At 55.6% G+C, this 134,929-nt stretch overlaps 9 protein-coding genes across 29 annotated transcripts; 2 read left to right on the plus strand and 7 right to left on the minus strand.

The window, feature by feature from the left end:
- Positions 1–11,926: 11,926 nt before the first annotated feature.
- Positions 11,927–25,438, plus strand: PLXNA3 (plexin A3). Of its 2 annotated transcripts, XM_082610238.1 has the most exons (32): positions 11,927–12,857; positions 13,271–13,810; positions 14,276–14,458; positions 15,435–15,563; positions 15,633–15,733; positions 15,991–16,114; positions 16,198–16,354; positions 16,431–16,530; positions 16,705–16,819; positions 16,959–17,159; positions 17,363–17,459; positions 17,590–17,780; positions 17,860–18,005; positions 18,092–18,212; positions 18,328–18,464; positions 18,546–18,716; positions 18,921–19,014; positions 19,100–19,339; positions 19,418–19,561; positions 19,638–19,872; positions 19,970–20,112; positions 20,199–20,455; positions 20,544–20,610; positions 20,705–20,851; positions 20,937–21,096; positions 21,256–21,359; positions 21,598–21,694; positions 21,988–22,178; positions 22,482–22,651; positions 23,125–23,337; positions 23,529–23,679; positions 24,369–25,438. In XM_082610238.1, the coding sequence occupies exons 1-32, from the start codon at positions 12,003–12,005 to the stop codon at positions 24,462–24,464; spliced, it is 5,877 nt and encodes a 1,958-aa protein (XP_082466364.1). In that variant the 5' UTR covers positions 11,927–12,002; the 3' UTR covers positions 24,465–25,438. The 2 variants fall into 2 exon arrangements, with proteins under 2 accessions (XP_082466364.1, XP_082466365.1); XM_082610239.1 differs by lacking the exons at positions 23,125–23,337; positions 23,529–23,679; positions 24,369–25,438 and adding an exon at positions 22,901–23,108.
- A 4,842-nt stretch (positions 25,439–30,280) lies between these two features.
- On the minus strand, positions 30,281–31,689 carry LAGE3 (L antigen family member 3). Its single transcript, XM_082610274.1, has 3 exons — positions 31,328–31,689; positions 30,846–30,974; positions 30,281–30,594 (listed from the first exon to the last, which is right to left on the minus strand). The coding sequence occupies exons 1-3, from the start codon at positions 31,540–31,542 to the stop codon at positions 30,480–30,482; spliced, it is 459 nt and encodes a 152-aa protein (XP_082466400.1). The 5' UTR covers positions 31,543–31,689; the 3' UTR covers positions 30,281–30,479.
- A 2,755-nt stretch (positions 31,690–34,444) lies between these two features.
- UBL4A (ubiquitin like 4A) lies at positions 34,445–37,486 on the minus strand. Of its 3 annotated transcripts, none has more exons than XM_082610270.1 (5): positions 37,337–37,486; positions 37,057–37,162; positions 36,627–36,841; positions 36,406–36,512; positions 34,445–34,496 (listed from the first exon to the last, which is right to left on the minus strand). In XM_082610270.1, exons 1-5 carry the CDS (start codon positions 37,382–37,384, stop codon positions 34,460–34,462), a joined length of 513 nt encoding a protein of 170 aa, XP_082466396.1. In that variant the 5' UTR covers positions 37,385–37,486; the 3' UTR covers positions 34,445–34,459. The 3 variants fall into 3 exon arrangements, with proteins under 3 accessions (XP_082466396.1, XP_082466395.1, XP_082466397.1); XM_082610269.1 differs by lacking the exon at positions 34,445–34,496 and adding an exon at positions 34,865–35,015; XM_082610271.1 differs by lacking the exon at positions 34,445–34,496 and having other exon boundaries at positions 36,327–36,512.
- Positions 37,487–38,090: 604 nt separating this feature from the next.
- SLC10A3 (solute carrier family 10 member 3) lies at positions 38,091–41,825 on the minus strand. 3 transcript variants are annotated; one of them, XM_082610260.1, is made up of 2 exons: positions 41,764–41,825; positions 38,091–39,894 (listed from the first exon to the last, which is right to left on the minus strand). In XM_082610260.1, exon 2 carries the CDS (start codon positions 39,754–39,756, stop codon positions 38,323–38,325), a length of 1,434 nt encoding a protein of 477 aa, XP_082466386.1. In that variant the 5' UTR covers positions 39,757–39,894; positions 41,764–41,825; the 3' UTR covers positions 38,091–38,322. The 3 variants fall into 3 exon arrangements, with proteins under 3 accessions (XP_082466386.1, XP_082466385.1, XP_082466384.1); XM_082610259.1 differs by lacking the exon at positions 41,764–41,825 and adding an exon at positions 41,126–41,239; XM_082610258.1 differs by lacking the exon at positions 41,764–41,825 and adding an exon at positions 41,126–41,239 and having other exon boundaries at positions 38,091–40,014.
- Positions 41,826–45,732: 3,907 nt separating this feature from the next.
- FAM3A (FAM3 metabolism regulating signaling molecule A) lies at positions 45,733–53,679 on the minus strand. Of its 4 annotated transcripts, none has more exons than XM_082610265.1 (10): positions 53,485–53,677; positions 53,077–53,149; positions 51,117–51,230; positions 50,497–50,520; positions 48,320–48,443; positions 48,158–48,216; positions 47,763–47,813; positions 47,359–47,443; positions 47,156–47,282; positions 45,733–46,424 (listed from the first exon to the last, which is right to left on the minus strand). In XM_082610265.1, exons 2-10 carry the CDS (start codon positions 53,087–53,089, stop codon positions 46,329–46,331), a joined length of 693 nt encoding a protein of 230 aa, XP_082466391.1. In that variant the 5' UTR covers positions 53,090–53,149; positions 53,485–53,677; the 3' UTR covers positions 45,733–46,328. The 4 variants fall into 4 exon arrangements, with proteins under 4 accessions (XP_082466391.1, XP_082466392.1, XP_082466393.1 ...); XM_082610266.1 differs by lacking the exon at positions 53,485–53,677 and adding an exon at positions 53,267–53,478; XM_082610267.1 differs by lacking the exon at positions 53,485–53,677 and adding an exon at positions 53,251–53,438.
- Positions 53,680–57,772: 4,093 nt separating this feature from the next.
- On the minus strand, positions 57,773–70,739 carry G6PD (glucose-6-phosphate dehydrogenase). Of its 4 annotated transcripts, none has more exons than XM_082610242.1 (13): positions 70,599–70,739; positions 69,612–69,739; positions 62,165–62,202; positions 61,976–62,084; positions 61,236–61,453; positions 60,235–60,393; positions 60,022–60,147; positions 59,677–59,770; positions 59,212–59,398; positions 58,889–59,124; positions 58,724–58,800; positions 58,546–58,638; positions 57,773–58,444 (listed from the first exon to the last, which is right to left on the minus strand). In XM_082610242.1, the coding sequence occupies exons 1-13, from the start codon at positions 70,708–70,710 to the stop codon at positions 58,354–58,356; spliced, it is 1,668 nt and encodes a 555-aa protein (XP_082466368.1). In that variant the 5' UTR covers positions 70,711–70,739; the 3' UTR covers positions 57,773–58,353. The 4 variants fall into 4 exon arrangements, with proteins under 4 accessions (XP_082466368.1, XP_082466367.1, XP_082466370.1 ...); XM_082610241.1 differs by having other exon boundaries at positions 69,612–69,742; XM_082610244.1 differs by lacking the exon at positions 70,599–70,739 and adding an exon at positions 70,306–70,412.
- On the plus strand, positions 66,305–91,491 carry IKBKG (inhibitor of nuclear factor kappa B kinase regulatory subunit gamma). 10 transcript variants are annotated; one of them, XM_082610249.1, is made up of 11 exons: positions 66,341–66,401; positions 71,138–71,323; positions 74,528–74,729; positions 78,072–78,283; positions 82,634–82,749; positions 85,203–85,355; positions 85,866–85,941; positions 86,944–87,087; positions 87,373–87,515; positions 87,684–87,745; positions 88,034–91,491. In XM_082610249.1, the coding sequence occupies exons 3-11, from the start codon at positions 74,543–74,545 to the stop codon at positions 88,174–88,176; spliced, it is 1,236 nt and encodes a 411-aa protein (XP_082466375.1). In that variant the 5' UTR covers positions 66,341–66,401; positions 71,138–71,323; positions 74,528–74,542; the 3' UTR covers positions 88,177–91,491. The 10 variants fall into 10 exon arrangements, with proteins under 10 accessions (XP_082466376.1, XP_082466375.1, XP_082466382.1 ...); XM_082610256.1 differs by having other exon boundaries at positions 66,342–66,401; positions 82,631–82,749; positions 87,669–87,745; XM_082610257.1 differs by having other exon boundaries at positions 66,344–66,401; positions 82,631–82,749.
- A 23,556-nt stretch (positions 91,492–115,047) lies between these two features.
- Positions 115,048–116,778, minus strand: LOC309796864 (sodium- and chloride-dependent creatine transporter 1-like). The gene is made up of 4 exons (XM_082610273.1): positions 116,597–116,778; positions 115,546–115,680; positions 115,351–115,454; positions 115,048–115,262 (listed from the first exon to the last, which is right to left on the minus strand). Exons 1-4 carry the CDS (start codon positions 116,747–116,749, stop codon positions 115,073–115,075), a joined length of 582 nt encoding a protein of 193 aa, XP_082466399.1. The 5' UTR covers positions 116,750–116,778; the 3' UTR covers positions 115,048–115,072.
- A 9,337-nt stretch (positions 116,779–126,115) lies between these two features.
- On the minus strand, positions 126,116–126,874 carry LOC309796341 (olfactory receptor 3A1-like; the record flags this gene model as incomplete). The annotated part of the gene is made up of 1 exon (XM_082609374.1): positions 126,116–126,874. A coding segment is annotated over one exon (759 nt), but the record flags the coding sequence as incomplete, so codon positions are not given.
- Between the last annotated feature and the right edge of the window lie 8,055 nt (positions 126,875–134,929).

The raw sequence follows: 134,929 nt of genomic DNA on the forward strand, positions 1-134,929 counted from the left end.
CTGATATGAGAATTGCTACTCCAGCTTTCTTTTGGTTTCCATTTGCATGGAATATCTTTTTCCATCCCCTTACTTTCAGTCTGTATGTGTCTCTAGGTCTGAAGTGGGTCTCTTGTAGACAGCATATATATGGGTCTTGTTTTTGTATCCATTCAGCCAATCTGTGTCTTTTGGTGGGAGCATTTAGTCCATTTACATTTAAGGTAATTATCGATATGTATGTTCCTATTCCCATTTTCTTAATTGTTTTGGATTCGTTATTATAGGTCTTTTCCTTCTGTTGTGTTTCTTGCCTAGAGAAGTTCCTTTAGCATTTGTTGTAAAGCTGGTTTGGTGGTGCTGAACTCTCTCAGCTTTTGCTTGTCTGTAAAGGTTTTAATTTCTCCATCAAATCTGAATGAGATCCTTGCTGGGTAGAGTAATCTTGGTTGCAGGTTTTTCTCCTTCATCACTTTAAATATGTCCTGCCAGTCCCTTCTGGTTTGCAGAGTTTCTGCTGAAAGATCAGCTGTTAACCTTATGGGGATTCCCTTGTGTGTTATTTGTTGCTGCTTTTAATGTTTTCTTTGTATTTAATTTTTGACAGTTTGATTAATATGTGTCTTGGCATATTTCTCCTTGGATTTATCCTGTATGGGACTCTGTGCCTCCTGGACTTGACTGACTATCTCCTTTCCCATATTAGGGAAGTTTTCAAGTATAATCTCTTCAAATATTTTCTCAGTGCCTTTCTTTTTCTCTTCTTCTTCTGGAACCCCTATAATTCGAATTTTGGTGCGTTTAATGTCCCAGAGGTCTCTGAGACTGTCCTCAGTTCTTTTCATTCTTTTTTCTTTCTTCTGCTCTGCAGTAGTTATTTCCACTATTTTATCTTCCACGTCACTTATCCGTTCTTCTGCCTCAGTTATTCTGCTGTTGATCCCATCTAGAGTATTTTTCATTTCATTTACTGTGTTTTTAATCATTGCTTGATTCATCTTTAGTTCTTCTAGGTCCTTGTTAACTGTTTCTTGCATTTTGTCTATTCTATTTCCAAGATTTTGGATCATCTTTACTATCATTATTCTGAATTCTTTTTCAGGTAGACTGCCTATTTCCTCTTCATTTGTTTGGTCTGGTGGGTTTTTATCTTGCTCCTTCTCCTGCTGTGTGTTTTTCTGTCTTCTCATTTTGCTTATCTTACTGTGTTTGGGGTCTCCATTTTGCAGGCTGCAGGTTCGTAGTTCCCATTGTTTTTGGTGTCTGTCCCCAGTGGCTAAGGTTGGTTCAGTGGGTTGTGTAGGCTTCCTGGTGGAGGGGACTAGTGCCTGTGTTCTGGTGGTTGAGGCTGGATCTTGTCTTTCTGGTGGGCAGGTCCACGTCTGGTGGTGTGTTTTGGGGTGTCTGTGGACTTTTTATGATTTTAGACAGCCTTTCTGCTAATGGGTGGCATTGTGTTCCTGTCTTGCTAGTTGTTTGGCATAGGGTGGCCAGCACTGTAGCTTGCTGGTCGTTGAGTGAAGCTGGGTGCTGGTGTTGAGATGGAGATCTGGAAGATTTTCGCCGTTTGATATTATGTGGAGCTGGGAGGTCTCTTGTGGACCAGTGTCCTGAAGTTGGCTCTCCCACCTCAGAGGCACAGCACTGACTCCTGGCTCCTCAATTTGGGATGATTCGTTGTCTATTCATGTATTCCACAGATGCAGGGTACATCATGTTGATTGTGGAGCTTTAATCCGCTGCTTCTGAGGCTGCTGGGAGAGATTTCCCTTTCTCTTCTTTGTTCTCACAGCTCCCGGGGCTCAGCTTTGGATTTGGCCCCGCCTCTCCGTGTAGGTCGCTGGAGGGCGGAGGGCGTCTGTTCTTCGCTCAGACAGGACAGGGTTAAAGGAGTAGCCACTTGGGGGCTCTGGCTCACTCAGGCTGGGAGGGAGGGAGGGGCACGGAATGCGGGGCGAGCCTGCAGCGGCAGAGGCCGGCGTGACGTTGCACCAGCCCTAGGCGCGCCGTGCGTTCTCCCAGGGAAGCCGTCCCTGGATCCCGGGACCCCGGCAGTGACGGGGTGCACAGGCTCCCCGGAAGGGGGGCGTGGACGGTGACCTGCGCTTGCACACAGGCCTCTTGGAGGCGGCAGCAGCAGCCCCAGCGTCCCACGCCCGTCTCTGGGATCTGCGCTTTTAGCCGCGGCTCACGCCCGTCTCTGGAGCTCCTTTAAGCAGCGCTCTTTTTTTTTTTTTTTTTTTTTTTTTTTTTCTTTTTGCGGTATGCGGGCCTCTCACTGTTGTGGCCTCCCCCGTTGCGGAGCACAGGCTCCGGATGCGCAGGCCCAGCGGCCATGGCTCACGGGCCCAGCCGCTCCGCGGCATATGGGATCCTCCCAGACCGGGGCACGAACCCGTATCCCCTGCATTGGCAGGCGGACTCTCAACCACTGCGCCACCAGGGAGGCCCTAAGCAGCGCTCTTAATCCCCTCTCCTCATGCACCAGGAAACAAAGAGGGAAGAAATAGTCTCTTGCCTCTTCAGCAGGTCCAGACTTTTTCCCGGACTCCCTCCCCGCTACCTGTGGCACATTAGCCCCTTCAGGCTGTGTTCACGCCGCCAGCCCCAGTCCTCTCCCTGTGCTCCGACTGAAGCCCGAGCCTCAGCTCCCAGCGCCGCCCACCCCGGTGGGCGAGCAGACAAGCCTCTCGGGCTGGTGAGTGCCGGTTGGCACCGATCTTCTGTGTGGTAATCTCTCCGCTTTGCCCTACCCAGGTACGTGGGGAGTTTCTTGCCTTTTGGGAGGTCTGAGGTCTTCTGCCAGCGTTCAGTAGGTGTTCTGTAGGAGTTGTTCCACGTGTAGCTGTATTTCTGGTGTATCTGTGGGGAGGAAGGTGATCTCCGCGTCTTACTCTTCCGCCATCTTCTTGTGCGTTTTATTTTAAAGATTTTTTTTTTATTGAGCTAAAATTCACATAACATAAAATTCACCGTTGTGACCGTTTGAAAGTGTACCATCCAGGGGTACTTAGTACATTCATAGTGTTGTGAATCACCGTTAAAGGAGACCCCACGTCCATTAGCAGTCGCCCCCCAGCCCCTCGCACCCCCTAGTTTACTTTCTGTCTGTATGAAGTTTCCTGTTCTGGAAGTTTCACATAAACGGAATTATACAATATCTCTGCTCTCTGTCTTGCAAGAAAGTGTGTGTTTGGCAGGTGGAAGGGTGGAAGGGGTATTTGGCGTGCACGGGGGCCTCAGCAGGCCCAGCTCGTCCCCACCGCGGCACCTACGTGGGTAGGAAGGGCATTCCTCCCCATGCTTCCCGCCCAGGGCTTTGGGCTCCTTTGTGTCTCCTAGCTGCCCGTTCCATAAGGGACATGGCTGTCCTGTGGCTCCCAGCCACCCTGTATCCCTGTCACAGCATCTCTCCCCAGTCTGGACACGGGAAGGCCGCTGTGGATGCCCTGTACTCACTGCTTGCCCACCCCACCCACGGCCAGCTCTGCTCAGGCTGCCCTGGGGCTGGTCGCTGTCACGGCCCCAAGGGGGGAACTTGTCTTGGGGGTGTACGCTCCTGCCTCCTGCCCCGCCTTGGCGGCCAGCTCCCCTGGTTCCCCTGGGCCCAGCCCCGGGAGGCTGAGGAAGGTAAGCTCACCACCCCTGCTCCCCCCTTATTCCTCTTGCCTGAGACCCGGCAGAGGGGACAGGGGACGGACCCCAGTCGGCAGGGAGCGTCTCAGCTCTGGGTCCGCCCCCACTTCCCTGGCCAGTGTGCAGATCTGACGGTGGTGGTGGGCTTTGCCGGGTGCACAGGCTCTTGTGCCTTCTTCCTCTGTGGCAGGGCCCTCTGTCCTGCTCAGCCGTGGCCTGGGGAGGCCCATCTGGCAGCTAGGAGCTGTCACTTGGGCTTCCTTACCCTGTGTCTGGGGCGGGGCCATCCAGGGTCACTTGGAGGAGGCAGGAGGGTAGAATAGGCCTGGGCACCTGGGGCATAGCACGGAGGGGTGGCCAGGCCTGACCCTAAGTCCTGGATGTGGGGAACAACTCTGAGCAAGTCGATGGGGCTTTCTGCTGGGTTCCGGGAACCCTGGGGAGGGGATCCTCTGGCCTGCGCCAACCCCCTCCTGCCCCCTTTGAGAAGTCACCAGAAGAGCAGGCTCCCTCTCCCTCAGCCAGCTCACCCAGGACTGCATTATTTGAGGGAGCCGCCTTTGGCCTGGCAGCTTCTGGAAAACAAGCCCCTTGAGGCCCAATCTTGGGTCCTGTCAGGGAAGGAGCTGGTTTTTAGAAACAGCCCTAAGTTGCTGGGAAGTCAGGCTGGGAAGAAGGGAGATGTCTGGGGTCAGGGTCAAGGGGGCAGGGAGACTGTCAGGGGAGGACACCCCCTTCCCTGTGGCCAGTGGAGGGATGGAAAAGACACCATGGTTGGCGGGGCCCAAGGGAGGAGCCCCTTATCCTAAGAAAGGGCTGCGGCAGGGCCAGCTTTCTGCTTGGCAGTCTTGGGCTCCCTACTTCCAGCCTGGAGGCCAGCGCAGGCCAGCACTCCTGCCAGGAGGGGCACTAAAGTGCTGGGGGCCCTCTCCTCGGGACCTTGAACTCATGTGAGTGTGGAGTGTAGGGGAGAGGTCCGGGGGCCGCAGAGGAAAGTTGGGGGCTGCTGGGACAGGTATTATCTGATGCTCTAGAACTACACGAGGTCACCGAGGCCAGTGAGTGGTCACCAAGGCTTCTGGGGAGTAGTGTTTGCGGGGGGTGGGCTAGGCGGTGAGAAGGGCAGGTGTGGCGACACAGGCAGGCATGCTGGAGGTGAGTGGGGTGGAAGGGAGGGAAAGAGAGAGGGGAAGGTGAGGAAGGGAGGAAAGGTCAGAGAGGCAGTGCCGGGAATGAGCGGGAGGGGCAGGGGCAAGCTCTTCACCCTCCGGGTCCAGTTGCCCCAACAAAGCATCTGCGTTCGTCGCTTAACAATACATCCCGCAGTAGCCTACATGTCTCTCCAGATCTGTGCATACAGAGCCTCCTCTGTTTTAAATCTTTTTAAAACTTTTTGGCCGAGCCATGTGGCCTGGGGGATCTTAGTTCCCCAGCCAGGGATGGAACCTGTGCCCCTGCAGTGGAAGTGCCAAGTCCTAACCACTGGACTGCCAGGGAAGGCATAATTAATTTTCCAGACAGTGGCAGACTCCCCCCCCGGCCCCTCCCATTTTGCAGCACTACCACCAGGTGAGAGTCCTGGCTCCCAGGCTTCACACACAGTGCACTGTCACTCCTCAAGGGGGTGGGGGACATATGCAACCTGAAATGGCACATGTGGTCTCTCACTGTGGGATTTTGTTTTTTATTTTCAATTTTTTTCAGCTGAGGAAAAATTCACGTAACATAAAAATAACCATTAACCATTTAAAAATGCACATTTCAGGGGCATTGAGTATATTTGCAGTGTTGTGCAACCATCACCTCTATCCACTCCCAGAATATTTTTATCGTCTTAAAAGGTGAGAAGAAATGTCCATTGTTTTAGCTACTCAGTTTGTGGAACTTTGTTACAACAGCCACAGGAAACTTCTACGCCTTACTTAGACCACACAGAAAAATGAACTTGACATGGGTTGTAGACCTAAAAGTAAAAGCTAAAACTATATATAAATAAAACATGGGGGAAAACCTTTGTGACCTTGGTCTATGTAAAGTTTTCTTAGGAGACAAAAAACAATCATAAAAGGAAAAATTGATAAATTAGACTTCATCAAAAATCCAAACTTTTGTTCTTTAAAAGATACCATTATGAAAATGAAAAGACAAGCCACTGGCTTGGAGAAAAGAAAATATTTTTATGACAGAGGGCTTGTATCCAGAATATGTTTTGCATGCACGTGTGCGCGCGCGCGCGCGCGCGCGCGCACACACACACACACACACACGTAAACTCCTGCAAATCAATAAAAATGAGATAAACATCCTAATTTTAAAAAACAGGCAAAAGGGACTTCCCTGGTGGTCCAGTGGTTAGGACTCTGCGCTTCCACTGCCAGGGGGCGCAGGTTCGATCCCTGGTCAGGGCACTAAGATCCTGCATGCCCTGTGCATGTGGCCGAATGAGAAACAAAAAAACAGGCAAAAGATTTGAATACACAGTGTCACAAAATATGAAAAAGAATGGCAATAGCAACACAACACTGTAAATCAATTATACTCCAATAATTTTTTTTTTTAAAAAAGGAAAAAAATAATGGCAATAGCAAGTGAAAAGATGCTCACCATCTTCATGGTGACAGCAAGCAGATGGGCAGCCACCTGGGGCTGGGCGGAGGGGCACTGGCTGCAGAGGGAACCCAGAGGGGCCTCTGGGCTGATGGAAATGGCCTGTATCTTGACTGGAGAGTGGTTAAAAGGGGTATGCATTTGTCAAAACTCATTGAACTGTACCCTTAAAGTGGGGTCATTTATTGTCTGTAAATTATACCCCAATAAAGCTCATTTTAAAAGAAAAAAGGAAAAGAAGGCAACTAATGAAACTGGTTACCTAAAGGGGTAGGAGGGAACTGGGTGATAGGGATACGAGAGGGAGTGATGCTCCTCTGGATGTCTCTTCTGATGTAGTTTTGATTTCTGGACACATGTTGCTATTCTACATACTAAAAAAAAAAAATCAACAGGATGGGGGAAAAGCTAAAACTGAATACAAACAAATTCTCCCAAGTGTATTTCAAATGAATAACATAGCTATATTAAAAGGAAAGATTTTTCTTTTTTGGCCATGCTCTGCTTGGCTTGTGGGGTCTCAGTTCCCCGACCAGAGATTGAACCCGGGCCACGGCAGTGAAAGCCTAACCACTAGGCCACCAGGGAACTCCCATAAAGGGAAATTTTTTTTAAAAAGCTACCCAAGGGACTTCCCTGGTGGTTCAGTGGTTAAGAATCCATCTTCCAATGCAGGGGATGTGGGTTCGATCCCTGGTCTGGGAACTAAGATCCCATGCGTGGCGCGGCCAAAAAAACAAAAACAAAACAAAAAAACAATAATGGATTACAGTCCATCGAATAAAATCCACATCCCCGAGTCCACACTGATAATGAATATATAGATAGATGAACAGAGGAGCTCTTCCTGACAGGAGAATGCCAATGAATAAATGTAGGAGGGGTCATGGAGGGAAAAGAATCACTGTATTGTAACCATCAGAGTAATCACTGATTTAGGCAAGAATTATCAATGACTGGTAACATTTTTCTTCCTGCGGTACGTGGGCCTCTCACTGTTGTGGCCTCTCCCGTTGTGGAGCACAGGCTCCAGGCGTGCAGGCTCAGCGGCCATGGCTCACGGGTCCGGCCGCTCCGCAGCATGTGGGATCTTCCCGGACCGGGGCACGAACCCGTGTCCCCTGCCTCGGCAGGTGGACTCTTAACCACTGCACCACCAGGGAAGCCCAATGACTGGTAACATTTTGATAAAGAACAGAATATTCACCTAGTTTCAAAGTATCTTCCTACAACCTACTTTTTAGTTACAAAGGGAAAAATAATAACTGTCCACTTGAGAAGCTGGCAGTAGCCACCTTAACCAAATGCTTAAAGTTAACATGACAGTGAAGGGACAAAACAATAACACTTGCCTCCTGAAAAGAAGCACAGAAAGGGCCTGGTAGCCACCCAATACCACACAAGCCAAATCGCACCCTGAGAAAACATTGGACAAATCCAACCTGAGGATGTTCCGCCAAACACCTGGCCTGCACTCTTCAAAAATGTCCATGTCATGAAAGGCCAAGAAAAGCAGAGGAATGTTCCAGATGAAAGGGAACCAAAGAGACATGAGAACGAATGCCACTTGGGATCCTAGACTGGATCCTGGATCAGAAAAAAACATCATGAGGACAAGTGGTGAAATTCGAATAAGACCTTAGATAAAATAATATTATCGTATTAACATGAACATTTCTGATGTTGACAGTTATACTTTGGTTATGTAAGAGTCTATAATAATTATACAGTAATTATGCTGTGGTTATGAAATACAGAGTGAAGTATTTAGGGGTAAAGGGGTAAGCTGTATGCAACTTACTTACACATATTGATAAAAATATTATTTTTATATATAATAAATACATATGCACCCACAAGTGAGAGGGAGAGAGAGAATGAGAAAGCAAGTGGAACAAAATATGAACTCTTGGTGAATGTGGGTTAAGGGTACATGGGAGCTTTCTGTACTATTCTTACAGCTTTTTTGTAAGTCTGAAATAATTTCAAATTATAAAGTTAAAAAGAAAGCTACCGCTTCTATCCAACATTGACTGGAGGGTGTAGCCAGGGCAATTAGGCAACACAATGAAATAAAAGGCATCCAGATTGGAAAGGAAGAAGTAAAACTATCTCTATTCTCAGATGACATAATTTTGTATATGCAAAATCCTAATAAATCTTCTAAAAAATATATTAGAGCTAATAAATGAGTTCAGCAAAGTTGCAGGAACAAAGACCATTACACAAAAAAGTCAATTGTAGGGCTTCCCTGGTGGCGCAGTGGTTGAGAGTCCGCCTGCCGATGCAGGGGACGCGGGTTCGTGCCCTGGTCCGGGAAGATCCCACATGCCGCGGAGCGGCTGGGCCCGTGAGCCGTGGCTGCTGAGCCTGCGTGTCCGGAGTCTGTGCTCCGCAACGGGAGAGGCCACATCAGTGAGAGGCCTGCGTACCACACACAAAAAAAATCAATTGTACTTCTATACCGTAGCAATAAACAATTTTGTTTACAGTAGCATTATAAAGAATAAAATACTTAGAAATGAATTTAACAGTAGGAATGCAAGACTTGTACACTGTAAACTAGACAATGTCATTGAAAGACAATAAAGAAAACCTGAATAAATGGAAAAATATTTATTTAGTTAGGGTTCTCCAGAGTAACAGAACAGGATACACACACACACACACACGATTTATTTTGAGGAATTAGCTCATGAGATTGTTGAGGGCTGGCAAGGTGGCAAGTCTAAAATTTGTAGGGCAGGTCGGCAAGCTGCAACCTCAGGCAGGACTTCTACATTACAGTCTTGAGGCAGAATATCTATTTCTCCTGGAAAGCTCAGTTTTTGCTTATAAGGCCTTCAACTGAGTGGATGAGACTCACCCACATTATGGAGGGTAATCTTTCCTTAAAGTCAACCGATTGTCGATGTTGGCCACACCTACAAAATTCCTTCACAGCAACACTTAGATGAGAGTTTGATGAAACAACTGCAGACTACAGCCTAGCCAAGTTGAAGTTAACACACATAAAGTTAATCGTCACATCCCATGCTCATGGATGGGAAGGATCTTGTTAAGATGGTGACGCTCTCCCGTTGATTTACAGCTTCAAGTCAATCCCTATCAAACTCTTGCTGGCTTTTTTGCAGAAACTGACAAGCGCATCCTAAAATTCATATGGGGCAGACTGGGAGGACTGCTAAGGGGTATATGGGGGCTTGCTTCAGGGCTGATGAGAGCGTTTTGGAATCTGGTAGTGGGGATGGTTGCACAACTTTGTGAATATACTAAAAGTCATTGAATGTTACACTTTACATGAGTGACTTACATGACAGATGAATTATAGGCCAATAAAGCTGTTTAAAAAGAAAAGGAAAAGGAAACCAAGGGAATGAAAACCTCCGATTCGGGGCCGCGGTGGCTGGCTGGGGAAGGGGCCAGGTGTAAATGGCCGACAGCCTCAAGTCCTCATGCTGGGCATCTGCATGTTATTAGCCGCGGGCCCTCTGGATTAAGGACCGTCAAGGGGAGAGTGTCCTGAGCCAGGACCGCGAGTCCCCGGCTGGTGTGCGCCCTAAGGGCTGGAACACGGGAGGCCGCGCACCGGCGGCAGGTGGCCCCGGGCGCGCCTCCGAGCGCCGGGGCGGGGTCTGCGCGCGCCCCGGGCCCTAGGGGGTGTGTGGCGCGGGCGCGCGCGGGTCCCAGGGTTGTGGGAGGCGGCGGGCCGGGGCGGGGGTGGCGGGGGAGAGGCGCGCGCCGAGGACGCGGCCATTGCGCGAGGGGGGTCGGCTCGCTGGGCGGGGACCCGGGCCGCTCACGGGGGCCCGGGCTAAGCACTGGGCCTCTCCCGGCCCCAGGGAGGGGCGGCCCCCGCCCGCGAGCCCTGCCGCTCGGCCCTCCCTGGGCGCCCCCGCCCGGCGCGGTGGTACGGTCCGGGTTTAAAAGGCCCTGGCGGCCGCGGGCCGGCCCAGTGTGTGGGCGGCGGCGGCGGCGGCGGCGGCGGCGGCGGCGGCGGCGGCGGCGGCGGCGGCGGCGGCGGCGGCGGCGGCGGCGGCGGCGGCGGCGGCGGCGGCGGCGGCGCGGGCGCGCGAGTTGTAAGGCGAGGGGTGCGGCGGCGGGGGCGCGCGAGCGGGGCGGTGTGGGGCTCGAGGGCGCGTCCACGTGGCCGGCGGGCGGCCACCCGGAGCCAGCGGCGGCGGAGGGACAGGTAGGTGGCCTCCATCCCCCGCCGCCTGTGCGGGGCCGGCCTGCTCGGCGGCCCTGGGCTCCGGCAGCGCGGGGATTCGGCTCGGTCTTTAAGGGGTCGGGCCCAGCCCCTGTCTCTCGAGCGCCGGCCTGACTGGTCCTTCGTGCCCGGCGCCGGTAGGGACGGTCCGTCCGCGGCTAGCCCCCGACCCGATGGGGACCCTTTGTGGCGGAGGAGCGGCCCCTGCAAGGACTGCTGCGGCGCCTCCATCCACTAGGGTCCTCGTGGATCTGCCGGGGTGGGAGGGGTGTCCCTGGTGGGGGCAGGGCGAGCCGGGCCGGCAGCACCGCGCGGGGCGTTGGGGAGGGGGCGCCAGAGCCGGGTCTCTGCGAGTGTCTGTCCCCACCCTCGGGCTCTGCTGGCAAGGCCGTAGCAGAGAGGCTGGGTGTGCCCGTGATGCCCGAGGCTCCCGGTTACAGGCTGAGGTTTCGGATGGGCACTTGGGCTGCAAATTCTGCCTTTCCAGGTCTCCCTCCCGACGTGTCCCATCCCCATTCTTAGGCCTGTATTCGTGTGTGGTGTGGAGGAGGTGAGGGTGGCATGAGGCCTCCCTTCTCCGTCTTCCTTTCTTCTCTGGGTCTTGCATTAAGGATCCAGGATGCGGACCTGACAAAAGAGCCCCAGAGAGATGATCAGCCTGAGCTGAAACTTTGCAGTTCCAAGCTGGGTCTTCTCCTTGTTCTAGCAAATGCATTTTTCCCCCCTTTCCTTGGTTGCTGCCTTGGTTTGGTTCCCCGCACCCTCCCCAAGCTGGGTAACTTGTGTCTCCCTTGGGGCTTGGGCACTGAGAGGGTATCGCTGAGCCCTGCCCCCTTGGCTGCCACGACACTTCTCTGCTGTCTTTGCTGCCTGGAGCTGGCCGAGGGCTGGGTGTGGCCTAGGGGTGAAGACCTAGCCAAGCCCAGTACTGCTCCTATGGTCCTCCACCCCATCTCCCCAATGTCTCAGCTGTATTTCAGAAGGTTGCTCCTCTTCCATAGGGCTCCTTGGGCCCCCCTGCATCTCCCCTTCCCCAGCTAACTGTGGATTTGGAGGGAGAGCTACGCAGGGCTGCCTGGGCATCCGTCTGGCTGTGCCTGAGCAGAGCCTGACTTATGTCTGTCTCTGTGTTTTGCTCTGGGGGCAGGCGACTCGGCTTTGTGTTGCAGCCGGTAGGCTGGATGGCAGGCTCCTTCTGGACAGCCAGCAGACAGAGGCCCCTGGGGCGAGGAGGCAGCCGGGGCCAGGAAGGTGGAAGTGGCAGCCCTGGTTCCCATCTGGTCTCAGGCTTTGATGCCTCAGACCTCTGTCCTGGGGTGGTGTCCTGACACCAATTTGCTATTGTTCTCTCCCTACCTTTTCTCCTTTCCCCAGCTAGGGTGTGAGGCACGTCTGTGGCCTTGGCTTGCCCACGGTTGGGTTGGTCTTGTGTGCAGCTGGCCACCCTCAGCTCTGGGATCTGGTGTTTGGCTTCTCCTTTCCTAGCATCTGGCTCTGCTGCCCCCTTGGGTGTGGCCCAGCTGAGGCGAGGCCTCCTGGCTCCTTTCCAGCAGTGGGTGGGGGATGATTGATGGCCCCCAAGCCTGCCTGCGCTCGCTGCTCACTCGTGCGCCCTGGCGGAGGCCCCTCCTCTCTCCCAGCCGTGGTCGCCATCTGGGGCTCTGGCATGGTGGTGGGCGACTGGCCTCCACCCTCTGTGGTGTGGCTCTTGGCCTGCTGGGGGCCCGAGGCCAGGCAGGGCCGGAGGTGGCTGGGCGCCCTGGGCCGGGGGCCTCTGACCGGCACTCCCTGTCTCTCCTCAGGCCCACCCCCAGAGCAGCCGCCGGCCATGCCCGCCGTCGGCCTCCTCATGCTGTTCCTCCTCGCCGTGGGGCGGGCCCTGGGTGGCAGCATGCCCTTCCCTGCCTTCTCAGTGACGGACACCTCGCTCACCCACCTGGCCGTGCACCGGGTGACCGGGGAGGTGTTTGTGGGTGCGGTGAATCGCGTCTTCAAGCTGGCCCCCAACCTGACCGAGCTGCGGGTCCACGTCACGGGGCCCGTTGAGGACAACGCTCGCTGCTACCCACCCCCCAGCATGCGTGTCTGTGCCCACCGCCTGGCGCCTGTAGACAACGTGAACAAGCTGTTGCTCATAGACTATGCAGCCCGCCGCCTGGTGGCCTGCGGCAGCATCTGGCAGGGCATCTGCCAGTTCCTGCGGCTGGACGACCTTTTCAAGCTGGGCGAGCCGCACCGCCGCAAGGAGCACTACCTGTCGGGCGCCCAGGAGCCTGACTCCATGGCGGGTGTCATCGTGGAGCAGGGCCAGGGGCCCAGCAAGCTGTTCGTGGGCACCGCTGTGGATGGCAAGTCTGAGTACTTCCCCACCCTGAGCTCCCGAAAGCTCATCGGCGACGAGGACGGTGCCGACATGTTCAGTCTGGTGGGTGACCCGCCCACCTATTCGGCCTCCCGTGCGGGCTGTCCGGCCCCCGACCCCTCCCCTCCCCTCCCTTCTCGCCCCTCTGAAGAACCAGCTCCTGTGCCCTCCTACCTTCACTCTGTCCTGCCTCTGCCTCTGGAAGAGCCCTGGTCCCAGAGGGGACAGGCTGCTGACGACGGGAGGGCGGGCCGGGTCCTGGGACGGGGCTGCTCAGCCTGCCCTCTGGAGCCTTTCTGGCCTGGGGTCCTGTGACCACGTGGGTCGGGGGCACGGAGGTTGTGAGGGAAGCCCCCCAGGGGCCTTGTTGTGGGCGCAGGGCCAGGCTGGGTGGCGGGGGCCCAGGGGCCATGGTTGGGGAGGTCGAGGGTGGACCTAGGCCTCGTCCCAGGCTGTGTCCTCCACCTGCTCCCCAGGTGTACCAGGACGAGTTCGTCTCCTCTCAGATCAAGATCCCCTCAGACACGCTATCCTTGTACCCGGCCTTCGACATCTACTACGTGTACGGCTTCGTGAGCGCTTCCTTCGTGTACTTCCTGACGCTGCAGCTGGATACCCAGCAGACGCTGCTGGACACGGCGGGCGAGAAGTTCTTCACGTCCAAGATCGTGCGCATGTGCTCGGGGGACTCGGAGTTCTACTCGTACGTGGAGTTCCCCATCGGCTGCTCCTGGCGCGGCGTGGAGTACCGCCTGGTGCAGAGCGCCCACCTGGCCAAGCCCGGCCTGCTGCTGGCCCAGGCCCTGGGTGTGCCGGCCGACGAGGACGTCCTCTTCACCATCTTCTCTCAGGGCCAGAAGAACCGGGCCAGCCCGCCGCGGCAGACCATCCTCTGCCTCTTTACCCTCAGCAGCATCAACGCCCACATCCGGCGCCGCATCCAGTCCTGCTACCGTGGGGAGGGCACACTGGCCCTGCCTTGGCTGCTGAACAAGGAGCTGCCCTGTATCAACACCGTGAGCCCTCACCCGCCCCCACCCCTGCCCCCGGGCTGGGCCCTCTGCCCCTTCCTGGGTCTGCGGGGCCAGCCCAGGCGGTCGTACAGCAGCCGCTGGGCCGCCGCATGTGCCAGCCTGGGCTCGGTCTTGGGAACGACAGCTTAGCCCGGGGTCCGCCGCCCCTATCCTCCCCTCCCTGCCTCTGCTGCTTGTCTTTCCTCCCCGGCCTGCCTTCCCACCACCTCTCTGTGTGGACCAGCCCCTCCCCAGCCCAGCCTGCTCGCCCTGCTGCCGCCTGCTCGCCTTCCTCTGCCTCCCTCCTCAGCCCCCAATTTCCTGTGGGGTCCCGGGGCAAACGGTTGGTCTTGGCTGGTAAGGAGCGAGGTGCAGATTCTGCTCCCTCCTAGAACGTGGGCTCTCATTGCCTTGGTCCAGCTGGTGCCCCCAAGCTCTGACTCATGCGTCCTCCTCCTGTTTCACCAGCCCATGCAGATAAATGGAAACTTCTGTGGGCTGGTGTTGAACCAGCCGCTGGGTGGCCTGCACGTGATCGAGGGGCTGCCCCTGCTCGCCGACAGCACTGATGGCATGGCCAGTGTGGCTGCCTACACGTACCAGCAGCATTCTGTGGTCTTCATCGGCACCCGCAGCGGCAGTCTGAAGAAGGTGAGCCCCGGCACGCTCAGCATGTGGGCATCGGGCAGACTGAGATGCAGGCGAGGGCTGCGTTCAAGAATGTGCGGATGAGCCCTGCAGCACCTTGGACGGGGCCCGACCCCTGGGGGAAGGGGGACTTCCCAGGCTGGGTCCCAGGAGCCCAGCTGTGCTCCACAGGTGGCCTCTCAGCCACCCATGCTTGCACTGCCACCGCCCCCTGTGGCCTGAATCGCTGGCTTCCTGTGGCTCTGGGGGCCTACTGGGCCTATCTCCGGGCCTCCCTGCCGGGAGAGCAGGAGCTGTCGTTGCTGGGTCCTCAGTCGAATGAACAAGGAGACAAATGTGGACCTAACCCTCTTTGCCCTCTTGTCCCCTCATGGGCACGGGGGCTGCAGTGCCGGCAGGGCCGCAGCTGCTTCTGTTCCAGGGTGTTCTGAAGGGACAGGAGTCAGGACAACTGCCACGTTCCCCTGCTGCTCACCTGGGGGATGCCGGGCTATCCCTGGGGGAGGTCTGGGGTGGCCGGGGGAAGGTTTGTGAAGGGAGCCACTGAGCCTGATCTACTTCCCTCCTGGTCCCCGTTTTGCATTTGTCACAGCTTTATTGGGGTGTAACTGCCATGTCACACACCCCCCGTTTAAAGCACACACCTGAGTGATTTCAGTAAGTCTGCGGAGCTACTCAAGCATAACCGCTGTCTCATTCCAGGATGTTGCCATCATCCTAAAAATCCCTTCCCTTTTAGCTCTCACGCTTTCCCTGTCCCCCAACTCTAGACAACGCTCATCTCTGTCTCTATGTCCTGGGAGCCTTTTTGGATTGGCTGTGTCACCCCCAAGGGCCTCCAGGGGGCAGCCTTGGTGTCCTCCTTCCCTGGTCTGTGGGACAAGGGAGCGGCAGGCAGGCTGGGTCCCTGGCTCGAGAATAGGATGCCCGGGTGCGTGGGGTGCTGCTGTGGCGTCAGGTGGCTGGTCTCGTGACCCAGGTACGGGTCGACGGCTCTCAGGAGGCCCACCTGTATGAGACGGTGCCTGTGGTGGACGGCAGCCCCATACTCCGCGACCTGCTCTTCAGCCCCGACCACCGGCACGTCTACCTCCTGAGCGAGAAGCAGGTGGGCCCGGCAGGTAGTGGGGCGGGGGTGGGATGGGGGTGGGGCGGGTGCTGACACAGCTGCCCCCAGGTGAGCCAGCTCCCGGTGGAGACCTGTGAGCAGTACCCGAGCTGCGCAGCCTGCCTGGGCTCGGGGGACCCGCACTGCGGGTGGTGCGTGCTGCAGCGCAGGTGAGGAACCGCCCACTCCCCCGAGCTGCGCCCGGTGGCCCCCCCCGCCCCGCCCTTCTACTTTCTTCAGCTAGCGAGTGGAACCTCTATCCCGAGTGACATCCCTCGGACCCCAGGGGATGAGGCCGAGGCATGCGGTTGCCTGGTGCCCTGGGCTGGGCCGCTGTCCCCTTTGTCCCCCCCCAGGGCCCCGCTGCACTCCCGCTCCGGGCCTTGCTGGGGCAGCTGTGGGACGGGACTGGCCTGACCTTGCGCAGATGCTGCCGCCATGGGGCCTGTCCAGGCGCCTCGGCCCCGCGTGGCTTCGCCAAGGAGCTGAGGAAGTGTGTCCAGGTGCGGGTCCGGCCCAACAACGTGTCGGTGACATCGCCTGGGGTGCAGGTGAGCGGTGCGGGGTGTGCGGCTGTAGAGGCCCGTGCACACGTGTTGGGGTGCGCCCGGCTCTGAGCCCTCTGCTTCCCCAGCTGACCGTGGCCATAAGCAACGTGCCAGACCTCAGTGCGGGCGTGAGCTGTGCCTTCGAGGAGGTGACCGAGAGCGAGGCCGTCCTGCTGCCCTCCGGAGAGTTACACTGTCCCTCGCCTTCCCTGCAGGAGCTCCGGGCTCTCACCCGGGGGCACGGTCAGTGGCTGGGCTGCTGGGGGCAGGGGTGCTCTCCGTCCGCGGCTCACGTGTGGCTCTCCTGGGCTCGCTGCAGGGGCCACGCGCACCGTGCAGCTGCAGCTGCGCTCCAAGGAGAGTGGCGTGAGGTTTGCAGGGGCTGACTTTGTCTTCTACAACTGCAGCGTCCTCCAGTCGTGAGTACTGGCCCCCCCGATCCCCGTCCCCATGTCTCTGTTGCTCGTGGTGTCGTGTGGGCCTCAGGCGGGCCCTGGCGCCTTTTGCCTTTGGTTCCCCGTGTGTCCCGCAGGTGGGACGGTGAGGGGCCAGGCCCGGTCTCCTCCGTGATCTCTGAAGCCTCTCCCCTCTAGGTGCATGTCCTGCGTCAGCAGCCCTTACCCCTGCCACTGGTGTAAGTACCGCCACGTGTGTACCAGCCACCCCCATGAGTGCTCCTTCCAGGAGGGCAGGGTCCACAGCCCCGAGGTGAGGCGGGCGCCACACGCGAGGGGGCTGGGCTCCGCGCGGGCTGGCCCCTGGCTTTTCTGCCTTCGGTCTTGGGGTTTTCTTGGAGCGCCCTTAACCGAGTGCCAGCCCAGCTGGCTGATAGCCGTTCTCCCCTCAGGGCTGCCCTGAGATCCTGCCCAGTGGGGACCTCCTGATCCCAGCAGGCGTCATGCAGCCTCTTACCCTGCGGGCCAAGAACCTGCCGCAGCCCCAGTCGGGCCAGAAGAACTACGAGTGTGTGGTCCGGGTGCAGGGGCGGCAGCAGCGGGTGCCTGCCGTCCGCTTCAACAGCAGCAGCGTGCAATGCCAGAACACCTCGGTGAGGCCCATCCGCCCTGCCTCCCTCAGGGGTCCAGGCTGTGCAGGGCTGGGCATGGTGCAGATCTGTGCCCAGCAGACTGTTCTAGAAGCCTCAGCTGACCGTGGCAAGGGACCTTCTGAGTCTCCTGCTGGGGATTTCTGAGCTGGGGGAGGGGCAGTCTGTGCACCTTCACTGTGGTCACGTGGGTCCCTCTCCCCCAGTACTCCTATGAAGGTGATGAGTATGGTGACACTGAGCTGGACTTCTCCGTGGTCTGGGATGGAGATTTCCCCATCGACAAGCCCGCTACCTTCCGAGGTGAGTGGCGGGATGGGGCTGAGGAGCTCACCTCCTGGGGCAGAGAAGGCATGTGCTGGGGCCGGGCCCACAGGGAGACCCTTCGTTAGGGCCTGTAGCTGCTCCCCAGCGGTGCCCTCTATGCCCACAGCCCTCCTGTACAAGTGCTGGGCGCAGCGGCCCAGCTGTGGCCTCTGCCTCAAGGCTGACCCTCGCTTCAACTGTGGCTGGTGCATCTCGGAGCATAGGTGCCAGCTGCGGGCCCACTGCCCAGCCCCCAAGACCAACTGGATGCACCCGAACCAGAAGGGCGCTCGCTGCAGCCACCCCCGCATTGCCCAGGTCGGCCTCCCCACCACCCGCTGCCCTTTGGGTACTCACTGCCTCGGCTCACTCTCCCGCCTCGCCTCCTGCTCTGCAGATCCACCCGCTCATGGGGCCCAAGGAGGGAGGCACCCGGATCACCATCATGGGCGAGAACCTGGGCCTCACCTCCCGAGACGTGGGCCTGCGGGTGGCCGGCGTGCGCTGCAACTCCATCCCCGCCGAGTACGTCAGTGCTGAGAGGTGAGTGCGGCTGCGCAGGCGCTGGGCCTCCCCACAGCCTGCGGCCAGGCGCCCGGGCCTGACTTCTCACCCGACCTGACCCCTAGGATCGTGTGTGAGATGGAGGAGTCGCTGGTGCCCAGCCCGCCACCGGGGCCCGCAGAGCTCTGCGTCAGCGACTGCTCGGCTGACTTCCGCACGCAGTCTGAGCAGCTCTACAGTTTCGTGGTACGTGGGCTGCCCGCCCCCTTCCCTCTCCCACTCCTTCCTGGCGGGGTCTGTGGCCCGGCCCTGCTGGGTGCCCGCTGTCTCCTCGCTCCCCTCAGGGCTGCTTCTCCCATAGACGCCCACGTTCGACCGCGTGAGTCCCAGTCGGGGCCCAGCCTCGGGGGGCACGCGAATCACCATTTCCGGTCATTCTCTGGACGCCGGCAGCAGAGTCACAGTGACCGTGAGAGACAGCGAGTGCCAGTTCGTGAGGTGAGTGTTGCAGGTGGGGCCACGGGGCCGGCAGGTGGCGGCCCTGGGCAGCCCGCTCCAAGTCCCCGCTTGCTGACATAGGAGGGATGCTGAAGCGATCGTGTGCATCTCGCCTGTCTCCACGCTGGGCCCGAGCCAGGCCCCCATCACCCTGGCCATCGACCGCGCCAACATCTCCAGTCCCAGTGTCCTCTACACCTACACCCAGGACCCCACCGTCACTCGCCTCGAGCCCACCTGGAGCATCATCAAGTAAGGCCCTCGGGAGAATGGGGCCTGGCTGGCAGAGGGGAGGCTGGGGGCCAGGTCCTTGAGTGCCCGGCCTGGGCCTCGCCTGGTGCCCAGGTGACCCAGGGTCGGGGAGGCCTTGGGCTTCCATGGCAGGCTCGATAACGCTCCAGGGCTGGGCTCAGGGTGGTGGCGAGGAAGCCTGAGGCCCCTCACCCCCATACCTAGTGGAAGCACCTCCATCACCGTGAGTGGGACCCACCTGCTGACGGTCCAGGAGCCCCGGGTCCGGGCCAAGTACCGAGGCATCGAGACCACCAACGTGAGTGCCAGCTGCCACCATCCCACCCCTGACCCCCTGCCTGCTGTGGCCTCACATGCTGGGCTGCCCACCTTTGTCCCCACAGACGTGCCAGGTGATCAACGACACCGCCATGCTGTGTAAGGCCCCCGGCATCTTCCTAGGGCGGCCCCAGCCGCAGGCGCAGGGTGAGCACCCTGACGAGTTCGGCTTCCTGCTGGACCACGTGCAGACAGCCCGTTCCCTCAACTGGTCCTCCTTCACCTACTACCCCGACCCCAGCTTCGAGCCACTTGGGCCCTCCGGGGTCCTGGATGTCAAGCCTGGCTCCCACGTGGTGCTGAAGGTGCCGGTGTGGTGGGCGCCTAGGGCGGGAGGGGCGGGGTGGTGGGGAGCCCTGGCCAGCAGTGCTCTCTTTCTGCAGGGCAAGAATCTGATCCCTGCGGCAGCTGGCAGCTCCCGCCTCAACTACACGGTGCTGATCGGGGGCCAGCCGTGCACGCTCACCGTCTCGGACACGCAACTCCTGTGTGACTCCCCCAGCCAGACGGGCCGGCAGCCGGTCATGGTGGGTAGGGGGCAGGGAGGCCGCCAGAGCAGCCTGGCGCGGGGTCGGGGTCAGCTTATGGCGCCTGTCCCTGCAGGTGCTGGTGGGCGGCCTGGAGTTCTGGCTGGGCACCCTGCACATCACGGCCGATCGGGCGCTGAGCCTGCCGGCTGTGGTGGGGCTGGCGGTGGGGGGCGGCCTCCTGCTGCTGGCCATCAGCGCTGTGCTGGTCGCCTACAAACGCAAGACTCAGGACGCCGACCGCACGCTCAAGCGCCTCCAGCTGCAGATGGACAACTTGGAGTCCCGGGTGGCCCTGGAATGCAAGGAAGGTGCCTGCATGGGGGTGGGGGGTGGGGCAGGAGGCGGGGGCTCCCTCCTCCCTCGCTGCTCACTCTCCCCTCACTCTCCCTCACCGGCCCTCCCCAGCCTTCGCTGAGCTGCAGACAGACATCAATGAGCTGACAAACCACATGGATGGCGTGCAGATCCCCTTCCTGGACTATCGGACCTACGCCGTGCGTGTGCTCTTCCCGGGCATCGAGGCCCACCCAGTGCTCAAGGAGCTGGATGTGAGTGCCCACTGTTGCCTGCGCATGCCCTCCACCCCAGGGCCACCTCCACCCTCTGAGATGCCCTGTCCCCCCCCGGCCCCCAGACACCCCCCAACGTCGAGAAGGCCCTGCGTCTCTTTGGGCAGCTGCTGCACAGCCGCGCCTTCGTGCTCACCTTTATCCACACTCTGGAGGCTCAGAGCAGCTTCTCCATGCGCGACCGTGGCACTGTGGCCTCGCTCACTATGGTGGCCCTGCAGAGCCGCCTCGATTATGCCACGGGGCTGCTCAAGCAACTGCTGGCGGACCTCATCGAGAAGAACCTCGAGAGCAAGAACCACCCGAAGCTGCTCCTGCGCAGGTACTGGGGTCCCCCTGCGCCAGTCCTGCCCCTCCCCTGGGAGTCCCAGCCCTGCCCGGCCAGGGCCCCAGCACCCCTTTCACCCTAGGACCGAGTCAGTGGCTGAGAAGATGCTCACCAACTGGTTCACTTTCCTGCTGCATAAGTTTCTGAAGGTGCGTGCGCTCAGAGGGCAAGTGGGGGGCGAGGGGATGTGAGGAAGCGGTCGGCCGCAGGCGGGCGGCAAGCTGTGTCCCGGCCTGGCTGCAGGAGTGCGCCGGGGAGCCACTCTTCCTGCTCTACTGCGCCATCAAGCAGCAGATGGAGAAGGGCCCCATTGACGCCATCACAGGCGAGGCCCGCTACTCCCTGAGCGAGGACAAGCTCATCCGGCAGCAGATTGACTACAAGACGCTGGTGAGCAGGGGGCCAGGTGGGGAGGGCATCGGGCCTGAGGGGACGCCTCACCCAGGACCCACCCTGCGGTCCCCCTCACCCTCAGACCCTGCACTGTGTGTGCCCGGAGAGCGAGGGCAGCGCTCAGGTCCCGGTGAAGGTTCTCAACTGTGACAGCGTCACCCAGGCCAAAGACAAGCTGCTAGATGCTGTGTACAAGGGCATCCCCTACTCTCAGCGTCCCAGAGCTGAGGACATGGACCTAGGTGAGGCCCCGGCCCTCTCCTCCTGGCTCCCCACCTCCTGTGGCCACGTTACCTTAGCTGGCGTTCACTCTCCCCACCTGAGCTCTGTCCTCTGAGGGCAGTGGGCCCAGGGTCCCAGGGGACGCGGAGCGGGACCTCAGAGCTGCCTGTGGCCCGCAGAATGGCGCCAGGGCCGCATGGCCCGCATCATTCTCCAGGACGAGGATGTCACCACCAAAATCGAGTGTGACTGGAAGAGGGTCAACTCATTGGCCCACTACCAGGTGAGCATCCGGAGGTCCACTCACTCCCAGGGCCCTTGGGAGCCATGGCCCTGCCCCGAGGCCACAGGAGTAGGGGTCCCGGCCCCTCCCCTCTCTGGCCCCTGCACCACAGGCCCCCCTCGGGGAGCCGTGGGAGCTGCCCCACACGTGCCCTGCTGGGCCGGGGTAGGCGGTGGCTCAGGCCCCTTGGCTTCTCGGCCTCCCACATTGCCCCCCTCTCTGTCTCTGGGATTTGCAGGTGACAGACGGTTCCTTGGTGGCTTTGGTGCCCAAACAAGTGTCAGCCTACAACATGGCCAACTCGTTCACCTTCACCCGCTCTCTCAGCCGTTATGGTAGGCGTCCTCGGTGTGGGGTCTCTGCTGGCCCCGTGCCCTGTGAGGCTGTGTCGGCCATCGTGGGGAACCCCCAGCCCCACCCCGTATGAGCAGCCAGCTTGGTTCTGGCGGCCCCCCGGACCCTGCTCTCAGGAGGTCTCTAGTTCCTTCGAGCCTAGAAGTGCGGTGGGCCCGTGAGAGCAGACGGGCCCCCTCAGCCTGCAGGGCTCCCGGGATGGAGGGGAGAGAGAGCCATGGCGCTGGCTGGTGTGGCCCCGCTGGCCTAAGGGGCACACCACCCTCTGCCCCAGAGAGCTTGCTCCGCACGGCCAGCAGCCCTGACAGCCTCCGCTCGCGGGCACCCATGATCACGCCCGACCAGGAGACGGGCACCAAGCTGTGGCACCTGGTGAAGAACCACGACCACGCCGACCACCGGGAGGGAGACCGAGGCAGCAAGATGGTCTCGGAGATCTACCTGACGCGGTTGCTGGCCACCAAGGTGTGGGCCTGCCCCGCGCCACCCTGGTGTTAGTGCACGTGCCTTGTAGCCCGGCCTTGGCCCTGGGGTTGGCCTGGGCTGCCTGGGGAAGGGGCCACTGGATTGTTCCAATCCCAGGGGACTTGCTCAACGCCTTTGCTATGGGAACTGCCACCCTGAGGTCGAGGCCAAGCTTGTCTGAGGGGTGCTGGCCAAGCACAGAAGCCCTGCTCGTTGTCACGCCTCTCTGTCCCCATCTGTCCTGCCGTGGGGACGTCCCGCCCTGGCTCCCCGTCAGCTGGTGTCCTTGCTGCGCCCCTGCAGGGCACGCTGCAGAAGTTCGTGGACGACCTCTTCGAGAGTGTCTTCAGCACGGCGCACCGGGGCTCGGCACTGCCCCTGGCCATCAAGTACATGTTCGACTTCCTGGACGAGCAGGCCGACCAGCGGCAGATCAGCGATCCTGACGTGCGCCACACCTGGAAGAGCAACTGGTACTGCCGTGCACCGGCCCGCGGGCGGGGGCGTGAGGAGGCTTGGCTGGGGCTCTGGGACCACGGTCAGGACGCCCTTGGGGGCTTGGCTGGTCACCCTGGCAGGAGACCTGGCACTGATGGTGCCGCCGAGCACAGAGAGCTCTGCCAGGGCTTTGGGCGGGTGGGGTGTGGGTAGTGTGGCCAGTGCCCAGAGGTGCCCTTGGCCCTCAGGGCCTTGCTGCTCACCTGGTGATACCGCTGACACAGGGCAGAGATAACCGGAAGCCCGGTGCAGGGGTTAGCCGTGCGAGGGGGGCGCGTTGAAACTCACTGAGGACGGAAGGCCGTGCACTCTGACTTCTCGCTGCTTGAAGTCAGGCTGCTGCCTGTCAGCGCGACAGTCTTGCCGGCTGTGGGCCCGCAGAGGTGAGCACGGACGGGAGGGTGTGCGGGGGAGACCGGGAGCTGCGGGCCTCTGTCCCTCTGTCCAGCCTGCCCCTGCGCTTCTGGGTGAACGTGATCAAGAACCCGCAGTTCGTCTTCGACATCCACAAGAACAGCATCACGGACGCCTGCCTGTCGGTGGTGGCCCAGACCTTCATGGACTCCTGCTCGACGTCCGAGCACCGCCTGGGCAAGGACTCGCCCTCCAACAAGCTGCTCTACGCCAAGGACATCCCCAGCTACAAGAGCTGGGTGGAGAGGTGGGCCCCAGTGTGTGGGGAGGCGGGGCCGGGACCCCAGGGGACACAGCTGCTGGGCGAGGGGGCAAGAGCTGCGCCGCCACGGGCTGGCTGCTCTTCAGGAAGGAGGCCCGGAGGCTGGCCTGGCAGCCGGGGCAGGGACTTTGGCTTTTGTGGCGCCTGCTGGCATGACCTCCTCGGGGCCCCAACAGGTACTACCGGGACATATCCAAGATGGCGTCCATCAGCGACCAGGACATGGACGCGTACCTGGTGGAGCAGTCCCGTCTCCATGCCAGTGACTTCAACGTCCTGAGCGCGCTCAGTGAGCTCTACTTCTACGTTACCAAGTACCGCCAGGAGGTGCGTGCCACCCCCTCAGGCCCCTGCTCTTTGGCTCTGAGGGTACAGCTGGTGGCAAAGGCAGGGGCGTGGTGGGGGTCAGCGAGCCCAGCTCTTGGATTCCTCACAGTTCCTCCCCCAACCAGGCTCTTAAGGTGGCACAGGTGACACTCTCTGTAGATGCTGGGATTTGAGGGACCCAGTAGAGAAGCCACTGGCTGGAGCGCAAAGTTCTGGTCCGGCAGAAGTTAGGGGCCCGGAGCACATGGAGGGCTGGGTTGATGACTGGCTGGGGCCAAAGGTGGGCGGGGTCAGCCCACCTGCCTGGTTTGTGGCTGGAGAGTCAGGGAAGACAGGTGCGCTGGCTCCAGGGTTGGATTCCTGGCTGGAGATGAGAATGGGTGGGCCCGGACGGGGCCCCGAACCTGGATGAGCTCCCCAAAGGGGGGCCACGGGCAGCTGGAGAGGGAGACGTGGCCCAAGCACTTGAGTGGCCCTGGGACACTCAAGAGGTGGCAGAGAAGAGGGGGGACCGGCTGCAGAGTCTGAGGAGGCTCGGGAGGGGCCCCCGAGTGCCAGACGGGTCCTGGAACACGCGTGAGGGCCCCCCCAACCCCGCCCTGGGCGTCAGGGAAGGGGGGCAGTGGGGGTGGGGCTTGGCCAGGAGGAGCCCGCCCCTCAAGAGCCCGGCTCGGGGCCTCTTCCCGCAGGTTCTCACCGCTCTGGACCGAGATGCCTCTTGCCGGAAGCAGAAGCTGCGCCAGAAGCTGGAACAGATCATCGGCCTTGCGTCCAGCAACAGCTAAGTGAGGCGGACCCCGTGAGGAGGGGACTTCTCATTCCTGAGCCGTCCTCCCGTGCAGAGGGGCGTCTCCTGCCTGGGTCCCGGGGCTGAGCCCTGGATTGGGTGGCATGAGGTCACCGGGCCAAGATGCCCCTGGCACAGCCGGGCTCCCGTCATTAGTGCCTTGCTTTGGGCCCTGCGTGGGGAGGGGGTGACCGGACTAAGCCCCCCACCCCGGCAGCAGCAATACCCCCGCCCTCCTGCCCTCGTGCCGGGGGTTGTGGTCGCCCCTGCCCTCCTTGCTATTTATACCCCAACCACCTATTTATTTAATTTATCTCCACCTCACCGTCATCTCCATCTGTAAATACGCGCCCCCTCCTCCCCCGCCCCCCGGAGGTTGCCAGCCTCACTCACCTTCTCTCTTTGAGTCCTCCCGGCTCCCTTGTGACATGGTCAGCCTTGGCCTAGCCTCTGGCCACGCCCCCTTGCCCTGGCTGGCCCCACCCATGCTGAGGATGGGGCCTCGGCACCAGCAGCCCTTGGGGCGGGTGAGGCACCGAAGTTGCCCTCGGACGGTGGCTCAGCCAAGGGGTCCCCCTGCGGCCACTGCAGCAGCCCCTCCAGACTTCTCGGGCCGGGACTGTACCCCCTCCCGGGGCCCCGTTCTCTCTGAGCGCCTGGAGAGCTCGAACCAGGCTCCTGCCAGGGCGTGAGCTGGGCCTGGGAGCACCGAACCCCCCCTTCTCTGGGCCCTGCTGCCAAACCCTCTCGGTGTGGTCTGCGCGTCCGGACCCCTCATCCTCCGCTGCCCTGTCCTGTGCCCGCCCCGAGGGGCAGAGGCAGCAGTGCCTTACTCCTTTGTCCTGCCTCCTCAGAGGAATCCGGCCCCAGCCCGCGCTCCTGGAAACCCACTTGGCCCCTTTTTCTCTTTTTTGCATGAGGTTTTCTTTGTCCCTCTAATTTTTGTTTCCTAATTAAATGTTGAGAAATGGACGCAGTGTGTGGCTTTGTCCTCGGGGCAGGTGGCTGCTCCCCGGAACGTGGAAGCAGGTGGGGAGGCTGTCGGACTCTGCATGAGCTGCTCGCCCTTGATGGGGGGAAGGGCGACTCGTTGCAGGGTTTCTGAGGACTTGAGGTGCTCCAGGGCGACGTCCAATCCATCAGTGAGTCCTGGTGGCTCCGCCTTCAAGACACATGCAGAACCCGCCCCCTTCTCCCCACCTCCACTGCCCCCGACTGGTCCAAGCCACCCTTGTCGCTTGCCTGGATGCCAGGGTACCCATTTCTGCCTCTCCTCAACGTGGGAGGCACTGGGACCCTGTTAACATACACGGTGGACCTTGCCCCCACTCTGTTCAAAACCATCCAGGGCTTCATGGCCCCCAAACGCCTTCATATCTGACAACTCTTTACTGTCCCAAGTGCACTGCAGTCACTGTGCTCCTACCTACCTCCTACCTCTTACCCTCTTAAGTAAGCCGGGTGGGGAGAAAGCAGGATCCGATTTTAAATAGAGCAGCCAGGAATGATTTTCGGGTGAGCCAGGGGGATCCCCAGAGGAAGAGGGTTCCAGACTGAAGAGAACCAGTGCAAAGGCCTTGAGGCAGGAGCCAGCCTGGCATGTTATTTTTTTAAATAAACTTATATTTTTGGCTGCGTTGGGTCTTTGTTGCTGCGCACGGCCTTTCTCTAGTTGCGGCAAGTGGGGGCTACCCTTCCTTGCGGTGCGCGGGCTTCTCATTGCGGTGGCTTCTCTGGTCGCGGAGCACAGGCTCTAGGCATGCGGGCTTCAGTAGTTGTGGCTCGCGGGCTCTAGAGCGCAGGCTCAGTAGCTGTGGTGCACGGGCTTAGTTGCCCCGCGGCACGTGCGATCTTCCTGGACCAGGGCTCGAACCCATGTCCCCGGCATTGGCAGGCAGATTCTTAACCACTGAGCCACCAGGGAAGCCCCCGGCCTGGCATTTTTGCACGGCCAAGGAAGCCAGTGAGGCTGAATCAGGATGAGCAAGCGAAAGGTGGGAATGGAGAAGATTGGAGAGGAAACGGGCTGGATCACATCTGGCTTTTTTTTTTTTTTTTTTTTTGGCTGCACTGGGTCCTCGTTGTTGGGTCTTCGTTGCTGCATGCAGGCTTTCTCTAGTTGTGGCGAGTGGAGGCTATTCTTCGTTGCAGTGCACGGGCTCTTCATTGCGGTGGGTTCTCTTGCAGAGTTCGGGCTCTAGGTGCGCAGACTTCAGTAGTTGTGGCACGTGGGCTCAGTAGTTGTGGCACATGGGCTTAGCTGCTCTGTGGCATGTGGGATGTTCGCGCACCAGGGATCGAACCCGTGTCCCCTGCATTGGCAGGTGGATTCTCAACCACTGCGCCACCAGGGAAGTCTCTCACGTCTGGTTTTTCAGGCCATTGTAAGTTCTTTGGCTTTGTCCCTAAGAGTCCATTTTGGAGATTCTTTTTAACGGAAGAGTGACACAATCTGACATGTTTTAAAGCAACCTGGCAGCTTCACCAGTTCATCTGTCAGGTCAAGGCAGTAGGCTGATTCTGGGCTTTGCTGGGTGAGGGAGGGAGAATCAGATTGACGTTGGGCCCTAGAGCCTGGGGTACTGTAGCTCGGGAGCTGCCGGCAGAGAGGATCCTGGGGGTCTGCAGAGGGTCCCCCTGGAGTATCGGGGGTGCTGATCAGCACAAGTGTGTGAGGAAACCGCCCCGGGCCTGGGAAAGGGCTGCCAAGAAGGATTAAAGGTAACTATGCTCAGGGCTCAAGCAGGACCTGGATGAGCACCTGTCCCCACTGGCCAGAATGGAAACCTCAGAATTCAAGAGGCCTGAGGGAGGGCACTCAGAAGGGTCTTGCCTCAGTAGCGGGAAAATAATTAATTCTATACTAGAAGCTGCTCTAGTGCCATGTAGCAAATCTTAGAAGCAAGATTCTAAAGAATCAAATTGTCTCCAAGTAACCGCAGCATCTGAGAACAAAGTTCAAGTATGTTTACGGATACAAAAATAGCCAGCACCCAAGGTAAAACATACAAGGTCTGCTATCCAAGCAAAAACACTTGGCATGAAAATAGTAAGTAAGGACCAGCCCATTAGAAGGAGATAGATAGAGCAATCAATAAAAGGCAACCAGATTGCAAAGGAAGAAGTAAAGCTTCCAAGATCGCAGGATATTTTAGAGGGAGCTAACTCCCCCTGCCCAGACCCTGAGCCAGGTGTGCCAGCAGTTTTCTTCACTGATCTGAAACAAAGCCAGTAAACTACAAAATTCCTAGCCTAGTGTTTCTGGGTTGTTTGCTCTTCTCACACACACTGAGGTTTTTATTTTTGCGGGACACTAACGTAATGGTGACATAGATGTGGGGAAACCAGGATTGTGGTGGGAGGGCACAGTTTCTGGAGTGAGTAGAGGAGAACCATTTGGGGAGGAGGCAGAGGGACAGTGGCGTGAAAGTGCTCGATTCTCAGCTCCCCATCGATAATTAAAGTCCTAAAAATGGTTTTTAAAAAGGAAAGAAAGAAAAAGACCCTTTCTGTAGCCACCAGAGCTGCTGCGTGCTGGCGGGGGAGATGCTCCATCATCACCGTCGTCGCCATGCCCACCGCCACCATCCCCAGCACCAGCATCGCCCTCCCTCCAGCCCACGCTGTCAGAGCTCTCTGGGCTCTGTGCCGGCGGACTCCGTTCACGCACATGCAGGAACAGGGACCGGATCTCCCCCGCACTGGCTTGAAAGAATCCCCTAAACGCAGCCAAAACTTATGAAACACAGGCTGTGAAGAAACTGGGCCTCGGGTGAGGGAGGACCGTCAGTGACCTCTGGGAGCTGAGACCCCGAAGAGGTGAGCCGTGCAGCTGCCCCAGCTTGCTGTCTACACGGACCGTCCGGACCGAGTCCAGCCGCCTCCCCGGGTCTCGGGGGTGGATCGCAGAGCGCACGCAGCCGGAGTTGGCGAGTGGAGGACCGGAGAGGACACGGCGGCACAGGGAGAGAACCGTGCCCAAGGGCGGAGGGTCCACTGAAGCGCGCTGAGGACCACTGAGCAGCACCAGCGTGGAAGGAAACTCTGCGAGGCGGGGGACAGGGCCACCCAAAGGATGGAAGGTAACTCTGCCCAGCGCTCGAGCAGGACAGGGACTGGGGGCTGTCCCCACCGGCCAGAATGCAAACCTCATGATTGGGAAGGCATCCGGAAGGGGGCTCAGAAGGCTCCCGCTTCAGTAGTGGGGGAAAAAAATGAATCCTATGGGACTTCCCCGGCAGTCCAGTGGTTAGGACTCCGCACTTCCAATGCAGGAGGTGCGGGTTTGATCCCTGGTCGGGGAACTGAGATGTCACATGCCACGGGGTGCGGCCAAAAACCAAAAAAAAAAAAAAAAAAAAGTGAACCCTACGCTGAAAGCTGCTCTGGTGCCACACAGCAAATCTTCAAAGCAAGACTCAAAAGGATCTGTCCCCAGTAATCTAACAGCATCCCAGAACAAAGCTCAAAAAATATGTCTAGGAATACAAAGATACCCAGCACCCAGGGGGAAAGGCTCAAGGTCTGACACGGAAGAAGAAACTACCAGGGATACAAAGCAGCCAAATCCAATCCTTAACCAGGAGAAAAATTCATCACTGAAAGGCACGCAGATTGGAAAGGAAGAAGCAAAAGTGCCTTTATTCTGAAAACGTGATCAACGATGAAAATCCAATGGCATCTACCAAAGAGCTACTAGAATATAAGTGAGTTGAGAAAGGCTGCAGGATACAACACCGTTTACAGGAAACTAAAACTCCTTCTAACTAAAGGCTTAAATGACTGTCCTAGCACTTTTTCTTCATTGATCTGAGACAAGGCCAGTAAGCCACAAAGCTCCTATTCGAGTGTTTCTCGGTTGTTTGCTCTTGTCATACAAACCCAGTTTTAAAAAAAAATTTTACCAAGGAGACCCAGTAGTGACAAGGATGTGGGAAACCAGCATTCTGGTGGGAGGGTACATTTTCTGTACAATTTGGAGAGCAATTTCACACACTGCAGCGTGAGAGCTTTACATATTTAACCAATTCTACCTCTTGTAGTCTATCTTAAGAAAACAATCATTCAGGCAAAGCTCCACATACAAGCATTCCACTGAATCATTACCTATAATATGGCAAAAATTGAAAATAATGTAAACATTCAATAATGTATCTTTTATGTATCCATTCAATAATGCTTTTGAAGAATTTGTAGAAAAAGGTTCATGTTAGATGAAAAATATCAGGAAAAATGCTAAACTTGCAAAATATTATTGCTGTTACACATTTACTACATAAATACCACTATAAAACTAAGAAAATATTCCAAAATGTGGACAGTAGTTAATACTGAATGACAGACAGGACCTATCCTCTTCCATTTCTTAAACTGTCTTCAGTTACGTTGTACTACTTGAATATCTGAATCACAGAACCTCCCCTCCAATTTAAGGACAAAGGAAAGAATATTTAAAGGTGCTGTAGTTGAAAATAAAGTCAGACACAGCATCGTAGCTCAGTTATTTTTTTTTTAGAAGATGCTGTGGGTAGGAGTTTTATTAATTAATTAACTTATTTTTGCTTTGTTGGGTCTTCGTTTCTGTGTGAGGGGTTTCTCTAGTTGTGGCGAGCAGGGGCCACTCTTCATCGCGGTGCGCGGGCCTCTCACTATCGTGGCCTCTCTTGTTGTGGAGCGCAGGCTCAGTAGTTGTGGCTCACGGGCCTAGTTGCTCCACGGCATGTGGGATCCTCCCAGACCAGGGCTCGAACCCATGTCCCCTGCATTAGCAGGCAGATTCTCAACCACTGCGCCACCAGGGAAGCCCCGTAGCTCAGTTTTATTTTCAGTAGTTAAGAAACATTTAAGCACCAAACAAAGCAAGTGAACCCTCAGCACCCAAGGGCCAGTAGAGGCAAAAGATGAGGCCCCCATAATAAAGTGGCAACTACTACAGGAATCACTGCCCTGGGAGGGATGCACTGTCTAGGAAGGGACACAAGTTTAGACCTTAATCCCTTTCTCTAGCCCTGGCTTAGCGTGCAACAGGGGGCCCAAAGCGCTGCATGGTCCGTATCACCAGAGAAAGCTGGTCAAGAAAGTTGACGATGGAAATTTGGAGGAGGTGGGAATCTTCAGCTCTCCAGTGGCTAAAAGTGATGGAAAAAGAAAATCAAGGTGATGGTAGCAACCCCTCCAGTCCCTGGCTCTGCCCCTCTATGACACCGAAGCTGCTGCCATCTCCACTGGAGTGCCCGCTGGGGCGGAGATGGGGCCAGTGCACCGTGTCACCTCCCTAGATCCAACCCTGCAGTATCTCCGAGTCTCCAATAGAGCGCCCTTGGGGGAGACTGGCCCCGCCACCTGCTGCCACTCCCAAGCAGCCCTTTCTAGAACTTACACTGCCAGGACGCTGCCGCTTACTGTGAGCTCCTTCCCAACAGCCCCATGGTGCAGTTCGGCATCTGGGGCCAGGGACCCACGGGCGATCTCCGCCTCCAAGGTGGACGGGAAAGGCACACTTAGGGCGCTGATGGAGATTCGGTTAAGGCACCATCCACACGGATCTGGTGCTTTGGGCCCTGTCTCAGGGCATCCTGACCAGCCTCACCCCTTTCAGGACTGCTTCTGGCCCCCCAGACCACGCCTGGCCCTAATCCGCCCCAGCCGCCCCGCTGCCCCGTGCTCTCATTTCTTCGCCCCCAGGCGCCCCGGGTTTCCTTCTGCTCTTATTTCTCCCCCTCAAGACCACCCCGCAGCAGCCCCTGACTCCCCCTTCTCCCCTTCGCTCCCAGGCTGCCCCTGACTCGTGCGCCCCTCTGTCCCACCTCCCACCGCAGGCAGCCTGCAGTCCATTCCCCACTCTGCCCTCGGGTAGGATACAATACGTGTGGCCGGCTTCCCGGCCTTCTGACCGTGGACGCGGGGTGTCCGCCCGGCCCCGGAGAGTGCTGTGCCGGCGTGACACACAGAGCTCCGTCGTTTGCAGCGGCAGCAGCACCCCCGCTGCGAGGGCCGCCCCTGCCCCCCTGGCTGTCCAGGCCTTCAGCGCCGCCCGCCATCCTGCCTGCGCCTGTGTCCGCCTCTGCCGCCTGCATGGCTGCAGCGCTCCGCCTCCGACTCTGTCTTCAGGCCGCTGGTCTCCCCATCCGCTCTCTCCGCTGTCGGCTGAGAGACAACGGCTCCTTCCTGGAGCTCCGCCCCCTCGCGCTGACTCCGCCCCGTGCGCCTGCGCAAACAGGCCCCTCTGAGGCCGAGGGGGTGCGAGGTGGGTTCCCGCGGAACCGGCCCGGCTGGGCGTTCTCCAAGACTCCCTTGGCCGCAGAGAAACTGAGGCTCCCTCCCAAAGCCCTGGCCCTTCGCAAACTGTGTGACGCGATTTTAACTTCCCTGAGGCCCTCGTTAAAATGCAGGATCTGCTTGAGCAGGTCCAGGGTCGGGCCTGGGATTCTGCATTACTCACAACCTCCCGGGGGATGTCCATGCTGCTGGTCCTCAGACTACACTTTGAGTAGCTAGGACCTCGCTCAGGACTTGGGATAAATCAGTGAAGCCCCAAATTATGTCAATATCACCTAGGAAGTGAGTTTATTACAAATAAGAGGGGGGGGGCCTCATCTCACACCTATCAAATCAATTTCCAGGGATAATTGACCAGGTGGGGCCCCAAGGGACATAACCTGTTCTTCCAGGCTACGTGCAACTAACCGAGCCTCTTCCCATCACACACATCCTTACCAACCTACAGGCAGCTCACATGGGTACCCAGACACACACACCAGCCCCAAACTACTAAAAAGTCCTTTGAGATGAAGGCTTCCTGTGCTTCTTCCTTCTCTCGCTCCTGCCCCTGGGCAGAAAGAGTGGGCACAGAGTTCTGGGGGTGGACGGTATGGCTTGTCCAGGCAGCCTCAACTGGGGGCATGCCATTCACTGGGCCAGTCACATGTTGGCGTGTAGTGCTGTGTCCCTGCTAGAATTCTAACAAATTAAGGCATTTTGCAGCCACCAATGCAATTCATCCAGTTGGGGATCATCCTTGGATGGTAAAACCGTTAGATAAAGGTTGTTGGGGAAAAGATAGTCACTGGGTCTCAAGGTGTCACCCAGATTACTTGTGCATTAGGGAGGGAAAATGCAACTTTACAAGGGAGACACCAGGTGATCAAACCGAGCCTCCCTAACGGTGGGCAGCCCGGCCCCCTGCCCCTCCTCGCCCTGTGCGGGGAGGGAGAAAGACATAGCCTGCCCTGGGCGGTGCTGTCCTCAAAACACCTAAGCTGAATCTAACCAGGAAGGAAGCGGGCAAATCCACACTGGGACTTTCTACAAGGCGAGTGCCCTGAACTCTTCAAAAAATACTGTTGCCTGATTGCCCGTGGAGAAGGGAGGGTTGGGAGAAGCAAAGTCGGCCTCCCACTTCCTGTCGTTAAAAGCCTGGCCGGCGGTGCTGCCCTTCAGGGCCGGGCACACGTGCGGATGCAGGTGCCAGGCGGGAGGGAACTGTGTCTTCCAGTACCCGTGCCGCCATCAACTGGGACATGCACTAAAAGAATGACAGGAAGGCTTGTGCAGGGGAGCCGGGCATGGCCTCAGAGTCACAGCCCAGAGCTGTGGCCTGAAGCTCAGAGACAGGGCTGGGATGAGCCACAGACACAGGTGCAAAACACAGAAATGGAGATGAAGGTGGACAGGCTCCCCAGGGAGTGACATGGAGAAGGGGTCCGGGGACGGAGTCTTGGGGCCCCCCGACAGTAAGAGATGGGGGTGTGGGGGGAGAACCAGCAAAGGAGACAGAGGAGTGAGCCACCAAGAGGAAGGGAAAGCGGACAGGGCGGCAGCAGAGGTGGCCAGGGGCAGGTCCCCAGGAACTCGGGGAGGCTGCTCCGGCTGGGCCCTGGAGGGGGACAGGGGCGACTGTCTCTCCTGCAGGCTTTTCAAGGCCTGGAGGGCTGAGGCCGCCACGGCTGTCGCATCTGCTGCTGGCAGGGCCTGGCGCGGCTGAGCAGCACCTGTCCCACCTACTGGAGCTGGTCTCGTCCAGGCCTGCGGGGAAAGCCTGCGAGGCGCCAGCAAATCGTGGGCACAGCTGATCTGTCGCCTGGGCGCTTCCAACTCCATGAGCCCCGCCCCAAAGAAACGCTGCTTTCCTCTGCGTCTGCCCCTCCTCCTGTGTGCCCGTGGGAAATGGCACCACAGGCATCTCATTCCAGGTGCCAGACCATTTCTGTCTGAGAGGCCACTTCAGCTGGGCCCTTCACTCATCCTGCCGTCTCCTAGCGGCACTGTGACCCCCACAGGGGCTGTGAGCTGCACCACGGGGATCAGCGACTGTCTCGAGGCCCCTCCGCCAGGAGCGGACAGCGGGTCTCGGGGCCCTACAGCGGCCAGGGGCCAGGGGGTAACAGGTGGGTCAGCACCCACCTCCGGGGCGGACACTTGGCCCAAGGGGTACAGTGCCCGCGATAAACATTCCGGCCCCTGTGGAAGGATCTCAGCATTTGGAGCCTGTGGTGTACATGGGGCCACCCCGAGAATCTAAGGGCAAAGGCGGGGTGCAGCCTGCGGCCATTCCGTCTTCACGTGCGGTCGCCCATCTCCTCTCACGACGGCATGGGCCTTCCCAGCTGGGCCTCCCATCTCTCATGCCGGCAGCATCTCCTCCCTCTCCATGTTCCCTCCCCGGCCCTGCCCCTCCACAGCTACACCCTGCTGCGCAGACAGGCTTCCGGAAGCAGGGGTCCGCGGTCACCGTCACGGCCCCTTCCCCACGGCGCTGCCGACGACCTTCTTGCTACCGAGGCAAGAGGAGGCTCTGCCGTGCCCTCCCGGTGCTTCTCGGCAGCACTAGCCACCCACCCCACCTTCCTGGAGGGGCGTTCTTGGCCTCTGACACCGAGCTCTCCCTGCAGCCTCCACAGCGTCTCCAGTTGGTGAAGTCCCTCACGGCCCAGTCCTCTCCCCTCTTTTTACACCATGCTCCCAGGGAAGCCGTCTCATCCGTCCTCACGGCATCTAGGACATCCCGAATGTCATGGAAGGCTGCACGGGGCTGTGGAAATCAGACCGGGTCCGGATCCCAGTCAGTCCTGTCAGCGAGGCGCCTACCATACACCCTGAAGACGCCACTCCTGTCTCCCTGTCCAGCCTGATCTACCCGCCGCCGACTTCCTGACCCCCCTGTCCAACTGCCCAGCAGATGGCTTTGTCACCCTCAAGCCGGGAGGCACTGGCACAAGGGACTCAACAACCGCCTCCAGGGTCTGTCTGCAGCATGCGTTTGTGTGTGTCACTCCCTTGCACCGCACCGGTCAGCCCTCCCCGAGGACCTGGCTTTCGCTGAGAATCTCCCTCTCCCGCCCAAGCCCACCCCACCCCCGGCCAAAACGATGGAGGCACCACCCAGTTCTGACCAACGAAAGGACAGCGTTTATTTGCTGGGGGCATCTGAGAAAGAAGCTACGCTACAGGTTGGGAAGGTGCTCCTTGCTGGCTGTGATCAAGGGATTTGGTGGAAGCTGCAGGCAACCATCTTCTGATCCTGAGGCAGAGGCCTGGGATGAAGCAGACGCTGCAGAGTGCAGAGGGGAGGTAGGAAGAAACTGGGTATTTGGTGAAACTGTTTATCTGCTGCCAATACCCCTGGACTTCTCAGTTTCGTAAACCAATGCATTTCCTTTATTGCTGACACCAACTTCCTCTACGGTTAAATCAATTACTGGAAACCAAAAGCCGCCCAGCTAATACAGTTCCTTTCGGATCAAAGTCTCACATTCACCTCTAGTGTGACTGGCAGTGTCAGTATAAACCTTCCTGACGGAAGAGAGATGAGAGTGTAGGCAAGTCTATCATCACACGGGCCCTGCTGCTGGGCGGGGCCAGGGCCTTCCATCTGTTCTTCACAGCCTTTGCCCGTCAGGCCTCTGTCCGTCCTCCCAGCCCGGGGACCCGGCGCTTACCCCACGAGGCCCAGGCAGGAGGGCGGCCCAGGCGCCCTGCTCCGAGGAGCAGGTGCCTCGATGATCTCTAGGGCCCACCTGCCAGCGGCTTCTGCCCCTCCCTGGCCCCCCACGACGTTCCTTGTCAGGCAGTGAGTGGCGTGCACAGTGAAAGGCCCTGTACACACGCGGCAGGGGAAGGGTCTACTTTCAGGCCGTGGGTGAGCGCAGGGTGTAGGGGCCTGGCTGAGTAAACTCGAGCCCACCACCTGTCATCTCTAAGGGTCGACGACCGCCCGTGTCCCGGAGGAGACAAGCAGAGGGGGTGCCCAGAGAAAAGCTGTGACACTGAGGGCCATCACTCAGCTTTTGGCCTCACTTTGTATCTGGGACGCAAGGGGGAGGATGGCTGCAGACTCCCGACCCCGGCGGGTGGGGGGTAAAGGAAACTGACTGAGGTCTAAGGAGTGACCCTCACTGTGCAGAGTCAATGGCTGGGGACCAACATGACACAGGGACTTGCCTAAAGTAACACCGCAGAGCTGGGTGACGTCCCAGACCCCCCGACATGCTTTCCCTTCATCGAGTGCACACTGGTGGCAGCAGCTTGAGGGGGCCCAAGGCTGGCTGTCACTTGACCTGCCAATGTCAGACCTGCCAGAGGCGAGGTGACAGGACTGGGCAGCAGGGGCCAGCTGCTTCCCCTTTCAGGCCTGGAAAGGTATTGCTCGAGGGTTTATCCTCAGTGGGCTGAACATGGAAAGCCAAAGCCCACCCCTCAGAACCCTTCTAAACAACCCTCTCACCCTGAGGCACTTCTAGAAGCTGCTGGACTCAGGTCGTGGTTCTCCCACTTCAGCACTAGCGCCAAACATGGGAGCAAACCCAGGTCAAGAGCCAGATACAGGTACCCGCGTACCCGCCAGCTAGCATTATGAGCCGAATTGCAACATTAGAACACATTTAATGCTACATGCAGCTTGTGGCCTGGCCCGGCTCCTCCCCACGCTCCGGGAATCCTACTTGGAGAGCCCCTTCTCCATAGCTTCAGTCACTTCAGGGTGCAGGAAGCGGCCAGCCAAGCGTTCCATGTCATCCAGCGTCAGGCGGCTCAGGGACCTCTCATAATCCTGAGGAGAGAAGGCCAGGCGGATTCAGTGGCGCGGGTCGGGGGGACACTGGGATAGGGGCAGGGGCTGCGAGCGGCTGGGTGGGACGTGGGAGTTCCGGGCGACGCTGCTCACCCTCTGGAGTTGGTCCAGGACCCTGCTGGCATCTGCGGCGCTGAAATGACGGGCCAGGACTTTGGAGATTAGAGGCCAGGCGGCCGGGGGTGGGGCCGGGGCCTCGGCCACTGTCCGCGCGCTGCTTTCTTCCAGTAACACCTTCTCCAGAGGTTTGACCACTAGGTTGAGCTTGGAATTGGGCCCAATGCTGTAATCCGAGAGTCTTTTCCCATCTGCCCGAGAGAGATTGATAGAGCTGTGGCCCACGGTGGTGGGAAAGGCCTCGGGGAGGCCAGGCGGAGCGCCGCGGCATCCAGCTGAGGATACAGCCTCCCCGGGGGTCAAGTGGCCAGAGCCCCCTCCAGTCCACTGCTGCCCGGGCTCGGCCCGGACTCCCCGTCCCCTGACTTCCCGCGGGGCTCCCCGGGCGTCTCCTCTCCCCGGTTACCTGCCAGAGCCTTGCCCTTGAACAGCAGCCGCTGCTGGCGGACGGGGACGTTCAGCCTCTCGGAGACCAGATGTTTCAGCGTGGACACCAGCTCGTCCTCCGACACCTGGCCGGGCCGAGGGTGAGAGGCAGGCGGTGAGGCCGCAGCCCCCGCGGAGGGCGGCTCTCCTGGCTTCCCCTGCGAGGCCAGCCCGCCCGGTCCGTCCCCGCCCTCGGCCCGGCCCTGCGCCCAGGGGCCAACCGCGTGAGCCGGCACGGCGGCGGGGCCCGGCGACGCTACCTGCAGGTTGCACTCGCGGCCCTGGAGCGCCTTCACTGTTAGCTGCATGGCGACCGCGGCGGCGTCCACTCCAACCGGCGCGAAGCCCTACAGCCCCCCGCCGCGCGCCGCCGCTCCGGGCGCGCGCCACGAGCTGCCGTTGCCGGAAGTCGCGCGAGGGGCGCGCCCGGCGTCGCGGCCCCGCCCCCCGTGTCGCGTTCCCCCGCCCCCCACCCCCCGGAGCACAGGGACCGCCCGGACCCGGGCCCCGCGGCGACTGAGCCGGGAAGCCCGCGGGGATGAGAAGGGGTGGAGGAACTAGTCGGGCCCGGTCGGCGGAGTCGGGGAGCTGGGACTCGGGGGAGAAGGCGGGCCAGGGGTTCGCTCGCCCCCGCTCACCGCCCGCGGGCGGAACAGGTCAGCGCCGAGGCCGATTCCCTGCCTCTCAGGAGTGCGCTGATGACCCGGCCCTGCAGAGCTCGCCCCGCGGCCCTCCTGCTGCCTCCTTCCTAGTCGGCCTGCGGAAAATCAGCTGAGCTTGGGAGAGGGCGGGGGAGCCAGTCCTCCGCTCTCATCTTCCCACCGCTCCTTCTAGAACAGAGAGACCCGACTCTCAGAGGGGATGCATGGGGAAGGAAGGCTGAGAGAGAAAGTCTGGGCAGAGGTCACCGTGTCACCCAAGCCAGCCCTCCACCCTGGCCCACACTTACCCAGCCACACCCTTCCTTCCCCCCACCCGCAGGCCTCAGAGGGCAAAGACTGGAAGGGACCCAAGCTTGCTTCTCTCTTTTATTGAAATATATTTTCTAGGCAGTGCCCACCTACTGAACTCAGCATGGCCTCTTTGGCACTGAAAGCTGGAGAATAAAAAACGAGTAAAAAAAATAAGCCTGGATTTTTCTGAGTGCATAGTGCATGAGAACTAAAGGCCTTTGGTACACAAGAACTGTGGGGACCGTGGGTGGAGGCTGGGGGCTAGGGGTGGCGAAAGCTTGACCCGGGGGGCCTCAGGGAACTGCACACACACTGCTATAGATGAAGTGGCCAGTAACTAAGGCCAGCATCTCTGAGGTGCCACTCAGTGCCACAAGGAAGGGGGCCTGGGAGGCATAGTCAGCCTGAAGGCGGCGGAGGGACAGCTGCAGCATGGCCAAGGCCAGCAGGCTGTTCTGCACCCCGACCTCGATGCTGACAGTCCGACGCTGGGCCACTGGCAGCTTCAGGCACGTGGCCAGGCAGTAACCCACCAGGAGGCCAACTGGGGGCACTGTGAGGCCCACCAGCACAATGGGCAGCCTGACGCCCGCCAGGATGAAGACCCCCATGTGGTAGGCCAGGAAGAGGCCACCCAGGAGCAGCACGAAGCTGAAGGGCTTGATGACCTGCAGCAGCAGCTGCGAGAACTTGGGGAGCTTGGACTTGATCACCACACCTGCTGCTATGGGGATGGCGATGAACAGCAGGGTCCCCAGGATCTTGGAAATGGGCACGTGGAGTGTTTCGTGGATGCTGAGCAGGCGGCTGTAGATGGCCGAGGACAGCGGCAGGAAACCGGTGGCAGCCACTGTTGAGATGAAAGTCATGGAGATGGCCAGGGTGACGTCCCCCCCAAGGAGGAGGCTGAAGAGGTAGCTCCCCCCGCCGCCGGGCGACGAGCAAGTGATGATGAGGCCCAGAGCCAGGGCCTTGGGCAGCATGAAGACCTTAGCCATCAGAAAAGCATAGAAGGGCATAACCAGAAACTGGCCCAGGAGGCCCAGCAGCATGGGCTGGGGGCTCTGCAGGAGCCCCTTCAGAACCTCGAGCTCTACTTTGCACCCAAACGAACACTTGTTGACAAAGATAAGAGGCAGAAGCAAGTAGAGTACTGGGCTCTCCGAGAAGTGGGCCAAGTCGGTGCCAAGGGGGGCAGGCGTGTCTTCAGCAGCTGAGACCCTGATGCAGAAATCTCTCCGCTCCTCAACCAGCGTGGATGGGGCCTCACGGGGGTCCAGGAGCTGGAGGTGGAGTGGCGCTAGCCCAGGCAGGCCCGAGTGGATGCTCACCACGAAGCCGCCCCCACCAGCCCAGGCTATGGCACTCACGTTCTTGATGGTCAGCACCTCTGTGTCCAGGGAGGTGACCCTCAGCACGGGGCTAGGCCCTGTCCCGTTGCCCTGGCCCGGGTACTGGCTTGAGACCACGATGATGCCCTCGCTCTCCTCTGGGAACTCAAACTCTGTCACGGAGCCATCCCCAATGCTCAAGTAGCAGCGCCCTGTCAGGGGCACAGTACGGCCCACAGCCGTGCTAAGACTGGCGCTGGCTGTGCCCCGTGCCCCCCAGAGCAGGCTGACAAGCAGCAGGCTGGCCCTGAGCATGCCTAGGGGGCCTGTGCAGACACTGCCCCCTCCCGGGCCCGGCCACCTCAGGGAGCTGCACCCGCCCCTCCTAAACACCATGGCTCCTCCCAAAAGATGGGGAGCCCGGGCCCCCTGCAGCTTAGGAGAGCGGCTCTGCGGGTGCCGTCGGGTTGTCCTGAGAAGGGTCCATGGGCAAGGCCTGGCCCTGTGCTGCCTTTCTTGATGGCAGAGGTCTTCCTGAGGAGTGAAGGGACACAGAGTGGTAGGTGGCTGGTGAGGGTGAGCGGCTGTGAGCCCAGGAGCGCAGGATCTGGAAGCCCACTGTTCAGAGGCTCGGCAGGGCCCCTTGCCGCAAGCCTGGGGATGGAAACGCGAGGCCTAGTGCTGGCCCTTGACTGCCATTCGGCTGCCCCCTCCGCAGTCACAACTGCCTCAAGCTTCCCATCCCTCACCCAGAGGGGCCACCTATAGGTCGGAGTTCGCCTTCAGCCCGCTGATAAGCACTGATTCCCCTGGGTTTGCCCACCACAGTGACCATCTGGAGATGTCCCGATACCAGAGGACCTGGGAGAGCCACCCTCAATCCTGTCACCACTAGCCTGTGCCCCACCTGCTTTGAGACGCAGCTGCAGCAGTACCACAACTGGGACGAAATCTCTGAAGGACTGCCCAGGGATGCCAAGGAAGCAGGCCCGCTGAGAGCAGGTTAGGGCATTTGAGTGTCATCTGCCAGGCAGAGAGCAGCCAGCAAAGGGTGGGGCAGTGTGTGACCACCAGGCCAAAGGCCCCAGGGGCTGATGTTCACCATTGACACGTGAACAGCGTTGCCGTGCATGGCCACCTGGCCTACCCTTCCTGCTGACAGGGGTGAGATGGGGGTTCTGGGAGGGAACAGGTCCCCTCTCCCCAGGGGACTTGCCGGAAGGGGCAGCAGGAAGGGATCAGTTAGGGCCACGTGTCCACTGGGGGTTCTCCTCCTTCTGTCAGAGCTCCCACTCCCCTGGCAGTCCCAGAATTTGAGCTCCTAGAGCCACTGTGCCACATCTGAGGGGCTCTGCTCAAAGTCCAGGGATTCCTCCCCTGCCCACATGTGCCCCTAGCAGAGCCTGGAACTACCAGTGAGAGGAGGAGCGTTTCTAGGAGGGCAGGGCGCCTCAGGGGGAAAGGAGGACGTTTGTCTCCTTCCACTTCTCAATTTGGGCAGCCAGCAGCCTATTGCCACATCACCTGCAGGAACTGGAGCAACCGGGATGAGGACACAGTGATTTTTCATCATAACTGTTGATTGACTCACATCCTGCGCTGTCCCAGTCTTGGAAGAGGCCCCTGCTTCTCTAGATCCTATCAGGGTTGGGTCCTGGCCGCCCCCCTCACCGATGCCGGGGGAGCAGGGGAAGTAGGTGGTGAAGTTCCGCTGTGCCACCCTGGGATGCTATGGCCTCTCTTGCCTGGGGTTTGCATCACTTACCCTGGAGGCCTTGGTCCAGCCTTGAGTCCCACCACCGAAGAGGGAGGCAGGAAAACCAGAGGGAGTCACAGGGAAAAGATGAAGGCACCCGGTACTGAAGCCACCGGGGTGCTGTGAACCAGTTCAGAAGGGAGCGGAGGCGATGGGCCATCCACCCCGTCCTTCCAGTACCGCTGGCGGCTTTGAGTCACTGAGTCACTGCGTGAGGGGTCTGGCCCGGATCCCCACTATTTCTGCTTGAGGTACCGCTACAGTTTGGGCAGATGCGCCCCTAGGCAGGCGAGGGAACCCCGGGCCGGCGGCTTTTTCCACACGGGCCAAGCGTTCGGTGTCGGGGCAGTTGGCAGTGCTGACCCGGGTCTCCTCCCTACCTGGGAGTCCAGAAGTTGTCGGATGGGGCACAATCAGAGCTCGGGCAGGAATCGGGGAGGGAGGGGAGGAGGAGCGCGCCGCCGCCGAGTTCGCGCTGCAGCCCCGCAGCCGGCAGGCCGGCGACCCGCCCGGGCGGTCCCGGGGTCTCTCACGCCATTCCCGGTCCCCGCGGCCGCGCCAGGCCTCACGAACGCGCGGTGGTGGCCCTTCCCCGGCCGGGGCCAGAAGCCGCCTTCCAACCGCCCTTCCCGGACCGAGGCTCTCACCTGCCTCCGCGGCCCCGATGCTCGGCGCGGGCGCCAGCGCCTGCCGGGCGGGCGGACGCCTGCGAGCTCGGCCCGCTGGGGCCCCGCCCCGAGCCGACGAGGCCCCGCCCCGCCTACCCCGCGGCGGCCTCCTCACCTCTCGCGGCCGGGGCGGGTCCCGACCGGATGTGGCGTGTCTGGGAGCGACGAGGTGGCGCGCGCGCGCCGGCTTGGCAGCCTTCCGGGTGGTGGTTGGTCGGCGCTGGGTGCGGACTCGTGTGGCCACCGAGCCGCGGGTCCCAGCCTCCTGTGGTCGCTGCCGGGGCGACTCGCTCCGGGTAGGCACCCCAGTCGTTCCCAAACACGCTGCGACCTCTAGGGGCACTGGGACACAGGCTTAGACGTTAGCCGAGCTAGGACGCCCGAGGACTGCTGCTAGTGGCGGGAGACCGGGGTCAGGGTAAAGGCCACGTTCCTGCTCAGGGCGCCCAGCCCTGTAGCTCGAGAGCCAAGTCCGACCGACCCAGATTTCGGGTCCCAGGCTCGGCCTTGTTCCACCTTCGCTTCGTTCAAGCTTCGACCGAGCGCCTATTTCCACACTGTGTAGTATCAGTGAACTTTTCAACCTCTCAAAACTATTTGGGGCCACCAGCCAGGTCCGGAGGCTTCACGGAAAAGGCATGCACACACATGGCATAGGAAGGGCAAAAAGGTGGTGAGGATGTAGGATGTGGACATGGGCAGACAGTAAGCAAGCAAGTATAGAATCACGGGGATTTGCACGTTCCCAGAGGCTGCTGGGCAACTGCAGTCAGGCAGCGGGACGATGGCTACCCACTGGTCTGGAAGACCTCTTGAAGGGCTGTGATGGAGGCCAGTGGTGCCCAAACTTGCAGGTTCTTGCCCCCAGGAGGTGCATAAGACACATCGTAGAGAATGTCCAAAAAGACCTGTAGCATCTCTTCTATTTAATTTTTCCAATAAATAATTGGAATCATTTAAATAAAAACCTATTAATTTTCATCTAGCCTTATTTAAAAATTCTACTTGTGTATGTGTGCTATAAAGTTCAGAGTAGTACATGCGTGTGACATGTAAGCAGACACAAACATCGTGAGGGTACACACTCAGGGTTTGATTTATGTCAATGATGCAGAAACATTCAGAGGCTATAGCTCTAGGCTGTTCTTTAGCCTCAGTCCATAAGCCATTTGTGCGTGGACTTGGTGTCCCAGAAAGTCTGTACTGTCCCTCTCAAATGGGTTGAGCTGTCCTGATGGAAGCAGGCTGGCACAGGTGAGAGGGCTGAGCGTGGCACATGCTGTGTTGAAGCTGGCCAGAGGGAGAAGGGGGATGGGTCAGCTGGAAGAACGGGGGATGGAAAACCTAAAAGATGTGTTCGCTCTTGAGGAAACCTGTGTTTTTATATTCCAGCTGGACGGGAATTGGTGCCAGGGGTCAAGGGGAGCAAATGTAGTTAGAAGGCTGCTCCCCACTACCGTCAGTCCTTTCAGTCTCCCCTGAAAAGCCAGAGTGGGCTGCTGGGCTGTCCGACATGAGGGAATTTAGAGGCCTTCCCTGCAGGAAAAAAGGTGTGGCTAAATTAAAGACAAGATAATGTTTGTAGTTAGTTTAGGGGATTAATAATTTACCCCAGAAGAGAAGGAAGGTCTCTACAAATCAGTCAAGGATATCTAGTTCCAAAAGAGAAGTCATCTGGACCGACAGAATAGATGGCACAAACGACAGTGACAGCTAAAACATCCGTGCACTTCAGATGGGAGACCTGCCACCGTCCTGCTAACAGGGTCACAGTGATGACCCTGAAAAGTGTGCCTACCTCCTGCTCTCCAGGCAGGGGGCTCCAAGTAAACCGTGTGATAAATCAGCACGCATGGAAGGCGTATTCTATACAAGCACAAGTACCGGATGCATTTGGTATTTACTGGGAAATGTAGTGACAACTGGCGTTTTTGCATGCCCAGCAACAGGTCACGGCCCCCGAGTTTTCTTTCGGGGGCCATCCCTCCTCCATTCTCGGTACACAAGGATTGCATGAGGATGACCCCAACACTGGCCTCTGGGGTGGGCACAGGCCCAGGGGTAGCCAATCAGAGCCACACAGATTGAGACAAGGATAAACCCATAATCCAATCTGGACCCATGAGAGGTAGTGCCCGGGGACTTGGGCTGGAAGGCGGGAGCTCTTTTCTTGCTGGGGCTGCTAACCTGGGACATCTACTGTCACTCCCCCTGCCTGGGGAAGACAGCATGTTTGAAAAGGATGCAAACACAAAGAAGAGTGGAGCCAAGAGATGGAGAGCCTGTATCCCAAGGACGTTACTGGAGCTGGAATCACCCATGGGCGTTGGGGTCTGTTACAGGAACATTAAGCCTCCCTCCCGTCATTATGTATTTATCTTTGCATATGCCAGTTGCGTTGGGACCCTGTCACTTGTAACTGATGACGTCTTAACTCCTGAGGGTAGGCCTGGGGGACAAAACCCTGGCGGAAGAGGACCGTAGGATGTAGAAAGACGTACCTCCGCTTTGGAAGGTCGGGCGGGCTGCATCCCACACCACTGTCAGCATCCTACCTGCGTTGGGCCACATGGGGGATAAAGCTGGCCTGCCATTTCCATCTGTGTGACTCTGGCACACGCAGTGAAGGTCTGGGGCAGGTCAGCTGGCTCAGCAGTTGTATAAGAGGCACCTCCCAGCCTTGCGGTGCGGCCCTTCGCTGAGATGCGTTTCATTTGGGGCAAGCGACTAACCTTGTGGGGCCCTATTCATCTGGCTTCTAACCTCCCAGCTCCAGGGAAACTTTCCTGAGCACACCAGGGACCATTTATCTTCCGTAAACGGGGCTCACCAGCAACCAGCAGCACTTGCTCGCTGGGGTGTGTAAATGAAACACTGGCCACACGATGATCACTGTGGCAGCCCCACTGGGTACATCTAGATTCATCAGACTAGTCTCTCTACTTTGGAGGATGTTGAAAATGTCCATAATAGAAGGTTTAAAAAATGAATACATGTATATGATACTATAGTGGTAAGTATTCGTCATTATAAACACTGTCAAACGCACAGACCGTACGACACCAAGAGGGAAGCCTGATGTCCACCCTGGGCTTTGGGTGGTGATGACGTGTCAGTAGAGGCTGGGTATGTGGGAACTCTGGACTTTCTGCTCAACTTTGCTGGGAACGTAAAACTGCTCTAAAACAGGGAGTCTATTTAAAAATGAAGACACATAAAGCTCTCGGCACAGGGTCAGGCTGCGTTTCAGCTTCTGTGAACACCGTCTCCCAGGTAAGCAACCCAGGCCGTCCTCACGTCTCCACTTCCTGATGCTTCGCAGCCGTGGCTATGGCCTCACGACCACAGCTTCTCCTCCCGGGCCGTCCCTCGCCTCTCTCTCCTCTTCTGCCACCTCCTTAAATACTTTCATTTCCTGATGCCGTGTTCACTCTCTCGCAGCACCTAACCCCTAGAGGGGGGACTCGCAAGTCCACTGCCCCCGCCATGGCCCCCTTGAGCCTACCTGGCTGGCGCCCCGATTCCTCCATCTGGGAAGTCCCAACCGCCTTCTCTCCTTTTCGTGACCCCAGGCCATTTCTGCACCCTCATGTACTTTTCCAGAAAACTCCTTATAGTTTCTTGCTGGTTCTCACCCCTTGCAGGGAAATATAACTGCAGTCTGTGAGAAATGCCAAATAGCCCATGTGACTCGGCCTCTTGCTGGCCTGATTTCAAAGGCATATAACACTGAACACTGTGGGGGAGACACACTAGCTCTTGCAGGAGGCTGGGGGGAGGGGGGAAGCTCCTGGGTTGGTTTTAATCCCCATCCCTGTCCCTATAGGCCTGTGCCGTGTCTAAGGGCAAGGCTACAGGGATGCCCGCAGGGGAGCCCCTCTGCTCACCACCTGAATCACATCTCAAGGACAAGACCACCCGACTCCCCTCTGAATGCACCTCATTCCATCGGGGGCCACCAGTTTATTAAGACATCATTTAGAAAGCGGGCCCTCTGACAGACAAACCGCAGGAGCTGCCACCCACCGTGCTAGGAACTGCCATCGGGCTGGCGACCTCACTGCCCGGCCGGCCTGGTTCCCAGGCGGTCACCCCTTCCCGTGAGAGCAAGGCAGGAGGCAGCCAGGCGCCGGGAGTGGCCACCACGTTCGGCTCAGCAGAACGAACCACACTGGAAACAGGACTGGCCTGCAGATCAGCGAGCCACTCTGGGACGGATAGCTTCCGGAAGATGCCCCGACCTGCCAGGCAGCTGCTACCAGACTTGGGGCCGCAGGTGCTTGGGACTTGGGTGGGTGTCGGCCAGCAGAGCAGCTTTAGGAAAAGGAGACGGGTACCTGGGGTCCCCGGACAAAGCGCCATGGGGCCGCAGCGCAGCCCCACCACTGGGCATGATCTGGTCACTGGTCACCGCCTCGGAGCCCTGACATGCTGGGGCAGGAGTGCTCCTGGCTGGGCGTGGGGTCGGGCCTCAGCACTGTGCCGGTGCCTCCTCCTGGCTAGGTACAAGCAGCCTCGCTTAGTCTGGTCCTCGAGCTTGGCCGCTAGCTGGCTGTGGTCCTCCTGGGGATGCAGCCTTCCATCTCCAGCGCCTCGGGCCAGCCTTCGTACTTATTGGTATGCTTACTGTTCTTCACGTGCTGCGGGTCGGTGGGGGCAGGAAGGCACGGGTTCAGCCCTCGGGCACCAGGGCCAGACAGAATTGTCTGTCCCCCTGTGCTGGGGTCAACCAAGCGTGCAGCCTCGGGCACCCGCCACCTGTCTGTCCCAGCGCCTCAGCGTTCTCCTCTAAAGATGGCAGCAGCTGCCCTGGCTTGCCCCCTCGCAGGTGGGGGGGAGTCACCTTCTTTGAACTTAGGTGGTCCTGGCACACACTGGGAAGGGAAGGAGGGGGAGTGTGTCCCTGCCCTCACCCTGCCCTCCCCCAGCCCTCAGGGAGCCGCTGGAAGCTGCAGGAAGAGCGAGGCCAGAGGGGGGCGTTTCTTCTCTGGGGGCTGAGCTGCTCTTTTGGCAGCCGGAGCCTTCCAGAAACTGGCGGAACAGCCTGTTTGCCTTGTTCTGCTGTGGGGAGCAGGGTGTGCAGTGTGAACTGGGGTGCTGGGTTTTGGGGGGATGGGACAGGACTGAGCATCCTGGCATGCAGGATCTTAGTTCCCCAACCAGGGATTCAACCTGTGCCCCTTGCAGTGGAAGCGCAAAGTCCCAAACACTGGACTGCCGGGGAAGTCCCAGGAGCATCTTAAAGATGTGTGGGCTGCTGTGTGTGTGGGTGCTGGGCGTGAACAGAGGGGACCTCAGAGGATGCAGGCAGGAGGGGAGGGCAGACTGGCCTGCGCCGTGCAGTGGGGGTCCCAGGGCCTGCGCCCCATACCTGCTCAAAGGGGCTCTTGTTCTGCACACCCTTGGCCCCTACAAACACCCAGCTGTCCCGGAAGGCCAGGTCCTTGACATTCTTGCTGCCCAGATCGCTGAAAAGCTTCCTGGTCTCTTCATTCATCCTGCCCCACAGAAGGAAGAGATATGAGCTGTGACCACAGAAGGGTGAGGCCTCGGCCAGCCTCGGCCATTACTTACTTGGTGGCTGGGTCATCGTAGGAAGCCACAAACACCAGGGTGCCTTCATGCAGCGGCCGGATAAACTTCAGTAGATCATTGACATCTGGGGGGACAGTTCCCATGGAGCAGCAGGCACCACTGAGCACCCCTCCCTCACCAACCCGTTCTCCAGATGAGGAAACTAAAGTAGTGATCAGGCCACGGACACACCCCGGCCAGGGTTGCTGAGTGAATGCAGGGACCAAATGGTATAAGAAACCAGGGCTGAAGCCCTGACCGTACACCTGTCCTTCTCCCTGGCTTTTCTGAACCCAAGGAAGTGCTCAAGATGCCCCAGCGAGCGGACAGAGGGAGCAGCTTTCAGGGGGAAGATGCTGTCATTCCGCCCACAGTCAGAAGGCGGAGGCCGCGGCTTGACTCACCTCCCGCCCACATGTCGAAGGCGCGGGCCTCGATGAGCTCTCCGCTTACCCCTGGTCGGAGGGAAGGATGGGTGCTGCTGGAAGCTTTTCACCTCCCCCCATATTCACGCCCACCGTGCCCCTCGTTCAGACCGCTGGGACCCACCCGAGGCTGTGGAGCTTCTGCTCAGCATTGGGGGCTCTCCAGGGACTCCCCGTGAAGCAGCCTCCCACTTCCTGGAAACTTCCAGTTCTTCACTGCTGCCACGCTCTCGTCCATTGGGTCACCTCTTCTGTGGAGCCTTCAGCTCGCACAGACCCTTTCCCAAGCCCCCCTGCGAATCCCTGGTGACGGGGTGGAAGGAGGGCAGCAGGTCACGGCTCAGCTTTGCCTCTCTGCTCCGTGGGCAACTCACCGTTCACCAGGGCGATGTTCAGTCCCCGGCCCACGTTGTCCTTGACACTGCTCATGAGCCTAGCAGGGGGACAGAGCCTTCCAGTGGCACGTCTACCCTGCTCGAGCCCAGTCCTCGCAGACCCAGCTCCCCTCCCCACCCCCGCCCGCCTGAGGGGCTCACATCCTGTCCTCCAGGCAGATCTTGGGTCCAATGACGTTGGCAGCCCCGCTGACCATGCGGAAGGCCAGGTGCTCCTCGGGACACGGCTGAGGCAGGCCGCATTTGTACTTCCTGGCCCTCGGCTCTGGGTAGGGACAACAGGGGTGACCCATGGGCCTGGCCCTGGGGGCACCCGAGATCTGAGAGGGGGAGGTCAGGACCAGCCCACAGGGAGGAATGAGTGACCACAGACCAGGGGACTGGCGTGGGGTGGGGATGTGGCTCAGGCCAAGGAAGGGACACTTCCATGGACACTCTGTATCCCACTGGGGCTGGCCTCAGGGCAAGGTGACAGGGACCCCAGGGAGGCTCTTCGGCCACTGGTGGGAGAAGAGAAAGGAGGCAGGAGGGCTGGCCTGGGCTGTGGCCCCACCGGGAACAGAGGATAGGAGGGAAGGAAAGCTGCTGGGAGGGCAGGTGCAAGGACCCCGTGGAGAGGGCACGAGGAGGTTGGTCTCTATTACGAGGTGACCTGTGTCCCCACAAAAGATGTTCTCAAGTCCCAACTCCCAGGACCTCAGAATGTGACCCTCTGTGGAAATAGGGTCATTGAAGTTATAATTCATTAAGATGAGATCATCCTGGAATAGGGTGGGACCTAAATCTAATGACACGTGTTCTTACAAAAGACAGAAGAGAAGACACACACACGGAGAAGTCCTTGTGAAGACGGAGGTGGAGATGGGAGGGAGGCGGCCACAAGTCCAGGGACACCTGAGGCCACCAGAAGCTGGCAGAGGTGAGTAAGGGTCCTCCCTGGAGCCTCTGGAGGGAGTGTAGCCTTCCAACACCTAGATTTCAGACTTCTACCTTCCGGAACTGTGAGAGAATACACTTCTGTTGTTTAAGCCACCTGGTTTGTGCTATTTTGTTATGGCAGCCCCAGGAAACTGATACAGATTCTGATACCAAGAAGTGGGGTGCTGCCATAATAAATCCCTAAAAATGTGGAAGTGGCTTTGCAATTGGTAACGGGTAGAGGCTGTAGAATTTTGAGGTGCATATTAGGAAAGGCCTAGATTGCCTTGAAGAGACTGTTGGTAGAAATATGGACAGTATAGGTGATTCTGGTGAGGGCTCAGAAAGAAGAGAGAAGGGTAGTAGAGAGAGCTCCTACGGTCCGGGGTAACGCACATATCACCATGACCAGACTGTCAATAGAAATGTGAATGCTACAGGTGCTTCTGGTGAGCTCTCAGACAGAAATGAGGAACATGCTATGGGACACTGGAGGAAAGGCCATCCTTGTCATAAAGTGGCAAAGAACTTGGCCAAATTGTTTTCCACTGTTTTGTGGAAGGCAGAACTTGTAAATGCTGAACTTGGAGGTTGATGAATTGAGGATGTAATTGTTAAGTATGAAGGAACCAGAATGTGAAGATCTAGAAGATTCTCAGGCTAATCATATTGCAAACAATGAGAAAGCAGGCTCGGGAGAGAACACCAAGGGTGTGGCTGGACAAGTGTCCATGAAGAGCTGGGCCGCGTGACCTGTGGACCCACTCAAGCATGTCAGCGGAAGCCAGGAACGGAGAGATGTGGTTATCCAGGAAAGATTTGGAGGACTCTCTTGTCTTACAGCTTAGACCCTCATGAATTGCACAGGAGATCAACAAAGTTTTTGAGAATTTTATACCAGTAGAAACACTGCCAGCCTGGACGGAAAGGGACAGAGAAAGGACAGAAGGGAGGAAGGATGATTCCAAGGGCAGAGCAATGGCTGCAGAGGCCAGAGTTGGCTCAGGCCCAGAGGGAGGGTAGGATCGTTCCCTACGTTCCAGATCCCCCCTGCCCCCACCAAAGGCCCAGGGATTCTTCTTATGTTTTGAAATCGAATGGATTTGCCCTGCTGGGTTTGGGACTTGCTTGAGACTGATGACCCCTTTATTCCTTCCAATTTCTCCCTTTTGGAATGGGAATGTCTATCCTATGCCTGTCCCCCTAGTGTATTCTGGAAGCATGTAACTTGTTGTCTAGGCTCACAGCATGCAAGCAGCTCCAGTGGGCTGTGACGGCTAGTTTGGGGAGGGATGAATGGAGAAGAGAAACCCTGGAGGGCTGGGGACAGGCACGGGTGTCACTAAAGTGGTAAGAGGGGTGGGCACAGGGCAGGAGCAGGGAGGTGACAGGAGCCTTACCTGCAGTCACTGAGTTCTCTGGGCCTGTGGGTACAGAGAGTTGTTTCTGTTAGTGTGGACCTTTCCCAGGGCCTGCAGCAGGGCAGCCTGCTCCTACACTGTGAAGTCAAGGTGGAGGGGCAGTCAGGTTCAGGGGCCAAGGGCTTAGCCAGGCTGACCTTGGCACGTGCGTTCCTGCTCGAGTCTAAATGATGTTCAGATGCAGAGCTCTCTGCTCCAGGAAAAGGGTAGACGGGAATTGCAAGAAGTACTTAGGTGATGTGTCACCAGTAATGAGGTGTCGAGTCCCCTCCCCATCTCAGAACCCAGCAGAAAGCCTGCAGGGAACAACTCGGGAGTCATTCCCAGTGTTCAGCAGAAGCTCCCCTGCCCCTCACGCAGGCCCCAGTGAACAAAGAATTCTAATTAGTGGGGATTGGCGTTTCCAGCCGAAGCAACTGGGAGGTAGGGGGAAGGCTGTGCCGGATGCCAGGAGGCGGACCGAGGGCAGCTATAGGTGCCCTGCCAGGAAGAGACAGCAAACCCAGGCCACCGCCACCTCCACCGCGAGCCTCAGGCTGCAGGCCCAGGCGGCCGTGCCGGGGACCTCGTAGCGGGGTGAGGGAGAGTCCCATACTCACTGGCAAAGAGTTGCTGGATGCGAGGAAAGCCACCGCCAGGCCCACCGAGGAGGATGCTGGCTACGAGCCAGGTGAGGCCCACGGTGATGACCAGGGCCACGATGCGGAGGGGACCTAGAGGCATGACAGACACGGGCAAGGCCTCCTCAGATGCCAGCGAGCTCCCGAACGACCCCAGGGCCTCTCATGATCGGATCTCCCCAGGCACTTGGGAAGAAGCAAGTGGAGAACAGGAAGGTGGGAGCTCCTGGTGGGTGAAGGAGGAAGCTGAGCTCCAAGTTCAAGGCTCAGCTTGGCTCTCTCTGGCGGTGTGGAGGGGCCGCCTAATCTGCTGCTTCTGAGGCTACCAGTGTCTTTGAGTCCCTGCCATCCTGCGCTCCTTTCTCCTGTGATGGTGACGGAGGAAGTTCCTACTCCTTTGGAAGGCCAGGCAGTCCTCCCTTCCCCTGCTGTGAGCTGGGCGCCGAGCTCTCCACCCTGCTCGGCTTTCTTAGCATAGCGGTCACTTTGTCTCCCTCTTTCCCCTCTATTTTCAACACCTCCCGTCCTCAGAAAACGCGGGAGGAAAGGCCTCCTTCGGAATCACCTCCACAGCCAGCGGCGGGGCTCTGCGCCCTCCCTTCCTCTCCCTGCTGGCTCCTCCAAAGTCCTGTGCGCTGGCTTCTTCCACAGACTTCCTTCCCCATCTCGCAACCTGCTCCACTCTGCCCTTGCCTCCATTACCCCTGCAGGACGGCTTGTGGCCAAGGCCGCCTGGGACCTTCTTGATGCCAGCGCCCCAGGTTACCTCTTGGCCCTAATGTCCCTTGACCCCTCGGGTGGCCGCGCAGGCTGAAGCCCTCCCGCGGAAACCCTTCTCGGCTGGCTTCTGGGACGGCACCCTTGAGCCCCACCTGGATGCTCCTCATCCTTCTTGCTTAGATCGTCCTCCTTGACCCTCCCCTGAAAAGCTGGACTTTCCCCAGCTCCTGTCCCACAGCGTCCTCTCTGCCTTTACCCTACTCCCCGTCTCCTCTCCTGCCTCGACTCTACCTGTAGGCGCCCTGCTCTGCTCCCAGCCTTGAACTAACCCTCACGAGCACTGACTGTATTTCACCACTCCAGCCCTGACCACTCTTGAGGCCCCACTCTCCCAGCCAGTTCCTCATGGGTCAGCTTCCCCGGGATACGTTCATAATGCTTCAATTTCAGCAGGTATGAAGTCCATCCCCCAACCTATCCATCCCCAAGCCCCCTTCATCGTAGCTGTCCAGGTGACAGCAGGGCTGGCACTAGGTTCACATCCAACCGCAGGGCCACTATGGTCAGCTTCTCATCTAAGACCACTGCCTCTCCCTGTCCACCCAGCCGCCGTGCTCCCTGGAGCTCTCTCCCACAACTTTTTCCAAACAGCGGCCAGTTATGTCATTTGGGAGAAATCTATTATGATCCTCATCTCACAGCTGAAAAGAGAGAGCTAGGAGCTGAAGTCCTCAGAGGTGAAAGGATTTGCTCAAGGTCATAGAATGAGTGTTTCTGCAGAGTCCTCTGTTTCAAAAACCAAACCCAGGGACTTCCCTGGTGGCACCGTGGTTAAGAATCCGCCTGCCAATGCAGGGGACACAGGTTCGAGCCCTGGTCTGGGGAGATCCCACATGCCGCGGAGCGACTAAGCCCATGCAGCACAGCTACTAAGCCTGTGCTCTAGAGCCTGCGAGCCACAACTACTGAGCCCACGTGCCACAACTCCTGAAGCCCGCGCGCCTAGAGCCCGTGCTCTGCAACAAGAGAAGCCACCGCAATGAGAAGCTCGCACACTGCAAGGAAGACCCAACATAGCCAAAAATAAATAATAAAAAAACCAACCCCCAAACCCAGTGGTCCCACCACCCCTGGCCCTTCCAGACAGACCTCTGGACACCTGGGCCTCCAGACAAGTCTCCTTTCCAACTCTCTCCGGTTCACTGTGGAAGCCACCCACCTGCCAACCTCATGGCCACTTCTCCCGCTGGGGTGGGGCAGCCGTCAGGTGCAGCGTTTGTGGACCGTGCGCTCTGGGGGGCAACAAAGCAGAAGAGCAGGTTTGGGTGGGGGTCAGGGATGATGAGCCCGTGCTGGGTCCCAGCTGTGGGGCGGGCGCGATCGGTGCACCGACTTGCTCGTCCAACTACCTGGCCAGGCTCCTCAGGAAGGCGGAGAGAAGCCCGGCTGGGACCGGAGGGGCCTCGGGAACCTGGAGGCTCACGATCGTGCCCACGGGAGCCTCTGGGCCTGGGAAGTGGAAGTGGTTCTCCCGGACGCGGGAGTGGGAGGCCCCAGCTCAGGCCCCCCCCCGCGGCCCCCCGGGCCTGGAGGTCGGCGACGCGGGCCGGGCAGGCCAGAGACTTGCCTGGCGGTGGGGGGGATGTGAGCTCGGTCAGGGGCAGCCCCCTCAGGCTGGCCGCCCCGCTCTGCTCGGCGAGGCGAGGGAGCTCCGCGGCGCGGAGCTAGAGGCCCGGCAATGGCGGCCCAGGGCGGTAGCACGGCCCGCAGGCGCCACCCCGCCATCGGTTGGGGCTGGGCGACCGGCCACCGCGTGGGAGGGGCCTGAGCCTGCCCCGCCCCTGACGCACGCTCCGGCGGAGCCGCGGGGCCGGACTGCCAGGCCGCCAAGGGGAGGGGCCCTACTCAGCCGCGCCCCCGAGGTCTCCTCTGAGACTTCATTTAGGAGAGACAGCCCAGCGTCCCCAGGCTCGTGCCCTGCGCTCGGATTTCTGAAGTTTAGGAAGGGGCGGATGGATCTGGGGGCGTAATTAGATACTGTTTCAAAGTTCAAGTGTGTGCCTTTTGTAAGGCTGGCAGTTGTGGTGCCCAGTAGACGAACCTCCTGCCAGGCACAGGGCAGCGGCCAGACGGCTAGTTCTTAGAGAACAGTGTTTACATCTTGCTCAGAGCAGGCATGTTGGAAAGGCTGGTTTAATGAGCGCCCCCTGTGGGCCCAGAGGCACATTCACCAACCCCAGGGGCACCACCCTCGAGAGGGCCAGAGGCCTGGGACTCATCCCAAGCCTTCTGTGCCTCAAGGGGCAGCTTTGTTTCTCCAGAAATGTTTTCCAGTGGGGACTTGGAGAGCATGAGACCCTCTTGTCATGGCCCTACCCCAGTGCAGGCACCCAGTGAGAGATGGCAGAGAATGAAGTTCCCACAGCTGCGGCGCCAGTTCACTGTGCTTCCTTGGCTCTGTGTCCCTGCCTGAGTGTAGGCACCAGAGCCCGCGTGCTCAGCTGACCTCTCGCTCCCCTCTCAGTGTAGACACCGAGCACGGAGTTGTCACTTGACAGTGCTCACGTGGGCCTGCATGCTCATGCCCCTGTGCCAGCACCTCCCACCTCTACCCGAGTAGGCACCCAGAGCTGAGGTGACGGGCGACCGTCTTATCGCGGGACCTCTTGCCTATACCCTAGGTTAGGCAATCGGATCTCCGGTGACAGTTGAATGCCCTCACCTGAGGCCACCTCTGCCACAGTGTAGGAATCCAGAGCCGAGGTGACAGTTAAATGACCTCCATGGTCCCTCACTCTCCGTTCCAATGTAGCTACCAAGATTTGTGCTTGTAGTCGACTCACCTCACCTGGGCCCTCACATCTCTGCGGTGTGGAGCTGTACGGAGGTGAAGTGGCATTTGAGTGCCCCCTGCTGGGCCTCATGTCTCTGCCCCAGGGTGGCTGCCATCGCTGAAGTGCTACCTGTCTGCCCTCACCTGCCCCTCATGCCTTTACCTGAGGTTGGGCCTTTAAGCCTCCCCTGGTCCAGGCATCCCACAGTTAAATGTGAGTTGAACGTCGAAACCTGGGCCCAACGCCTCTCACCCAGTGTAGGCACCCAGAGCTGAGGGGACTGTTGGCTGTCCTTGCCCGGGCCCTCCTGCTCTGTCCCACTGTAGAGGTTCAGTGCCAGTTGAAAGCCCTCAGAGCCAATGTTGCCACCCAGAGCTTAGGTGACAGGTGTCTTTCCTCACCAGTCCGTTGTGTCTGTTCCCCATCCTAGGGCCCCAGAGCTGTGACATTTGTCTCAATTCAGCGAGGCCCTAAGGACTATGTCAGAGATGAGGTGACCAGTGACTGTCCTCACGGGGTCCCTCATGCTTGTGGCTCCAGAATGGAGGTGACAGCTGAACGTCCTTACCTGGGACCTCATGCTTCTTCATTTCAGTCTCCTAGAGCTGAGATCACAGCTACTGTCCCTCTCAGGTCTCTCATCTCTGTCACTCACAGGCACCTGGTGTCAGGTGATAGTGGAGCATCCTCACTAGAGCCCTCTCATCACTGCCACAGGGTAGCACCCAGATCGGAGGTGTCCGTTGATTGCCCTGGCCTGGGCCCTCTGTCATGGTGGGGACACTCAGACAGATGGGGAGGGTCCCCCCTCCCTCCCTTCTCACAGGCGGTTATCACATTTTGGGGGCCCAGGAGGAGCTGGGTCCCTCCTCCACTTCAGGCTCCTGCCCCTACATGGATCTTCTGTGGTGCTAAGAGTCCCCCTCGGTGACGCCATGCCAGAAGGTTCCCCAAGGGTCCTGGGTCCTGGGAGGACTATCCCTAGCACACAGCTCTACTGGGTCCCCCAAAAGTCTGTAGGCATCTGTGGGGCTCTGTGAGGGGGCTCTGAGCACCAAGACCCCAGCGGGGTCAGGAAGGGCCCCCTGCACCTCCGTTTATTTGGTTTTTATCCCGAAGGTTTGAGGTCATCCTCAGTCCCGGATTTTGAGGGTTTGAGGTCCCAGGACTGGGCCAGGGACTCAGCTGTCCCTTCCCTGGGAGCAGCACAGCGCCCCTGGCAGCGAGCAAAAGGCCCGGCTGCGGCTCCGAGGACCCGCTCCATCGAATTCCAGGCCACCATCTCGGGGTCTGGCGCTCTCATGCCATCCTGGGCCTTTTGCAAAGCCTCATTTGCCCCTCACGGGCACGTGGCTGCACCACAGCGAGTCAAGGGCAGGACCCTCTATAGCCACGCTGGAGCCAAAGCGTTACAGGGGGCGCATGAGTCCCTAGGCCCACACCATCAGCTCCCGGGGAACCTGGGCGACTTCCGGCCCCTTCTCCAGGCCACAGGCATCAGGAGGACCAAGGCCACTGCCCCCCCGCCCCCAGGCTGAAGTCTGGCCTGTAGCCCTGTCCACGTGGGGCCTTCTCAGCTGCTCTGCGTGGACCTGGGCCAGGAGGCACCGCAGGATCCGGATTCCAGCCGCCCCTGTCCCAGAAAGCCCCTCCCTTCCATGTGAACTCTGTGGTCTCCCTCCTGCACAAGCTGGAAGCGGCACGTCCTCTGGTTACAGGAGGGGTCGGGGAAAGCGGGGATGGCACCTGAGGATGCAGCCGTGTGCAGGGTGTGACTCACCACCCTAGCTTACGGGACAGGAGGCAGCCAGCCCCCACTCGAGTTCCTTCTCGTCTACTTACCACTCCTGCAGAGTCCTGGGTGGGAGCCTCAGCTCTGCCCCCAGCCCCGGGGGCCGTGCGGGGTTAAGGAGAGCTGGTTGTCAGCATCAGGCTGAGGAGAGGCCTCCGTGATGGGAGCGAAAAGCCCTGGACAGTTGCCTTCAACAGTGGGGGTGGGGACAGACGGGCCACAGGCCCAGCTGAAGGGAGGAGCCACTGGCCAGGTTCTTGCCAGTGGCCTGAGGGCCTGGCCCCGCTGCCGCCGCCCCTGACCCGGGAGCCCTGAGCCCCGCCAGCTGTGAGGCCCTGGGGCGTGGAGTCTGCCTGCCTGGGGCACGCATCGGGCTGCTGGCTCCTTCCCTCCGTAAGACGTACCAGCAACTGAGTCTTTTGTCTGTTCGTTTGGTTTGGGTCAGCCGCACCTACCAGAACCCAGGCGGAGAGCAGGGACTCCACAGCCTGCTGCTGCGCTCCCCGGAGCTCAGTGAAGAGCTGAGCCGGGGGGAGGGCAGGACAGACGCCCAGGGAGTGTGCTCTTATTCAGTAGTGGGGTGTGTGCAGACGTAATCAGGTTAAGGTGAGGTCATCCTGGAGAAGACTGGGCCCCAAATCTAATATGACTTGTGTTCTTGTAAAGGGAAAACAGAGCGAGACAGACACATGGAGGAGAATGTCATATGAAGACACAGAGAGACCGGAGTGATGGGTCTACGTGGCCAGCTGAGCCCATGGAGGGCGCTGGTCCTGGAGCTCAGCCTTCCGGCCTCTGGCACGGGGAGAGGATACCTTTCTGTTGCCTTAAGCTTCCCTGCGTGTGGCACTTTGTTACGGGTGCCCGAGAAAACACACGCGAGGGAGGCTGGTGAGGCCAGCTATGCACCTCTCCGCGGTGCCCAGGGTGCGCCCTGGACTTGCCCCTCCCCCTTGGCATCTGTTCCCAAATCCCTTAGCCACTCCTTCCTAAATACTTGTCGCCTCAGTGGGCCGGCAGTGCCCCCTGAGTGCCCTGGCTGGGGCAGGGGCACTGCCTGGGGAGGGAAAGGGAAATGAACGTGACTTGTTCTTGTGCCCAAGGTGGTCTCGTGACAAAGTTCTAGGGTGCGGGGCAGAGAGGAGGGGAAGGCCGGGCTTGGTCAGGACTGAAGGATACCCACGTTCCCGCCCGAGCCAGCGGCAGAGGGGAGTGGGTGGCGGGGAGAGGCGAGGGCTGGGGGCCCGTGGTCGCAGGTGGCAGGAAAGAAACAACCAGGGGACAGGCAGGCCTGTCTGCGGATTTAATGGCAGGGGACTGAGCTGGGGCATCCCACCTGCCGCTTCTGCTTTTCCGGTGGCGAGGGCACCACCTGAGGGTGGGGTGAGATGGGGCGGCCGTGGAGTGCTGAGTTAGGGTGGCCGCGGGAGCTGGCGGGGGCAGAGAGCCACTCGGGAGGCCTGACACAGGTGCGCTGCTGGGCCCTTCCAGCACAGAGGTCCCTTCCAGTGGGGAGCCAGGAATGTCAAGTGGCACTGAGACTGGGCCGCGCCTGCCCCCTTCCCCTGCGCTCCGAGGACCTTGCCCCCCTGCTGCCCACAACTGCAACCCTCCTTCTCCTTCCTCCAGCGGGGCTCAGTCTGGGGGACAGAGGCTGGCTCAGGCGGGGACGGTCACAGTGCTGGGTGGCAGAGGAATGAGACTGGGCCCAGGGGCGGGTGGCGTGGCTCGAGCCCGGGCGGGAATGTGAGGCTAAGGGCTGTGGTCCCGAGTCCTCCAGAGGCGGGTCCTCCCGAGGTGGGTCAGGCGGGGGCGGGGGGGGCAGCGGGGGAGCACGGAGAGGCGGGGCGGGGGTGGGCCCGGCACAGGTTCAGAGCTTGTGCGGGTTCACCCACTTGTAGGTGCCCTCGTACTGGAAGCCCACTCTCTTCATCAGCTCGTCCGCTTCCACAGGGCCGCGGCTGGGAGGGGGACAGGTCGGGGGGAGAGGTGAAGAAACCCTGAGCCCCAGAGTCTCCCTCCCCCATCACCCCCATCACCTCCCCCTGCCCGCCCCCCACACCTGCCGTAGACGTAGGGGATGGGCTGGGCCTTCTCGCGTTCAATCTGGTGCAGCAGAGGAGTGAAGATACGCCAGGCCTCCCGCAGCTCGTCACTGAGGGGACAGGGGGCGGCGATGGGGCGGGTGGCGGCCCAGAGGGAAGGAGGTGGGGAAGGAGGGAGGGAGGGCCGCCCCTCACCTGCGCACGAAGTGCATCTGGCTCCCACAGAAGACGTCCAGGATGAGGCGCTCGTAGGCGTCGGGGAGCTTCACGTTCTGCCAGCGGACAGGCGGGAGGGAGTCACTGAGGCGCACGCCCCTTGGAGCCCTGGCCGCCACCCCCTCCCCGCAGGCGGGCACCCACCTTGTATCTGTTGCCGTAGGTCAGGTCCAGCTCCGACTCCTCGGGGTTGAAGAACATGCCAGGCTTCTTGGTCATCATCTTGGTGTACACGGCCTCGTTGGGCTGCACGCGGATCACCAGCTCATTGCGCTTGCACTGCTGTCGGAAGATGTCCCCGGCCACGTCGCAGAACTGCAGGCGCACCTCGGCCTTGCGCTCGTTCAGGGCTTTGCCACAGCGCAGGATGAAGGGCACCCCTGGGGGGACAAGGCCAACCTTGGGGGGCCGTTCGGGTGGATGAGGGGGCCAGGTCCCACCACCGCGGGCCTGGCGGCATCACCTACCGTCCCACCGCTCGTTCTCCACGTAGAGGACGACAGCCGCAAAGGTGGCCGTGGTGGACCCATGGGGCACTGTGGGGTCATCCAGGTACCCTTTGGTGGCCTCTCCCTCTCCGTTGGGGTTCCCCACATACTGACCCAGAACCACGTTGCTCGCCTGCACCTCTGAGATACATTTCAACACCTTGACCTGGAAAAGAGCCAGGGAGAGGGGACCCTTGGGTAACAAGGACAGCAGGCGCCAGGAACCATGTGACTCCGAGGGGTGGCCTTCCTGGACGGGTGAATGGCCCAGATAGTCAGGAGGCTCCGTCACGCAAGGGCCCTCTGGGGCCACCTCAGCCCACCCTCACTGTTTCTGAAGGAGAAGCTGAGGCCTAGAAGGTCAGTTTTGGGACAAGACACCTCGGGCTCAGGACTGGTTGCTGCGGAAGGGGGCGGGGCCTGGGAGGGCACACCTCCACCCACCTTCTCATCTCGGACGTCATCCGAGTGGGTGGAGGCGGGCTTCTCCATGGCCACCAGACACAGCATCTGCAGGAGGTGGTTCTGCATCACATCCCTGGTGGGAGGAAGGAGCAGACAGTGAGCTAAGGCCCCTCCTTGTTGGCCAGCTTCTGGGGGCTCAGGGCCTTAAACTGGGCTTGTTTCCTGATCCCCCGTGTCTGCCAGGTCCCCTTAAGGCAAGGAAGAAGACCGTGACCACTCCTGACTGCTCAGACACTCCTGCTGCCAAAACAGGAAGAGGCAACCCTGCAGGGTGGCGGGATGCCCGTCCCCCCGATCTCCCAGGAAGGGGAACCAGGCTCTCACCGGATGATCCCAAATTCATCGAAGTAGCCCCCACGACCCTCAGTGCCAAAGGGCTCTTTGAAGGTGAGAATGACGCAGGCGATGTTGTCCCGGTTCCAGATCGGGCCGAAGATCCTGTTGGCAAACCTGCAGGAGGGGCAGGGTGAAGGCTGGTGGGCGTCCGAGGGGGCAGCAGCAGGGCCCCCCAGCGCCCAGCCCTGGCCCCGCTCGCACCTCAGCACCATAAGGTTCTGGACCATCTCCTTGCCCAGGTAGTGGTCGATGCGGTAGATCTGGTCCTCGCGGAACAGGGAGGCGATGTGGTTGGACAGCCGGTTGGAGCTCTGCAGGTCCCTCCCGAAGGGCTTCTCCACGATGATGCGATTCCAGCCTCTGCGGGAAGCCAGAGCTGCGTCACTCCCACACCCTCCCTGGGGACCAGGGCTGAGACCCTCATCCCCTTCCACAGCCCCTTCCCCAGGGAGTGGGGGCAGAGCCTCCCTGCCGCCACTCTGCGGTGAGATGAGCCAGCGAAGATCTACCGGGCTGGCCCTCCCCCGGCCTCAGCACGGAGAACACCTGCTCTCCTTCCCAGCCCTCAGCGCCACGCTCAAAGCCTCCTCAGAAGCCTTCCGGGCTGACTGGCCGGTGGCTGGAAGGAGCGCCACTGGTCGGCTCTGCTCCCTCCTGGTCCCCGAGGGTCAGGAGTGGCCGCGAGCTAGTGAGAAAACGGGGAGGGGATGCCAAAAGCAGAGCCACCTCCGTGGGTTTTAATGTGGGGAAAGACCCCTTGTTCCTCACGGAGAGTTAATGTGGGACAAAGTGAAACCGACATGGCCGTGGCTTTGGAAAAACAACAGAGCGCTGAGCTGCTGCGGCACAGGCAGCAGGGTTCCCGTGGACCAACGCCGCCCTCTGGTGCTGGTCGAAGGGATCCTGGGAAACGCCGAAAGCTAGAGTAAGCAACCGGCAGCAAGAGTTTCGTGGAGCAACACTGCCACCTTGTGGTGCTAGCCGGGACTGCTGCCAGGGACAACGGGATTGCATATGGGGGATTTGGACGGTAAACACGCGTGGTAGCATTTTCAGTAAAGGCTGTTAGAGAACTACTCTTACTCCCATTCCCTTCTTTGGAGACCTAATTCATGGCAAGAACAAACACGGGACATCTATCTTTTTCAGACTCCCTAGGTCGGCCCAGAAGGCAGGGAGGGAGGGTGAAAGAGCAGCCTTACGTCTGGCTCATGCAGGTTTCGTGGATGTTCTTCGTGACAGCCTCATAGACAGTGGGGGGCAAGGCCAGGTAGAAGAGGCGGTTGGCCTGTGGCCCCTGGTGGAGAGCGTTCATGTGGCTGTTGAGGCGCTCGTAGGAGGCTGCATCATTGTACTGGCCGGCCACGTAGGAGTTGCGGGCAAAGAACTCCTCCAGTTTGGGCTTCTCCTCCGGGGCAGCCTAGAAAATACGGACACAAGGATGTCGGCCCGGCCCCTCCCTCCCTCCCTGATTCCATAGGCAGGGTGGGCTTCCTGAGAAGTCAGCCATCCTAGCCCTGCACTGGGTTCACTCCCATCTCGTTGGCTTTGCACACCCATGGGGGCGGGGGCCGCGTGACCTAAGACGGAAGCCAGAGTTCAGGAAACTTTGATGTGGGAGAAAGATCTCTCTCCAAAGTCATTCCACCAAAGTACGGTATGTTGAGAAAAGTCAGGCATGCAGCATTTGCATGGTGGAGGGGCCGCAGGGTACAGTGGGGAGGACCTGGTGAGCCCAAGTCAGAGGGGGCTGGGAAACAGGGGTCTCAGGCTGGCATCAAGGAAGCGGTGGGAGCAGGTGGGGAGGAGTGCCAGGCTGAGGATCACTAGGGAGGAAGTGGTCCCGGCACAGGGGGGAAAGGCTGGGCCTGGGGGGAGGGAGGAAGGGCATCTGCGATGGGAGGGGGGTATGGCACGTATGGAGACCCCAGAAGCCACTCACTTTGAAGAAGGGCTCGCTCTGCTTGCGGATGTCAGCCACTGTGAGGCGGGAGCGGGCGTAGCCCACGACGTAGGTGTCTTCGGGCAAAAGGCCATCCCGGAACAGCCACCTGAGGGCAGAGCACGGCTGTGGCGAGGGCGAGGGCAAGAGGGCTGCGGGGGGCAGTGAGCAGTGGGGGGACAAGCTTACCAGATGGTGGGGTAGATCTTCTTCTTGGCCAGGTCACCCTGTGGCAGAGAAAACAGGAATGGTTAGGAGCTGAGGACCTGCCCTAGATCATCTCCCCCCAGGACACCCAGGTGCCCTTGTCCTGCCCCCGTGTATAGCCTGAGCAGCTTGAACTAGAGCCCAGCCTAGCCCTTGACCCTGACCCGATAGTGCTCGCACACTGCCGGGGGCACTTAAAGGCAAACAGACATCGTGCTAGCCAGGAGGCAACCACCAACCCGCTGGTTGCACGATCCACAGACCCCAGTCTCTGGCCGAGCAGGCAGAACCAAAGCCAACACAAGATGCCCGCTTCTAAACAGCTCACGGGCTAAAGGAAACCGTAAATTCCCTGGAACCAAATGGCAGTGGAAGTAGCACACATCAAAACTGAGACATGACCTTAAATGCTTAGGTTAGCAAAAAAGAACGGCTGGAAGCTGATGAGCTCAGAATTCAATTGAAGAAGTTAGAAAAAGGACAGCAGAATTTTTTTTTTTTTTTTTTTGCGGTATGCGGGCCTCTCACTGTTGTGGCCTCTCCCGTTGCGGAGCACAGGCTCCGGATGCGCAGGCTCAGCGGCCATGGCTCACGGGCCCAGCCGCTCCACGGCATATGGGATCCTCCCGGACCGGGGCACGAACCCGTATCCCCTGCATCGGCAGGTGGACTCTCAACCACTGCGCCACCAGGGAGGCCCAGGACAGCAGAATTTTAAAGCCAGACAAATTACAAGGTAGGGAACAATGAAAAGTAAAAAATGAATAAAATGGAAAACCAACCAAAAGAAAAGATCAGAAAGCCAAAAGTCGGTGTTTGAAAAAGACTAAATAAAACAGACAGCCTTCTGGCAAGACTGGTTTTTAAAAAAAAATAAAATAAAATAAATAATTATTGGCTGCGTTGGGTCTTCGTTGCTGTGCATGGGCTTTCTCTAGTTGCAGCGAGTGGGGACTACTCTTGGTTGCTGTGCGCGGGCTTCTCATTGCGGTGGCTTCTCTTGTTGTGGAGCACAGGCTTCAGCAGTTGTGGCTCGAGGGCTCAGTAGTTGTGGCGCACGGGCTTAGTTGCTCTGCGGCATGTGGGATCTTCCTGGACCAGGGCTCAAACCCGTGTCCCCTGCATTGGCAGGTGGATTCTTAAACACTGCACCACCAGGGAAGTCCCAAGACTGCTTTTTAAACAGGCACCAAGAATTAGGAGTGCAGTGGGAAAAAACTACTGACGGGACAGACAGAAGAGGGGTTTATGAACAACCTTACTGCATGTCTGACAACTTACATGAAATGGACACATTTCTAGAAAAATCCAATATACCAAAAGGGAGCAAGGGACCTGAGCAGGCAATGGTTATTAAGGAGACAGGATTGCAGCCACAGCCTTCCCACCAAGACAAGCCTTGCCCTGATCCTGGCACAGAAAGCTGTGCCAGCGGGTCTCCCAGGAAGAGAGAACACCAGACTGAGGCAAAGCCTGCCTGGGAAGCACCTGCTGAGCCATGTGATGGGGTCCCAGAACCCTGTGGCTGGAACCTCTGAGAAATGCACACAGGAGGCCCCAAGCCCATCTCATCCATGTACACAGATGCAGATGCAAAATTTCTGCAGAAGATACCAGCAAACCCAATCCTGCAACGTCAAAAATGGAATATGTCAGAATCAAGTTGGGGTCATCCTGCAAACGAAAGGTTGGTTTGATGCTGAAAAGCAAAAAAAAAAAAAAAAAAAAAAAAAAATCACTGAAATTCACCACATTAACAGATTAAGGAAAAAAAGCTGTAAGAAATCTATCTACTTCTTTTGATTTTTCAATCTAGCAACCTTGCTAAACTCACCAGATGTAGATAAAGTGTTCCAGACATCAACATCTATCACAATAGGACCTCTTACCAAACTAGGAATAAAAGGGAACTTCCTTACCTTGATAAACAGCACCTATAAAAACCCTCATAAACATCATATATTGTGGGGAAATGTTGAAATAATCCCCTTTAAACAGCCAGGAGCAAGAAAAGAGTGCCTGCCATTGGCTGTTTATTCAATGCCTCACCAGAAGCCCTGACAGCGGCAGGCAGGGAGCAGACAAGACGTGAGGACGGGAAAGGAAGAGCCACGCTGGCCCTCTTTGGAGCTGGCAGTCTGTCCATTAAAAGAAAACCACCTCAAAGCAAGCTACAGGCAAATTATTACAATTAATGAGATTTTAGCAAGGTTGCTAGATTTAAAAAAATCAACAGATGGGAGTAGAAACAGACTTCTTAAGACACAGAAAGTAGTAACCAGAAAAACGGATAAATGAAGGTTTCAGCAAAATTAGAAACTCCTGTTCACCATAATACACTACTAAGAAGGTGAATAGAAAAAAAGAAAAACAAGAAGATGAATCCACCCAAAGGCTCAAATCCATCAACAGGGGATGGACAAGCAACATCAAGGGGTGAGCCGGGGGAATTCCCTGGCGGGCCAGTGGTTAGGGTTAGGGTTCCTGTTTCCACTTCAGGGGGCCTGGGTTCGATCCCTGGTCGGGGAACTAAGATCCTGCAAGCTGTGCACGAGGCCAAAACAAAAATAAAAACAAACAGAAAAGGGATGAGCCAGTGACCCACCCAGCACATGTGAATCTCAAAACCATAATGCTAAGCCCCAGACCCAGACACAAGACTAAATACCCTGAGTTCATTTAAGTGAAGCTTTAGAAAAGGCAAAATGGTTGCACCGTGATGGAAGTGACAGCCATGGTGTTCCAGAGCAGGAGGTGGACTGCCGCCCAAGGACTTCCTGGGGAGGTGGGAACATCCTCTTTGCTAATAAAGGTGTGTAACTGATTGTACAGTGAAAATGGGTACCTTTCAACGTGTACAAATTTTGCCTAAAAATAAAAAGACTGGGGCCTGGGTAACCTGAGGTGACTGGGGAGCGGGGTGCTGGCTGCTCATAGCACTCGTCTGTTGACTTGTGTCCGCGTGAAACTTTCCAAAGTAACAGCGAGGGTATGAACACACAGCAACTGTGGGCGACAATATGGTCATCCCACGAAGGTGACAGAAGACTCACTAAAAAGTCCCTTCTCTCCACTCCAGTTCAGTCGCCGTAGCCATGGCAACATGTGTTAATTTGGTGACCTGACAAAGGAATTCTCCACTCAGGTGGAAGAGGCTTCCAGTGAGGGCATGGCCTGGGGGGCAGAGGAAGCCTGCGGGGCACAGCAGGCCACCCTTTCATGCGCCCGCCCTGTAATCAGGGAGGGCCGCTAGGCAGAGGTGCTGGACTCACCCTGGGCAGGAAAACCACCTCCAGGGATAAGGACCCAAATCTTCACGGCAAAATGACCTTAGGAGCCACGTAACCATTGGACGGGTTCTATGAACCAGTGCAGAACAGAAGCCGTGTGACCAGAAGTGAAGCAATTCCAACCTGATTAAAATCCCTGCCCCCTAGACAGGAAGTTAGGAAGGCACTTGGGGGGCTCCTGGGTGGCGGTGGAGGTTGGGGCGGGCCACTTATGAGACTCAAACGTTCGCGTTCCTCCTGTCCTTGGCTTCGGCCTCCAACTCCCGGGCTGAGCTGACCTCTGCATGCAGACAAGCCCAGGTGTCTGTTCCACTCCAGGTCACCACATCCAGGCTCCACCGGGACCCCGACGGCCCGAAGTGGGCGGTTCCCAAGCCAGGGTTCCCCGTGCTGCAGCCCCTGCCCATGTCTTACCAACTGCTCAGAACTGATCCCCCACGTGCCTGCCACCTTCCACAGGAGCCACGGAGACAGCAGCGCATCAAGGTCCGGCTCCGACCCCCAGCCGGGGCCTCGAGCTGCCCCCGAGCCCAGCAGCCCCCAACTGCGGGCCCCCTCTTCCTAGGGCCCATCGGCGCCCGCTTCCTGCTTCTCCATCACTGGGACCGGGCCGGTGGGAGACTCCACTCTGGTTCCCAGGGCTCGATGGGCCCCGCCTGCTCCCGGGCTTGTCAGGGACTGGCCAGGAGAAACGACCAGCACCACGGCCCACAGCCACCTCCCGCCTTCCTGGCCAAGTGGAATGTTTGCTTCCGATCAAATTCCAGCAGGCTGCCCGCCGGGCCCAGTGTCCTGACTCACGGCGCCCCGCACCCCACTGCTGTCGCTGGCCCCTTTGGGATTAACTAGCGATAGAACCTGCTCGCCTGCTCAGCTCAGCCCTGCGACCAGTGGCCTGTCGGGCTCCGGTCACCCGACGGAAGGACAAGGTAGGACCCAGGACAGTGGGGGGCAGGGGCCTGGGGAGGCCCACCCTCCCCACCAGCCTGGGCTGGACTCCCCTGCCAGAACCACTGTGGGAAGAGAGCATGCTGCGCATAGTGGGGGTGATGATGGGGCTCCCGAGGACCACAGCGGGGAGGGACGTGCCTGGGGACACATGGTGATGTAGCAGGAGAAGCAGTACCTGATTCACATTTCCAGCTGTCAGCAAAGGGCTGTGGGCCGCCACCTGCCCGTCACCGCCCAGGTCTGACCTCAGTCTCCAGTTTTATAAACCCTCGGTCTCAGTCTCGGAGGCTTTTAGGGTGGAGGGGCGCAGCAGAGAATGCAGAGGCTAGCTGCCAGCTGGAGGCCAGGGAGGGGTGGGCTATCCCTGTCCCACTAGGGCCACCCAGGTCAAGGATCGCCCAGGTCCCGGGGTGGAGCACAGCTCTGCTGGGGCCCAGCTGGATCCCAGCCACTGGGGTGAGACCCTGGGGCTGCTGAGGCAGGCTGGGCTGCAAAACCAACAAAAGGGCCTCCCTCCTACTCCCTGGGGCTCATGAATCATCAGGCCTTTGGGGGAGTGCCAGAGTCATCATGACACAGCAAGAATCTTATCGCCCTGAGAGGGGAGGCAGCCCAGAGACACCCCGAGGAGAGGGAGGGTGAGGCTGCCAGGTCATGCCATGCACGGGCCCATCACTGGTATGGGACTTGAGCACCCATCGAGCCCACGGCCCTCGTGGTCCAGGTGGGGAAACCGAGGCCCAGAGAGGCGAGGGACGTGCTGAGGACCGTGCAGTGAGCCAACCCTGCCCGAGGGGGCTCCCAGTCCTGTTCTCTTTCTCTTGCCCCGATTGCTCTCTCCGTCCACTGTGGGGGGAAAGTGGCTCCAGCCTGGGAGAGGATACATATGACGTGCCAGGCCCCAGGTTCCTCTCCCAGTGCTGGTCTATAAGGAGGAACTGAGCTCTTTCATTCCAGAGCTCTCTGGACTGGGACAGTAAGTACCTCCACTCCCTTCCCAGCCGAGGGTGGGAGTCCTGAGAAGGGAGATAGTGGTCTCAGAGCAGGGAGAGGCGAGTGGCTGAACGCCCATCGGTAAGTCCACGAGCCAGCCTCAGGACGCCCCAGGAAGGAAGCTGGGCACGTGGGCGACGGCTGGGTAAGCGGCCCAGGGAGAAGAGGGGGCAGAGGACAGCCCCGCAGCGCAGCCCGCCCCAGGAGCTCTGCGGCCGCTCGTCCTTCTGGGAGGAAGGCTCTGTTCCGTGGCCTGGGAACATGAAGGCCTGGCAGTGTCTGCTGTCACATGAACTCACCTTGGGTTCTGGCCCCCAGCACAGTTCCCACGAGGAGGGGGAAGGAGGGGGGAGGGAGGGGGGAGGAAGCCTCCCAGCTGGGCTGGGTGGGAGCTCTTCTAGGTGCTGCCCATGCAGGGACACCCCCCGCACCCGGAACAGGAGGAGGGAGAAATACACAAGGGCTCTTCCTCAAGGACCCTCCTCCTCCCCCACTCCACCCTGCTGGAGCGGCACTTCCCACTTCTGCTTTAGAAGCCTCTGGTTATGGCTCCCACAGCAGAGGAGAGCAAAGGGGAACCCTACTGTTGGCAAAGAAACAAAGTTGCCTAAGCCCAAGGCCATCCCACAGGAAGGCAGTGGAGTCACAGAATCAGCTCAGCAGAGCCGCAGAGCCCCAGGGCCCTACGCACTTGCTTCAAAAAACCTCAGTTGCTAAGTGGAGACAATGAGGTTCAGAGAAGGAAAGATACCTGCCCCAGGCCACAGAGCAAACTTGGATGCTCTGAATGAGGTATCTAAGTGTTGAGGGCCTGGGGTCATATGCCATTTACTGAGGCCTGGGACCCTCTATTGGAGCATCCTGTGACAGGCTGGTATGGGGACGGGGCGGGGGGGGAAGGAGGAAAGATAATCCTGAGTTCCTTTCTCCCCCAAACTATTTCTTGGACAAAGTCCCAGGTGTTAAGGTTTCTGGCTCCTCTAAGGGGATAAGGCTGGGGCCAGGGTGGGGGCTAGGCCTGCTCCGTGTGCTCCTCCTGGGCACCCCCCAGTCTTGGGTGACAGGGGGTCAGGGGACAGTGTTTGGGGTGACCTTCCTTCCCTCCCACTGGCAGAGCCCTGCATTCTGGCTCGCTTTTCCAAGTTCTGAACAGAATCACAAAACTGGCAGGAAGCAGGCTCTGCAAAGCACGGTGGCGTGTTACGACACATTAACGAAAAACCGAGTTCCTCCAGAGCTGAGAGGACAGTGGTGTGGAAGTCACAAAGAGACAATGTCTGCCCCGTCAAGAGCTGACTAGTTTGGGTAGAACTCTCGCCTGAGGTTTATATAATAAGTTACCAGCAAAGATGCTCATATCATGGGTAGCAGATTCTTGGTCAAGTCCGCGGTGAAAAGTGAAAAGAGAAAAGGGACCACTTTCACTTTGAGATGAAACCCTGACAGCTCCCCAGCCCCTGCTCACGTCTTACCACTGGGTAGATCTTGTTTCCACACGGCACGTGGGGAGAGTGCTTCAGTCAGGGGTCATGGCTCTCCGAGGACCCCCCCTCCCTCTCCTGTTCCCCCACCCTCATCACGTATGGTCAGTGTGCTTTACTTCTGCCTTTGCTTCTACTCTGTGGCCTTTCTGATCAGAGCAAAGTGGCAGTTCCACTGGTTAGACAATGGGGCTGGTCTCAGTTCCTCAGCAGGCCTTGGAAGCTGGGGCAAAGAGATGGTGTTTCAAGAAAGGTTGAGTGTTTTTCCTCAGGGAACCTGATGGTAGAGATAAGGTAGAGATCTGGCCTCGAATCCTACCTCTGGATCTAACTGTGGGACATCTGTCAAGTCAGAAACAGGTTTGGAAAACATACTGCCAGAATGAATCACTTCCCCTGTTTGCATCTCAGTTTTCCCTGTGGAGGAGGAAGTCCAACCAGACAGTCTCTAAGGACCTCCCAGCTCCAGGACATAGGTCCACAGTCAATGGCTGCACACGGACTTCAGAAATGCCTCGCGGTGTGTGTACACTGGGTGGTGGCAGGAGGAGTGGCACATAAGCAAGGGCAACAGCGAGAGCCCAACCGAGCAGAGCCCGAGGGACCCGACGACAATCAGTTGGGAAAGCCCAGGCACCTAAAGGGAAGGGACCTGAAGCAACGTCATGCTCTAAGTCTGCTGCTTCTACGATGTGGGGCCTGGGGGAGACTCACCGATGCACCCATGATGATAAAGATATGCGTATCAGCCTGATGGAAGGCATCGCCCTGGTACAGCTCTTCCCGCAGGATCCCACACACCTGGGTCCGGCTCAGAGCCACCTGCCCTGCCATGATGCTCTCTGCTGGAAGAAAAACTCGTTAACAACGCAGGAGAACGGAAGAGCATTGAGAAGCTGGCCCCTTTCTGGAGGGGTCCTTTGGGCTCTCACCTAGCTGGTGCCTGATTATTGAAATCACTCACTGTGAATGGCTGGGGAGCAGGATGTTTGGGAGGTTAGAAACTGCTGGCCCTGGGCTCTGGCCGTACTCTCTGGGCAACCTTCTTTCATGGTGTATGTTACAAAATTACCCAAAGCATTAGTGAGTTCCTACTAGGGCCTCCGCTCTGGGGGACTGAATAAAACCCTGCTGGAGCATCATACGACCTGCTTAAGACTATCTCACCCGGGATTCAGGCGGAAACTCCACAATGAGCTGGAGCATGCTAGATTGTGCAGCTGATGGAGTGTAGCTCCAGCCCTCCTCCTGCCACGCTGCGAGACACCGGCAAGTCCCGTGTCCAGTGTGGTGGGGGGGCGGGGATGCAGGGGACTGTGAGATCGGCTAAGACCCTCTCGATTTTGCCCCGTTCCCAAGTATGGGAAATCAAAGTGCCTCGCAGCACCGCGACCGCCCACTCAGTTACCTGTGCTTCGACGCTGCCGCCTGTCGCGCTCGCAGCCCCGGAGTTCCCAGCAGTTTCCGGGGGCTACTCCCCGCCGGCCCATTTAACCGGCGGGGGCGGGCACCTGGTCTGAGCTGACCAGCCTCAGGCGAGACGCGCGGGTGGGGCCTCTGCAGGCTCCTCCCTCGAGGGGCGGGGAGGGCCAAGGGGCGGGCAGGTGCGCGCGCATCCCAGGTCGACCCCCCCCCCACCCCGCCCCTCCCCGCAGACCCCGTGCGAGGGCCCAGCCCTGGCCCGCCCTGCCCTTTGAGCACCTGCGCTGGCCGCCGGGCTGCGAGCCGCCTCCTTTACCCGCCGCCGCTGCACCGTGTCCCCGATGCTTCGAGAGTCCGCGTGCTGCTCTCCGCTGCTCGCCCGCGTGCCCATCCCCGGCCCGACCCCGCCCCTATAGTCCAGCTTTCTCGCGGGCCCTGGGAGGTCCCGCGCCCTCGCGAAGGGCTCCACTTCCGCCGGCCGCGTGGTCACGCCCCTCGACCTTGTTTGTGGGCGGGGCCTTCAGCAGCCCCGTCCCCTCGCCGGACCTGTCGCCGGATCAGGTCAAACCGGCCCTATTAGATGATAGCCTCGTCGTGGCTCCTCCCCTAATGGGGGCGGGGTGGCCAAGCGCCCCGTGGCTGGATGCCAACGACGGAGAGACAAGGGGGAATGCGGGTCGCGACGCATATTACTGGGGAACGTCCTGAGGGCCAGCCGAGGCTGCCAGGCTCGGGTTTCGGTCTGAGGCAGCCTCCCTCATACCACTCGCCGGCCGGCCGGGGTTGGGGCCTGAGTGTTTTACTTCCGGATCCCACAGCTACGACACCGGAAGCCGGAAGTGGGAATTTGGCAGCAGGAGAAGGGAAGGGCTACCGCGGAACCCGGGCTTTCTCGGAGCATCGGGGTCCAAGGAGCGCTCGGGGCCCGCCACTCCCGCCTTTCTCACGTCGGACCGACTCTGCTGACAGGTGTGGTCCTCTTCTCCGAAGACAGGGTACCATCGGTGGGTGTTCCGCCGCCTCCGAGACCCCCCCCGCCCCAGGACGACCAGGCTTCCCCCTCCTGTTGGGCCCCGGCCGGGTTCTGGCGCCAGCTTCTAGACCAGGGGCCGAGGCCGGCCGATTTAGGACTCAGGTTACTTTAGCGGCGAGCGGGACTGTTTCTGCCTCTTCTTCCTCCACCACGGCGGAGTCTGACCACACCCCTAGTTTGTGAATGACTCTTCTAGTTCGGAGACATTTTCTGTTCATCAAACTTGACTGCATTTGAGGTTAAGTTCTTTAAAAAGGCCTCAAATATAACTTGGCAGCTAAGTATCTTAACTCATGTGCCTCATTTTGCTCCTTTTCAAAAGGTGACTGTCTCCCGGACCTCATATCATTTCTGTGACTTGAGGATGCATGGGCCATCCTGGCATGTTCGAGGAACTCATTAAGGAGGCCACTATACCTGGAGTAGAGTGAGCGAGGGGAGAGTACTTAGAGTGGAAGCCATGGGGGACCAGATAGTGCACGGCCTTGTAGGCGGGTTGTAGGGTCTTTGAGTTTTACGCGATGGGCAATGAGGAACCATGGTAGGGATCCGAGTAGAAGAGGAATGTGATCAGGATCACCTTTTAGGCTGATTGTTCTGGCGCAGTGGGGAGAACAGACTGTAGGGGGCAAGGGTAGGAGCAGGGTGACCTGTTAGGAGGTTATTGTAGTAATCCAGGCGAGAGACGATGGTACTCTGATCATTTTATTATGTAAAATTTCAAAGATGTTCAAAAGTAGAAAGAATAGTCTAGTAAATCCAATGTATCCACTTCCCAGCTTCAACAGTTACCAACTTGTGGCTACTTTTGTTTAATTTATACCCCTCACAGTATTCTATTATTTTCAAAAATAGCTTTACTGACATATAATTCACATACCTTAAAATTCACCCATTTAAAGTGTACAGTTTGCTGGTATATTCACAGACTTGCACAACCATCACCATTAATTCCAGAACATTTTCATCACTCCAAAAAGAAATCCCATAAACTTTAGCCATCACCCCCATCACCCCATCTACCCCAGCTCTAAGCATCCACTAGTCTCTATGTATTTGCCTATTCTGGACATTTCACATAAATGGAATCATATAATATGTGGTCTTTTGTGACTTGTTTCTTTCTCTTTGCATAATGTTGCAGCGTGGGAACCTACTAGATTTTGTTTATTCATCAGTTGATGGACATTTGGGTCATTTCCACTCTTTGGCTGTTAGGAGTAATGCTGCTGTGAACATCCCTGTGTGGACATGGGTTTTCATTTCTTTCAGGTAGATACCTAGGAGTTCCCCCATTATTTTGAACCAAATTCCAGATAGTGTAATTTCGTCCATAAATATTTCAGTGTGCATCTCTAAGAAGTGACTTTGAAAGAAACATAACCACGATACACTATCACACCTAAAATAGTTACCATTATTTGCTTAGCATCATCAAATAAATTCTAAGATACATTTTGACAGGATTTCTTGATGGATCCGATGTGAGCTGTGAGAGGCAGAGAGGACTCAAGAAGGACTCCTAGGTTTTGTCCCTGCTAACTGGAGGATGGATTTGCCATCAACTGCTAATAAGGAAGGCCGTGGGTGAGCTGGCTTCTGGGGACTGTCAGGAGTGCACTTTTAGAGACGTTAGTTTTGAGAGGATGACTAGATACCCAAGTGGAGATGTGGAGTTTGATGTGTTAGTTTGGAGTTCAAGAAAGAGTTGTGATTTGGGGTATCATCAGCATTAAGATGAGGGTTACAGCTTTGAGTCTGGATGGAATTAGTATTGGAGTGACTGGAGTTAGAGAAAAGATCCCAGAACAGAGTCCTGGGCACCACCACGTGAAGGACTGGGCTGACGAGGATGGTCCAGTGAAAGAGCCTGAGCAGGAGCAGCCAGTGAGGTGGGAGGAGAGCCAGGAGAGTGGGCTGTTCTGGAATCAGGAATCAGCGATCCGTCAGATACTGCTGATGGGTCAGGAGGGTGTTCAGGTGAGTGTCAGTGTAATAGTGAAACGTCCAAGCTCACACGGTGTTCAGGTCTCTGGCTGAAGCTCAGGCCCTACTCCTGGAAACTTCTGTTGGGATTGGCCTCCTCCTCCGTGTAGTCAGTCTTCTTGGTCAGGACTTAAAAGGGCTCCAGGCTGCTGCTGTCCGGCATAGCCTCCCTCTCTGTACTCTAGTTCACAAGAGAACGCAAACAGCTCAGCCTGTGTCTGCCACTCTCTCTTCGGCTGTGAGCCCAGCTCCCACTTTCAGATGCTTCAGTACATGTCAGATGCTAGATGTCCACCTCGGCCCCTCAGGTCCAGGGAACACTCATCAGGCTCTGAGTGAAGCCCCTCTTACTTGGTGTATGGATTTCCTAGGGCTGCTGTAGGAGATGTCCACAAGCCAGGGGGCTGAAAACAACAGAAATTTATCCTCTCCCAGCTCTGGAGACCAGAAGCCTGAGATCAAGGTGTTGGCAGGGCCGTGCTTCCTTTAGAGGCTCCAGGGGAGGGTTCTTCCTGCCTCTTCCAGCTTCTGGGGGCTCCAGCTGCCGCTTGGCTTGTGGCCACATCCCTCCCGTCTCTGCCTCCATCTTCATGTGTCTTCTCCTCTGCGTCTGTGTCTCTGCTCTTCCGTGTCTTAGAAGGACCCTGCCATTGGATTTAGGGGCACTCTCATCCCGGATGATCTCATCTCCAGATCCTTAACTTTATTACATCTGCAAAGACCCTTTTGCCAAGTCAGGTCACAGTCACAGGTTCTGGGCGTCAGGGCATGGACATACCTTATTGGGGGCCATCATTCCACTCAGTACACTAGGTGAGGGGCCAGCACCCTCCACTCGTGCTTGGAGGTGTATGTGTCGGGGTAGGATTCCCGGCACACTGACACCTCCCTCCAAAAATAATCTCCGTGCTTTCCCCTCTCTGGTGAAGTTCTTCAGGTTACAGCCTGGAGATAGTGCTAGGCACAGTTTACAACCAGTGCTGAACCGTGACCTTTCCAAGCGCCACATAAATGCCTGTACCTCCCTTTGGAATGGGAGTATGTGCCACCTCTTAGCATCCTTTTCCGCTTGGCACAGTGCTCATCATTCTGCTTAAAGTGTGGTACCCGAACTCCTCCCCAGCCTGCAGGGTAGGAGAATTCTGCATAGGCCTCCTCATGTGACGCCTCTGCTGGCTCTCTGTTTCAGACCCTGACGTGTTGGATGAGCAGGCCCCCCTGGAAGAGTCCACTGTGTGAGATGGTGCAGCCTAGCGGCGGCCCGGCAGGGGACCAGGACGTGCTGGGTGAAGAGTCTTCTCTGGGGAAGCCAGCCATGCTCCACCTGCCTTCAGAGCAGGGTGCTCCTGAGACCTTCCAGCGCTGTCTGGAGGAGAATCAAGAGCTCCGAGGTGAGGGATATGGCGGGTGTGTGGAGTAAAATGTCCGGGGACCCGGCACTGCTGGGGGAAGGATTATCCCACTCACCTGCGCCTCTGCATTGACTGGGACTGGGGTGGGCCACTTAGAGACTCAAGCTCAGCCACCCTTCCTTTTTGTTTCAGGTGGGATTCCCTGGAAGTGGACTTTGAGATACAGAGTGGCATGCAGGACGTTTATTTAGAGTCCTCTTAGGAGTAACACTGGGGAGGGGAAGGGCAGGGCAGGGCAGTGAAGAAGCAGAGGAGGGCGGAGGGAGAAGCTGGGCCACAGTGCAGGCCAGCCCTACAAGGAGCTCTGGAGCGGGAATGACCCTTCTGCGTTGTCCCACTTGGGCCAACGCAGCCAGGCCCCTTGTGTCTCTGTACTGATCAGTCATTAAGCACTGGCTATCCAGGAGGGGCGTGACTATCCTGGGAAGGGAGCGTGACCTGCTCCAGAAAGGGGCTGTGGTCTGCTCTGGGAATGGGCGTGGCCTCCCTGAGAGGGGCCAGTGGGCTGCTTTGGAAAAGGGGCATCCAGGCCCTGTGGGCGGGGCATGAGCCCGGCAGGCCACTCCTCGAAGATACCGGAGCTGAGGGCTGTCCTCCAGCAGCACCCACCCCCCAGGTGGCCGGGTTCGAGTACTTTCCGGGCCGCCCCCTCCCCATCTCCATCACAGCCCCCACTCACTCACCCTCCATGTCCTCACCTGCATGGGGGCAGCTTTTCCAAGCCCCAGGGGCTGTCGCATCGTGCCCCTCAGCTGGTGTGGCTGCCCTGGGGTGTGACCCACTCCTGACCACTTCCAGTGGGACAGCCCTCCCCCCTTGGTGGTCGTGCCCCAGGGGCTCCTCCTCTGGCATGCCCCTCCTTGGGTATGGTAGCCCCAGGTGCCCAGGCGGCGTCCCTGCTTCTCACTCAGTGAGACTCTTGTGTTTTGTGCTGTGAGGACCTTCTACACTGCCGAGCCCAGAGCTGCAGGTGGAGATGGGGGGCACAGACTACCCGGGTGGGTCACGGGGAGTGATGGGGCACATGGCCACTTTCGCTTCATCCTGGTTCCTGTTGGCAACTCAGGGCTTATAAAGGTCGCAGCCTTTGTGTACACCATATCCGAGAGGACGGGGCCTTGGTTGTTTTCACTCAGCCGTCCACTGTCCAAGCTGGCAGGCTGGTTGGCAGGTTGGCAGGTTGGCATAAGCAGTGGAGGCCACAGTCATGGGGCCACTCCCCCACCCGTGTGCTGGACAGTGCATCCTCTGGTGTGATGGGATGTCACATGGGGCCCTGTGCTGACGAGTCACATGCCCTGTAGGCCTCAGAGACTGGTGCTGGCTGAGGCCCTGCAGGCAGGGACCAAACTTGTGCCCAGAATTTGTGTCTCTTCTTCTGTGAAGATGAGTCGCCTTCTCTTGCAGGATGGAAAGGGTCCAGCGTGGTCAACGGCCACTTAGGGGCTGCTTGGTCTTTTGGAGCGCTGGCCTGCTTTGGAGACAGCCCTGATTCATGCACAGAGGGCTGGGACCTACCTGCTTTAGGACAGGGTCCTCCCCCTCAGCTCTCAGACATCTAGAGGTTGTTCTGGGCACTGTGGGGTGTTGAGCAGCATCCCTGGCCTCTACCCACGAGGTGCCAATAGCACCCCTTCAGTTAAGACAAGCAGCAATATCCCCAGATGTCATCAAATGTCCTACTGTGTTGGGGCCACATAGAGCTGGCAGCCAGGTTGAGGGGCAGGGAGACAGCTCACCCTCCATAGCTATGTGCGTAGTCTGCTCATCCCCAGGACAGCACTCTGGCAAAGGGGACTCGGGGGTGAGAGTGTGGCAGGCTGGCCGGACAGGGACCATGGACCCCCAGCTGCCCCCCAGGGAGCTCGGGCTCTGCACGTTTCTGCTTATACGGCCGCAGTGTATCAGGCCCTGGTCCAAACCCCCGGGGCCCAAGGTGTCTGCCCCTGTGATGCTTGTGATCATGTCCATGGAGGAGGGGGCAGGAGGGAGGACGTAGGATTTGCTTGGAGTATTTGTGGGGAAGCTTCATAGAAGTTGCTTCTACCTGGTATAGGAGTCCATTGATGTGGCGTGTCCAGGAGAGGTGAGTGTAGAGAGAGAAGCATGAGTGGGCGCCAGGGTCCGGGGCCAGAGGGGAAGTGACTGCCAGTGGATATGAGGTTTCTTTTGGAGGATGGAAATGTTCTGGAGCTAGATAGAGGTGATGGGTTCACATCTTGGTGAATATACTATAGCCACTGAATGACTGTATACTTTAAAATAGTTAAAATGGTGAATTTGGTGTTCTGTGAATTGTACCTCAGTTAAAAACAGAAGTTGCGTGTGAGCTGAGCTGAGCCTTGGTGGGGGCTGGTGAGGAATCTGAGGCAGGTGACAGTGGGGCGCAGAAGGTGGCTTTGGAGCCAGGCTCAGGAGCCACTGTGGTTCCAGTGAAAGAATGTTCCATCAGAAGGCACCAGTTAGCTCATTGGGGGTTTTGACCAGAGGGGGGCCTGAAGCTACTGCCTGCCCCCCTCTTGTCCAGCTCTGTGGTGGCTAGAACCTTTGCATGCCACGGGTCAGTTCTGTCACCCCCAACGGATTTCTGCTGCCAGGGGCATCCCCAGGTGTGTGGCTGTCCTTTCCTTAAGCCTTGCTGACTGCCTGGGGAAAGGAGGATGGACTGGTTCTTGAGGTTGTCTTGAAAACCAGGCATTTTGGCTGCTTTTTTGTTTACCCTCCTCATCCTGTGAGATGGGTATGCTTGTCCCCGTTGAACATGTACATGAGGATGGTGAGGCTCAGAGAGGTGGCTAAGTGGCCTGCTCCAAGGCTTCTCGTCCGCCCCCCCCAGGTCTGTGGCCAGCAGTGCCACGGGCAAGTTTGTTCTGGTGGCTGTGCCCCCGAGTCTGATCCCGAAGGCAGTGAGTGATCCAGGGCCCCAGGGCGGCCCGCCTCTGACCCACGCAGAGGACAGATGAGTTCCAGAGTCACTTGCAAAGAAAGTGGCATTTGACATGTGCTTTTCTCTTTTTTTTTTGGCTGCCCCATGCGGCTTGTGGGATCTCAGTTCCCTGACCAGGGATTGAACCCACGCCCTGACAGTGAAAGCCTGGAATCCTAACCACTAGGCCACCAGGGAACTCCCGGACACATGCTTTTAAGTGAAGCTGACGTGGTTAATATCTTGGAGACACTGGGGGCACGTCATTTGCGTAGTTGACTTCGAAAGCGCTTGGTGAAGTGAAGGGAGTGTTTGGAAGCTGTCGGGGTGGTGGAGGCCGCGGGGTGGTGGAGGCCGCGGCCACCGGGTGCACCTGCCCCCTGCCACCTCTGCAGACGCCATCCGCCAGAGCAACCAGATGCTGCGGGAACGCTGCGAGGAGCTGCAGCGTTTCCAGGGCAGCCAGAGGGAAGAGAAGGCCTTCCTTATGCAGAAGTTCCAGGAGGCCCGGGACCTGGTGGAGAGGCTGAGCCTGGAGAAGCGGGAGCTGCACCGGCAGAGGGAGCAGGCCCTGCAGGAGGTGGAGCGCCTCAAGATATGCCAGCAGGTAGCGGGCCACCGCCGCACGCCCCGGACCCGCAGGGACTGTGCTCGGGGTCACGGGGTTGGGGGGGGGATCCCAGAGTTGGGAAAAGCCATTGTCCTTGTGGTCATGGCGTTAGGCTTAGTCACCCAGGAGGGATGCAGGTTGAAATCAGCAAAGATAAAAGGAACAGAGGGTGGATCCAGGAGAGGCTGGGCCACGTGTGATGACACGCACGGGTACCACCACCAGGGAAGCTCCCCTGAGTGGTGCAGTCCGGGGACTTGAGTGGGGGTCGGTCCCGGAGGCCTGGGGCGCCCACGTGACTGACCTTAGTTACCGGGTCTCTGCGCCCCGCAGGTCAAGCTGGTACATGTGGCCTGGGGCCCCACCCCAAATCACCCTGATGGTGTAGACTGCCTGGTGGGGGCCCTCGGGGAGGTGTGTTAGGTTCCTGGAGCTGCTGTAACAAAGTACCACAAACCAGGTAGTTTTAAGCCACAGAAACGTATTGTCTCCCAGTTCTGGAGGCCGGAAGTCCAAGATCAAGGTGAGGGCAGGGTTGGTTCCTTCTGAGGACCGTGAGGGCAGGATCTGGTCAAGGCCTCTCTCCCAGCCTCGGGTGCTGGCAGGCAGGACTTGGCGTTCCTTGCTTTGCAAACACTGTCACGTGGCCTTCTCCCCGTGTGTCTGGGCATCTCTCCTCCTCTTATGAAGACACTGGTGTCAAAGCTCAGCTCAGCCGGCCATTAGGTAAAGGGGTAAAAACGGGTTTTGTTTGGTAACTACCGACAGCAGGGGAAGGCGCTGAGCACCCTTCTGATGGGCACAGAGGTGCTGGCGATTTGAAGGGAGAGTGAGGTGGGGGCAGCGAGCAGGGGCTCAAGTGAAAACCCACGCGGGGTGGGTCAGTGTCAGTGTGGTGAGGTCAGCGGCGTCCACCCCGGGAGTCAGCTCTGGAAGTTAGCATTCCATCCCAGGCAGACACGGGCAGACCGAGGCCCTGTCCTTTCTGAGGATTCCGTTTCCGAGGAATGGCTCTCAGGTCCCCGAGGAAGACTCCTGGGGGACAGAGGAAGGATTCACATGTTGGGAGCCCTCTTAGGAAAGGCTCTGAGGATGGTGGGGGGCTGGGTCAGGTGTGGGCTGGAGCAAACAGTACACTCGTTTGCCAGCCCTATTTTCTCAGACAGGAACTCAAAAGGGGGCTGGGTGGCCCAGGGTCGTGACCTTAGGCTGCAAGAAGTCACTCTAGAGTTTGCTCGAGTGTCCGAGTCTTTTGTAGTTCTCAGCAGTCACTGGATCAGGGGCCCACCCTCCTCCAGTACGATCTCATCTTAAGTTGGTCACATCTGGAGAGACCCTGTCTCTAAATCAGGTCCCATTTACAGGTACTGGGGGTTAGGCCGTGGCCATGTCACTTTGGGGCCAGCGGTAAAGCCACTACAATCCTGAACTGGTGTACTCGGCACAGAAATGAAAAGGAGAAGGCTGCTGTTCTCAGGATGCCTTCAGAGCGTCCGCCTGCCCCGTGCTCACATGATGGGATGCTGGCTTCATGGTAGCGATCAGAGCCACTGCCAAAGCCCTATTTCTAGCTGACAAGTCTGACAGTAGCGGGTATTGGAGGGGCCATGGCTTCCTGTTGCTGGTGGCAGCATCAGTTGGTGCCACTGCTTTGAAAAACTATTTGGCATTTTCTCTTCAAGTTGAAAATTTAGGTCACCCCCAACTCATCAGTTGCACCCCAGGTATACGTAGGAGAAACTCTTGCACATGGACAACAGGTGATGGGGATAAGACGGTGACCCCAGCAAAAACCTGGGCATAGCTGAGTGCCCGTCCCTGGAGAAAGTGGTAGAGCCACAGGCTGGAGTTTTTTCCAACAGCTTTTCCAGGATAAAACTCAACATACCGTGAAATTCACCCCTTGAAAGTGTAGAATTCAGTAGTTTTTAGTATAGTCCTAGAGTTGTCCAGCCATCACCTCCATCTGCTCCCAAAGCATTGTCACCATCCCAGGGAGAAACCCCGTCCCCACGAGCAGGCACTCCCCAGTCCCATCTTCCCCACCCGGGCACGTGCCCATCTTCCTGTCTGTGTTTGCCTGTTCTGGGCGTCTCCTGTGAGTAGAATCCACCGTGTGGCTCTCATGTCTGGCTGCTTTCACTCAGCATCACGTTTTTTTACAAAATAAAATTTATTTATTTAGTTGCACCAGGTCTTAGTTGTGGCAGGTGGGCTCCTTAGTCATGGCATGCAAATTCTTTTTTTTTTAACATCTTTATTGAAGTATAATTGCTTTACAGTGGTGTGTTAGTTTCTGCTTTATAACAAAATGAATCAGTTATACATGCACATACGTCCCCATATCTCTTCCCTCTTGCATCTCCCTCCCTCCCACCCTCCCTATTGACATGCGAATTCTTACTTGCAACATGCCTGTGGGATCTAGTTCCCTGACCAGGGATTGAACCTGGGCCCCCTGCATTGGGACTTCAGAGTTCTAACCACTGCGCCACCAGGGAAGTCCCAGCATCATATTTTTGAGGTTCATCCACGCTGCAGTCTGTCCAAGTACCTCATTTCACTTTATGGCTGGATGATATTCCAGTGTATGGAGAGACTACGTTTTGTTTATCCAGTCGTCATTTGATGGACATTTGGGTCGTTTCCACTCTGGCTGTTAGGAGTAATGCTGCTGTGAACATTCCTGTGTGGACATGGGTTTTCATTTCTTTCAGGTAGATACCTAGGAGTTCCCCCATTATTTTGAACCAAATTCCAGACACCGCATAATTTCGTCTGTAAATATTTCAGTGTGCATCTCTAAGAAACATAAGAACAATACCACCGTCACACCTAAAGTAGTTACCATTACCTGCTTAGTGTCATCAAATAGATTCTAAGATACATTTTGACAGGATTTCCTGATGGATCCGATGTGAGCTGTGAGAGGCAGAGAAGACTCCAGGGTTTTGTGCCGGTAACTGGAGGATGGACTAGATGGGGAAGGCCTCACTGGGGTGCCATCTAGTCAGCACTGGAATACATGTGGGTATCTGGGGGAAGACTGTTGTAGAGGTGGGGAAAGCATGTGCAAAGTTCCTGAGGCAGGAGCATGCCTGTGATGTTCAGGGAAGACCGAAGAGGCAAACATGGCTGGGGCAGAGTGGATAGGGGCTGAGGAGGGCAGAGTCATGGTGGGGCTAATCATGTGGGATCAGTAAGCCAGTGAAGGATTTGGGCTTTGATCCTGAGTGTGACAGGAACTGTGGGAGGGTGCTGTGCTAGTGTGAGACATTATCTGGATTCCTGTCTAGTGTAGGGGGTGTTATGGGTTGAATTATGTTCCCCCCAAAGAAATGCCCATATCCTAACCCCTGGGACCTCAGAATGTGACCTTATTTAGAAATGGGTTGTTTGCAGATGTAATCAAGTTAAGATGAGGTCACACTGGCTTAGGATGGGCCTAAATCCAATGACTGGTATCTCTAAAAGAAGAGAAACAGACACCCAGGGAAGATGGTCACGTGACAATGGAGGCTGCTACAGCCAAGGGCTCTCAGGAGGAACCAGCCCCGCTGACACCTTACTCTTGCACTCCCGGCCTCCAGAAGGCAATCCGTTTCTGTTGTCTTAAGCCCCCTGCTTTGTGGTCCTTTTGGGGAAAGCTTACTGCAGCCTCCGGGCCCCAATGTGGAGAAGCTGGGCAGGCAGTTGGGTAGCTAAGCTGCGGTGCCGGAGGGAAGTCTTTCCTGGAGGGAGGAATCTGGAAGCCCTCAGCCCGTGGAGGGTACTGAAAGCCTTGAGACGGAGCAGGTCATCATCGTGCGCGTGTAGCTGGAGAAGGATGGTGGGCGGGGCCGTGTGTGTGGCCGGGAGCACAGGGGTGCTGGTTCCTACCGAGGGGTTACTGTGGAGGGGCCAGGTATGCAGAGGACCGGGGCTGCACCCTGGGCCTGAGCAGCCTGAGGTCTCAGGGGACCGGCATCTGGACAGTTTGATGACGGAGGCACACAGACTCCTGCTGGGCTCAGCCCTCGTGGCCTGGTTGTCAGCCTTGTGAGACTCGAGGCACCTCTGTGCTTCCATGTCCCTGGGTCTCCCATTGCCCCATCTGCAGGGATGAGGAGGGGCTTGGAGTGGGGGCTCATGGGACTCGATCCCTTTCCACCGCTTCAGTTGCCTCGCTGGGGGTGAGAAGCTTCCAGAGGTGAGAGGTGAGATGAGTAGGGGTGCTGAGGGCTCGAGGGGAGCCCTCGGGGGACCCGTCTCAGTGCTTTCAGCTGCCCTGGGGCTTGGGGCTGCCAGGGGTGAGCAGCTGGTAAGGAAGCATCGCCGACAGGAAGTGGCTTTTTTTTCATGCAGCAGATGGCCGAGGACAAGGCCTCAGTGAAAGCCCAGGTGACATCCTTGCTGGGGGAGCTGCAGGAGAGCCAGAGTCGCTTGGAGGCTGCCACCAAGGAGCGGCAGGCTTTGGAGGGCAGGTGAGTAGGGAGGGAAAACCAGCCTGGAGGCCGTTGTCACGGTGCCCGAGAAGAATGAGGCCATTCAGGGGCTTCCAGAGAGTTCCTCTGTGACAGGATGGACGGGAGCACACGGGCATGGGGCAGGTGTGTGGTGGGGCTGTGGACTGGGTGTCCAGGACCTGAGTCCCAGCGGGATTTCTGGCCTCTCCGACCTTTTGCTGGAGTTTGGATTATTTCCTGAGGTGGCATTTGCCGGGCAGCGGGGAAGAGCACCCCCGTGATCTGCAGGAAAGCACTCCAGTGCCCTCCCGGCTGAGGTTGATGACAGGGAAAGGGCACACGCCAGCACCCCCAAGGACAGAAGACGCGGATCGGGGGTGGAGAACCCCACACCTTCGGCTTCCTCTCTCCCTCCCCTGAGGGGCCAGCCGAGCACTCTCCCTTCTCCGGCAGTGACAGATGCCTCCCTGGAGACCCAGGGAGCCCACTCGAGACTCAGCACCCCGGGTTTCATTGAGGGCTGGTCGCTGCCCGGCACGTGCCAAACTTCCCAATTCCCAGAGGAAAGCACGTGCGCCCCCTAAACCACCCTGTGGTGCCAGAGTCCAGGCACAGGGACCACCCTTATCAGTAGGGAAAGTGTCTAGGGCACTCGCACCAGCCCACTGCCCGGGCACCACCCTAGGGCCAGCCTTGCAAGCCGGCCCTTCCAAAGCTGGCAGCCTCAGGTCCGCCAGTCGCTCTCTCCTGCAGAGGGAGGTTCCTGTAAGTGGGGTCATTGGGTCAAAGGGCACGATGTTTCAGTGGTTCTCACGCCGCCGGGCCGCTGCCGTCCAGAAAGACAGGTCCAGGCGACAGAGGTGGCCCCAGCTCTCCCAGCGCGGGAGGTGATCCGGGTGCCCTGGACGGTGTTGGGGGCGCCTTTGTGAAGGAGGCTGGAGGAGCAGGCAGGGGTGACAGCGTGTGAGCGCGCTGCCCTCTAGAAAGAAGACGGCGAAAGGGAGGCCGCGGAAGGCTGAGCCTCCTGGCCCTGGGCTCTTCGCATTCTGCTGTTTCCCGTACACGCTTCTGTCCCTCCGGGTTTCAAAAAGGCACGTGTAATTTTCAGGGCACTTTTGGGTCTTCCCTGCCTATCTTTTTTTTTTTTTTTTTTTTTGCGGTACGCGGGCCTCTCACTGTTATGGCCTCTCCCCTTGCAGAGCACAGGCTCCGGACACGCAGGCCCAGCGGCCATGGCCCACGGGCCCAGCCGCTCCACGGCATGTGGGATCCTCCCAGACCGGGGCACAAACCCGCATCCCCTGCATCGGCAGGCGGACCCCCAACCACTGCACCACCAGGGAAGCCCCCCGCCTATCTTTTTTCTATGCACATGAAAGAAGCAGACTTTGGTCACTTAATGACCCTGCAAGGGTGTTACTCCAGCTATTGTAGGCTCTTGGGCACCCTCCTTTCCTGTCCCCTGCCCCCGTCTCTGTGGCTGAGCATGTACATGCTGAGCTGGACGGCTCGGGGCAGGAAGCCTGCCTGCATCTCACATCATTCGGCGTGGCCATTTAAGTGGCCTCAGACTTAATGCACATGGCTGCCCTTTGAGCCCTGGCCTGTCACCTCGGGCCCCTGGCAGGTAGCACTTCCATCTGCTGATGACAGTGGCAGCCGCTAACTTTTGTTGGCTCACAGATGGGGACCTGCGTTCAGTAGATTTGGATAGGCGTGTGCACACGGTGAGACCAGAGACTATCCCCAGTAGCCTCCCCCACCGAGAAGCAGCCACTGTCGCCCCGCAGGCAGCTGTGTGGACGTAGGGATGTGGAGTCGGGAGATCGCGGGCTGGGGCGGATGTAGCTGAGGAGAGCTGAGCTGTTACTGCGCCACGGGACAGAGCACTGGGGATTCTCTGCTGCCATCTCCTGGGTGGGCAGGTGCGAGGCTCTTCATGCAGGTGTGGACCCCGGGGTCCAGACGGGCCTGAGCCTCCTCACCACTTCTGGAGCAGTGACTGGTCGGCAAAGAGCCTCTGAGCACTGACCCTGCCTCCCCTCCACCTCCCCCCGCCCTGCCCCATTTCTCACCTTCTCCCTCTCCGGCTTCCAGAAAGGCTGTCTTTGCTGGCTGTCTCCACCTGCTTTCCTCCCAGCCCATCCACTGAGATGGCTCTGGCCAGGGCCCCCAGCACCCACGTGTCAGAACCCAATGGGCAGTTCCCTGGGGCTCCTCTCCCCTGGACCACCTCCTTCACCTTCCAAAGGTCTTCTCTGGGGGCCACCATCAGCCCGAACCTGCCCCCATTCGGCTGCCCTGCAGTTGTCCCTGCTTCCAGTGATAGTGCCTCCACTGTGACGCCTGGAGGACCCCCTTGGTCCCACTGGGCCGTGACTTGTCCCTGCCTCTGCACAGCGTGGCGGGAATGCTGGGAGCACGGGAGGGTCCTGCTATGGGCCCTCCGTGACCTCCCATGCCTTCACCAGGGTCCGGGCTGCCAGTGAGCAGGCCCGGCAGCTGGAGAACGAGCGCGAGGCACTGCAGCAGCAGCACAGCGTGCAGGTGGACCAGCTGCGCCTGCAGAACCAGAGTATGGATGCTGCCCTGCGCATGGAGCGCCAGGCTGCCTCGGAGGAGAAGTGAGTGGCCCGCTGCCTCCTGGGAGCCCTTCCAGGGGCCGGCCGGCGGGGGAGGGCCCAATGCTGTCCCTTACCGTTGTCACACCCCAACAATCCGGCTTTCAGAGGGTGACAGTATTCGCTCTCCAGTCCACACGTTAACAGTGTCCCATCTGGGATCCTACCTTCTCCTTGTTGGCGTGTCTTTTGAGTCTTCTTTAATCTAGAACAGTCCTCCTGCTTTTCTCTGTTTTTCTTGAACTTGACTTTTTTGAACAGTACAGGACAGCTCTGTTTTATTATAAACATTTCTTTGTGTACATTTTGAAATGCCAGATTGATGGAAAATGATATGAAATAGGGAGCAAAGCTTGCCTCAGAGCTGACGGCCTTCAAGGCACACAGGCACCCTGAAAGCCACATTCTGATCTGTGGCCGTAACGACAAGGAAGAGGGTGGAGTTGGAAGCAGTAAGACCTGTGGCTGGGTCAGGACAAGGTGGTTTCTCCAGCCTAAGCTCCTTTCCCTTAGGAGGAAGCTGGCCCAGCTGCAGGTGGCCTATCACCAGCTCTTCCAAGAGTATGACAGCCACATCAAGAGCAGCATGGTGAGCGGTGAGCGGAACCGAGTGAATATGGTGGCGGCGTCTCCTGGGCTGTCAGCCTGGGGCTGACTCCCCTCAATTCAGGGATATTGGAACTCAAGGCCCTACCTTAACAGACTCACAGAGTTGGCTTTGGAGAGGGATACTCGATTTGGCCTAGAGCTTTGTCAGGGCTGTGGGGTGATGGCTCAGGATAGGCAGTGGGGAGGCGGGGACGCTTGGGCTGTGTTGTTTGCAGCCCATGTTGGACTGGGCAGCGCCTCCAGATGCTCTGCCTGTGGGCAGGCCCACGCTTGTCTCTGCAGCTGGTCCCTCCCTCCAGGCGTCCCCAGATTTCCTTGGGAATGTTTCCATACCAGTGTTGAAGGTGGCTGATACCCCTTTTCTAGTTTGTCCTCGTCAGACTTATACTGAGTGCAGTTTCTAGTGATCACAGTTTAGGAAGGATGTAGTCAAACCTGAACAGACCTGGAAGGGACTTATAAGGGTAAAGCCTGAAAGTGGGTCACATGAGGAAGAGTTAGTTATGAAGGCGTGTCCCCTTGATCTCCAGAGGGAAGGCTTAGTGGTGTGTGCGTCTGTGTGTGGGTGTGTGTGTGGGGGGGGCGGGGCATCCGTGAGGGACCAGCAGACCCTCGACCAGGTGGCAGAGTGGAAGGACCGATGGGCCTCGGCTTAGCAGGCACGTGGTGGAGCATTAGTGCATGAGACTGGCTCAGTGTGGAGCACGTGGCCTCAGGAGGGAGTGTGGCCCCCGTCCTTTGAGGGGTTGGAGGACTGTCCAGCTGGGAAGGGAATGTCGGCCTGGGGGGCAGTTGTGCCAGGTGACCTCGAGGTCCCCTCCAGCCTCTGCCTTTCCTGGGCCCTGCACAGCATGGGCTGGCTGGGCCCGATCTCTTGTTCCTCTTGGTTCTGCTTTCCTGGAGCAGCAGCCGGCCTGGGGGCAGCCTGGCTCCAAGGCTGAGCCAGATCGGGCTCTGTCAGTTCCCTGTCACCCACATCTAGGGACTGCAGCTGGAAGATCTCAAGCAGCAGCTCAAGCAGGCCGAGGAGGCCCTGGTGGCCAAACAGGAACTGATCGACAAACTGAAGGAAGAGGCCGAGCAGCACAAGATAGTGATGGAGACGGTTCCGGTGTTGAAAGCCCAGGTGAGGGCTCTCCTCTGTGGCCTGTGTGTGGGTGAGCGGACCGGGCCACTGGCGCTGGGACCTGGCATGTCTCCAGCGTCAGTTTGCAGTGGCTTCTCAGAAGCTCTTTGAGTCCCTCGCACTGCTCCTTGAACTCTCAGTGCCTTTGGGGTGACTGTCTTCGTGTCGTGGGCTCTGGGAGAGTAGGAGTGGGCTGTGCCTTCCCCCAGCCCCCCGTGGCTGGCATGGAGTGTCCAACGCGTGGCTGATGGAGAGTGGGTACTGCCCCTGTCTTGGCTTTGCCAGGCGGATATCTACAAGGCGGATTTCCAGGCTGAGAGGCAGGCCCGGGAGAAGCTGGCTGAGAAAAAGGAGTTCCTGCAGGAGCAGCTGGAGCAGCTGCAGAGGGAGTACAGCAGGCTGAAGACCAGCTGTCAGGAGTCGGCCAGGTGGGCCTTGGAGCGCGGGACCCACAGGGAGTGGCACCGGGTACTGGGCCTGTCAAGTTAGGGGGAGCTGGCCTCCCTCTCCCCGCCTCGCGCCTCATCCTTCCATCAGCTTTGTACGTGCTGGAGATTGACTCATACGTATTGATTGGACAGTTTCTTTTCTCAAAGGATCGAAGACATGAGGAAGCGGCATGTAGAGGTCTCCCAGCTCCCCTTAGCCCCTGCCCCAGGTGAGGGAGCTGCAGGGGGAGGGCTGGGGAGGGCAGGGTGCTGGGAGGAGGTGCTGAGGATCCTGGAGCCCAGCGAGGGAGCTCCAGGGAGCTCGCACTGGCCCCTGGCCCCTCCTCCCCAGCGGTACCGCCCCTGGGAGCGGGGCTAAAGGGGAGGCGCTAGCGGTGGGGACCTAGGTCACTGGAACCAAGGTATCTCAGCACTTTGTGCCTTGGCCCTTCCCTGCAGTTTGTGCAAGGGGACACACAAGAAGCCCGCCCCCACCCGTGTCTCTTCTCTTTCTCCAGCTCATCACTCCTTTCACCTGGCCCTGCCCAGCCAGAGGAGAAGCCCCCCTGAGGAGCCACCCAACTTCTGCTGCCCCAAGTGCCAGTATCAGGCTCCTGACATGGACACCCTGCAGATACACGTCATGGAGTGCATCCAGTAGGACTGCCTACCGACACCCAGCCCAGGACAGTGCAATCTGTTGCTTTCCTCTCCTGTCTGCCTGGTCCTGAATTAGGGGCTGGGTGACAGAGGGTGGGCCCCTTCTCTGAGCCCTGAGAGCTAGCCGCAGGGCCTTATGCTTCTGCGCCCCCATCCGCTGGTTCACCTCTTTTAGGGCACACAGAGCCCCAGATAGGCCCGATGCTCTGCTTTTTTTGTTCGTTCTGTCTGCTTGAACTGCTTGTCTCCGGGGTTCGCTTTTCTTCCACCTGTGCTGGGGAAGTCAAGAGCCAAGGCCAGGGCTCCCAGACAATTGCTTCCCAGGCTGAGACGGGCAGGACCCTTCGTCCCGGCCGCCTGGCCCAGTGCGGCGCTGCTCTCATGGGCTGTGTGCTGTTCCACTGGCGGCTGGACCACTGTGGATCGAACTTGTCTGCTGCTAGTGGACGTTTGGGTTGTTACTGGTCTTTTTACTGTCATAAACAACACCACGGTGAAAATCCTTGTGCATCCATCATATGTACCTTTGGGTTGGATCCCGCAGAAGCGGCACCACTGAGCAGGGGGGTAGACAGTACCGGCGCTCCCCTACCCTGGGCATGCTTTCCCGCTCCCCACTCACTCCCTGTAGCCCTGCCGCAGATGACGGGTGTCCAACCCGTGGGCTTGTGCCATCCACCAGGCGAGCCGTTCTCTGTTAAGAGAGAGCTTGAGCATCTCTTCAGAGCTTGAAGGGTCCTTTTCAGTTCTGGTGTAGACAGCTTGTTTGTATTTTTTGCCCATTTTTCTATTGGGCTGTTAGTCTTTTGTTCCTTGACTTACAGGAGCTCCTTGGTCATTAGGGGGATCAGCTCTTGTGTGTGATAGAAATTTCGGTTATCTTTTCCTCCTGACTTGGTACCGGTGTGTTTGGACTGGAGCTGGTCATCTTTGTAGTCACATTTATCCACTGTTCCTTCACGGCTTTGGGTTTGGAGTTGTTGTGACCACCTCTTGGTCTGGCGAGGGGCGCGTCCCACACGTACACTTTCCCTGTCCCTGCCCTGATGCTGCAGTGCACTCTTGTCCTCCCCAAGTGCGTTGCCACCCAGCGTGAGCAGTGGCGGCTGTATGTCATCACATTCCAAAAGTTTGTGATGCCGTTCCCCACACCAGCCACAAATGCCCCGGCCTGGCCAGCAGAAGCCACTCAGCAGTCTTTGGCAGATTACCAGCACCAGAGGACTCTTCCTTGTTGTTTTGCAAGATTCTGGATATTTCCGAGGATGTCAAAGCTGTGGGCATTACCCCTGCAACTGTGGTTTACTCCTCAGTGCCCAGCCTCTTCCTGCACTCTGTGGGCTGCCCTGGTTGGGAATGGGGTGTCACACATCCGTCCCTGGGTTTTGTCCAGGCCTCCCTGCTATGTGGCAGTGACAGGGTGGGCTAGGATCGGGGTATAAGTCTGCTGGAAGATGGCCCAGCCAGCATCCTGTTCCAAAAACAAGCCGTGGCTGGGGGCTTTCTTGGCATCTGCAGGGGTGGGAGGGGCTGACCCACTTCCTGAAGCCCAAGTATGTAGTTGCAGATGGTCCTTCGGGAACACGTTAAAGGCACAGATAGGTTCTCCGCTCATGGGTGCTGCGTTTCAGTCCACATCCTGCCATTTTTCTACAAGAGCACTTTCTGTTTTGGGGGGGAATGTGTTAGTTTCCTGTTGCTGCTGTAACAAATGGCTGCAAACTTGGTGGCTTAAAACAACGGGAATTCATTCTTTCCCAGTTGTGGAGGCCAAAGTCTGAGGTTCAGGTGTGGGCAGGCTTGCCTCCTTCTGGCACCTCTGAGGGAGCATCGGTTCTGGGCCTGTCTCCCAGCTCCTGGTGGCTGTCCTTGGTGTTCCTTGGCTGGTAGACGCGTCTCTCCAGCATCTGCCTCCGTCTTTACGTGGTCTTCTCCGCTTCTGTCTGTGTCCTCTTTCTTCTCTTCTAAGGATACTTGTCGTTGGATTTGGGGCCCACCTGTGTCATCCAGGAGGACCTCATCTGTGGATCCTTAACTTCCACCACATCCCCAAGGACCCTTTTTCCAAATACGATCACACTTGCGAGTTCTGGGGGTCAGGACACGTATATCTCTCTTGGTCACCATTCAGCCCAGCACAGGGGCATCTTCTGGAGCCCACAGATTAGGACAAACGCAGTCAAAGGCAGGCGTCTCCAGGAGCTGCAGCTTTGTTGGAGGGCTTGTTCCCCAGGGTGATGGTGGTGAGGAATGCTGGAGTTGGGGGTGGGTGGGCCCTTGCAGGCTTGGGGACTGTCGATCCTTAGGACGTCTTGTCTCCAGCTGGACACCACTGCTGGGGCCGACGGATGTGGCCGGGAAAAGGGGTCAGTGTCGTTGGACCACCTGCAACCTGTGCTGGCTCCTGGCTGTGGAGGGATTGGCTTCGTGCTTCTAACAGGGTGACAGGGGCGCACAGGAGCCCTTCTCTGATCAGCTCCCTTTTCTGAAAGGGGGATGAAAGAAGGGGAGACCCTGGAGTGGTGCGAGGCGGACGTTCTGCCCCCCAGGAGTGCGCCTGCGGCTCGGCAGTGACCCCCATGCAGGGAGCACGGCGGCAGCGGCGAGAGCTTGACACACGTGCTGCCCACGCCCCGGACCGGCTGAGTCGGGGCTGGGCTGGGACCAGGCGCCGGCCGAGAACCACTGCTCTTCGGGACTTGCTCTTCCCAGAGGCTGTCTTGATTACTGTAACTTTGGAGTATAGTCTGGAGTTAGGGAGCCTGATTCCTCCTGTAGGGCCGACTGGACCCGAGAGAGCGAGGGTTGTAAAACAGGGCCTCCACTCTCTGGCTTCGGGAACAAGTGGCTGGATTCCTCCCGTGAGGGAAGCAGCCTGCCTGTAGGATTAGCTGTGGCCCCTTGATACTCATGACCCTGGGTTTGGGAGGTAGAGACAGACAGAAGCACATCCCTGTTGTCATTCCCATACACCCCACTTCGTTACCTGCTTAAGAGGAATCCAGATGAGCCATAAAATAAGCACCATATGAAAGGTTTTCTCCCTCACGAAAGACTAAAACAACACAGACTCAGAGTATACAACAAGTGATGTCAAAATAGCAACAAATGAAGACGTCCAGTGCCCTGCTGACAAGGCGCAGGGACCCCCTTCCGTGGGGGCCAGTCAGGCGGGGTGACGACTTGGGCCTGTGCAGCCAGCGCTGTGGACACCTCATCACCTGGAACACACTGTAGCACCTTGGTGTGAAAAAGCCAATAGACACAGTTATGTATAAAGTGCGACCCCCAATAAAAGAGTAAAAGCTGCCGTGCACACCCTGCTACCATTTGGATGGATGTGGTGGTAGGATTACCAGTGATTAAGTTTTCCTGACGTATGTATTTTCTAGATGCCTATCATCTGCATGTATGAGTTTGATACATAGAGGATGTATGATACTGCCCTGGGGTGGCTGGCAGCAGATGGTGCGAGGGCCGACTTGATGCTTCCATGCTGCGTGCGCACACTGGATGGGGCAAACGACAGAGACGTATCGTCTCCCAGTTGTGCAGGCCGGGAGGCCAAGATCCAGGGGTGTGGGCGGGGGCAGTTCCTTCTGGGGACAGTGAGGGAGGGTCTGTTCCAGGCCTCTCTCCTGGGCTTGTAGTTGCTGCCTGCTCCTTGTGTCTTCACGTCGTCTCTCCTCTGTGCGTGTCTGCATCTCCAAATGTCCCCTTTTTATAAGGACACGAGTCCCATCGGATGAGGACCCACCCCAGTGACCTCACTTTAACTCGATCACCTCTGTAAAGACCCTGTCTCCAAATGCAGTGGCATTCTCATGTCCTGCAGGTGAGGACCCCCATGTATCTTCTTTGGGGGGACACATTTCAACCCATAGCACGTGGGGCACTCAGCCCTGTTTCATAGGAGGCCCGAGACAGCAATGAGTCTGCTATTTTCTGTTAGAAAACGCAGCTCTGCCTGCATCGCGAGCTGGATGCCTTTGGTTGCCAGCCAACCACTGGCACGTTAGAAAGGGGACAGGGCTGAGCAGGTTCCCTTGGCCACAGCAGGACGTTGCCCGTCTGAACAGACAGAGCAGACACGTCCCTGTGCGGGCTTTGCTGAGGAGCAGAGAGCAGCAGCGACTCCTTGGGCAGGAGATGGGCCCGGACGATGTCTCCCTGGGCCCGCCTGCTGTTTGATGGTGGCCTGGTGATTTTACCTTTCTGAGCCTCAGGCTCCTCATGCATAAAATGGGACCATCCAAGTACTGACTTCCATTCGAGCAGGTTGTGCTTCACACGCTGTTCGTACGTGGTGGGCGGAGAAGAGGAAACGAAATAGCACTGCAGTAGCAACACTTTCTGGGTGGGCAGTGTGGGCTGTGGCTGCGCCATGGTTTCTGTGACCTCCTCCCTTACTTTTTGGAGTGTCTCATGCCTTCGTGGCGGTGAAGCCATGGCAAGGGTGGCTCTTGAACAGCCTTGGCCAAGGCAGAGCTGAACTGTGGCTGAGGTGCAAACCACAAGCCTCTGAAGCAGACATCTCAGCCTACAGTCAAACTGCGCACTGCACCATGGGTGGGTGGGTGGGGGAATGTCACCAAATCCAGGTGTGTAAAATGGGGAGCATGTTACTGCCACGTCTGTGAGGTCAGCCAGGTGGGCATGGTCGTGAGCCTTCACTGTGTTTCCTCATTTATTTGCAAAAGACCTCTAGCCCCATCAAGGTAACCAGTGTGTAGATATTCAGAAATGGAATGAGTAAACGTGCTCGGACAGACAGCTGCACCCTGACCCGTGCTTGTACCTTTCCCGCTGACCCTGACATCTGAGAGCAGTTAAGTGGGAAGCAAAACTGATTTCATAAGAACGTAGTGGGACTGTTGGGCTGACACAGATGTTGTAAACACGGTGCTCCACGGCAGAGATTCCAGTGTTCTTGGTTGGATTAGCTGCTCTGCTAACCACAGGGGTGGCCAACCCCATGTTTCACTCAGGCATGAGGAGCTGCTGCTTAGGAAATCAGGAAGAAGTAAACAATGCATCTAAGCCTTATTCTCGAGTGTGGTAACACAGCTTATGAACTTCTGACAGACCCGGGGGTTTGTTACATAAGTGCTTCTGTTACCCAGTTGTTGGCAACCACTGACTTCCTAACAGCTGGGCTTCTCTGAGCACGTCCCCAGCAACTGCATGGTGTTGCTCACAACAAACCAGACGCGCGCGTGCGCGCGCGCACACGCACACACACACGCACACGCACACGCACACACACACACACACACACACTGACTGCTAACTCTTCGTTGATCCCTGGCCTGCCCAAGTGAGACATCGAGGTGTCTGCACGGCTGTCCACTTGTGCTCCCAAAGCAACTTCAAACATAATGCGACTCATTCTGGAAACCTAAGAGCACATAATTCCAAACTGGTAATTCATTTTTAAAAAGCTGATTTTTTTTAACATCTTTATTGGAGTATAATTGCTTTACATTTGTTGTGTTAGTTTCTGCTGTATAACAAAGTGAATCAGGTATACGTACACAAGTATTCCCATATCCCCTCCCTCTTGCATCTCCCTCCCACCCACCCTATCCCACCCCCGCATCCCGCCCCCTAGGTGGTCACAAAGCACCGAGCTGGTCTCCCTGGGCTATGCGGCTGCTTCCCACTAGCTGTCTGTTTTACATTTGGTAGTGTGTATATGTCCATGCCACTCTCTCACTTCGTCCCACCTTCCCCTTCCTCAAGTCCATTCTCTAGTCCTGCGTCTTTATTCCTGTCCTGCCCCTAGTTTCTTCAGAACCATTTTTTTTTAGATTCCATATATATGTGTTAGCATACAGTATTTGTTTGTCTCTTTCTGACTTACTTCACTCTGTATGACAGACTCGAGGTGCATCCACCTCACTACAAATAACTCAATTTCGTTTCTTTTTATGGCTGAGTAATATTCCATTGTATATATGTGCCACATCTTCTTTATCCATTCATCTGTTGATGGACACTTACGTTGCCTCCATGTCCTGGCTATTGTAAATAGAGCTGCAATGAACATTGTGGTACATGACTCTTTTTTTTGAATTATGGTTTTCTCAGGGTATATGCCCAGTAGTGAGATTGCTGGGTCGTATGGTAGTTCTATTTCTAGTTTTTTAAGGAACCTCCATACTGTTCTCCATAGTGGCTGTATCCATTTACATTCCCACCAACAGTGCAAGAGGGTTCCCTTTTCTCCACACCCTCTCCAGCATTTATTGTTTGTAGATATTTTGATGATGGCCATTCTGACTGGTGTGAGGTGATACCTCATTTCAGTTTTGATTTGCATTTCTCTAAGGATTAGTGATGTTGAGCATCCTTTCAGGTGTTTATTGGCAATCTGTATATCTTCTTTGGAGTAATGTCTATTTAGGTCTTCCGCCCAGTTTTGGATTGGGTTGTTTGTTTTTTCGATATTGAGCTGCATGAGCTGCTTGTATATTTTGGAGATTAATCCTTTGTCGGTTGCTTCATTTGCAAATATGTTCTCCCATTCTGAGGGTTGTCTTCTCATCTTGTTTATGGTTTCCTTTGTTGTGCAAAAGCTTTTAAGTTCCATTAAGTCCCAGTTGTTTATTTTTGTTTTTATTTCCATTTCTCTAAGAGGTGGGTCAGGGGCTTTCCTGGTGGCGCAGTGGTTGAGAATCTGCCTGCTAATGCAGGGGACACGGGTTCGAGCCCTGGTCTGGGAGGATCCCACATGCTGTGGAGCGGCTGGGCCTGTGAGCCACAATTACTGAGCCTGCGCATCTGGAGCCTGTGCTCCACAACAAGAGAGGCCGCGATAGTGAGAGGCCCGCTCACTGCGATGAAGAGTGGCCCCTGCTTGCCACAATTAGAGAAAGCCCGCGCACAGAAACGAAGACCCAACACAGCAAAAATTAATAAATTAATAAACTCCTACCCCCAACATCCTCTTTGAAAAAAAAAAACCAGGTGGGTCAAAAAGTATCTTGCTGTGATTTATGTCATACAGTGTTCTGCCTATGTTTTCCTCTAAGAGTTTGATAGTGTCTGGCCTTACATTTAGGTCTTTAATCCATTTGGAGCTTATTTTTGTGTATGGTGTTAGGGAGTGTTTTAATTTCATTCTTTTACATGTAGCTGTCCAGTTTTCCCAGCACCACTTATGGAAGAGGTTGTCTTTTCTCCACTGTATGCTCTTGCCTCCTTTATCAAAGAGAAGGTGACCATAAGTGTGTGGGTTTATCTCTGGGCTTTCTATACTGTTCCACTGATCTATATTTCTGTTTTTGTGCCAGTACCATACTGTCTTTTTTTTTAAATTAGTTTCTGCTTTATAACAAAGTGAATCAGTCATACATATACATCTGTTCCCACATCCCGTCCCTCATGCATCTCCCTCCCTCCCACCCTCCCCATCCCACCCCTCCAGGCGGTCACAAAGCACCGAGCTGATCTCCCTGTGCTCTGCGGCTGCTTCCCACTATCTATCTACCTTACGTTTGGTAGTGTATATATGTCCATGCCTCTCTTTCGCTTTGTCACAGCTTACCCTTCCCCCTCCCCATATCCTCAAGTCCATTCTCAAGTAGGTCTGTGTCTTTATTCCCGTTTTACCCCTAGGTTCTTCATGACATTTTTTTAAAAATTCCATATATATGTGTTAGCATACAGTATTTGTCTTTCTCTTTCTGACTTACTTCACTCTGTATGACAGACTCTAGGTCTATCCACCTCATTACAAATAGCTCAGTTTCGTTTCTTTTTATGGCTGAGTAATATTCCATTGTATATATGTGCCACATCTTCTTTATCCATTCATCCGATGATGGACACTTAGGTTGTTTCTTCTGGAGGGTTTTTATCATAAATGGGTGTTGAATTTTGTGGAAAGCTTAAAAAGCTGATTTTAAAATTTTATTTTCAAAGGTGTTCTCCAAACACTTCGTGATGTGGGTGTTTTTATAAGTTGTAGTAAAATACACGTAAGATTTACCATCTTAACTATATTTAAGTGCACAGTTCAGTGGCATGAAGCACCTGCACAGCGTTGTGCAACCATCCCCACCATCCATCCCCGGAACTTTTTCATTCTCCCAAACTGCAGCTCTCTCCCCGTTAGACACTAACCCCATCTCCCACCCTCTCAGTCCTCATCTCTCTCCTGTGTCAGCAGCGTAGGACATGCAAAGAGCAGCTCAGCCGGCCATTAGGTAAAGGGGTAAAAACGGGTTTTGTTTGGTAACTACCGACAGCAGGGGAAGGCGCTGAGCACCCTTCTGATGGGCACAGAGGTGCTGGCGATTTGAAGGGAGAGTGAGGTGGGGGCAGCGAGCAGGGGCTCAAGTGAAAACCCACGCGGGGTGGGTCAGTGTCAGTGTGGTGAGGTCAGCGGCGTCCACCCCGGGAGTCAGCTCTGGAAGTTAGCATTCCATCCCAGGCAGACACGGGCAGACCGAGGCCCTGTCCTTTCTGAGGATTCCGTTTCCGAGGAATGGCTCTCAGGTCCCCGAGGAAGACTCCTGGGGGACAGAGGAAGGATTCACATGTTGGGAGCCCTCTTAGGAAAGGCTCTGAGGGTGGTGGGGGGCTGGGTCAGGTGTGGGCTGGAGCAAACAGTACACTCGTTTGCCAGCCCTATTTTCTCAGACAGGAACTCAAAAGGGGGCTGGGTGGCCCAGGGTCGTGACCTTAGGCTGCAAGAAGCCAGACAGTGTTTGCCATCCATGAGTGCCAGAGGTTGAATGGAATGTTCCTGCCAAGAGTTCTTGTAGTTCTCAACGTCACCCTCTTCCCCTTCCTCAACTGTGTCTTGAGGCCTTTGTCCCTACTGGCCTCCCCACCCCCTTGTGGGGAATGCCCTTTTCCAAAACTTTGCTTTGCCTGGTTTCTCTTTTGTTGCTCAGCTTGAAGTTGAAACATCACCTTCTCCATCTATAGTCTCCATCCTAAATCCATTGCCCTGTTTGAATTCCCCATAATTTCTGGTTTGTTTTCCATCTCCCTCAACTAGAGGGCAGAATCACCTGGAACAGTGTGCATATAGAAGGCGTGAGCTTGCCTTGAAGCCCCATCAGGATCCCTCTGTCCATATTTTTGCAGACATCACCCCATCCCAATAAATGGTACTTGACAGAAATGGGTATTAATGTGCTAGAGATGATCACACAGAAAACCTCTTTTAGGGAGCATGTGACTTAACTTGGGGAGGGCCTCTTATAAGCATCTGTATTTTTTATCGATATTTCTCTGGAACACGAATGGGTAGATCATGTTGGCCATGTACAGGCAGGAACACAGACCCTGGGGTCACATGGACAAGTCACAGCTCTGCCCCTTATTTAATCTCTCTGAGCTGTAGTTTTCCCATTTGTAAAAAGGGTAGAATGCCATCTGGTTACTTCAGAGTTGCTAATGAGATGAGGCAGCCAACACACCTAGAGTAGTGCCCAACCAAAGGTAGAAGGCAAGGGACTTCCCTGGTGGCGCCGTGGTTAAGGATCCGCCTGCAGAGGCAGGGGACACGGGTTCGATCCCTGGTCCGGGAAGATTCCACATGCCACCGAGCAGCTAAGCCCGTGCGCCACAACTACTGAGTCTGAGCTCTAGAGCCCGCGAGCCACAGCTACTGAGCCCACGAGCCACAACTACTGAAGCCCTCGCGCCTAGAGCCCGTGCTCCGCAACAAGAGAAGCCACCACAATGAGAAGCCCGGGCACCAAAATGAAGAATAACCCCCGCTCACCACCGCAACTAGAGAAAGCCCGCGTGTAGCAACGAAGACCCAACACAGCCAAAAAAACCAAGCAAGACAAAACAAGAAAAAAACAAAGGTGGAAGGGAAAACTGTGAAAGCAATTCCATTTCAGGCCATGCCCAAAAACTGGATTTTCCTTTAGATTATAACTATTGTGAATGTAAGTTAAAATTTTAAGGAAAGTCACCTGGTGGCTGCTAGGCTGCAGGAGCTGGGGGAATTGGGAAGTGACTGCTAGTGGGTACAGGGATGATAAGAAGATTGTGAAGTTGGTTGTGGTGATGGTTGCAAAAATCTATGAATATACTAAAACCCGCTGGACTGTGCACTTTAGACGGCTGGATTGTATGGTGTGTGAGTTTATCTCAATAAAGCCTTATAAAAATTGTTGTCCAAGAGCCCTGTGCAGCTTCCTATGAAAATGCAAACGAAGATACAGCAAAACATTTACACCTTTCCCAAAGCTCTGTTTGACAGATGACCACTGGACAGGTGGTGCCATGTGCACTAACCACAGGGCGGAAGAGAACAGGGGACTGTCTGCCTTGGTCTCATGATGCAGGTGACCCCACTCTGTCCTTTCCCTAGAGGCTGCTTTCTCTAGAGTCATTCAGAGGTGAACCCCCCACAGAGAGGGGTGTGCATGTCGGGGGTGGGCAGGCAGCAGCTGACGCTACCACATCCTCGGTGGAGCAGAGTGCAGGGCAAGTGTGGTAGGTCCTGGCGGGTCTGGAAGCAGGGAGACCCAGGGATGGAACCGTTCTGTGAATTCCACTGGTTCCATTGGTTCTGAGCATTGTGGGTCTGGGGGCGAGGTGGGGACTGATTTCTCAGAACCACGTGGATGAACGTCTGCTGCCAACAGACAGGTTGGAAGTCCAAGATCAAGGTACCGGCAGATTTGGTGTCTGGTGAGGGCCCACTTGTGCTTTGTAGACAGCCATCTTCTCACTGTGTCCTCACATGGCAGAAGGGGCGACTGAGCTCTTTGGGGTCTCTTTGGTAAGGGCACTAATCCCATTCATGAGGGCTCCACCCTCATGACCCAGATCATCTCCCAAAGGCCCCACTTTGCAGGTTAGGATTTCAACACATGAATTTTGAGGGGACACAAACATTCAGTCTATGGCATAATTCAACCCATAATAGTACCATTAGGGGCTTCCCTCGTGGCGCAGTGGTTGAGAGTCTGCCTGCTAATGCAGGTTCGAGCCCTGGTCTGGGAAGATCCCACATGCTGCGGAGCAACTAGGCCCGTGAGCCACAACTACTGAGCCTGTGCGTCTGGAGCCTGTGCTCCGCAACAGGAGAGGCCGCGACAGTGAGAGGCCCGCGCACCGCGATGAAGAGTGGCCCCCGCTCGCCGCAACTACAGAAAGCCCTCGCACAGAAACGAAGACCCAACACAGCCATAAATAAATAAATAAATTAAAAAAAAAAGTACCATTAGATGCCAAGCAAAAGCAATCAGTTCTTTTCTGGAGAATGCCATCCTAGGTTCCAAAGAATCCCCACAAAAATCTTCTTAAGGACAGAGAGCAGTACACAGTTCAAAAACAACCAGGCACTCAATAACACAAGGCATCCTGAACAGGACAGGTGCCCTGAGACACCTCAGGAAATTGAAATAAAAGCAAAAATAAACAAATGGGACCTACTCAAACTTAAAAGATTTTCCACAGCAAAGAAAACTATCAAAACAAAAAGGCCACCTACTGAATGGAAGAAAATATTTGCAAATGATATGTCCGATGATGGTTTTTTCAAAAAATTTTTATTGGAGTTGATTTACAATGTTGTGTTAGTTTCAGGTGTACAGCAAAGTGAATCGGTTATACATATACATATATCAACTTATTTTTGATTCTTTTCCCATATAGGTCATTACAGAGTATTGAGTAGAGTTGCCTGTGCTATACAGTATGTCCTTACTAGTTATCTATTTTATATAGAGTAGTGTGTATCTGTCAATCCCAATCTCCAAGTTTATCCCTTCCCCCCGCTCCCGCTTGCCCCCCTGGTAACCATAAGTTTGTTTTCTACATCTGTGACTCTATTTCTGTTTTGTACATGAGTTCATTTGTACCATTTCTTTAAGATTCCACAAATAAGTGATACCATATGATATTTGTCTTTCTGTGTCTGACTTACTACACTTAGTATGACAATATCTAGGTCCATCCATGTTGCTACAAATGGCAGTGTTTCATCCTTTTTTATGGCTGAGTAATATTCCATTGTATATATATACCATATCTTCTTTATCCATTAACTGTTGTGTGTTTTTTTTGCGGTATGCAGGCCTCTCACCGTTGTGGCATTTCCCGTTGCGCAGCACAGGTCCAGACGTGCAGGCTCAGCAGCCATGGCCCACGGGCCCAGCCGCTCCGCGGCATGTGGGATCCTGCTGGACCGGGGCACAAACCCTCGTCCCCTGCATCAGCAGGTGGACTCTCAACCACTGCACCACCAGGGAAGCCCTATCCATTAACTGTTGATGGACGTTTGGGTTGCTTCCATGTCTTGGCTATTGTAAATAGTGCTGCTATGAACACTGGGGTGCATGTATCTGCTCGAATTAGAGATGGAAGGGACAACCCCCGGAGAAGGGTAAGACTTTGACTCGCTAGTGTTGGGGAGAGAGTGGGTGTGTTTTATCTGTTTGGAGGAGAGTTGCAAAATGGGAGACAGGAGACTGATGTTGGCAATATTGTCTGAAAACCTACATGATGGACTAATACACGGAAAGCACTTGAAACAGCGTATGGAACATAGGAAGTGCCAGCTATTACTACGGAGTCCAGTAGCCAGAGGGTGGACCTTGTTGAGTTCTGTGGCTTGGCCCCTCGCCATCTACTCCAACCTTCATCCAGTGAGCCCTGTTCTACGGCACAACTGTTCTTACATATGTCTCCCCAACCTGACAGGGAGCCCCTGAGGGAGCCATGTGTCCAGGCTCCCCGCTGGGTCCCCGAGGGCAGACAGGCAGGTGAGAGAGACAGGCGTAGACCAGGTGTACCGAGACGTTCAAAAACTGACTCAGAGCCACAACGGAGAGAAACTGGAAGGGAGGGAAGGCGAGCCAGGGATGCCCCTCAACCCAGGGAAGAGGCACCCGCTGCCGGCGCCTCTGCCCCTCCACTCGGGCCTGGAGGCGCAGAGTGGAGAGGACTCTCCAGCCAGGGGGTGGGGATCAAGTGGCCCGGACTGAAGTCCCTGCCCCTCCTCGGGCTCTGGCCCTGGTGCAGTCTCCTTCCGTGGCAGCAGTGGTCACTGGCAGACACCCACACCCCCCCACCCCAGGCAGTGCTGCTCCCAGGCCTGCCATCACCCAGGCTGTACCTTTCCGGTTGACTTGAATCCCTTCCAGACACAGAAGTAGACCAGCAACCAGCAGGACAGCAGACACAGGGTCACCTCCCAGTTGAGGGCCCCTGGAACCTCCAGCACCCCGGAGAGCCACAGGACTTTGTTCCTGGGGGAGGGAAAGGCCATGAGGGCTGTGCCAGCAAAGGGCCAGGAGACTCGGGGTGGCCCTGGGGTTGCGCCCCCCGCCCCTCCTGCCACAACCCTTGAGTCCAGCCGGTCTCCCCCGTGCACCTGGCCGGCCCGGGCCAAGCCTGCAGCCTGGAGTCGCTGCAGTCTGTGTCCCGGGAGCCTTGGAGCCGCTGGCGGCCCGGCCCCACGCCACCTCAGTGGGCCCAGCAGCAGTTCCCCGCTTCCCTCCCCAGGCGGGCAGGCACCGCCGCTCTGCATCCCTGGCCTCATGCCCCCAGGGCCGGCCCCGACACACGCGCGCGTGCACGTGCCGACTTGAGCTACCTGTGGGAGACCAGAGGGCTGGCCGGGCTTGGCCCAGAAGTGCCCTACTCCCTTCCAGAACTCGATGACAGGGACCTGCGCTCAGCAGGCTGGTCACATGTGAAGTTGGCCAGGCTGGCATTGATACAGACTTCGAAGTGCACGGGGCTCGCCTGGGGTTTGCAGGCTTGGCAGGGAAAGTTACATACACAAAGGCCTTAGGAGGAGGGGCACGGGTCTGTTTGGACATGCGCACTGGGGAGCCCCAGCCACACTAAGGGGAGGAGCGTCATCTGGAGGCCTCATGGCTAAGCCGCTTCCGGGGTGTCTGGGCCTGAGGTAGACCGGTTAGAGGGACCAGACCGTGTGGGTGTCTGTTTGTGCAGGCTCATTGGGGTTACAAAGCGCTCTGAGGTGTGGAGCTTCATACAGGGGCGCCCGTTGGCTGGAGAGCCTGCAGGCTCTGTCGGTGGGAACCAATCACGAGTCAGGAGGCGTTACCAGGGGTCTGTTTGCGCAGGCGCTCTGGGAATCCCGAGTAGCTCGGGGCGCTAGACGGTTGAGTTTCGTAAGGGAGTGTTTTGTTCTTCCCCAGCTCGTAGGGAGGGTGGAAGCGGTTCTACATGGAGTCTGAGGCAGATGGTGGAGGAGCCATGAGGGCAGCAGACGAAGGCGAAGGCGCCGCGGCCGTTGCAGAGGGAGCAGCACGTGGCGACCAGGGTGACCCTGGTGACCCAGTCAATCCTGGCGACCCTGGAGACGCTAACAATCCTGGCGTCGCAGGAGAGGCAGGTGGCGCAGCCGGTGGCCTTGTGCAGGTCCAGTGGGCACCCCTCGCAGCAGGGCCACGTACAGACGCAGCAGGCGGGGGTGGAGATGCGGGTCAGCAGGCGCTACAGTGGTATCCGTTTTCAGGAGCCCCAGGGTTCTGGGCGGACAGGGGCTGGGCTGGAGGTGGTTTGGGGGGAGGGGCTGCAGGCGGTGGGGCCTGAAGTGTAGAAGGAGGGAAGTCTGGGCAGCTGCAGGGTATGGGCCAAGGGTGGTCTGGGCTGACGGGATGGTGGTGGGGAAAACCAACCTGAGGGAAACCAGAGGGTAGGGGTGGTGATGTCCAGGGTGGCCTCAGTGTATAGGGTGGGAGGTGTGGACGGCCTAAGGGGTGGTCTCGGGGAGAAGCCTGGGGGTGGGGTGTGAAGGCTGGTCTCAGTGAGGAGGAAGCCTGACGCACAGGCGAAGTCAGTAGTGTGGATGGTGCCTTAACCATATCTCCACCAGCACCCTTACTGTGCTTTTCCCAACGCACATGGACGCAGAGATCGCCTACGAGTTGCTGACTGTATACTTTCAAGTCCCAGGGTCCATTCAGAAGGAGCTCAACGTGGAGGGCCGCGTCCTGGTCGTGTCAGTTCTAGAGGGGGCTGGGGAGGGGGTGGTGGCAAGTGGCCAGAGCCAAGCTCAGGCCCGGTGGAGCTGTAAGGGAGGGTTAAGCCTAAAGAAGAAGTGTGCTGCTCTGGGATTGTCGGCGTGGGGGGACAGGGAGGGACGTGCTCCTCCACACGAACCTGAATTTTATTTTTCCCTCCCTTTTAGCCGATTGAGTGGTGAAGACTTTGGCCAACTCCGAACTTCCATCATGCTCTGTGTGAACAAGATTTCCTGTGCGGTTCACATCTTGCAGCACTCTGTGCACCTCTTTTAAGTTCAGCGTCAGCAGTCCACAGGGGCCTAACCCTAACTTATGTGTCCTGTCCTTGGCGTCCTTCCCTAGGGCATTGCTTTCTTCAGTGGTCACCACTTTGTTGTTGCCGTTTCATCGTTTGCCTGTACTGGCCCTTGGGCACTCAGGGTCCACGTATTTTGTTTGGTGATTAAATGTTAACTGCAGAAAATACAACTGAGCTGCTGTTCTGTGCCTGAGTTTAGTTTTAGCTTCTGCACCTCCTAATATTCTTGCATTTGTCCTCAGGTTGGAGGGGAGGTCTGGGATTCAGCTATTCAAGTAGTACACGTAATTGAAGACAATGGGACAAAAAGAAAATTGTGTCCTGCCATTCAGTGTTAATCTTGGAATATTTTCTTAGTTTTATAGTTACATTTTTATATTAACACATAATGCCAGAATACTAAGTAGGAATTTGTGGCTTACCGACCTTGTTTCAGATCTGCAAAGAAAAGTGCTGGGGCAGTTGGTTAAGTGTTTGGGGTGAGGTGATTAGCTCCCTCTAAAACAGCTTGTATTCTGCAACGTTGCTAAACTCACTGGTTGATAGTAACAGCTCTTTTTATAAATCCCATGGGCCTTTCTACATATACAATCATTTTGTCTGTAAATAAAGGCACATTTACTTCTTCCTCTCCAATCGATGCATTTTAACTGATTTCTTTCATAATGGTTTGGATTTTCCTGCTTCTTTGCATGCCCGGTAATTTTAGATTGGATGCCAGGCATTATAAGATTTCCCTTGGGTGCTGGATGTTTTTCTATTCCTAAACTTATTCTTGAGCTTTGTTCTGGGATCCTATTAAGTTACTTGGAAACAGTTTGAACCTCTTGAGTCGTACTTTTTAAAATTTGCTTTGTGGGACCAGAGCAAATCTCAGTGTAGGATTAATTTAATTAACTGGAATCTTCAGTGTTCAAGAAGGCTATAGTTAGAAACAAGGACTCTTATACACTATCAGAGTGGTGGTAAAATCTGTCTGGACATTTGATTGGCATTTCCTCTTAAATATTAAGATATACTTATCCTTTGACCCACCTTTGGGAATCTATCACAGGAAAACTCTTGTGTATGTGAACAAGGCAGAATTGACCACAGCGTTAATTACAGCATTGTTTGTCATTGTGAAAAACAGGTAGAATGTACATCGACAGGGGAAAGGTTCAGTAAGTCACGGCAAGTCCGTCCTGGTGGAGTACCATATGGCAGTCAGAGCAAAGTAGATAGCTGGGAACTAATATGGAAAGAGATTAAAGCAAATTGCAGAATTCTGGGCACGGCATATTCCTGTTTTTCGATACATTCGGACCATATGAGCATGTGGGGAAAGGCAGAGTCACCACCTGGAATGAGCCACCCCTGCTGTCAATGTCATCCCTGGGCATTGGGGAAGAAACCTTTCACTATTTAGATTTTAGATTTCCATGTTGTTTAAGTATTTTCATAAGGAATTATTAGCTTTGAAATGTTTTTCCTTTGGAAAATAATAGTCTACTCCATTTTTCCCCTTTACAACCACTGACTTAACAAACTTTAATTCAGCAAAGGGCAGTGTGGGAGGACTAGGAAGAGGACACCCCCCTGAAGTGGATGTGGAACCCCAGAGTCAGGGGATGGAAGCTGATGGGAGGGCCAGTAGCAGGGCACATGCTCTATTACGAGAAGAATCTTTCCTAGTCTTGCTTTTTTTTAAAAAAAAAAAAAACCATTAGAAATGGATTTTGAATTTGATGAAAAGTCTGCACCACTGTAGAGGACATCTATGGGTTTTGTCACCCAGCATCCGTTTCCCTTCTCTTGGTACTGGTATCGTCATGTCACCCTAGAAAATCTCCCCTTTCCTTTTCTCTCGGCCATTATGGTTCTGATAGAATTGACGTCACCTCTGATTCCGGGGGTGGGCATGTGGCTCAGGCCTGGCCAATCGGAGCACTGCTTTCCTGCGGCCGTGGTGATCCCATCCAACCAGTGACACTTTTGGGGCTGCAGGGGAGGCAGGCTGGCAATGGACAGAGGGGAAGCTAGAGCAAGAAGACAGATCTCAGAGGACCGAGTCCTGGATCCAGCCAAGCCTGAAGACAGGAACTACCTCTGTACATTTCAGTTACACAGACCCAGAAATTCTCCCTTTGGCTTAAGCCAATGTGGATATTTTTGATTGTTTTTGTTCTACTCAGTTCCAAACCCTCCAAGGGGCTCCCTGTCAGAGTTGAAAACAAAGCCTTACAGTGGCCTGAAAAGTCCTACGTGATCCAGCCTGTATCCTCTCTGGCTTCATCCCTTCCCCTTCCCCTTCCCCTTCCCCTTCCCCCTTGCCTATTTGAATCCAGCCCCACAGGGCTCTTTGCCCTTTAGGAAAAACGAGGCCCATTCATTCCTGCCTCAGGGCCTTTGCACTGGCCTTTTCTTGTCTAGAACTCTTCATCCAGAGTTCACCGGGGTTACTGAAATGTCACCCGCTCAGCCAGGCTTTGCTGGCCACCCTATTTGAAATTGCATCCCACTTTCTCCTCAAGTGCATTACTTATAAAAGGCGTGAGCTTGCCTTGAAGCCCCATCAGGATCCCTCTGTCCATATTTTTGCAGACATCACCCCATCCCGATAAATGGTACTTGACAGAAATGGGTATTAATGTGCTAGAGATGATCACACAGAAAACCTCTTTTAGGGAGCATGTGACTTAACTTGGGGAGGGCCTCTTATAAGCATCTGTATTTTTTATCGATATTTCTCTGGAACACGAATGGGTAGATCATGTTGGCCATGTACAGGCAGGAACACAGACCCTGGGGTCACATGGACAACTCACAGCTCTGCTGCTTATTTAATCTCTCTGAGCTGTAGTTTTCCCATTTGTAAAAAGGGCAGAATGCCATCTGGTTACTTCAGAGTTGCTAATGAGATGAGGCAGCCAACACACCTAGAGTAGTGCCCAACCAAAGGTAGAAGGCAAGGGACTTCCCTGGTGGCGCCGTGGTTAAGGATCCGCCTGCAAAGGCAGGGGACACGGGTTCGATCCCTGGTCCGGGAAGATTCCACATGCCGCGGAGCAGCTAAGCCCGTGAGCCACAACTACTGAGTCTGAGCTCTGGAGACCACGAGCCCCATCTACTGAGCCCACGAGCCACAACTACTGAAGCCCTCGCGCCTAGAGACCGTGCTCCGCAACAAGAGAAGCCACCACAATGAGAAGCCCGGGCACCGCAATGAAGAATAACCCCCGCTCACCACCGCAACTAGAGAAAGCCCGCGTGTAGCAACGAAGACCCAACACAGCCAAAAAAACCAAGCAAGACAAAACAAGAAGAAAAAAACGAAAGGTGGAAGGGAAAACTGTGAAAGCAATTCCATTTCAGGCCATGCCCCAAAACTGGATTTTCCTTTAGATTATAACTATTGTGAATGTAAGTTAAAATTTTAAGGAAAGTCACCTGGTGGCTGCTAGGCTGCAGGAGCTGGGGGAATTGGGAAGTGACTGCTAGTGGGTACAGGGATGATAAGAAGATTGTGAAGTTGGTTGTGGTGATGGTTGCAAAAATCTATGAATATACTAAAACCCGCTGGACTGTGCACTTTAGACGGCTGGATTGTATGGTGTGTGAGTTTATCTCAATAAAGCCTTATAAAAATTGTTGTCCAAGAGCCCTGTGCAGCTTCCTATGAAAATGCAAACGAAGATACAGCAAAACATTTACACCTTTCCCAAAGCTCTGTTTGACAGATGACCACTGGACAGGTGGTGCCATGTGCACTAACCACAGGGCGGAAGAGAACAGGGGACTGTCTGCCTTGGTCTCATGATGCAGGTGACCCCACTCTGTCCTTTCCCTAGAGGCTGCTTTCTCTAGAGTCATTCAGAGGTGAACCCCCCACAGAGAGGGGTGTGCATGTCGGGGGTGGGCAGGCAGCAGCTGACGCTACCACATCCTCGGTGGAGCAGAGTGCAGGGCAAGTGTGGTAGGTCCTGGCGGGTCTGGAAGCAGGGAGACCCAGGGATGGAACCGTTCTGTGAATTCCACTGGTTCCATTGGTTCTGAGCATTGTGGGTCTGGGGGCGAGGTGGGGACTGATTTCTCAGAACCACGTGGATGAACGTCTGCTGCCAACAGACAGGTTGGAAGTCCAAGATCAAGGTACCGGCAGATTTGGTGTCTGGTGAGGGCCCACTTGTGCTTTGTAGACAGCCATCTTCTCACTGTGTCCTCACATGGCAGAAGGGGCGACTGAGCTCTTTGGGGTCTCTTTGGTAAGGGCACTAATCCCATTCATGAGGGCTCCACCCTCATGACCCAGATCATCTCCCAAAGGCCCCACTTTGCAGGTTAGGATTTCAACACATGAATTTTGAGGGGACACAAACATTCAGTCTATGGCATAATTCAACCCATAATAGTACCATTAGATGCCAAGCAAAAGCAATCAGTTCTTTTCTGGAGAATGCCATCCTAGGTTCCAAAGAATCCCCACAAAAATCTTCTTAAGGACAGAGAGCAGTACACAGTTCAAAAACAACCAGGCACTCAATAACACAAGGCATCCTGAACAGGACAGGTGCCCTGAGACACCTCAGGAAATTGAAATAAAAGCAAAAATAAACAAATGGGACCTACTCAAACTTAAAAGATTTTCCACAGCAAAGAAAACTATCAAAACAAAAAGGCCACCTACTGAATGGAAGAAAATATTTGCAAATGATATGTCCGATGATGGTTTTTTCAAAAAATTTTTATTGGAGTTGATTTACAATGTTGTGTTAGTTTCAGGTGTACAGCAAAGAGAATTGGTTATACATATACATATATCGACTCATTTTTGATTCTTTTCCCATATAGGTCATTACAGAGTATTGAGTAGAGTTGCCTGTGCTATACAGTATGTCCTTACTAGTTATCTATTTTATACAGAGTAGTGTGTATCTGTCAATCCCAATCTCCAAGTTTATCCCTTCCCCCCGCTCCCGCTTGCCCCCCTGGTAACCATAAGTTTGTTTTCTACATCTGTGACTCTATTTCTGTTTTGTACATGAGTTCATTTGTACCATTTTTTTAAGAATCCACAAATAAGTGATATCATGATATTTGTCTTTCTGTGTCTGACTTACTACACTTAGTATGACAATATCTAGGTCCATCCATGTTGCTACAAATGGCAGTGTTTCATCCTTTTTTATGGCTGAGTAATATTCCATTGTATATATATACCATATCTTCTTTATCCATTAACTGTTGTGGTTTTTTTTTTTTGTGGTATGCGGGCCTCTCACCGTTGTGGCATTTCCCGTTGCGCAGCACAGGTCCAGACGTGCAGGCTCAGCAGCCATGGCCCACGGGCCCAGCCGCTCCACGGCATGTGGTATCCTGCTGGACCGGGGCACAAACCCTCGTCCCCTGCATCAGCAGGCGGACTCTCAACCACTGCACCACCAGGGAAGCCCTATCCATTAACTGTTGATGGACGTTTGGGTTGCTTCCATGTCTTGGCTATTGTAAATAGTGCTGCTATGAACACTGGGGTGCATGTATCTGCTCGAATTAGAGATGGAAGGGACAACCCCCGGAGAAGGGTAAGACTTTGACTCGCTAGTGTTGGGGAGAGAGTGGGTGTGTTTTATCTGTTTGGAGGAGAGTTGCAAAATGGGAGACAGGAGACTGACGTTGGCAATATTGTCTGAAAACCTACATGATGGGCTAATACATGGAAAGCACTTGAAACAGCGTATGGAACATAGGAAGTGCCAGCTATTACTACGGAGTCCAGTAGCCAGAGGGTGGACCTTGCTGAGTTCTGTGGCTTGGCCCCTCGCCATCTACTCCAACCTTCATCCGGTGAGCCCTGTTCTACGGCACAACTGTTCTTACATATGTCTCCCCAACCTGACAGGGAGCCCCTGAGGGAGCCATGTGTCCAGGCTCCCCGCTGGGTCCCCGAGGGCAGACAGGCAGGTGAGAGAGACAGGCGTAGACCAGGTGTACCGAGACGTTCAAAAACTGACTCAGAGCCACAACGGAGAGAAACTGGAAGGGAGGGAAGGCGAGCCAGGGATGCCCCTCAACCCAGGGAAGAGGCACCCGCTGCCGGCGCCTCTGCCCCTCCACTCGGGCCTGGAGGCGCAGAGTGGAGAGGACTCTCCAGCCAGGGGGTGGGGATCAAGTGGCCCGGACTGAAGTCCCTGCCCCTCCTCGGGCTCTGGCCCTGGTGCAGTCTCCTTCCGTGGCAGCAGTGGTCACTGGCAGACACCCACACCCCCCCACCCCAGGCAGTGCTGCTCCCAGGCCTGCCGTCACCCAGGCTGTACCTTTCCGGTTGACTTGAATCCCTTCCAGACACAGAAGTAGACCAGCAACCAGCAGGACAGCAGACACAGGGTCACCTCCCAGTTGAGGGCCCCTGGAACCTCCAGCACCCCGAAGAGCCACAGGACTTTGTTCCTGGGGGAGGGAAAGGCCATGAGGGCTGTGCCAGCAAAGGGCCAGGAGACTCGGGGTGGCCCTGGGGTTGCGCCCCCCGCCCCTCCTGCCACAACCCTTGAGTCCAGCCGGTCTCCCCCGTGCACCTGGCCGGCCCGGGCCAAGCCTGCAGCCTGGAGTCGCTGCAGTCTGTGTCCCGGGAGCCTTGGAGCCGCTGGCGGCCCGGCCCCACGCCACCTCAGTGGGCCCAGCAGCAGTTCCCCGCTTCCCTCCCCAGGCGGGCAGGCACCGCCGCTCTGCATCCCTGGCCTCATGCCCCCAGGGCCGGCCCCGACACACGCGCGCGTGCACGTGCCGACTTGAGCTACCTGTGGGAGACCAGAGGGCTGGCCGGGCCTGGCCCAGAAGTGCCCTACTCCCTTCCAGAACTCGATGACAGGGACCTGCGCTCAGCAGGCTGGTCACATGTGAAGTTGGCCAGGCTGGCATTGATACAGACTTCGAAGTGCACGGGGCTCGCCTGGGGTTTGCAGGCTTGGCAGGGAAAGTTACATACACAAAGGCCTTAGGAGGAGGGGCACGGGTCTGTTTGGACATGCGCACTGGGGAGCCCCAGCCACACTAAGGGGAGGAGCGTCATCTGGAGGCCTCATGGCTAAGCCGCTTCCGGGGTGTCTGGGCCTGAGGTAGACCGGTTAGAGGGACCAGACCGTGTGGGTGTCTGTTTGTGCAGGCCCATTGGGGTTACACAGCGCTCTGAGGTGTGGAGCTTCATACAGGGGCGCCCGTTGGCTGGAGAGCCTGCAGGCTCTGTCGGTGGGAACCAATCACGAGTCAGGAGGCGTTACCAGGGGTCTGTTTGCGCAGGCGCTCTGGGAATCCCGAGTAGCTCGGGGCGCCAGACGGTTGAGTTTCGTAAGGGAGCGTTTTGTTCTTCCCCAGCTCGTAGGGAGGGTGGAAGCGGTTCTACATGGAGTCTGAGGCAGATGGTGGAGGAGCCATGAGGGCAGCAGACGAAGGCGAAGGCGCCGCGGCCGTTGCAGAGGGAGCAGCACGTGGCGACCAGGGTGACCCTGGTGACCCAGTCAATCCTGGCGACCCTGGAGACGCTAACAATCCTGGCGTCGCAGGAGAGGCAGGTGGCGCAGCCGGTGGCCTTGTGCAGGTCCAGCGGGCACCCCTCGCAGCAGGGCCACGTACAGACGCAGCAGGCGGGGGTGGAGATGCGGGTCAGCAGGCGCTACAGTGGTATCCGTTTTCAGGAGCCCCAGGGTTCTGGGCGGACAGGGGCTGGGCTGGAGGTGGTTTGGGGGGAGGGGCTGCAGGCGGTGGGGCCTGAAGTGTAGAAGGAGGGAAGTCTGGGCAGCTGCAGGGTATGGGCCAAGGGTGGTCTGGGCTGACGGGATGGTGGTGGGGAAAACCAACCTGAGGGAAACCAGAGGGTAGGGGTGGTGATGTCCAGGGTGGCCTCAGTGTATAGGGTGGGAGGTGTGGACGGCCTAAGGGGTGGTCTCGGGGAGAAGCCTGGGGGTGGGGTGTGAAGGCTGGTCTCAGTGAGGAGGAAGCCTGACGCACAGGCGAAGTCAGTAGTGTGGATGGTGCCTTAACCATATCTCCACCAGCACCCTTACTGTGGTTTTCTCAACGCACATGGACGCAGAGATCGCCTACGAGTTGCTGACTGTATACTTTCAAGTCCCAGGGTCCATTCAGAAGGAGCTCAACGTGGAGGGCCGCGTCCTGGTCGTGTCAGTTCTAGAGGGGGCTGGGGAGGGGGTGGTGGCAAGTGGCCAGAGCCAAGCTCAGGCCCGGTGGAGCTGTAAGGGAGGGTTAAGCCTAAAGAAGAAGTGTGCTGCTCTGGGATTGTCGGCGTGGGGGGACAGGGAGGGACGTGCTCCTCCACACGAACCTGAATTTTATTTTTCCCTCCCTTTTAGCCGATTGAGTGGTGAAGACTTTGGCCAACTCCGAGCTTCCATCATGCTCTGTGTGAACAAGATTTCCTGTGCGGTTCACATCTTGCAGCACTCTGTGCACCTCTTTTAAGTTCAGCGTCAGCAGTCCACAGGGGCCTAACCCTAACTTATGTGTCCTGTCCTTGGCGTCCTTCCCTAGGGCATTGCTTTCTTCAGTGGTCACCACTTTGTTGTTGCCGTTTCATCGTTTGCCTGTACTGGCCCTTGGGCACTCAGGGTCCACGTATTTTGTTTGGTGATTAAATGTTAACTGCAGAAAATACAACTGAGCTGCTGTTCTGTGCCTGAGTTTAGTTTTAGCTTCTGCACCTCCTAATATTCTTGCATTTGTCCTCAGGTTGGAGGGGAGGTCTGGGATTCAGCTATTCAAGTAGTACACGTAATTGAAGACAATGGGACAAAAAGAAAATTGTGTCCTGCCATTCAGTGTTAATCTTGGAATATTTTCTTAGTTTTATAGTTACATTTTTATATTAACACATAATGCCAGAATACTAAGTAGGAATTTGTGGCTTACCGACCTTGTTTCAGATCTGCAAAGAAAAGTGCTGGGGCAGTTGGTTAAGTGTTTGGGGTGAGGTGATTAGCTCCCTCTAAAACAGCTTGTATTCTGCAACGTTGCTAAACTCACTGGTTGATAGTAATAGCTCTTTTTATAAATCCCATGGGCCTTTCTACATATACAATCATTTTGTCTGTAAATAAAGGCACATTTACTTCTTCCTCTCCAATCGATGCATTTTAACTGATTTCTTTCATAATGGTTTGGATTTTCCTGCTTCTTTGCATGCCCGGTAATTTTAGATTGGATGCCAGGCATTATAAGACTTCCCTTGGGTGCTGGATGTTTTTCTATTCCTAAACTTATTCTTGAGCTTTGTTCTGGGATCCTATTAAGTTACTTGGAAACAGTTTGAACCTCTTGAGTCGTACTTTTTAAAATTTGCTTTGTGGGACCAGAGCAAATCTCAGTGTAGGATTAATTTAATTAACTGGAATCTTCAGTGTTCAAGAAGGCTATAGTTAGAAACAAGGACTCTTATACACTATCAGAGTGGTGGTAAAACCTGTCTGGACATTTGATTGGCATTTCCTCTTAAATATTAAGATATACTTATCCTTTGACCCACCTTTGGGAATCTATCACAGGAAAACTCTTGTGTATGTGAACAAGGCAGAATTGACCACAGCGTTAATTACAGCATTGTTTGTCATTGTGAAAAACAGGTAGAATGTACATCGACAGGGGAAAGGTTCAGTAAGTCACGGCAAGTCCGTCCTGGTGGAGTACCATATGGCAGTCAGAGCAAAGTAGATAGCTGGGAACTAATATGGAAGGAGATTAAAGCAAATTGCAGAATTCTGGGCACGGCGTATTCCTGTTTTTCGATACATTCGGACCATATGAGCATGTGGGGAAAGGCAGAGTCACCACCTGGAATGAGCCACCCCTGCTGTCAATGTCATCCCTGGGCATTGGGGAAGAAACCTTTCACTATTTAGATTTTAGATTTCCATGTTGTTTAAGTATTTTCATAAGGAATTATTAGCTTTGAAATGTTTTTCCTTTGGAAAATAATAGTCTGCTCCATTTTTCCCCTTTACAACCACTGACTTAACAAACTTTAATTCAGCAAAGGTCAGTGTGGGAGGATTAGGAAGAGGACACCCCCCTGAAGTGGATGTGGAACCCCAGAGTCAGGGGATGGAAGCTGATGGGAGGGCCAGTAGCAGGGCACATGCTCTATTACGAGAAGAATCTTTTCTAGTCTTGCTTTTTTAAAAAAAAAAAACCATTAGAAATGGATTTTGAATTTGATGAAAAGTCTGCACCACTGTAGAGGACATCTATGGGTTTTGTCACCCAGCATCCGTTTCCCTTCTCTTGGTACTGGTATCGTCACGTCACCCTAGAAAATCTCCCCTTTCCTTTTCTCTCGGCCATTATGGTTCTGATCGAGTTGACGTCACCTCTGATTCCGGGGGTGGGCATGTGGCTCAGGCCTGGCCAATCGGAGCACTGCTTTCCTGCGGCCGTGGTGATCCCATCCAACCAGTGACACTTTTGGGGCTGCAGGGGAGGCAGGCTGGCAATGGACAGAGGGGAAGCTAGAGCAAGAAGACAGATCTCAGAGGACCGAGTCCTGGATCCAGCCAAGCCTGAAGACAGGAACTACCTCTGTACACTTCAGTTACACAGACCCAGAAATTCTCCCTTTGGCTTAAGCCAATGTGGATATTTTTGATTGTTTTTGTTCTACTCAGTTCCAAACCCTCCAAGGGGCTCCCTGTCAGAGTTGAAAACAAAGCCTTACAGTGGCCTGAAAAGTCCTACGTGATCCAGCCTGTAACCTCTCTGGCTTCATCCCTTCCCCTTCCCCTTCCCCTTCCCCTTTCCCCTTGCCTATTTGAATCCAGCCCCACAGGGCTCTTTGCCCTTTAGGAAAAACGAGGCCCATTCATTCCTGCCTCAGGGCCTTTGCACTGGCCTTTTCTTGTCTAGAACTCTTCATCCAGAGTTCACCGGGGTTACTGAAATGTCACCCGCTCAGCCAGGCTTTGCTGGCCACCCTATTTGAAATTGCATCCCACTTTCTCCTCAAGTGCATTACTTATAAAAGGCGTGAGCTTGCCTTGAAGCCCCATCAGGATCCCTCTGTCCATATTTTTGCAGACATCACCCCATCCCGATAAATGGTACTTGACAGAAATGGGTATTAATGTGCTAGAGATGATCACACAGAAAACCTCTTTTAGGGAGCATGTGACTTAACTTGGGGAGGGCCTCTTATAAGCATCTGTATTTTTTATCGATATTTCTCTGGAACACGAATGGGTAGATCATGTTGGCCATGTACAGGCAGGAACACAGACCCTGGGGTCACATGGACAACTCACAGCTCTGCCGCTTATTTAATCTCTCTGAGCTGTAGTTTTCCCATTTGTAAAAAGGGCAGAATGCCATCTGGTTACTTCAGAGTTGCTAATGAGATGAGGCAGCCAACACACCTAGAGTAGTGCCCAACCAAAGGTAGAAGGCAAGGGACTTCCCTGGTGGCGCCGTGGTTAAGGATCCGCCTGCAAAGGCAGGGGACACGGGTTCGATCCCTGGTCCGGGAAGATTCCACATGCCGCGGAGCAGCTAAGCCCGTGCGCCACAACTACTGAGTCTGAGCTCTGGAGACCACGAGCCCCATCTACTGAGCCCACGTGCCATAACTACTGCAGCTCTCGCGCCTAGAGCCCACGCTCTGCAACAAGAGAAGCCACAGAAATGAGAAGACTGCACACCACAACGAAAAGTAGCCCCCACTTGCCACAACTAGAGAAAGCCCGCACGTTGGCCATGAAGCCCAGGATGGAGAAGACCACGAAGCCAGCAAAGAAGCTGGTCCCGCTGTTGATAAGTGCGAGGATGATGGCATCCCTGGGGGCAGAGGGGACCATGTGGGCTGGTGAGACTGCCTGCTGCCCACGGGCAGGCAGGGCAGGGGTGGCAGGGCCGTAGTGCCTACTTGTAGCAGTTGTTGTTGAAGCGATTGTAGCTGCCCAGGGCCGTGAGGGCCCCCAGGCCAATGGCGTAAGGAAAGAAAATCTGGGTCCCGGCATCTATCCATACCTGGAGGTGAGCGAGGGGAGAGCAGGTGTGAGGAGCCCTGCTAGGCCGGCCTGCTCCCGCACCGTGTCCCCCCACCCGACCTCTACCTCACCTGAGGGGACGCCAGCTTCGACCAGTCGGGCTTGAGATAGTAGACGATGCCGTCCAGGGCTCCAGGCAGCAGCACTCCCCGCACGAGCAGCACAACCAGGACCACGTAGGGGAATGTAGCGGTGAAATACACGACCTGGGGGGCGGGGCCCCTCAGAGGGGTCCTGCGGCACCCACCTCCCCCTTAGGCGCCCTCAGCCTGCGCAGGGCTGCCAGGAAGGCCACGGTCCCCATCCGCACCCCCCCCCCACAGCTGGCCGGTGTGCTCAGTGCTGAGGAGGGAGGCCACCCAGCGGCACCCCCTTCTACTCATCAGAGCCACGGCTCCTCCCAAAGGAAGCTGGGTGTTTGGCTGGGGCACCAGCAGCCCCACGGCAAGAAGTACAGGTCAGCTGCAGAGGGAGGGAGAGGCAGGGAGCGAGGCCGCAGCCCGCAGGCAGGTCCCACGCCTCCCGTGCCGACTCCAGGTCCTCGTCTGCAGAGAGGCGGGGGTCCTCGGTGCCGGGGATTAGAACTCAGCTAGCCAGAGACAGAGGCAAGATCAAGACCACAGCAAAGGCCTCTGCCTCCCACCCAAGCAGCGCCAAGCGGCTGCTCTGCGGACCCTGCTGGAATGCTCCCGCCCTCCAGAGACCTGGCTGTGTCCCGCGTGTCCCGCAACCGTCGGCACGCTGTCTTATTGTGTCTGTTCACACAGTTGTCCCCGCAACCTGACAGGGAGCCCCTGAGGGAGGGATGTGTGCAGGCTCCCTGCTGGGTGCCCCAGGGCAGACAGGCAGGTGAGGAAGACAGACCGACAAGGTCAAAAAACTGACTCAGAGCCAGAACCCAGAGAAACTGGAAGGGAGGGAAGGCTGCCGGGCCTGGAGGCGCAGGGTGGGGAGGACTCTCCAGCCAGGGGGTGGGGATCAAGTGGCCCGGACTGAAGTCCCTGCCCCTCCTCGGGCTCTGGCCCTGGTGCAGTCTCCTCCCGTGGCAGCAGTGGTCGCTGGCAGACACCCACACCCCCCCACGCAGTGCTGCCCCCAGGCCTGCCGTCACCCCGGCTGGACCTTTCCTGTTGACTTGACCCCCTTCCAGACACAGAAGTAGACCAGCACCCAGCGGGCCAGGAGACACAGGGTCACCTCCCAGTTGAGGGCCCCCGGAACCTCCAGCCCTCCGGAGAGCTGCAAGACTTTGTTCCTGTGGGAGGGAAAGGCCATGAGGGCTGTGCCAGCAAAGGGCCAGGAGACTCGGGGTGGCCCTGGGGTGGTGCCCCCCGCCCCCCCCCCCGCGCCCCCCCTGCCGCAGCCCTTGCGTCCAGCCGGTTTTCCCCACGCACCTGGCCGGCCCGGGCCAAGCCTGCAGCCTGGAGTCGCCGCAGTCTGTGTCCCTGGAGCCTTGGAGCTGCTGGTGGCCTGGCCCCACGCCGTCCACAACAGGCCCAGAAGCAGTCCCCCACTTCCTTCCCCAGGCGGGCAGGCACCGCCCGCTCTGCATCCCTGGCCTCAGCCCCCCAGGGCCGGGCCCCAACACACGTGCACGTGCACACACATGCATGCGTGTGCATGCACACACACATGCAGACTTGAGCTACGTGTGGGAGATGAGAGGGCTGGCCGGGCCTGTCCCAGAGGCACCCGACTCCCTGCAGAAGTTGATGACAGGGACCTGCACTCAGCAAGCTGGTCACACGTGAGGGTGGCCCGCCTGGCACCAGCACAGACTTGGAGGTGCATCGGGCTCGCCTGGGGTTTGCCGGTTTGCTGGGAAGCAGTCACGTGCCCAGAGGCCTCGCAAACGTGACATCCGGGGAATGGCGGCGGGGCCTGCTTGTGCAGGCGCTCCTCTGGTAGCCCCAGTGACGTCACCGCCTAGGGGCGGAGCTTCCTGTGGCGGCCTCGTTTCCTCAGAAGCTCGTGCTGGGCGTGGAGGACAGAAGCGAAGCCTGAGGCAGCATGGAGGAGGCAGCCCCAGGCGCTGGCCGCGGCGTGGCGCGAGGTGGTGTAGTCCAGGGCGGCGGAGAAGGCCCCAGAGGTGTCCCAGAAGAGGGTGGAGGTCCACCGGCCGCACAGCTGCCGCCTGCTCGTGGGCCGAACGGACATGCTTTGCGCCGGGCGGGCATACGCGTCGTCGCAGGGCCCGGTCGCCATCTCCCGGGAAACCGAGGTGGATGCGCCGCAATGAGACAGGGTGGAGACGCTGCGGGGGGACCTGGTGGAGACCCTGCGCGGGGACCAGGTGGAGACCCTGCGCGGGGACCAGGTGCAAACACCGCGTCAGGGCTGGGTGAGTTTGTCGGGCCCGTGGGCAGCGGATCCGGAGGCCAATTGCTCCAGTTGTATTCTGTTTGAGGAGAGGCCGGGGGATGCGCCTTCGGGAGGCAGTGGAAGGGGGGGGAGAAGGGGGTCAGTCGGGGGATGTGAAGGGGTGGGGGAAGGGGTACCAAGACCGTTGGAGGCGCTGGCCTGGTGGGGGGCCGGGGGTCAGCGGGGGCTGGGAGAGGTGGTGGGGGGAGACGGCCTGAGGGACCAGAAGGGAGGGGAGCAGACCTGGAGGGGCCCGAGACAAGTGAGAACGGCCTGAGGGGACGCAGGCCTGCGGCCCAGGCCAGGTCGACGGACGGTTCCTTGACTGTGCCGCCACCGGCTCCTTCCCGGTGCCCCTCCGGTGGCCCGTGGAGGCAGAGAGGGCCTGCCAGCCCCCGGCGCCGCATGCGCAGCCCCACCGAGGGGCGGTGTGGAAGGAGCTCGCGGTGAGCGGCAGCACCGTCGCCGTGTGTGTTCTCCGAGGGGCCCCGGTGGGGGGCGGTGGCCGGTGGCCGGTGGCCGGTGGCCGGGCTCGTTCTAAGAGTGAGTTGGAGACCCCCGAGGCGAGGTCTGAGGACATGGACTTGCGCGCCGAGCCTGCCCCCCGCTGAGGGGCAGAGCGTTCCGCTCACAGTTACCATGTTTACCTTGGTTTTCTTTTGCTCTCTCCCTTTTAGCCCAATGAGTGCTGAGGACCCTGGCCGACTCCAGATTTCCATCACCTCCGGTCTCACCCAGCCTTCCCCGTTGGTTCGGACCATGCAGCACTTTGTGTCCCGTGTTTCCACTAAGCCCGGGCCAGGAGAGGGGGCGTAGGACTCACCTAGCGTCTCTTCCTAGGCAGGGCGTCCCTCCCCAGGGCGTTGATTCCTATACTAGTTGCCACTTCATTATGGGGCCCTAATTGTTTGCTTGCATTGGTCTTGGGCACAAGATCTTGGCCCTGTTGTTTCCCTGTTGCTTCCCTGTTGCTGGAGGAGGAGGGTGCTGAAATGTTTGTTACGGCAGAAAATAAAACTGAACTACTATTCCGTGTCTGAGTATACTTTCAGGTACTGCGCCTCCACGGTTTCTTGCTTTGTCCTTGGTTCCAAGGGAAGGTTCTGGGCTTCAGATATTCTAGTAGTACAAGGTAACTGAAGACAGTTTAGGAAGTGGAAGCACATTAAAATGCACTATGTCCTGTCATTCAGCGTTAACTACTACCGGTATTTTGGAATATTTTCTTAAGTTGTATACTTTCATTTACATATAACAATAATATAATGTAATTTTTGCAAGTTCGTGGTTAATTTTTTTCCTGAATTATTTTCACTTAACATATGAGCTTTTTTTCCCCTAAAATTTCTTCAAAAACCATGTACTTCGCTGCATAAAAGAAGTACTATAAGTGTTAAACATTTAATACGTTTCTGTTTATCCCTATTATAAGTAACGAGTCAGTGGAATTCTTCTGTGTAAGTATTTGCCTGGCTGGTTATGTCCTCAAGGTAGATTTCAACGGGTAGAAGTACTGAGGTAAAAGTTCACTTTTCTATTGATTTTTTAAGGCCGTTGGTGTACGGTACATGGTTGCTGCTCAGAAAGTGTGCCCTCCCACCAGAATTCTAGTTTGCCCACCACCTTGTACCAGTAGGTCTGATTGCTGCCAAAATAAAAAGCTTAGTTTGCAGGAGAAGATCAAACAACCCAGAAACACTGGAACTGGACCTTTGTGGTCTACTGACCTTGTTTCAGACGAGTGAAGAAAAGTTTTGGGACAATTAAGTCTTTGGGGGAGGAGTTAGCCCCCTCTAACGGATAGTGTTTCCTGCAACCTCGCTAAATTTGCTTATAGTTTTAGTAGCTCTTCTGTGAATTACATCATATTTTCTACATACATGATCAGGTGGTCTGAAGATAAGGTAGTCTTACTTTTCCTTTCCAGTTGGGATGCCTATTTGTGATTGATTTCTCTCCTAATGGGATTGGATTTCCCTGCTGCTTTCATGCCTGGTGATTTTATATTGGATGCCAGACACTGTGCAATTTTACCTTGGATGCTGGATATTTGTGTTCCCAAACATATTCTTGAGCTTGTTTCTGGGACTCTGTTAAGTTACTTGGAAACAATTTGATCCTTTCAAGTCTTCCTTTTGGTGAGAACAGGGCAGGTTTTAGTGTAGGAATAATTTAACTAATTAACAACCTCCAATATTTGTTAGAAACAAAGACTCTTAGACTTCATCAGTTGGAGTGTTAGTAAATCTATCGGGACATTTATTTGGCATTTTATATTGAAGTTGAAGCTGTTTTTACCCTTTGGCCCACCTCTGGGAATCTATCAGAGAGAAAGTCTTGCATATGCCAACAAGGCAGAGTTAACCAGAATGTTAATTCTAGCATTGAGTAAAAAAACGTCAACTGAGTGAAGATTCAGTGAATTACAGTAAGCCCATCCTAGTGGAAAACCGTGTGGCAGTTAGAGAAAGAGCAAGGTAGATAGCTGGGTACTAAGAAAGATGAAAACAAGTTGAGAATCTCTGCGTGGTATGGTATGTTCTCTTCTCACAGTGTGCTGCCACCATGTGAAAGTGCGGGGATATGCATAGTAACTACCTAGAGTGAGCCCCCTCCACCGTCAGGAATGCTCATCTCCAGACATTAGCGTTAGGGAAAGAAACTTCCACCTTGTAAATTTCACACGTATGTATTGTTTAAGCATTGTCAGCACGTATGTATTACTTTTGACATAAGTATTTTTATTTTGGGAAAATAAAAATACTGTTCTATTAGATTAAGGAATAATCTTTCCTAGTCTGCTTCCTTTAAAACATTGGAAATGGATTATGAATTTGATGAAAAGTCTGCACCACTGTAGAGGACATCTATGGGTTTTGTCACCCAGCATCCGTTTCCCTTCTCTTGGTACTGGTATCGTCACGTCACCCTAGAAAATCTCCCCTTTCCTTTTCTCTCGGCCATTATGGTTCTGATCGAGTTGACGTCACCTCTGATTCCGGGGGTGGGCATGTGGCTCAGGCCTGGCCAATCGGAGCACTGCTTTCCTGCGGCCGTGGTGATCCCATCCAACCAGTGACACTTTTGGGGCTGCAGGGGAGGCAGGCTGGCAATGGACAGAGGGGAAGCTAGAGCAAGAAGACAGATCTCAGAGGACCGAGTCCTGGATCCAGCCATGCCTGAAGACAGGAACTACCTGTGTACCTTTCAGTTACACAGACCCAGAAATTCTCGCAGTGGCTTAAGCCAATGTGGAATTTTTTGATTGTTTCTGTTCTACTTTTTTTCACTTGCAATAGCAAAGTCTTGAGTATTAATGAATTGGGGGAATCATACTTTTATTTATTTAACTACTGTGGTCTGAGGACTTGGCCCTCCTTTATTACTTCAAGGGAGAAATTGACCTCTTTTCTTGTTAAGGGATTAGCTCCTGGCTGATCAACTCATATTGTGGTAGAAAAGGAGACAAATGAGTCAAAGGAGGGGAGGGACTGCAAGGGGCAGCTGGAGGAAAGGGACAAGGAGAAGGACCATCCCTTTCCAGACAGGGCACCCAAAATTGGCCCAGAAGTGGGCCATATAGTGGATATGGAGAAGCCTGTGCCTTCCACATTATTTTTAATAGCTGTATAATGTTCCACAGAATGTGTATACCATAGTTATTTTAACCAATCTCTTGTACATAGGCCTTTAGGCTATTTACAATTTTTCAGTATTATGAACCATGCCGAAATTAATACCCTGGTACATTTGTTTTTGTGTAACACATTATGTACAATAGGATTTTAGAAGGAGGGTTGTTGGGTCAAAGAGTAATCTCTTTTTAAAGTGTTTAATATGTATTACCAAGTTGCCCTCCAAAAAGTTTGCATCAATTTAACTCCAACGAATTGTGTATGAAAGTGTCCATTTTCTTACATCCTACCCTCTATTTGTCAGCTTCGCCTGCCATAATAAAATACCACAGACTAGGTGGCTTAAAAAGCAGAAATTTGTTTTCTCATAGTTCTGGAGACTTGAAGTCCAAGATCAAGGTGCCAGCAGGTTGGTTTCTGATGAGGCTTCCTCCTTGATTTATAGACAGACACCTTCTCGCTGTGTCCTCACGTGTCCTTTGTGTGTGTGTGTGTGTGTTTGTGTGTGTGTGTGTGTGTGTGTGTAGTGAGAGAGAGAGAGAGGTCTTTGGTGTCTTGTTTCTCTTCTTATAAGGACACCAGACCTATTGGATTAGGTACCCACACTTATGACCTGATAAATATAACCTTAATTACCTCTTTAAAGTCCCTATCGCCAAATACTGTCACATTAGAGAATAGGATTTCAACATACGAATTAAGGGGGATACAATTCTGCCCATAATGCACACCAAGCAGGACATTTTCAATCTAACTTTGGTCATAGTTCTTTTCTATATAGAAGGTTTTAAAAAACTTCTAAAATGTATTTAAGTGATCGATCTTTTCATTATGATTTCTGTAGTTTATGTCCAATAGAAACCTTACCCACTGTAAAAGTGTAAAGTTTGTCACTCATGACGTCTTGTAGTACTTTAAAATTTTAATCCACTAGGAATTTATTTGGGTGCAAAAAATGACATTGATCTAATTTTGTTTTGCCCCCAAAGGTTAGTCAGGTGTTGGAACGCTATTTATTGAATAATCCGTATTTCTCCACTGAGTTGAAATGTCATCGTCACCAAATTTTAACCCCCATCTTTGTTTATTCTTGCAATTTGTTCTTCTAGCTAATTTGGGTTGAGTGATCTGGGATGGCCTCTCTGAAGAAGTGACCTGAAGGATTCAGTACAGAAAGTTGGGCTTGGGGAGGGAGAAGAAAGAGACAGAGGAAGACAGACAGACATTTGATTGGTTCAGCTTAAGTTGCCTTCCCAAGAATGCAGGGAGAAACGTGAGGACAAGAAGGGGATGAGAGAGAGGAGATTAACGCATCAGTGGATTAGAGGACTGTTGAGTTGGGGATACTTGAACATTTGAGTTTTTCTATTTTATACTATTATAAACAATATTGTTGTGAATATTTTGTTTAAAAGGGTTGCATACACACATGTGTAAATATACACAGTCCTAGTTTTAGTGATGAGAGGGTTTTCAGGTTGAGTTCATAACTTTGCAAGAACTATGCATTCCCACATGACATATTTATCCAGGCCTCTGTAATTACAGCATATTACCTGGTTAGGGAATGAGGGAACATTACTCTACCATGTAGTAGGGTGAAGGCTATGTGGAGAAAGGCCAAGATATGTGTCTGCAAAATTGATGTCCAAAATAAAAAACAAGTTCCATATTCTCACGGGAAGGTAGGGTTTATCAGCCAGGATGCCAGCAGTTGTGTCTAAGGGACCAAGCCAGAGATGTGACTGGAGAGAAAATGTAAAATTAAGAGTCAGAAGTCAGAGTGAAACCGAAATTGAAAGGGTACATAAAGAACAATGGTGAAATTACTTGGATTACACAAGTCAGAAGAAAGCTGGTCTAGACTTTACTTTTTACAGAAAAATTAATTTCCAAAAGAATTAAACTTGAAATGGGAAAAAATGAAAGCATACAATTAAGTAGAAAATATGAAACCATAAAAATGAAAGGAGAAAACATTGAGGAAGACAATTATGCATGATACAAAACCCAGAAGCCATACATGAATAAATATGAATCAATGTCTGAACACAAAGAAGTGTGAAACGTATTTATGGAAGAAAACACCGTGAGAGCATCAAATTGGGACTCAATTGGGATAATTCTTTATAAATCACATAGTAAAAAGGGCAGGATACAAAGTGCAGAAGGCAAAAAAATAAAATCAATATCTAATTATACGAAAATGTTAAACTCTGTTATGGAACAAAACACCATAAATAAGATGAAAAGACAAACAAGTTAGGAAAAAATCAGTGATACAAATAGTAAACTAAAGAAGATATCTTTAAAATGTAAAAAAAAAAAAGCCCTAAAAAACTCCTGGAAATCAATACATAAAAGACAAACAATCCAATAGGGAATTGTACAAATGACAAGAACATGGCATTCATGGAATAAGAATTATAAACAGCCAAATTGGTACTTGATATGATCTTATTTATGTAAAAAAAATTGTAAATGCAGGTTAGCACATCATAGGAAAAAATCTAGAAGAATACCCATAAAACTGCTCATAGTGGTTAGTACAGAGACATTATGAGAAAAAAATTTTAATTAATTTATTTAATTTTGGCTGCGTTTGGTCTTCGTTGCTGTGCGTTGCACAAGCAGGAGCCACTCTTCGTTGCGGTGCACGGGCTTATTGCGGTGGTTTCTCTTGTTGCAGAGCATGGGCTCTAGGCGCGCGGGCTCAGTACTTGTGGCTTGTGGGCTCTAGAGCGCAGGCTCAGCAGTTGTGGCACATGGGCTTAGTTGCTCCATGGCATGTGGGATCTTCCCAGACCAGGGCTCATACCCATGTCCACTGCATTGGCAGGCGGACTCTCAACCACTGTGCCACCAGGGAAGCCCCCTATGAGAAATTTTAACTTTCTAGTAATGCACCTTTATGTAAAGCATAAAAGATTTTATTTCATTAGATTTTTTTAACCATTAAAAAAATTGAAGTATAGTTCATTTACAGTGTTGTATTCGTTTCAGGTGTATAGCAAAGTGATTCCATTACACACACACACACACACACACACACACATATATATATATATATTCTTTTTCAGGTTCTTTTCCACTCTAGGTTATTACAAGATATTGAATATAGTTCCCTGTGCTATACAGTAGGTCCTTGTTGTTTATGTATTTTATATATAGTAGTGTGTATATGTTAATCCCAAACTCCTAATTTATCTCTCCCCCTCTCCCTCTGCTATCCTCTTTGGTAACCATAAGTTTGTTTTTTATGGCTGTGAGTCCATTTCTGTTTTGTAAATAAGTTCATTTATATCATTTTTTAAAAGACTCCACATATAAGTGATATCATATGATATTTGTCTTTCTCTGTGTTACTTCACTTAGTATGCTAATCTGTAGGTCCATCCATGTTGCTGCAAACGACATTATTTCATTTTTTATGGCTGAGTAATATTCCATTGTATATATTACCACATCTTCTTTATCCGTTTATCTGTCAATGGATATTTAGGTTGTTTCCATGTCTTGGCTACTGTGAACAGTGCTGCTCTGAACATAGGGGTGCATGTATCTTTTTGAATCATAGTTTTGCCTGGATATATGCCCAGGAGTGGGATTGCTGGATCATATGGTAGTTCGATTTTTAGTTTTTTAAGGAACCTCCATACTGTTCTCCATAGTGGCTGCACCAATTTACATTCCCACCAACAGTGTAGGAGGGTTCCTTTTTCTCCACACCCTCTCCAGCATTTATTATTTGTAGACTTTGTTTTTATTTTTTGCTGCGTTGGGTCTCCATGGCTGTGCGTGGGCTTTCTCTAGTTGCGGCTGTTGGGGGCTACTCTTCGTTGCGGTGCGCGGGCGTCTCATTGCGGTGGCTTCTCTTGTTGTGGAGCACGGGCTTTAGGCGCACAGGCTTCAGTAGTTGTGGCACGCGGGCTCAGTAGTTGTGGTTCACGGGCTTGGTTGCTCTGTGGCATGTGGGATCTTTCCAGACCAGTGATTGAACCTGTGTCCCCTGCATTGGCAGGTGGATTCTCAACCACTGCGCCACTGGGGAAGTCCCTATTATTTGTAGACTTTTTAATGATGGCCATTCTGACTGGTGTGAGGTGATACCTCATTGTAGTTTTGATTTGCATTTCTCTAGTAATTAGCGATATTGAGCATCTTTTCATGGGCCTGTTGGCCATCTGCATGTCTTCTTTGGAGAAATGTCTACCCAAATGATTTTATAATAAGCATATATTGTAGTTGAAAAAAATAAAAAATCTCTAAGCGTCCAGAACTGTAAATACACAGTGATTCCAGTTTTGTTTCCCTGCTTTAAATGCACACGCACATACATTGGTAGTTCAAAAAGAAACCTGAAGGAAACCATGAAAATGTTCACAGTGGTTCTCTGTAGGCGGTGAGATTGTGAAGGGTATTTTTTTTGTCATTTTATGAGCTTCTGTAACTGCACAACTTATCCAATGACCATGTTTTATTTCTATAAATACAAAAAAACAATGTTTTAGAATAAAAAAATGCAACAGAAATATTTGATCTTTGCTGGAATGGAGGAAAGCCTGGCACACAAAATAAGATTCACCAAATGGACCATCTACACTAAATTTCAGAATCCTATGTAGTTGGATTCACTCCCAAAGCATCAGGTATGTGCCAGCCGCACTGTGGAGGAGTGTGGCCTTGTTTCGCATATGCCGTAGACGATGGGGTTGAGCATAGGAGCGAGGACCACATACAGCACAGAAAGAACCCGGTCTCTCAAGCCAGAGTGTGCAGAGCTGGGAAGGATGCAGCAGAGGACTGGAGTGATGTAGAAAATGCAGACCATGGTGATGTGAGCACCACGGGCAGAAAAGGCTTTTCTTCGGCCCTCGGCAGAGTGAATCCTGAAAACCGCAGCGACAACATGTATATAGGAGATCACAACCAGGGCACAAGGTGCGAGAGCCACCAGAAAACTGAAGAACAGGGCAAGTTCATTGGCCCACGTGGTGGAGCAAGAGAGTCTGAGCAGTGGAGGGAGGTCACAAAAGAAGTGGGTGATAAGGCGGGGTCCACAGCGCTTGAGTAGAGCTGCAAGAATGGTGTGGGTGAGTGCATTGGCCAAAGCAAGCAGGCAGGAGATTGAAGCCAGTCCTGTCCGAGTCCTTTGGCCCATGAGGACTAGGTAGTGCAGTGGCTGGCAGATGGCTGTGTAGTGGTCATAGGCCATGGCTGTGAGCAGGAAGCACTCCCAGGGAGCCAGGAAGTAGAGAAAGAATATCTGGGTAAGACAAGCATGACAAGGCATGACCCGCACTGGTGCCAGCAGATGAACTAGAACCTGAGGCACTGTGGAGATATTGGAGATATAGGCAGTATCCAGCAGCGAGAGGTTGGCCAGGAAGAAATACATGGGAGTGTGGAGTCAGAAGTTCCCAGCCACGGCCACTGTGTAGACCAGCAGAAAGACGGTGAAGGGCAAATGCCTCAACTCCTGTGTCCCATTCCCCAGCTGCATGAAACCACGCCCAGAAACTTGCAGAGTCTGTAGAGTCCAGCTCAGAGTCAGATGAGGGTTTTAAGTTTGGAGTTTCAATTTACAAAAGGGAGTGGTGGTGAGGGACAGAGACAAAGAAGGCAGGTTTCAGGCTTAAGGGAATAAAACTCAGAATTGGAAGAATGAAATTAGGCTCAGGAGACCAGCGGTAAAGTAGAGGCCAGGAGAATGGAAACCCCACCAGCCCTCACACCAAGAGGAGGTGCACAGACCTTGAAGTCAGAGTGCACGCACATCCTATGAGAATATCAAAGTCAGTCCCTCAGAAACTTCTACCTGAGTAAGTGGCCCTGCGCCTTGTAATTACCTGAAATTGTCCCATCACCAACCCAACAGAACCCCTACTCAGGACCAGTGATGAGATCAAGATCAGGTCTCTCCTTCTCTTGCGCTGAACCTTTCAGTGCCTCCCATCTCACTCAGAGTCAAAGCCAAAGTCCTCCTCATGGGCTAGCAGACCCTCTGTGATATGCCCTCTCCTTTCCTCTCTGATCATCAGACAAGAGTTTCGTTCGTCAGCATCTTGTCCCATGTCACATCTTCAGACCTACCTACAGCAGCAAACATCCTTGCCTATTTCCTGCCTTGGCGGAAGAGGGCTCTGCCCTTCTATCCAAGGCTAACTTCTCCAGCTGCTCTTCTTCTCAGTACTTGGCAATCCTTTTACATGTGAATGTACTAAATGCCACTAAATTGTTTACTTTAAAATGGTTTATTTTATGGTGTGTCAATTTTGCCACAATAGAGAAGAAAGCAAATTAAAGACTTCTTTCAGACATATAAAAGCTGAATTATTGTCAGCAGAAAACCTGCACTACAAGAAATGTTAAAGAGAGTTCTCCTCAAGGAAGGATGACACCAGATGGGAATTTGGATCTACGTGAATGAATGACGAGTTCCAGAAATGGAAAATATGTAGGTAAATATAAATTTTTCTCATTTTAATATCTCTTTCAATCATAGTAAACTGTTTAAGCAAAAATATTAACAGCATAGTGTGCGGTTTATAACCAATGTAGACATGAAATGTATGACAACAATAGTACAAAGGACACGAGTGGGTAATTGGAAGTATATTGTTGTAATGTTCTTACATGATACGTGGAATGATTTTAAACCAGTTGAAGGTAGTCAATAATAAGGTAAAATGCGTATCAGAAACCCTAGCTCTAAAAGAAGATATAGTGAGGATAAAATGGAATTCTAAAAATTATTCAACCTAAAAGAAGTCATGAAAAGATAGAACGAGGAACATAGAACACATGGGACAAACAGAAAATAAAGTACAGGATGGTACATTTAAACTGAGCCATATCACTAATTACATTAATGGTAAATGGTCTTCAGTTAAGAAAATGCTTCAGTTAAAAAGCAGAGGGTGTCAAAGTGGATAAAAAGGCAAAACAAAACATATGCTAAGCATAAGAAACCCACTTTAAACATAAAGATATAGGTCTGGTAACAGTAAAAAGATGGATGAAGACATACCGTGCAAACTCGAATAATAAGAGAGTTTGAGTAGCTCTATTAATAGCAGGCAGAGTAGACCTTACGATAAGGAATATGATGGGATGGAGGACATTTGCTAATGATAAAGGGGTTATTTCATGAAGAAGTCATAATAACAAAGCTTCAAAATGTATGAAACAAAACTCACAGAAAAGAAAGAAGTAAAGTAGCAATCAAGAGGAAACTTATCTTAAGTAACAGAACGATATTGCAGAAAATCAGACATAGAAGAGCAAATTTTGATTAATTTCACCTAAATAAGCAGTAGGAAAGAAATAATGAAGATAAGAGCAGATATGAATAAAATGTAAAATGAGCAAATAAATGATAGAGAAAAATCCATGAGACAGAAAGCTTTTGAAAATACCAATAAAACTGATAAAAAACTGTAACCAGGGAATGTTAGGGAAAATGTTTGTGAATAAATTTGCCAATTTAGATGAGATGGACAAATTCCTTGAATGACACAAATCACCAAAACTAACTCAAGAAGAAGTGGAAAACCTGAATATCCCTAAATCTATGAAAGAAATGGAACAGAAAACTCCAGGCCCATATGACTTTACTAGTGAATACTATGAAATACTTAGAGAAGAAATATTACCAATCCTATACAAACTCTTTCAGAAAGTAGAGGAGGGGAAACACTTCTCAAATCATTTTATGAGGCCAGCATTACAAAATACCCAAACCAGATGAAGACATTGCACGAAAAGAAAACCATAGACCAATATCCTTCAGTAACTTACACACAAAAAACTTAGTTAAATATGAGCAAGTTTAATCCAGCAATATATAAAGAGGACGATACATTACGACCAAGTGAGATTTATCCAAAGAATGAAAGACTGGTTTTGCATTGAAAAATCAATCAAGAGTTATTCATCATATTAACAAAATAAAGGAGAAAAACCATGTGATCATTTCAATAGATGCAGAAAAAGCATTTGACAACATTCAACAACCACTATGATAAAAACTCTCAGAAAACTAGGACTAGAAAGAAACTTTCTTAATCTGATAAAGGCAATCTACAAAAATCCTACAGCTAAAATGATGATGGAGGAAAATATACTTCCCCACCCCTGAACTCGAGAGTAAGGCATGGATGTTCACCACTTTTAAGTATTGTCCTGGAAATCCTAGGCAGTGCACTAGACAAGAAAGAAAAATAAAAGTTATACAGATTGGAAAAAATAGAATTATCTTTATTCAGAGATGACATGTTTGTGTCTGTAGAAAATCCTAAGCAATCTACAAAGAAAGAAACGTGAAATTTAAAAGTCACTATAATTTATAATAGTATCCTAAAACATGAAATACTTAGTGATGCATTTAATAAAACACGTGCAAAACATTTACAGTGAAAACTAAAACCTATTAACAAGAGAACTTAAAACCTATATTAATGGAGAAATGTATCATGTTCATGGATTGGAAGACCCGGGATTTTTTTCTTTTACTCACAAAAATTTAACGTTTGAAGATTTCCATCACAAAGCAAGATTACACATAGACAAAAATTAGGAAAGCAAACAAATAGAAAATTTGTTAGCAGAGGAAAGAAAAGTAGTACATATGGCAAAATATTCAATCCCACAATTTACTTATAAAATGATAATTAAAATAGCAAGTGAATACCATTTTATAACTAGTAAATTAGATGTACTAAAATGAACAGCCAGTGCTGACTAGGTTGTAGTCAATGGGTAGACTATATTGGTGACAGTGTGAATCGATGTAATTCTTTTTGGCAAACAATTTGCAATACATTTGAAAAGAAACATACATCTATTGCATGTGATACTGGACATCCTGTTAACACAGCATCTACAGCTTTGTCTCCTTCTCCTCCCACAGTGGACAGAAATAATTCCATATTCAATCTTTCCAAGGTGCCCCACAGTATCAGTTACTGGGTGTTATCTGACATCCTCAGATATATATGAGGATGAAGGATCAGAAATATTAAACCCAGGCCCAGGAACTATGAGTATATATTAGGAAAAGGATACCACAAAGGAGCGAAGACTCAAGTATTAAGAAGAGATTTGGGGGCTTCCCTGGTGGCGCAGTGGTTAAGAATCCGCCAGCCAATGCAGGGGACACGGGTTCGAGCCCTGGTCCGGAAGATCCCACGTGCCGCGGAGCAACTAAGCCCGTGCGCCACAACTACTGAGCCTGCGTGTCACAACTACTGAAGCCCGCGAGCCACAACTACTGAAGCCCTTGTGCCTAGGGCCCGTGCTCCGCAACAGGAGAAACCACCACAGTGAGAAGCCCGCACACCACAGTGAAGAGTAGCCCCCGCTCGCCGCAACTAGAGAAAGCCCGTGCGCAGCAACGAAGACCCAACGCAGCCAAAAATAAATTAATTCATTAAAAAAAAGAATATATTTTTAACATATCCTGCTGGTCATCAAGAAGATAAGAGCAATTCCAATTTTTTTGGAAATGGCCGAACGATATGAATAGGCTAGTTACAGAAAAGGAAATCCCCAAAGGTCGCAAGGATATAGTAGGAGTGGAGACGGGTACAGCCATAGCAGAGAGCAGCGTGGCATGACTGAATCCAGTGACGTCTGCCCATCCCTAAAGCCCAGCAATTCTGCTCCTGGGAACTTGCCACTGGTCCCCTTAGTGGGTATGTATGAGGATGTCCATCAGGTATTTTTCACGGAGGCGGGAGTCAGAGCCCCCTAGACGTCCCACTGACCCTCCTTCTGCCCTTGTTTCAGACCCTCAGGTGGGGCTGGTTAATTCATGAGTTTCCTCTTGTGATATGGACGACAGCAGAAGCCAACAAGCTAGACCCTTGCTCGGTACATTCTCTGGGCTTTTCCCGCACATGTCCAGCCAGTGTCCACGCCTACTCACTACCTACCCACGTGAGTCCAATTCTGCACTGATGGTTTTTTTTTTCCCCAGTGATGATGATTAAAACCTATTTGCTAAACCTAAAACTAAAAAACTATGAGAATGTCTGCTCACGGCTCCCGCTTTGCAACTCCCACAGGGAAACGTGGGACAGAGAGCTCATTGAGTCTTCCGTAAGTGACTGTGAGGCGTTAATTCCCACCTGGCTTTTGTACAAGACCACGGCTCGGCCTCCCTAGTCCGGCTCCCTACTGCCCATTATTCAGAGAAGCTGGCCTGCTCTCCTTTCCTCGTGTTTATATGTTAGTCTGGTGTGAATTGTAATCACTTCTGTACTCTCTGCTTTCTCCTGAAAAAAGTATGTGGCTTTACAAATTGGACCACGCGAATCATTTCCTCTGCAAGGAGTTCACTGACACCATCCACTCACACCTGCCGCCTGTCCTTTTCCACTCCTTTCAAATAGGTCTAGTTTACCATCTGCAGCCTTTGACACATCTCCCTTGACGTGTTTTTCAACCTAAATACCAGCTTTATTACTGATAAAACTGATTGGGGGACTTCCCTGATGGTGCAGTGGTTAAGACTCCATGCTCCCAATGCAGGGGGCCTGGGTTCGATCCCTGGTCAGGGAACAAGATCCCATGTGCATGCCACAACTAAGAAGCCTGTGAGCTGCAACTAAGGAGCCTGCCTGCCACCACTAAGGAGCCCACGTGCCACAACTACAGAGCCCGCCTGCCACAGTCAAGGAACCCGCGAGCCACAACTAAGACCCAGCACAACCAAATAAATAAATAAATGCATTAAAAAACAACAAGAAAAACTAACTCATTGGGGGTACTTCCCTGGTGGTCCAGTGGGTAAGACTGCGAGTTCCCAATGCAGTTCCATCCCTGGTCGGGGAACTGGATCCCATATGCCGCAACTGAGGAGTTCGTATGCCACAACTAAGGAGTCTGCACGCCGCAACTAAGTCCCACATGCCGCGGAGCAACTAAGCCCGTGCGCCACAACTACTGAGCCCACGCACAGCAACGAAGACCCAACGCAGCCAATAAAGAAATAAACAAACGAACTGAAAAAATACTTATAAAAGAAAGCACAGGTGTAGATGTCGAGTAGCCAGAGGGAGGACTCTGGTGGGTTCCGTGGCTTGGCCCCTTGCCACGTACTCCAACCTCGGTCCGGTGAGGCCTCTTCTACCACACACGCGGGAGAAATGAGAGCTGCGTTTCCCCGGCCCCTTTGGAACTAGCATCCTGGGCGAGGTCCAGGCGTGGCCAGCTAGTTGCCCTCACGTGTGATGTGGCGGGCAAAGCGAGATGGAAGTCTGCTTCTGGGTGCTCTTCCTGTGAGTCACAGTGACACGGTTTCCGTGTGAGTACTAGCAGGGTGTCCGTGTGTGCTGGGACGCACGGTGCGGCCCTGGGGGTGTGCTGGGCCATCTTGGACCTGCTGGCGACAGCCGAGCAGGAGCGTGTCTTTGCGGCCAGGCACTCAGTGACGTCGTGTTGGCGGCCTGCAGTCAGTCGGCTGTGGTGGGAGTGGGTACAGCGTGGAGATCAGCAGATGCAGCGCCCCTGCTGCATCTGGAGAGCCGTTGTTAAAGCTTCACCAGTGCAGCACTGGCCGCCCGGGCGAGGGCGCCTACTGAGTGAGCGTCCACCTCGGGGCAGCCTCTGGGGCCAAGGGCAGGGCTGCGGAAGGATGGTAACCAGCCCAGCAGGTGGAGGAGTGGCCTGGAAACAGCCGAGAGGAAGCCAGACCGGCCCGTGTCACCTCCTGGCCCTGGGACGCGAGGGACCGGGCCGGCCCAGGGGCAGGAGGGTCCACACCACTGGCAAGGACAGCAGGGAGCACGAGGAGGGGGAGGGGCACCCGAGAGGAGGTGGAGTGAAAGTAGAATTAGCATCCATCACCACAGCGGGTGTCACCGCCACAGCTCCTTTGATTCCAGGCGCGTCCTCAGGGCGCTTGGGGTTGACTGGCATTAACCCACAGAATCTTCGTTTCCCCGTTTGCGTCCCGGCCCGCAGCTGGGGGACCTGTGAGGCCTTGGCTGGCGCATCTCTCAGGACAGCTGAGGTGGATCATCTCTCCGTCAGGAAAGATGCTGTTTCTGTGTTCGGTCAGGTAAGTCAGTGGCGCCCCGCTAAGAATACTCACGGGAACCTAGCCCGGGTTAGCTGAGCAGCGCTGGCCTATGGCCGGAGCGTCCAGTCCCTGCCCCTCCCCCTCCCCTCCCCCGGTTCACCCATGGAAGCCCTAACCCCCCCATGGGATGGACTTTGGAGGCGGGCCTTTGGGAGGTAATAGGGTCTGGACGAGGTCATGCGGGTGGCGCCTCCATGATGGGGTCAGTGGAGACACCCACCAGCCCTGACCTCCCCACTCAGCGGAGACCCCGCTGCTTGGAGGTCCTACGCTTCCCCTGCTGTTTGTGGTTTACTCTGGGCTTTACCGGGAGGAGGGTCGGGGGGCTATGGGGGTGGGTGGGTGGCCCTTATTGCCTGGGGCAGATGGTTTGGGAGACGGTTCAAGGCCTTGGGAGTGGAAAGGCGTCATTCCTGTCTCGGTGGTGACTCCGTGGGCACTCGGCACCCGCTCCACGCCGCCCAGGCCCGGCCGGGGGGGCCGGTCTGCGCAGGCCCATCCGGGGCGCGCGAAAGGAGCGGGGCTTCACGGCAGAACCGAGTCTGTGCAGCCCAACGGGGTCTCCGGGGCGGCCCGTGGGGGTCAGGGCGGCAGCCAATCCGGTGCCGGGAGGCGACCTCAGGGGTGTGTGCGCAGGCGCCCTGGGCGTCCATGGGCAGAAGGGGCGTGGCCTCGTGAGGCGCTCAGGCTCTCCTCTGCTCTTAGAGGGACGCACAGCGGCCATGCAGGCCCCGGGGGATGGCGGCGCGGTAGGTGCAGGGGGCCGAGTTGGCCAGCAGAGCTCCGGAACTCCTGGTTACCAGAGTCGGTCGGGTAGCCCTGAAGGCGAGGGTGGTCCTCGGCGCCGGGAAGCCCCCCGTGGGCCTGGCAGAGGAGGAGCAGCGACGGGAGCAGCTGCTGCAGGTCCCCAGGGTGGGCGGGCACCACGTGCCCTAAGAGCTGGTGGAGATGCAGCGTTCGCGGCTGTAGGGCCTGGAAGCAGACGGCTGGTGTTGTATCCTTTCCGTGGAGCCCCCCTGGGCTGGGGCAGCGGTGCGGTGGCAGGGTACATGGCGGCCGCCTGTGGAGGGGACGGAGGGGAGCGCAGGGCGCAGTCAGGGGCAGCAGGGGCGGGCAGCCCTGCAGGAAAGGGGATTGTCAATGCCTGAGGAGCCTGGAGGGTGGGGAAGGACCGAAGGGTTAGGGAGGCAGCTCCGGGCGGTCTCATCCTGGGGCAAAAACGGGCCTCTGAGGTGTGGGCAAGCCCGAGATACCAGCAAATTCAGTGGCGGATGGTGCCTTAACCACGTCTCCCCCAGCAAGCTCATAGTGCCTTTCCGATCCCCGCTGGAGGCACACATGGCCCGCAGAGCTCTGACCCCAAATGCCCAGCGT

Source organism: Mesoplodon mirus (genome assembly GCF_964341445.2).
Source record: "Mesoplodon mirus genome assembly, chromosome: X".
NCBI lineage: Eukaryota > Metazoa > Chordata > Mammalia > Artiodactyla > Ziphiidae > Mesoplodon > Mesoplodon mirus.

What these genes read in the sequence shown, in the direction of transcription:
- PLXNA3 (XM_082610238.1), top strand. Translation starts at nt 12,003, where the DNA reads ATGGCCCCCAAGCCTGCCTGCGCTCGCTGCTCACTCGTGCGCCCTGGC. An exon ending in TGCAATGCCAGAACACCTCG is followed by an intron (nt 17,160 to 17,362) that starts GTGAGGCCCATC and finishes CCTCTCCCCCAG; the next exon opens with TACTCCTATGAAGGTGATGA. An exon ending in AGCGAGTGCCAGTTCGTGAG is followed by an intron (nt 18,465 to 18,545) that starts GTGAGTGTTGCA and finishes TTGCTGACATAG; the next exon opens with GAGGGATGCTGAAGCGATCG.
- LAGE3 (XM_082610274.1), bottom strand. Translation starts at nt 31,542, where the DNA reads ATGCAGGCGGCAGAGGCGGACACAGGCGCAGGCAGGATGGCGGGCGGC. An exon ending in GGAAGCCGGCCACACGTATT is followed by an intron (nt 30,975 to 31,327) that starts GTATCCTACCCG and finishes AATCTCCATCAG; the next exon opens with CGCCCTAAGTGTGCCTTTCC. An exon ending in AGCGGCAGCGTCCTGGCAGT is followed by an intron (nt 30,595 to 30,845) that starts GTAAGTTCTAGA and finishes CATCACTTTTAG; the next exon opens with CCACTGGAGAGCTGAAGATT.
- UBL4A (XM_082610269.1), bottom strand. Translation starts at nt 37,384, where the DNA reads ATGCAGCTAACAGTGAAGGCGCTCCAGGGCCGCGAGTGCAACCTGCAG. An exon ending in CAAGGGCAAGGCTCTGGCAG is followed by an intron (nt 36,842 to 37,056) that starts GTAACCGGGGAG and finishes TCTCTCGGGCAG; the next exon opens with ATGGGAAAAGACTCTCGGAT. An exon ending in TCCTGGACCAACTCCAGAGG is followed by an intron (nt 36,513 to 36,626) that starts GTGAGCAGCGTC and finishes TTCTCTCCTCAG; the next exon opens with GATTATGAGAGGTCCCTGAG.
- SLC10A3 (XM_082610260.1), bottom strand. Translation starts at nt 39,756, where the DNA reads ATGGTGTTTAGGAGGGGCGGGTGCAGCTCCCTGAGGTGGCCGGGCCCG.
- FAM3A (XM_082610265.1), bottom strand. An exon ending in GAACATCGCCCTGGTGAACG is followed by an intron (nt 47,814 to 48,157) that starts GTGAGTTGCCCA and finishes CCCTCCGACCAG; the next exon opens with GGGTAAGCGGAGAGCTCATC. An exon ending in TACGATGACCCAGCCACCAA is followed by an intron (nt 47,283 to 47,358) that starts GTAAGTAATGGC and finishes TCTGTGGGGCAG; the next exon opens with GATGAATGAAGAGACCAGGA.
- G6PD (XM_082610241.1), bottom strand. Translation starts at nt 70,710, where the DNA reads ATGGGCACGCGGGCGAGCAGCGGAGAGCAGCACGCGGACTCTCGAAGC. An exon ending in TTATCATCATGGGTGCATCG is followed by an intron (nt 62,203 to 69,611) that starts GTGAGTCTCCCC and finishes TCTCTGCCACAG; the next exon opens with GGTGACCTGGCCAAGAAGAA. An exon ending in CCTACGGCAACAGATACAAG is followed by an intron (nt 58,801 to 58,888) that starts GTGGGTGCCCGC and finishes GTCCGCTGGCAG; the next exon opens with AACGTGAAGCTCCCCGACGC.
- IKBKG (XM_082610250.1), top strand. Translation starts at nt 74,543, where the DNA reads ATGAGCAGGCCCCCCTGGAAGAGTCCACTGTGTGAGATGGTGCAGCCT. An exon ending in GCCTCAAGATATGCCAGCAG is followed by an intron (nt 78,284 to 82,630) that starts GTAGCGGGCCAC and finishes TTTTTCATGCAG; the next exon opens with CAGATGGCCGAGGACAAGGC. An exon ending in TTCCGGTGTTGAAAGCCCAG is followed by an intron (nt 87,088 to 87,372) that starts GTGAGGGCTCTC and finishes TGGCTTTGCCAG; the next exon opens with GCGGATATCTACAAGGCGGA.
- LOC309796864 (XM_082610273.1), bottom strand. Translation starts at nt 116,749, where the DNA reads ATGGCCTTTCCCTCCCACAGGAACAAAGTCTTGCAGCTCTCCGGAGGG. An exon ending in GGGTCAAGTCAACAGGAAAG is followed by an intron (nt 115,681 to 116,596) that starts GTCCAGCCGGGG and finishes CCCGCCCCCCAG; the next exon opens with GTCGTGTATTTCACCGCTAC. An exon ending in CGAAGCTGGCGTCCCCTCAG is followed by an intron (nt 115,455 to 115,545) that starts GTGAGGTAGAGG and finishes GCTCACCTCCAG; the next exon opens with GTATGGATAGATGCCGGGAC.